This window comes from Pygocentrus nattereri, chromosome 5 (genome assembly GCF_015220715.1).
Source record: "Pygocentrus nattereri isolate fPygNat1 chromosome 5, fPygNat1.pri, whole genome shotgun sequence".
Lineage (NCBI taxonomy): Eukaryota > Metazoa > Chordata > Actinopteri > Characiformes > Serrasalmidae > Pygocentrus > Pygocentrus nattereri.
In genome coordinates, this window is record NC_051215.1 from 36,577,252 (window position 1) to 36,699,147 (window position 121,896).

General features: G+C 39.2%; 2 protein-coding genes across 3 annotated transcripts; both read right to left on the reverse strand.

Annotated features, from left to right (window-relative positions):
• Window positions 1-49,051: 49,051 nt before the first annotated feature.
• On the reverse strand, window positions 49,052-53,775 carry dkk1a (dickkopf WNT signaling pathway inhibitor 1a). Its single transcript, XM_017722368.2, has 4 exons — window positions 53,364-53,775; window positions 52,848-52,989; window positions 50,362-50,547; window positions 49,052-49,852 (listed from the first exon to the last, which is right to left on the reverse strand). The coding sequence occupies exons 1-4, from the start codon at window positions 53,571-53,573 to the stop codon at window positions 49,542-49,544; spliced, it is 849 nt and encodes a 282-aa protein (XP_017577857.1). The 5' UTR covers window positions 53,574-53,775; the 3' UTR covers window positions 49,052-49,541.
• A 1,068-nt stretch (window positions 53,776-54,843) lies between these two features.
• prkg1a (protein kinase cGMP-dependent 1a) lies at window positions 54,844-121,639 on the reverse strand. Of its 2 annotated transcripts, none has more exons than XM_017724411.2 (18): window positions 121,103-121,639; window positions 105,952-106,118; window positions 95,932-96,045; window positions 77,468-77,573; window positions 75,874-75,937; window positions 71,209-71,286; window positions 70,824-70,918; window positions 67,373-67,438; window positions 65,592-65,666; window positions 61,435-61,531; window positions 60,975-61,114; window positions 60,246-60,335; window positions 59,978-60,119; window positions 59,689-59,852; window positions 58,874-58,996; window positions 58,720-58,782; window positions 58,511-58,577; window positions 54,844-57,378 (listed from the first exon to the last, which is right to left on the reverse strand). In XM_017724411.2, the coding sequence occupies exons 1-18, from the start codon at window positions 121,357-121,359 to the stop codon at window positions 57,280-57,282; spliced, it is 2,007 nt and encodes a 668-aa protein (XP_017579900.1). In that variant the 5' UTR covers window positions 121,360-121,639; the 3' UTR covers window positions 54,844-57,279. The 2 variants fall into 2 exon arrangements, with proteins under 2 accessions (XP_017579900.1, XP_017579891.1); XM_017724402.2 differs by lacking the exon at window positions 121,103-121,639 and adding an exon at window positions 114,194-114,696.
• Window positions 121,640-121,896: the final 257 nt, after the last annotated feature.

The window sequence follows — 121,896 nt, forward strand, 5'->3', positions numbered from 1 at the left end:
TTCTTGAGAAGACATGAGTATGGATGGAGTAATTGACCAAAGAGTTAATCTTGAAGAGTATATCTTTTTTTGTCTAATATGTGAGGCTCTGTGTAAGGCCTTATATTGTGTAGCCTAGATGGTCAATCTGGCCATTGCCAAACTTTTAACAGGCAGTGTAAATGTAAAGAAAGAAGTGGCAAATTTGTGTGCTACTACAAAAATTAAGGTTCCAAGGACCATATTCATAAAGTTTCTCAGAGTAGAAGCGTTGATCTCCTGTCTTATTTACTATAATTTTATTGACAAGAACAGATCTTAAATCATCACTCATACTCTGAGAAGCTTTGTAAATATGGGCGCTGCATTGTCTTTGGATTGAATGTATGGTTTTAGGAAAAACAAAAGATGGAGAGGTTCATTATGCAAACAAAAGTGGTTGTTTTATGGCATTGTTACAAGAAAGCCTTTTTGACAGCTTTTATTTTCATTTAACGCTGCACTATGAAATTTAGAGAAGCAGCGTTAATGAGTGCAGCAAGAGATAAATTACATACTTATAGGACATGTCCTTTACCAGGTTATAACTGAGTTATGTTTGATTACTCTTTTAACATATTTGACTGGGAAACTACAGCTAAGGTGGTGAGAGAAACTGGCAAGAATGTGTTGGGTGTTTCGTCTGGTCAGAGGAAAGAAGACAAGGAAAGTTGGTGGTGGAATGAGGAAGTCCAGGATAGTATTCAGAAGAAGAAGGCAGCTAAGAAAAAGTGGGATAACCAGAGAGATGAAGGAAGTAGGCAGGAGTACTGTGAGGCTAGTCACATAGCGAAAAGAATGGTGGCAAAGGCTCAGGCCTATGATGAGCTGTATGAGAGGCTGGACAGTAAAGAAGGAGTAAAGGACTTGTATCGTTTGGCTAAACAGAGAGATAGAGCTGGAAAGGATGTACAGCAGGTTAGGCTGATAAAGGATAGAGAGGGAAATAGTATTATATAGTATATATAGTACTAGTGAGTGAACAGAGAGTGTTGAGTAGATGGAAGGAGTACTTTGAAGAACTAATGAATGAGGAAAACGAGAGAGAGAGGAGGACAACGGGGGGAGAGATAGTGGATCAGGAAGTGCAGAGAATTAGTAAGGTGGAAGTGAGGGCAGCTTTAAAAAGGATGAAGAATGAAAAGGCAGTTGGTCCAGATGATATACCTGTGGAGGTATGGAGATGTTTAGGAGAGAAGGCAGTGGACTTTTTAACCAGGTTGTTTAACAAAATCCTGGAGAGTGAGAGGATGCTTGATGAGTGGAGAAGCAGTGTACTGGTCCCCGTTTTTAAGACCGAGGGTGATGTGCAGAGCTGCAGCAACTACAGAGGTATAATGTTGATGAGCCACACCATGAAGGGATGGGAAAGAGTTGTTGAAGCAAGGCTAAGGCGAGAGGTCCAGTTCAGTGAGCAGCAGTTTCGTTTCATGCCCAGAAAGAGTACCACAGATGCAATTTTTGCATTGAGATTGTTGGTAGAGAAGTACAGAGAAGGTCAGAAGGAGCTACATTGTGTCCTTGTGGATCTAGAGAAGGCATATGATAGGGTGCCAAGAGAGGAACTGTGGTACTGTATGAGGAAGTCAGGTGTAGCTGAAAAGTATGTTAGGGTGGTGCAGGACATGTATGAGGATAGTGAGACAGTGGTGAGGTGTGCAGTTGGAGTGACAAATGGTTTCAAGGTGAAGGTTACATCAGGGATCAGCTTTGAGCCCCTTCTTGTTTGCAATGGTGATGGACAGGTTGACAGATGAGGTCAGGCAGGAGGCTCCATGGACCATGATGTTTGCAGATGACATCGTAATCTGTGGTGAGAGTAGAGAGCAGGTGGGAGAGAATCTGGAGAGGTGGAGGCTTGCACTGGAGAGGAGAGGAATGAAGGTCAGTAGAGATAAGACGGAATACATGTGTGAATGAGAGGGAGGCAGGTGGAAAGGTGAAGATGCAAGGAGTAGAGGTCGTAAAGGTGGATGACTTCAAATATCATGGGTCAACCATCCAGAGCAACGGACAGTGTAGAAAAGAGGTGAAGAAGAGGGTGCAGGCAGGATGGAGTGGGTGGAGACGGGTGTCAGGGCTGATGTGTGACAGAAGGATAGCAGCAAGAGTGAAAGGGAAGGTTTACAAGACAGTAGTGCATCTTGCTATGATGTATGGTTTGGAGACTGTGGCTCTGTCTAAAAGACAGGAGGCTGAGCTGGAGGTGGCGGAGATGAAGATGCTGAGATTTTCATTGGGAGTGACGAGGCTGGACAAGATTAGAAATGGTTGGTGTAAAAGTAGAGGAGGCAGTGGATAGGGCAAGATGGAGGCAGATGATCCGCTGTGGCGACCCTTAAAGGGAGCAGCCGAAAGAAGAATAAGAAGACAAATATCAGATTAATCTGCTTGGTAAAGGGGCCCAAAGCGTAGCCAGTGTTACAAAATGCACATTGCATATTTTCCACCAGAGAGGTCTCCAAATCCCCAAATTGGAGTTTTGAAGTGGGCAGTTGAAGCCTCATTTATAAAATGTGTACGACGAGGATATACATAATATGTTGCATTGCCCCACTGCAGTTATCTATAGTGCAGGTTAAACGCCAGTCTGTGCTTTAGCACATATGAATCAGCTCAGGCCTTCTTGAGCTAAATGTAGCAGTGCTCAGTCTCATCACTGTTGCTGCCCTATGTGAGCAGTTGTTGGCTGCAGTGTATATTTAATGCAGGAACTACTGCACTCTTCTGTAGGATATGAATACTGCACAGCTGGACTCCACATGACAGTTCTTTCCTTTTTAACTCTGAGCTCTTTTTCATCTTCATTTATCTAATCATCACACCCACCTCTCTCCCTTCCTCCCCTCGTGCTCTCACTTTCTAATGAAGGTTCATGACCTGGGGAAGCAGTTGTGCATAGTTGCATGTTTCTCTGTCTGTCTCTGGTTGTCAGTCTGTCTGTCTCTCACCCCCTACGTATGTGTCTGTGTTGTACTGTGTGGCTCTTCCTGAGCATTGGGGAGGACGCAGGGGGGGGTATGGGGTGACTGCTGGAGTAGATTGATAAATGTTAGTGTGTGTGCTCTGTGTCTGTGATGACAGGCTGACAATCGTTGGAGACTCCGTCTCTGTCTTTTGAACTGATGAAGTGGCTCCTTGGCAAAATCAATCACAGCTTTTTCTCAATCAGTATTCTTTGTGTGGAATCTCTGAGCCATATCAGCACCCAATTTTTAACCAGCATTAAATTTTTATGGGCCACTTATTCTTGATAATGTGCAGTGTCTCCACAGTCTCAGTCCCACTCTTAGGATAGTTTTTAATGTTTTAGCCATCTGGCTAAATCTAGACATTTTGATAGTGTTACTTCAGCATGAGACAACACAGTGGGAAAATAGCCCAATGATTTGTGAGTCATTAAGCTTATTATAACACCGATCTGTTTGACAATCTATTTCCAAAATGTGAAATATGAAAAAAATGGAAAACATACACATTTAACCTTAACCACTAATTAACTGCCTCATTATTAAATTATTGCTTGTTTATAACTTCATGACCAGGGATATTTTCCACCATCACAGTTTCCAGCTTTTCCTTGCTTTCACTCTGTCTATCTTCATCCCTCTACATAGAGAAGGTTGGGGAGAGCGAGGGAGGCAGAAAGAGAGGTCTGTTTCTGATTATTTTAACGGAGCCGCTAAATCATGACGCAGTGTGAGGCCAATTTGTGGTGGGTGAAAAGTGGAGCCTTTTTTATGGAGTCGTAGACTCGACAGGTTCTATTATCACATGATAGAAAAAAAAAAGATTAAGCTTTACTCTTACTAGAACTGTCTATTGTAATCATGAAGCTTTTTCATTCTGCTTTTTTGTTTCCATGCTCCTTTCAATTTATTCACTATTAGTAATGGCATGTGTGTACCTTATCGTAGGGCTGTGTTGTCATACATTTAATATACAATTATGGAAAATTTTTCAAAGTCTGTCCCAGCTATTATTCCTCTAAACTGGAGAGCCAGTATGTCAAAAAAAAAACAGAGACCGAGACTGTGGGAAGCTTACACACACTCTGCTCACTGTGAGTCAGCAAGAGCAAAGCCATCAGCTGCTCAACGCTTCAGTCTACAGTGTGAGAGAGAGAAAAATCGAGTTGAAAATGAGAGAGGCAAAGAAATAGAGTTGAAATATATTTTTACTACACTATATTAACTTTACACCGCAGTGAGCCATTTTAATCTGTTACTGATCCCAGTGCCCCTGGTGGCTTCTGACCTGTCTGACCTGTTTCCAGACTGTAGACAACCCTTGACCTGAGATTTTAATTAGTGGACAGTTTTTCTTTGAGCTGCACTTACAGCTCTCCAGGGAGCATGCCTAATTATGCAGACGTTATTAAATTAAGACAGAATATGAAAATTAAAGGCAATGCAACCAACAGTTTATACATTTTACTGATACATATCACATAGCATTTTATTGTATGTCTAAATTTGGGCACCCTTGGTTACATAACATGACATTTAACAATTGTTTTTAAATTCTTAAACAATTACCGTTTTTGCTGATTTTAACATGGGAAAATACATACATGTGGACTGTGCAAAAGTTATGGCACATTTTTTGTTTAATTTTATTTCCTCAGCAAATAAATAGAAATTTGTGCATTAAAGCCTGAGGACCCAGAGAAAAACTAAAAGAAATCCAGCAAATCCAGTCCTTTGCATACAACCATATATGTTTCAGTGATGATTATTGATTAGGATATTTGGAATATGTCTTTCTATAGCCTTTAGAATTGGCATATCATTGTTTAAACACAAATACCATGAGTTCTTCTAAGTAGTTTTCAGTTTTATTTTCAGTTTAGGCCCCTGCATTACTGATTGTAGATGTTTGTTCTGTAGCTGTGAATTGATGTGTTTTTCTGCTAGTAGGAGCTGTGTCTGAAGCTGTGGCCACACTGTGGCGTCACTTGCGATGAGGCTGTAATTTCAGAGGCTTTGATGTGCTGTGTGTGGCGTTACCTGTAGACTGGTGTCTCTCTCTTTCTGTGTTCATTTATCCTACCCTTCACTTCTTCCTCTTATTCTTTCCTCTGTCTCTCTCTCTCTTCCTCTCCCTCTCTCTCCTTCCCCCAACCAGAGGCTTCGAAGTGCGATGTGACATGACCTACTGACTGTGGTAATCTCTCAATCTATCAGTCTTTCTCTCTGTCTCTGTCTTGCTCTCTCTCTCAGTACCTGCTTTTAGAACAGCTTTGATGTTATGTATGGCATTACCTGCAGTTGTCTCTCATTCTCTCATTCATGTCCATTTCTCTGTCTATCTCCCCCGCTCTCTGCTTAAAGCAGTTGATTGTGTGTAATTACTCTTATTTTGCAGTGGGTTGTCGTGGTGCCTCTGAGGAGTGGTGGGAGAGAGAGCGGGGGGGGCAGAGAGAGGGGCTGACGCCACAGTGGAGAGACAAGGAGACGAAAGAAAGAGAAAAACAGACAGACCTGCTCATTAACCCCCCTCACACACACACGCACACACATACACACACTCACAGCTAAGAAACCTCAGGAGAGCCACTTACTTGCTCAATAATATACCACACTCCTCTGCTCCAAATTCCTCTTAACTGGTTTCACTACCAAACCTAGCTATAGTCCACTTCGTACCTGCTCTGTCCTCTTCTCTACTGTGGTCTTCAGTATAGAGTCATGCATGGCAGCAGGAGTGTGTTTGTAATCCTGGACCCCCACCACACCTAATACACTCCACCCAAGCAGACCCTCTTATTACATAGAACCTGTTTCTTTCTCACACACGTACACATCCAAAAAGAACACGGGAAAAACATGAAAGGAGACCATCTAACTGTGCCATGGTAACTATATAAAGACTGTTTATGGTTGCTGCTATGTGAAAACACTACACTTTATGTTATAGTACACTTTATGTCCGATGTCCACATGCATCACAGTTGAAGAGCTGTTGCCTGTTTGGAGAAACTGAGGAAAGACTGAATGTAACACCTAATAAACAACAGTGCAAAAGACCATCACTCAAATCAATATAAGAAGAAAAGCTACTGAACTGTCACTGGAGTGGTACGTTTTTGGTACCTTTACTTAGGGGACATAACTGTTCCATATTCTGTTGCAGTTTGTAGTAATGTTGTTTTTAAGATGCACTGACTATGTATGTTCCCAGCTTTTTATTACATTTTTCAGTTAAAAGAAATACTCACTCTAGTGGAATACTCTAGGGGGGATTTTTTTATAGCTTTTTCTTCTGACAGTGAAAGAAATGGTTGACTCCTGTTAGATGGCTTATTAGGATTATGTGGTTTAGTATTTGTGATTAAAAAAAAAAGCCTCAGACCTAAAGCAATAAGATTTGTGGGACCTACGCATTTGATTAAAAAAAAAAAAAAATTGTCATGAAATCACTCAGTCTTGGCATCGGGGGTTATTCATAGTGCACTACTAAATCTAATATTTTGTATATGCTTCAAAAGTGGCAAGATATAAGTAAAATAAACAATCAAACTGAAAGTAAACTTTGTGAGCACAGCTGTACTGCTTGCCTCGCACACAGGTATAAATATGCATTTGTATGCATCATTCTGTATTGGCTGTTTACACAAAAAACAGTGCATCTTTAATAAAGATACCTCAGCAGTCAGATTTGCTAAATGCGTATAACTTTGGTATTTTGCTGTAAATTTGGCCATCACTGTCAGCTCCAATGTACTGTTTGAGTTAGCACTGACAGATCATGCAGGCTAGCAAGCTAACAGTTCCACACATCACAAGACAAGTTCAGTTACAGCTAACTGATGACCCACTGGCAGAAGTGTAATGACTCAAATCTAAGGAAGCCAATCTGTTTTGTAGTGTGTGGAGTCATTAACTTGCTTAACAAGCTGGTGCTTACACTACCATTAGCTCCACTCTACTGTCCTAGTTAGAGTTACACTTCCACATACCACAAGACTCAAGCTCAATTCCAGCTAATTGATGCCCTGCTTAGAGGATACAGACTCCTTTCTGAGCAAGTAACTGTGGGGGAAGGAGTGGAGTTTGAATAGCACCACAGCACAGCATTTACAGTTTTCATAATTATGCTCATTCATAAATATTTGTCTACTTTTTGGAAATAATATTTAAGTAATTCAAAGTATTTCATAATTCAATGTATATTATTTTTAGTGGTTTCAGTTACTTCATGGGCACTTTAAAGACTAGAATATACCAAATTACTTATCTGGTCTTTTGGCCTTTAAACGTTGATGTTTATTTGATGTTGCAGTCAAGCTTATCCCAAATATGTAAGAAATGGGACAACAGCAAAAATAATGACATTTACTTTAATGCATGTTGATGTAGTAAGCTTTAGCAATTTAGTTGATCCATTAGTCATGAATATTCACACAATGTAACGTAGCTGCTCAAATGTGTCAGAAGTGAGAGAGAGATGCTATGTTCACATACCAGGTAAAAATGGCCCAGTCTGAATCATCATGACTTCCAGTGAACACCAAAGCTTTCAGTTTCACAATCGCCAGGATCACAGGAGCCATCATGAAGCTTCACTGACTGACAGCTGGGCTCATCACCCAGAATGTGTTCTTGCTGTGAACAGTGCACGTTTTTTTGGCTACGGTCACTTCTTTGTTTTGTGTCCACTGATTCTTTAAACTTTGGTTTTGGACTTTTGTCTATTATTGTAAGCCTTGGTCTCCTACGGCCGCGTTTGGCCATTTCTTTCTAAATCTCTTCAAACATGGAGGGTTTGGATATTTCTCTTCTATTATTGTACAGAAATATCACCTCAAATGTTTTTGAAGTCTCAGCAGTGCGAAATTATGACAAATGTTGAGTTGGATTGATGCAAATCTGCATGAATTCCAATCTGGCTGTTCAGACTGAGTCACACTGCTGCATATCAGATATGTATCAGATTTCGGTGCCACATATGAAAGCGTCTCAAATAGAATTGAAGATGTCAGATTCAGTGTGTTTTTTTGCAGTTCACACTGACAGATGTGTATAAGGAATATAAGGAAGAAGAGCGGATTTGGGCCACTTTTACCTGCTGTGTGTGTAACCAAGTGTGTGTTTGTGTGTGTGTGTGTGTGTGTGTGTGTGTGTGTGTGTGTGTGTGTGTGTGTGTGTGTGTGTCCACAATTATTAGCACCCCTCGTTAAGATGTGTTAAAAGCTTTAAAAGAAATTTTTATTTCAGAAGCAGAATCTCACACTGAAAATTGTAGAAAAATGTAACCTTTAACTCAAGTTTTGAATTAAAAAAAGAAAAAAAAAATCCCTGAGAATATATGTATATATATATATATGTGTGCGTGTGTGTATATATATCTATATATATATATTACACACACACACACACACACACACACACACACACACACACACACACAATGAGCATTGATGCATATGTAATGAAAGTCGCTGTTAAAGGGTTGAGGATGGCCAACAAAAACTGTGCATCAATAAATGGGCATTAACAAACACGACGTGGAGCTTAAAGGAAGGGAATTCTGATCAACTGACCAGTATGTATACACAGTGATCCCTTGGACAGAGTATTCTGAAAATGGCTGATATATGATGTGAAGCTATAGATGGGTGGAGATTCAATATGTACATAATTTGACATGGTGCAGAAAAAGTCGGATGAGGCCATAATTTCTTTTATTGAGAGCAAGGGAAAACAATGCCACTTGAAAAGCAACTGAAAATTGAAGTAGGTCACTCCTAGCCCTACTCTTTCTTCTGATGGTCACCAATCACAAACGCACTCTCACTAACTCTGAGCTGGACACAACACAGTAACACATACACACACTAACTGAAGAACAACAACAGAACTATGTTAAATAACAAATTAAACAGTCTGTTTAGCAGGTGGGGGAGGCCCCAAGGCTACAACTCATACAACCCAAAAGTCCCTCTGTGTCTGAACAAAACATTTTATGATTTATATTATTTATTTGTCAAAGCTCGCTCCATGTATATCAAGGTTCATTCTATACATATATATGAACATTCCATATATATCAATGTTAATTCCATATATATCAAAGTTCATTCCACACACACACACACACACACACACACACACACACACACACACACACACACACACACACACATATATATATATATATATATATATATATATATATATTAGGGCTGTCAAATGATTTTAAAATTGTATCGCAATTCATTTTAGAATTTCATGTAGTTAATCACGATTAATCACATTTTTAAAAAATGTCTGTGTTATAGAAAATAAGGATTCTTAAGTGAAATGTTACAGTTAAAATGGTGAACACATAAATGTACTTATGTTAAAAACTGTTGAGGCAAGAGAAAACTGTAAGGGAGTTTTATTCACTCACATACTAGGCATTAATACTAAAAATACAAAATTGGATTTGTAATAGATTAGGAAGCTGTAGTCTTAAGTATAAGACATGTAGTCACATAATACTGTGAGTTCAGATATGTGCAACAAAAGAAAATAAAAACTACATAAAACTTCAATTGTGCTGAAGTCGTATTCAGTCACAGCCTATAGGACTTCACAGTACTGCAAACAAAAATAAATTACATAAAGCTGGACTTCATTAAAGACATGTAGTGTCATACCACAGAGCTACAACATTGTAAACAGCCTAATAATCCATTAATAATCCAAATAACAGATCAATCAGAATAGAATACGTCCATGTAAACACCTCATTCGGAATAGTCTAGTCCGATTGAAGCCATTCGGAATACAATTTCTATCCAGTTGAACGAGGTGGGAATACCTCTAAAAAGTCCATTAAGTAGAAGAATAATAGCCATGCAAACGCCTGAATCCGTTAACATTCTAATTTGAACGTGTAAGTACGGCCTGTGCATTCGCATCGCGTCATAGCAAAAGGTTTATACCGTTCAACATGACTGGACCTCACGGGATGTTCGCTGTCATGGTAACATTTACTTTAAGCGCTACTTCTCGCATACGCGTCATTTTGCATCGGATTACTTAGCAAGCATGTAAACGAAGATTTTCCATCAGACTGTTGAATACAGTGGGCATATAAACACTTCAGTCTGAGTCTGTAATCCGATTGTTTTCAATCTGATTGGCAAAAATCTTTTCATGTAAACACAGACACTTACTCCTCTACTCTTAATGAGAGATGCCGCGCACGGTCAAGTTTCAGCATGAACTACGGATGACTCACAGGGCCAAATAGAATTTGCGTTAATGGCACTATTTTTTTTTTTCATTTTTATATATATGTGTATGTGTGTGTGTGTGTGTGTGTGTGTGTGTGTGTATGTATATATATATATATATATGGGTCATCCCATGGAAATGGCACATTTTGAGTCCTCATCTCCTCTTTAGGTGTATTTTATCTACTGGGTCACAAAAATCTATATTTTAACAGCTTTACACATACATTAAAATATCTCCTTTAATACATTGTATTTTTTTTTATTTGATCTTTTTATGAGAACTTTGTTTATTTATTTATTTTTGCTGACACCACCTATTTTGTCATGTCAAACGAAAGTATACTTAGAATATACCAAATACAACTATAAAAAAGTCCATATATTTTGATGTCAACCTAAACAACTGTCTGTGTTAATTGTTTGTGATATTATTTTTCAAAATTAATTGATAATTATTTATTAAAATCACATTATTTAGTTCTGTACCTAAGTAACCCCTCAACCCCGTAACACAAATGAATCTCCCCCACAAAAACAATGGTATGATCCATATGATCCATATACATCAAGAAGTGACATCACTCAAGTCTTTTGGACAACAGGACAGCAAAGACAGGCAAGTGGCTTCCTTCTTTTATTTAATTTTGGTCATTTATCTTGTGATATTGTGGTCGCCAAACTCAGTGACTCAACACCGTCACATGAAAAAAAGAAAACTATTACTTATAAAAAAAGTTTTTTTTATTTCAAAACTATATGCTAATTCTGAATCTCATGCATGCCATGTGCTCTCTCTCTGGTATACAGTATGTAGAGCAGCGGCCATTTTGTGCAAAAATCACAACCCCGTCACACTCAACCCCGTTACATGTTTGACCCATATATATATATATATATATATATATATATATATATATATATATATATATATATATATATATATATATATATATTAGTGTGTGTATATGTATGTATATGCGTATATGTGTATGTGTCCTCATTTTCAAGAAAGTAATATTAATTTCACACGATGAATTTCAATTCTAATTTTTCCTATATAGATTTGTCATGTCCTTGTAAGTAATTTGCGTGAGGGTGTGCTGCCTGTGACAGCTGACTGCGTGACTGTTTTTGCATATAATCAGCACAGCGCGAGTGTGGGAAGCACTATAAACTCGCCGAGCAGTCTGTCAAAACATCTGATCACACTGCTGATGGATTAAAAAAACCCAGCCTAAAGAAGACAAAGCCCCAACCTCACTGAATTTTCATCCAGGATCAACTCTGTAATCTTTACATTTTATTCCTAAATATTTTATTTCTAGTGATTAGCTTATTTTGTCAGTTCTTCAAGTACCATCAGCCATTCACCATTTTAATGAAGTATTACGGGCTGAGTGGCAAACCAGCCATTAGGAATGTACTTTGTGTACTTCTGATGCCGGTGCCAAGCCCGGATAAATGGTGAGGGTTGTGTCAGGAAGGGCATCCGGCGTAAAACTTGTGCTATCATGCGGATCACAAATATGTTTGCCATACCAGATCGATCGAGGCCCGGGTTAACAACGACCGCCTTTGGTGCTGTTGACCAGCAGGGTGCCGGTGGAAATGGGACTACTGTAGGTCGAAGACCATCAAAGAGGAGAGGAGGAAGGCGGGTTAGAAGGCAGCGAGAGAGAAGGAAAGGCAGGAGTGTGGAGGTTAGAGTAGGGACTCTGAACATAGGGACAATGACTGGTAAAGGCAGAGAGCTTGCAGACATGATGGAGAGAAGGAAGGTAAATATTCTGTGTGTACAGGAGACCAGGTGGAAAGGAAGCAAGGCCAGGAACATTGGAGGTGGATTCAAACTGTTCTATCATGGTGTAGAGAGGAAGAGAAATGGAGTAGGGATAATCCTAAAGGAACAGCTTGTGAAAAATGTTCTGGATGTAAAGAGAGTGTCAGACAGGATCATGAGCCTGAAGTTGGAGGTTGATGGTGTAATTTTGAATGTGGTCAGTTCATATGCACCACAGGTTGGTTGTCAGTTAGAGGAGAAAGAGGAATTTTGGAGTAAGATGGATGAAGTGGTGGATGGTGTCCCTAGAGAGGAGACATTAGTGATTGGTGCAGACTTCAATGGACATGTTGGTGAAGGGAACAGAGGGCATGAAGAGGTGCTGGGTATGTATGGTGTGAAAGACAGAAATGCGGAAGGTCAGATGGTTGTAGATTTTGCAAAGAGAATGGAAATGGCTGTGGTGAACACGTATTTTCAGAAGAGGGAAGCGTAGCAAGGCAGCATAGGGTGGTTGTCTGTAGAATGAGATTAGAAACAAAGAAGAGGAAGAGAGTGAAGACAGAGCCAAATATTAGATGGCGGAAGCTGAAGGAGGAGGATGGTTGTAGGCTGTTCAGGGAAAAATTGCAACAGACCCTTGGGGGCAGTGAGGAGCTACCTGGGGACTGGGAAACTACAGCTAAGGTGGTGAGAGAAACTGGAAAAATGTGTTGGGTGTTTCGTCTGGTCAGAGGAAAGAAGACAAGGAAAGTTGGTGGTGGAATGAGGAAGTCCAGGAGAGTATTCAGAAGAAGAAGGCATCTAAGAAAAAGGGATAACCAGAGAGATGAAGGAACTAGGCAGGAGTACTGTGAGGCTCAGGCCTATGATGAGCTGTATGAGAGGCTGGACAGTAAAGAAGGAGTAAAGGACTTGTATCGTTTGGCTAAACAGAGATAGAGCTGGAAAGGATGTACAGCAGGTTAGGTTGATAAAGAATAGAGAGGGAAATGTACTAGTGAGTGAACAGAGAGTGTTGAGTAGATGGAAGGAGTACTTTGAAGAACTAATGAATGAAGAAAACAAGAGAGAGAGAGGAGGACGGGGGGAGAGATAGTGGATCAGGAAGTGCAGAGAATTAGTAAGGTGGAAGTGAGGGCAGCTTTAAAAATGATGAAGAATGAAAAGGCAGTTGGTCCAGATGACATACATGTGGAGGTGTTTAGGAGAGAAGGCAGTGGACTTTTTAACCAGGTTGTTTAACAAAATCCTGGAAAGTGAGAGGATGCCATGATGAGTTGAAAGGAGTGTACTGGTCCCCATTTTCAAGAACAAGGGTGATGTGCAGAGCTGCAGTAACTACAGAGGTATAAGGTTGATGAGCCACACCATGAAGGTATGGGAAGGAGTTGTTGAAGCAAGGCTAAAGCGAGAGGTCCAGATCAGTGAGCAGCAGTTTCGTTTCATGCCCAGAAAGAGTACCACAGATGCAATTTTTGCATTGAGATTGTTGGTAGAGAAGTACAGAGAAGGTCAGAAGGAGCTGCATTGTGTCTTTGTGGATCTAGAGAAGGCATATGATAGGGTGCCAAGAGAGGAACTGTGGTACTGTATGAGGAAGTCAGGTGTAGCTGAAAAGTATGTTAGGGTGGTGCAGGACATGTATGAGGATAGTGAGACAGTGGTGCGGTGTGCAGTTGGAGTGACAAATGGTTTCAAGGTGAAGGTAGGGTTACATCAGGGATCAGCTTTGAGCCCCTTCTTGTTTGCAATGGTGATGGACAGGTTGACAGATGAGGTCAGGCAGGAGGCTCCATGGACCATGATGTTTGCAGATGACATTGTAATCTGTGGTGAGAGTAGAGAGCAGGTGGAAGAGAATCTGGAGAGGTCGAGCTTTGCACTGGAGAGGAGAGGAATGAAGGTCAGTAGAGACAAGACGGAATACATGTGTGTGAATGAGAGGGAGGCAGGTGGAAAGGTGAAGATGCAAGGAGTAGAGGTCGTAAAGGTGGATGACTTCAAATATCTTGGGTCAACCATCCAGAGCAATGGACAGTGTAGAAAAGAGGTGAAGAAGAGGGTGCAGGCAGGATGGAGTGGGTAGAGACGGGTGTCGGCTGATGTGTGACAGAAGGATAGCAGCAAGAGTGAAGGGGAAGGTTTACAAGACAGTAGTGCGTCCTGCTATGATGTATGGTTTGGAGACTGTGGCTCTGTCTAAAAGACAGGAGGCTGAGCTGGAGGTGGCGGAGATGAAGATGCTGAGATTTTCGTTGGGAGTGACGAGGCTGGACAAGATTAGAAATGGTTGGTGTAAAAGTAGAGGAGGTAGTGGATAGGGCAAGATGGAGGCAGATGATCCGCTGTGGCGACCCCTAAAGGGAGCAGCCGAAAGAAGAAGAAGACCGACTGAGTGGCTCAAAAGACAGTTATAATGACAAACCTTTTAAATGATGTTTATCATGACATTATGATGGCTAGTTTTTTTTTTTTAGTACATTACTTAACATGACTACTGAAAATGGTGTTTTACAGAGTAAAGTAGAAGTAAAGTAATGAAAGTGAGAGTAACTTTTCTGGGAAGTAATGATTAAATATAGTTTGGGAGAAGTAATTACTCATTTTTAGTGGAATACTTTTTTGGAGTAAGTGTGCCAACACTGCTCTCCCCAGTGGCCAATGAGTGCGTTTATCTTATCATGCTGTTCCCATTCCAAATGACATTTGAAGAGTGAATCCGTTTATGTAAGTGGTTGTTTGAAAAGTTGTAGCTGGAATTCCGACATAGTTGAGACTCTTACAGCCATGTTTATCTCTGATTCCAGCATGTGTTGGAATGAGGAAAGGTATTTCAGGAGAGAGTGGAGAGGCAGAGGAGGACAGGAAATTACAGAGCATCAATCTAATCATGACCTTCACCACAGGTCAATTCATGTGTGTGTATATGAGTGTGTATTATTGGTATCATATAACAAAACCTCTGATCTCAGAACTGCTGAATTTGTAGGAGAAGAGAAACTCAACTCAATCCATGTTAATTTAACAATATTTTATTCAAAGTAATTCTAGGCCATTTATTATGTAACATGAGATGTTGTTTTTTTTTTCTTCTTCTTCTCAACAGCAAAGACTTGTAAAGTGGCTAAATCTCTCATTCACTTCCCCTCACTCTGGCCCCCAGTAGATCTCTAATCTTTCTGAATGTCAATCTCCTCTGTAATGTTTCTCTTTGCCGAGACCCTGCTTCCTTCCCCTGGTGCTGATGGTGCCGGTGGGTCTGTGTGTGCTTCTGCTAACACCACACACACAGGGAGGTTCGAATTACAGCAGTGGCTGCTCTCTTTTGCTCCAGTCTCATCAGTCCCTCAGTGTTGAGTCAGTACTACCACTGCCACCAGCCCGACCATTTATGACCCTGCAGAGGATCCGCTAAATCATCCCTAAGTCTGTAAAAATAGCTTCATGAAGACGTCTGGAAAAGGGCTCTGCCTCTCTGCGTGTGTGTGTGCCAGAGAGTCAGCATATCTGTATATTTATATGTGTAGTACACGCCCCATCAAGTGTTTGCAGACACTTCACTAATACTTAGTTGTTCCTAATCTACATTTTCTTGTATTTTTTTGTATTATTTTATTATGTGACATCTGAAGAATTCCAAACCCTCTTGACCAGGGGAGTCTGTTGTCTGGACAAGTGAAGTTTATTCGTTGTGTGGGCAGGTCTCAGACATACAGCTAGCCCTTATACAGGACAAGTAACAGGTGTGACAAACACAACCATATAGGGGTAAACACAAAATAGGCAGCCTAAAATACAACTTCAGCATGTGCACACAGATACAGAATGTATAACACAGATAGAACACAATTTACAACAATAAATTCCTTCATTCCCCCCCTTAGAACATACTATAAAAAGTATGTTCTCGCAAGCTTAATCAATCTATTCTTTCCTCTTCCAATATGGCCAGTATTCCCTCTTTCTTCACGTCCTAAAGAAGGGTCTCTTTCGCTTATTCTCTTTTTGTTATACAAAGTCCTTTATTATGCAGCTTGTTGCAGTGGTAGCTGTCATCTCTTCCAGAATAGTGGGAGCAAGTGTTGATGGTCCAAACAGCTTGGAGGGCAGAGTCAGGGGACCTAGATAGGCTTTGATGTCAGTTCTTTTGACCACCAATCAGGAACCAGTCTCCTGTCCTGTTTCATCGTCACTGTCTCAGGTCTGCTCTGGCATGTTCTAAAATAAAACTCATAGACACAACAGCAGTATTGTGGTGTTCTTACACAAATCACATCATATGTCCTTGTGTAAAGGTTTGGTTTAGCACTTGTAATGGATACCTTCTCCCCCTACCAAACATGGGTCCTGGCCTCAGGTGGGAGTAAAGAGAGCACTAGTTGCATACGGGAAATATCTTCACTCTGAGGGTCACCCCCATGATCTACATATCATAATTCTTCCTCAGAGCATCTCCCAACCAGAGTCACCCATTCTATGCTTGTACTAGTCATCACCATCAGGTGGTGGTGGTACCCATGTATCCATTTTTGTCCTTGACATTTTAGAGCAGAGGGTGTAGTAAGGAGGACCTGATATGGACCTTCCCACTTTGGCACTAATGGCTGAGCATTATGCACCTTAACCATTACCCACATACCTGAAACGATAGGGTGACCCCCCCCCCTTAGTAGGTTATCTCCATGCATACAACACTTGGTTCTGAGCGGCAACAACAGCCTCAGATAATGTCTGGCAGTATTGCAGCAGACTATTGGACATGACATGCATTTAAATCAATAGTTCTTGGAAGTGACAGAACGACCAGTACTAATCTCATATGGTGACAGCTGGGTATTTCTGTTAGTTGAAGCTCTGATACTGTGAAGTACAGCAGCTAAAGCTACTACCCATGAAACCCCTTCATGATGTAGCTTGGTCAGTCTGGACTTTTAAGGTTCTATTCATCCTTTCAACCTGTCCTGATGCTTGAGGTCGATAGGGACAGTGGAGATGCCTCTTTATCTCCAACAACCTTGCTACGTCTTGACAAACCTTCCCAGTAAAGTGAGTTCCTTGATTACTCTCAATGACCCTTGGGAGACCCCACCTAGCGATGAAATCTTTCACCAGACATGTAGCGGTATGTAGGGCAGTGCCTTTGGTAGTGGCATGTCCCTCAATCCACCTTGAGAACTTGCAAATTATTATCAAACAGTCCTGTTTTCCCAGCACCTTGGCAATGGCATGTAAGCTACCTGCAATTCTTGAAACAGGCCACTTGGTGGTGTTACAGCTTGGTAGGGGAGGGAGACTGCAGGTCCTAGATTTGCCTTAAGACAGGTGGTTTAAGCCAAACAATGGCTGTGGAATTTTAGGATTTTGCCATACTTGGTTGAAGCGATGTACCATCTGGGTTACTCCAGGGTGACCTAGACTATGTATGGTAGCCACCAAATAGGGAAGCAGGGCATCAGGACCCACATAGTTACACCCCGTAACCCAGATACCATCGCGAAGAGACGCACCCCGCTCAACCCAAGTCCAAACCTCCAAAGAAAAAAAAAACCTCCAGAGCCTGCTGGTATAAAGCAAATAGATCAGGCAATTTTTTAACAGGTTGTTCACAGGGTGACATTGTCAGCTAAACAGTTGTCTAGATGTTCAAAAGATGTGGCAGAAGAATGGGCTTTTGTTTTAATAATAGCAACCTGTTTTGGAAGCGTGAGTGCTTCCATTAGGTCTGCCACCTGCTGGGCATGTTTCACTGGGGTTCCATTCTTTGCTTCTATAATGAGCCAAAATCGTGGCATGTGCTGTGAACATACTTTGAATCAACACATATATTTGCTTTTAAACCTTTATCAAGCACACAGGCACGAGTTAGTGCTACCAGTTATGCCTGTTGTGCGGAATAATGCTGGAAATCTGCTGGTAGCTATTTCTTCATACTGTGTTGTTGATTAGTATATTAGGGGCAATTTAAACTGCAAACTAGTTACCCCACCTAGGTGCTGTCACTGAATCTATCCTGCCAATTAGGAGCAAAGATGAAACTGAGTTTGGACATTTAACAGTGAGAATCTGATCCAAAACAATTGGAGCAACTGCTAAAACAGACAGATAAGTTGCCTGGATTGCCCTCTGGCATGGTGACACGCCAAGAGCTACTATGTCTATTTTAGCAGAGTAATAACACACAACTCTCTCTCTCTCTCTCTCTCTCTCTCTCTCTCTTGCCAGAATAACATATTTAGCTTCTCATCTAGGGACTCTATTTATCTGAATGAACAGGCACTTTCTTTTGATAGTATGTGTCCAAACTAGATGCATCTATATCTTTATATAACTGTTCATCCACTCTGAGAATGAAAACATTATCAGACCAATCTGGTGCTACCCTACCACCTGTCTGTGTGGTAGCTTTCTCTCCTGCCATGGGCTTACGGTAGCACTACCATGGTCTTCCCCTCTGTTCCATCAACAAGAGGTGGATAACCTACTGGTTTCAGGGTTTGCTTCGAAATGGGCACTCACCTACAGCATAGAGATGAGATGTCCAGTCTGGGTCATGGCACCACTTAAGAATTCCAAACCCTCTTGACCAGGGGACTCAATCTGTTGTCTGGACAAGTGAAGTTTGTGTTGTGCGGGCAGGTCTCAGACAACCAGCTAGCCTGTAAGACATTGGGCTAACACAGTTATATAGCTGGACTGATGCCAAGATTAGATCCAGTTTATACAGGACAAGTAACAGACGTGACAAACATGACCATATATGGGTAAACACAAAACAGGCAGCCTAAAATACAACTTCAGTATGTGCACATAGGTACAGAATGTATAAAACAGATGCAACACAATTCACAAAAATAAATTTCTTAACATCAAAACCATGCTGAATTCAAAACAGGCTGTTCTGAAGCATATTCCACATACACACTCGTCTAATTGAACTAAAATCATCAATATCGCACAAAACAGTAATATAAAATTAATATGTAAAGGGAACAGTTAACCCATCCATCCATCCAGTTAACATTTATTCATTTATATTTTTTATTTATCAAGTCGTTCAAGGGCTTTTAGTTCATCTAATGCTTACATCTGAAGTGGACTGCTCTAAGTAGTTGAGTCCCTCTCAGGCCTTGTTGTCTGAGACCCCCCCACCCCCCCCAAGCTCTTGGCAGTTAGAGGCCCCTGTCCCACTGGCCTAGTCAGTAATCAGTCACTGTCTGATGTAAAACATGCATCTCTAAGTTTTTCCCCCACTTTTCTACTAGATTGTAAGACACAGCAGCCCTGATGAATAAACCAAAAGAAATATACCAAAATCTTTTGGAGTACAATCTCATTCATTAACTTACATTAAAAGAAAAGTTACTACTTTGGAAGTACTTGTTTTCTGGATAATAATGTATCCATCCCTGGAGTTAGATGTCTCCAAACATTTGATACAATTGTATGCAATTTTATACAGTTGTAAGTATGTAAAATTGCTGCTTATTTGCCGAGTATGACCTATTAGAAAAAATTAAACATGAAACATAAAATGTATCAAAACCTTTGCCCAGGCCACATTTAATGTATTTTTCCTGTACATTACATGTAGAAAATTAATAGTAATTGTGCAGCACAGGAAAATGCCATGTTAAAGTTCTGTAGAGGATGTGTACTTATTTTCAATTAGAGAATCAACATATAATTTGACCAGGGATGTTTAGACCTTTACATGCAACTATATGTGAATATTCCTCTGTATCATGCAATATTTAATTATTAATTTATTTATTTATATATTTTTAGTACTTTATGGCATACCCATAGCAGTGAGTGTGTGCGAGGTTGTCTTTATGTGACTTGTGTGAGGCACAGTGAGACAGTCGTCTCTCAAGTCTCGCTGATTTAGGAGTCTTTAGAAATGAGTGAGAGACCAAAAATAGCCATGATGTACACATCAAAAGTGCTGCAGAGACAAATAGTGGTCAGATCACACACATCGACAGCTCTGATTCCCATAAGTCCCGTCTCATGTGGTAACTAGGAAAACAACCCCCACGTCCACACGGTTTCCATATAAAACCAATCAACCCCAAGAATGAGAGCGCTGAACTCCTAAATGAGCTCCACAAATCAATGGGCCAGAGAATGCCTATGTTTTTATTTACATTTTATTTTATTTATTTATTTTTTTATCAAAATATGGCAAATCATTAACATCAAAATGTAAGCACTCACAGTAGACTTTGAAACATTGCATGAAAAAATGTCCATGGGTGGTAGGTCTTTTATACCTACCTATTTGCATGATCTACATAACTGGCGTCTTTTTTTTTGGTCTTGCGATCAATTTCTGAGCTAAGTGTTGATATTGGTTGAACTTCAGCTGAAGCACAGTCTGTGTGTTGGGTAATATGACTGATGTGGAATTGTGTAATATTGTTGTGTAACTACTGTCCTAAATTGTTGTTGCGATAGCAACACGTTACATTGAAGTGCATGCTGGGGATTGTAGTGAAGTGTAATAGGATTGTGTTGTGGGGCTGATCTGGACTGTGGGCCTTGTTTGACATATGGAGTCAAATCCCTGCATTTAGTAAGAGTTTGAGGTCATTTTTTAAAACTAAATCAAAAAGGAAAATCATGACATGACATAATATTTAGCATTAATATCATTTTTGTGTCATAATGTCAGGGAGCTTTATAGGCTTTTGCCTAAAATCAAATGACAAGAATTCAACTGATCTTCCCATGCTCCTCCCACAAAAGCATTCTTTCATAACAGCTGTTGGTGGGTTTGACAGTTTTACAGAATACTGAAAAAAAATCTTATTCAACCCGATAAGAAATTGACCATTTGCAAAAATTATGATTGACTTGATGTTCAGCCAATCACAGTTGTCTTCAAACTCTGCAGAGCTCAAGTCAAACCTGCAGTGAGAATGATTAGTCAGAGTTATACAGAGAAATAGTGGAAAGTGTTGATAAGGAGCATATAATGTGTGACAGTCTAAATGTGGGCATTTAACAAAAACTGTTGAATAGAATTTTTGCCAGGATTCTGTAAGAAAGCCGTTGCTTTGAGGAATGTGTTTGTGAGTGCTGCCAGATAGGTCAGTTGAATTAAATTCTGCATTTTGGGTGGAATGGTCCTTTTAACAAGACCATGAGTGAGGTTTATAAGATTAAGAGAAATGGAGTGAGAGTGGAGGAATGCACCAGAGGCTGTTTAGGAAGGTCTGCACTGTGCTAACTGTGAACGATAGTGGCAGGCAGTTTGCCAATACTAGTGATAATTCTGGCTGATTAGAGAGATGTTCCCATGCTTCAGGCAGCTCTGCTCTGCTCTGATAAGAGAACTACAGTCGGGTCACAAACTCCATTACCCAGCATTCTCATAACTGCTAAGCATTTAGAACCAGTTTATGTCTGTAATCAAGTAGAGAGAGAGATGTGATTAACATTAAGTCTCTGGGGTTTGTCCTGTGAAGAGTTTGCTTGCACACTGCTGAAATGTATTTTAGCTTTACCAGCTTCTCTTAAACATTCTTTTTTTTTTTTTTTTTTTTTTTTATTTACTCTGGGAGTTTTTTTATTTACTCTGGGAGTTTTTTTATTTACTCTGCACATATACCTTTCTTCTTATTTTGTTGAATTGCACAGATCATACATTATTGCAGTGCCTAACAACAGTGTCTGATTAAGGTTATAGGTTTCTGTAGCAAACCTCATGAATAAGGCCACAAAGACAAACCAATGATCAGACAAACTAGAACATAGGTCCGCATCCTCAAAGGACTCTTGCCAGGCAAATCTTCAGGCAGTGTCTGCCTAATTTCTAATCATCTCCAAAACTCAGAGTGTCTTTCTGTAAAACAAGTAGCAGCACAACATGCTCTAACTCGGATCATATGGAACCCATATACTGTTGTCAGCACAATAAAAGAGAGATGGTCTAAGTGGCTGTAATGGATTTTATTTTAAAAGGTCCAAAGCAGAAAGTCATCAGAGTTCATGCCAATGTGAGTTAGTTGGACAAGGAGCAGCTTTTATGGTTAGCTGTGGAACAGACCACCAGCGAGAGACTGTAAATGGCGAAAGCACACACGCACACACAACAGTGGAAAACACATTAAATGTGTGAGAAAGTGAAGACAAACTCATTAGACTGTAAGAGAAAGACAGTTAAGTGAGTGGATTTTAAATGCTGAGTTGAAAAACCTTGCATTTGCCTTTGGGGACAGGTTTGATGCAATAAATTTCCCACTGAGACAGTAACATTGAGTCATCACGAAGCACTATCCATTCAAATTAAAGCACAATCTAGATTGTTTTTTCAGCATTACACATGTAAAGTACAGGGGTATAGGATTCCCCCTGTGTAGTGGTATAATAAAATTCTGTGCTTTGCAATAAAATGAGTTTATTGTTTGTGCCACCTCAGCATAATTTGACATAACTAGGACCTCTAACAAGTGCTAATGTTATTCTTAATTATGTGTTGATTGGATTAAAAAAAAACAAACTCACACCTCCTTTCAGACTCACACTGCTGAGTCTCCTCACAGTGGAAGGATGGACAGGAACTTTTTTTTTTTCCTGATTTTTGACTCAATTTTCTCTTCTGTCAAAGTGGAAAGCTGTAGGTTCTGTTTGTCTGATGGTGATAGTTTAGTGGTCTTGCACAGTTGTTCAGAGTCTCATTTTTCTCTAAATGAAAGGTTTCATGAGGGTCCTCTTTTTATGTCCTTTTTTCCAGGACATGTCCTCTTTTTAGGACCAAGAAACGTGTCTGATCAGGATTTCTACATTGCCGAAAATGTCTGTGATTCAGCTTCATGTTCATGTTTGTTTTCTACAATCTGCCCTGTGCTGCCCTCCTGCTGTCTGTGTCCTCTTTTTTGAAAACCATAATTTGGTCTCTGTAGTTTCATTCCAGATTGCATTACAGACCATTTTCAAGAATTCTTTTTTCATGATTTATGTTGTTGGGTGTGGGCTTTTCACCTACAAGAAATATCAATGCCATATTAGGATTGACTTTACCTTTATGAGAGAAATAAAAATGTGTTTTACACATTTACACATAATGCAGCTTTTGTTCTTTTTCGAAAACAATTGTTACAAATGGATAAACATTTTAGAATGAAACATTTCTTTTGATTTTTTTTTGTAAGTTTTAAAGTGCTTATTTTTCACTTTTAGCTTTATCTCCTTCCTTATGCAAGTGGATTTTCTTATATGTGATCAAACAATTATCTCCTGAAAATGATCAGTTTAATTAATGGCTGTGATGCCTGACATTTAAATCAATGAAGGGTGGTCTCTGAGCTTTGCACAGTACAAGACATACAAGACAAATGTTGAATATGTGCCCTTACAAACAGCATTGTTCACTGCACTGTTCATGTGTAAAACACTAGGATTTTGTAATTAAAAACTTATTTTTAAACAATTTTTAAAATGATCATATATTTGTAATAATGATTATGCTTATAGGTCTAATAGAAGAAGGTTTAGTGCTCTCAAGCTATAAAGCAGTAAAGCACTCACTAATGGAATCAGTCCTGTCAAATGACCAAGCAGGAAATGGGGGCAGGACAGGAAATGAGAGCCTGTGCCCTCACTCGGAGTGTCTGTCTCTGTATCACCATGCCAGCGCACTGCCCCAGAGGCTGTATGCCATGACTGGAGCATATGTCACCTTGCTGGGTCAAAAGGGCAGGATCTAAATGAAAACTTTAAATAACTGCCAACCTCTGTCATTACAGTGTATTATTGGCCCTGTGCTAGCGGAGCCTGAGCCACTGTAATAACTACATCTCAGTCATACAAGGATGTGCTAGTGCTGCAGAAGAGACAGCACAGGCCTTTAATACATGCACTTTAATTATACCACATCAAGAGCGGAATAGCATGCTAACGATCACATCCACCAAAGACTCCAACAGCGAATCACGTCATGTGTGTGCATGTGTGTGCGTGTTTGAAGGAGAGGGAGAGAGACTTTATAACTGAAGATTTACCTGTTGATCTCTGCTTGAATTGTGACATCTTTCAAGAAGTTCATACACTTAATATAATCTGATACAACTGTACTTTATAATGTCATGCACCTGTTCTTAAACTGATGTTCCTCTCTCATTCTCCTCTTCTCATTTAGAGCTTCTTCTCATTTACATCTTTTCTCCCCCAGTAACCTCCTTTTCTCTATCCATTTCTCCATCTCCTCTTCTATAAGAACTCTTCCCTCATCAATTTGTTGTAGATATTCTGCTTTGCTTTCCTCCATCTTCTTTGAAGTCGCTTCACTTCAACATGTTCTCTTCTAGTGTCTTATTTTATAGTTTTTCCCATTTGTTCTAAATTCATTCTCCTTGAGATCTTTTCTAGATCCCTCTTTTCCTTTGTCTTTTCTTCTCTGTCTATACATGGATTCTAATTCTGTTATAATACATAATATAATAGCTATAACCCTAACCCTAACCCTCCAACCATTTTTTAACACCAATAATCTTAGAAGTGACCATTTTTACTTGTACAACACATTGTATTCATACAACCATATTTCCAAAAAAGTTGGGATGCTGTGCAAAATGTAAATAATTGTTTTTTTGAAAAATGTATGTCCATTTTGAATTTGATGCTTACAGCATGTTCCAAAAAAGTTGGGATGGGAACAAAAGGCTGGTAAAGTTGTGTAATGTTAAAAAAAGAAAAACACCTGGTGGTTGATTGGCAACAGGTCAGTAGCATGATTGGGTATAAAGAAAGCATCCCAGAGAGGCTGAGTATTTCAGAAGAAAAGATGAGGAGGGGTTCACCACTCTGAAAAACTGTGCGGGCAAATAGTGCAATAATTCTAAAATAATGCTTCTCAATGTAAAATTGCAAAGAACTTTTGGTACATAGCATCATTAAAAGATTCAGAGAATCTAAATATCTGTATACAAGGGACAAGGCTGAAAACCCATGCTGACTGGCTGTCACCTTTGGGCCCTCAGGCAGTACTGCATAAAAAACAGATGTGATTCTGCAGTGGTAATCGCTGGATGGGCTCAGAAACACTTCTGAAAAACACTGTCTGTGAAAACAGTTTGTCACTGCTTCCACAAATGCAAAGAAACACAAAGAAGAAACGATATATAAACAGGATCCAGAAATGCTGCCACCTTCTCTGGGCCTGAGCTCATTTAAGATCAACTGAGGGGAAGTGGAAAAGTGTCCTATGGTCCAATGAATCAACATTCGAAGTTCTTTTTGGAAATTTGAATTTTGTCCTCTGGGCTAAAGAACACTCTGCTTATCAGTGCACAGTTCAGAAGCCAGTGTTCATGATGGTGTAGGGTGTAATTGTGCACATGGCAATACACATCTGTGAAGGCAACATTAATGCTGATTGATATATACATGTTTTGGCAACATATGTTGCCATCCAGATTACAACTTATTCAGGGAACGCCTTGCTTATTTCAACAAGACAATGCCAAACCACTTAATACATGTATTACATTAGCATTATCTGTAGTAGAAATGTAAGGGTGTTGAAGTGGCTTGCCTGCAGTCCAGAGCTGTCACCACTGTAAAATTTGGTGTGTAATGGAATGAAAAATGTGACAAAGGAGACCTGAAGTATTGAGTAGATGAAATCCTATATCAAACAAAAATGGAAAAACATTTCACTTTCAAAACTACAGCAGTTGGTCTCATCAGTTCCCAAATGCCTAGAGCACTGTTAAAAGAGGTGATGAAACATCATTACATTCTATTTTTGAAATGGTGTTGTATAATAGCAAATACACAAAGTAACAAGATTTGTTTAAGAATAATTTTTTAACCATATGTGTTAGTTTGAAGAGCAAAGTTTGGTTCCTGTTCAATATTTCTGCAGAATGCCTCCAGTCATCACATGAATTTAAATTCCATCACTAGCACAGTTAATTTGGCACAATGAAGCACTGATTGGTTGAAACAGGTACTGGGTAGACTACAAGTAATACTGGCCTTCCTTACAGAGACATTTGGAAAGGTTTAACTAAATATTTTGCACTGTACTATATATTAAAAATGTTGTTGTTTAATGAAGATTTATGCAACAATTATTTATTCCAAGTGTAAGAGCCAGTTAAGGGTTAGTTCATTTGTTGTAATGATTTAGTTGAAAGTATGGTAAAGATAATTTAATAAGAATTCATGGTAATTTTCTAAAATGTATAATTTATGTGGATATTTTAAAGATTTTTTTTTTTTTGCTGCTTGCGCGTTAAGGTCATATGGCAGCTAGAGACGTGGGTTTTTTGACCACGCCATATCGAGTCTGATGTACTGTTTATTTTGTGTCTATAAGTAAACCTTTAAAGGAAGATTCGGGCTCACTCGCGTTTTTTTAAATGCTGATTGTTAAACGGACAGTAAATGAGGGTACAAAAGAATTCACAAGGGAAATGGAGTGCCATATCACCAAGTAATTCTGGAACATTTTATTTCTCTGTCTTGGAGTTTTGACACAACATAAATGGCTTTATTTTAAAAAATGAAAATGATGTATAAATGTTTTTTATGGTAGCAACACTGTTGGAGGTTTTATTTTATGGTAAGCTAAGGCATTAGCAGTATCTGTTACACTGGCTGGTTTACATTTGCCAAATGTTTAAAAAGTGCTTTAGGACTGGTTGAGTTGAATTCCAGTGTTGTTGTGTGTTTGGCTGAACTACTACTGTCATGTGTTATGCTGAAAGGATGGTGTAGTGTTTCTCATAATGCGCATAACTAGATTAAACTTCAACAATGTTTAATTCTTCAATGAAAATGTCCAAAAGGCTAATGTACTTAAATTAGTTCAGAGAAACAGAAGCAAGAGGCACAGACACAGATAGTAAGTGATTAACAGCTGTGTAGAGCTGGCTAATAGAGTGGGTCTCCTAATCCAGAATCTCTGTCAGGCTTCAGTGGCTGTGCAGTATGTGAGCTGGTTGTAGTTTTCTCTAGAGAATACAGCAGAAGAGCCGGTAACATGAACATCTGTCTCATCCACAGTGATATACATCACTACTCACAGCAAACTGCTTGCCACCATCATTCACAATTAGTGCACAGCACTTTCTAAAACAGACTCTGTTGCATTCCTCCTCTTTCTCACTCACCAAACTGTGCTGAGCCATTTAAACACTCAGCAACCCTTACCTACACTTTCATTACAAATCAGTTGGTAAGATTCAGAACTTTCTGTCAGCATTCTGTCTGTCATTTCATGTTTCTCCCTCTCTCTCTGGCAGTGGACAGTGGCATGGTCTGTTGTCAGGGCAGCCATAGGTCAGGTTGAAGGAAACTATTTGGCTAAATGGCTGCCATTGAGCATTGCTTCATATCCTCTGTGATAAGGCAGAGCACAAAAGGCTTCTTTTTTCCTGACTGGAGGCTTCAAACAGCTACCATCCCGCTAACATCTTCCAGCATTCACTCCACGATAAAAGAGACTGTAATGCCAGGAAGTGAACACATTCCTCATCCCCAATTCACAGAGCAAGATGCCGAAATGTGCGGTTGTGTTTGTGTTTGTGTGGGTGTGTATATGGGTGGGTGTTTATTTGTATATTTATGTGGTTTCATACATGTCCTAACTTACAATGCCAGGACAAATTAAACAGACCTTTGGAGTTTTGTTTTTAGTCAACATCATGCCCAAGAAAGGGAGCTGGTTTTGCCTAGGGGAAAATAAATGGTATTTTTCGAAAATCACTGTTGCACTCTGTGGTAAACAAAAACATTCTACAGCCAAAATGTTTTGTCTTACGTACATTTCCCCCTGAGTGTCCCTGCATTTTCCTATTCTGACTGCTTTACAAACACTTTGTAGCTCATATGACCGTGATGTTTGGGTGAAAAAATATACAAATGGGAAAAAAAGTTGGGAGAGAAGATAAAATGAGGATAAAAAAACAGAAAGCAGCGATTTGTAAACAATCTTTTACAGGTATTTAATTGAAATCGAAAAACCGCGTGAACTAATAAACCAATGGGTCAAGAAGAACTTCAATGCACAATTGCAAGGATTTCACCATCCTGATTGTTACCAACGCAAACCACAAAAAGCCAGCATCTGTTATGGTATGAGAGTGCATTAATGGTTAATTTGTACATCTGGCAGCATTAATGCTGAGGGGTATTTTGGAGCAATGTGTGCTGCCTTCTAAACAAAATCTTTGTCAGCGACGCCCTTGCTTGTTTCAGCAAGCCTCATAGTGAGAAAGTACAGGTGCTGACTTGTTTCCTGTTGGAAGTGCCTGGCGCGGTATACAACGACAGAGGCCCTGGACTGTTAAGCAGCAAGTGGTTAATAGTTAATTGGTTAAAACAAATACTGCCCTCCAGGTGATGTTTTTCAGTAAATATGCTCCTTTTCCAGTTTTTGGAACATGGCAGGCATGAAATTTAGAGTAAGTGTATACATACAGCCCTGCAATGGAGTGGTGACCTGTCCAGGGTGTATCCTGCCTTCTGCCCAATGACTGCTGGGATAGGCTCCAGCAACCCCCGCGACCCTGAGGGAGAAGCGGCTCGGAAAATGTGTGTATACATACAGTGAAAAACGGGCACAGACGAATTGTGTACCATCCACAAAGTCCAGCATGGGGGGGTGCAGTGCCATATAGCCAGTGGAAGATGGCGCCCTGCGGCAGAAACTGGCTGTTGGTATGTGGAATGTAACCTCACTGGTGGGGGGGGAGGACCCGGAGCTTGTGTGGGAGGTTGAGAGGTACCAACTAGATATACTCCATCCACAGCGTCGGCTCTGGAACCAAACTCCTGGACAGGGGTTGGTCCCTCTCCTACTCAGGGGTTGCACAGGGTGAGAGGCGCTGGGCGGGTGTGGAGATACTCATGAGTCCCCAGCTGGCAGCCGTGCAGCTGGAGTTTGTCCTGGTGGACGAGAGGGTCACCCTAAAGGGAATTAAAATTGCAGAGAGGAAAACTCTGACTGTTGTGTGTACTTATGCACCAGACAACAAATCGGGATATTCTGCCTTTTTGGAATGAGTGCGCAGGGTTATGGAAAGGGCCCTGCCTACAGACTCCATAGTCTTACTTGGAAACTTCAATGCTCATGTTGGCAATGACTGGGAGACCTGGAGAGGAGTGATTGGGAAGAACGGCCTGCCCTATCTAAACCCGAATGGTGGAATTGTTATTGAACTTCTGTGATAGGCATGGGTTGTCCATAACAAACACCAAGTTTGAACACAAAGATGTTCATAAATGTACATGGTACCAGAACTCCTTGGGTCAGAGGTCAATGTTCGACTTTGTTGTCATTTCATCTGACTTGGGAGCATATGTTCTGGACGCTCGGCTGAGAAAGGTGCTGAGCTGTCAACTGATCACCATCTGGTGCCGAGTTGGATCAGATGGCAGGGAAGACTAAGGGTCAGACCCGGCAGGCCCAAGCGAATAGTGAGGGTGTCCTGGGAGAAACTTTTAGAGGCCCCTGTTCAGAATGTTTTTAACTGCCACCTCCAGGAGAGCTTTTCTCATGTTCTGGAGGAGGTAGGGGACATGGATTTTGAGTGGACCCTGTTCAAAACCTCCATTGTTGAAGCTGTCAGACGTAGCTGTGGCTAAAAGCTTGTAGGTGCCTGTCAGGGTGGTAACCCAAGAAGCCCATGGTGGACACCAGTGTTGAGGGAGGTCGTCAAACTGAAGAAAGAGGCCTTTAGGGACTGGGTGTCCCAAAGGCCTCCTGACTCAGCAGATAGGTACTGACAGGGAAAAAAGGTGGCAGCGACAACGGTGGCAGAAGCAAAATCCTAGGTGTGGGAGGAATTGGGTAAAGGCATGGAAAAAGCCTTTCAGTTGGCCTCAAGGAGGTTCTGGATAACTGTCTGATGACTCAGGAGTGGTAGGGGTGGCTTCACCCATGCTGTATTCGGCAGGGGTGAAGAAACTCTGTCTTCAAATAAGCATGTTGCCAGTCGGTGGAAGGAGCACTTTGAGAAACCCTTTAATCCGGCTGACATACCTCCCTTACAGGAGTCGGGGCCAGAGACTTCTGGCTTGTCAAGCTCCATTTCCCTGGTGGAGGTCACTGAGGTAGTTGGTAAGGTCTTCAGTGGCAAGGAACTTGGGTGGATGACATTCATCTGGAGATGCCAACTATTGGGGTATCACACTGCTCAGCCTCCCTGGGAAAGTTTGTGCCAAGGTGCTCGAAAGGAGACTTCGACCGATAGTTGAACCTCAGATTGAGGAGGAATAATGTGGATTCCGTTCCGGCCATGTAACAATGGACCAGCTTTTCACCCTCTCACGTATTGTTGAGGGGGCATAGGAGGCAACCCAGTCTACATGTGCTTTGTGGACTTGGAGAAGGCTTAATCCTCCGCATTGAAAGGAGACAGCTAAGGAGCCATCTGATCTGGATGCCCCCTGGACGCCTCCCAGTTGGGGTGTACCAGGCACAGCATACCGGGACAAGACCCCGGGGTCGTCCTAGGACCTGCTGGAGGGATTATATGTCCAAGTTGGCCTGGAAGTGGCTTGGGGTCCCCGGGAATGAGCTGGAGGAAGTTGGAGGGGACAGGGTTGTCTGTGATTCTTTGCTCTCCCAACTGCTACTGCAACCCTATCTGCACTAAGCGGTTAAAGATGATGATGATTATGATGATGGTGATGATGACGATGATGATGATGATATAGTATCTCGCAAAAGTGAGTACACCTCTCACATTTCTGCATATGTTTTCTATTTTTCCTTCTGCAAATATCTTTTCATAGGACAACACTATAGAAATGAAACTTGTACATAACTTAAAATACTCAGTGTACAGCTTGTATAGCAGTATAGATTTAGTGTCCTCTGCAAATAACTCAACACACAGCCATTAATCTCTAAATAGTTGGCAGCAAAAGTGAGTACACCTCAAAGTGAACATGTCAAAATTGTGCTCAAAATGTCAATATTTTGTATGACCACCATTATTATCTAGCACTACCATAACCCTCTTGGGCATGAAATTCACCAGAGCTGCACAGGTTGCTACTGGAATCCTCTTCCACTCCTCCATGATGACATCATGGAACTGGTGGATGTTAGACACCATGTGCTCCTTCCACTTGAGGATGCTCCACAGGTGCTCAATTTGGTTTAGATCTGGAGACATACTTGGCCAGTCCATCACCTTTACCTTCAGCAAGGCAATTGTCATCTTGGAGGTGTGTTTGGGGTTTTTTATTGAGTTGGAAAACTGCCATGCGGTGCAGTTTCCGAAGGGAGGGGATCATGCTCTGCTTCACAGTGTCACAGTACATATTGGAATTCATGTTTCCCTCAATGAACCGCAGCTACCCAGGGCCGGCAGCACTCATGCAGCTCCAGACGATGATGCTACCACCAACATGCTTGACTGTAGACAAAAGACAGTTGTCTTGGTACACCTCAGCAGGGTGCCAGCACACATGCTGGATGCCATCTGAGCCAAACAAGTTAATATTGTTCTCGTCAGACCACAGGAGATGGTTCCAGGATTCCATATTCTTGGACTGCTTGTCTTCAGCAAACTGTTTCTGGGCTTTTTTGTGAGTCAGCTTCGGAAGAGGCTTCCTTCTGGGACGACGGCTATGCAGACCGAGTTGATGCATTATGCAGTGTATTGTCTGAACGCTGACAGGCTGACCTCCCACTTCAACCTCTGCAGCAATGCTGGCAGCACTCGAGTGTCTACTTTTTGAAGCCAACCTCTGGATACGACACTGAACACGTGGACTCAAGTTCTTTGGTTGACCCTGGCGAAGCCTGTTCCGAGTGGAACCTGTCCTGGAAAACCACTGTATGGCCTTGGCTGCTGTGCTATAGCTCAGTTTCAGGGTGTTGGCAATCTTCTTATAGCCTAGGCCATCTTTGTGGAGAGCTACAATTCTATATCTCACATCCTCAGAGAGTTGTTGAGGTGCCACTAGGTGCCATGTTGAATATCCAGTGGCCAGTATGAGCGAATTGTACCCAAGACATCAAATTTAATAGGCCTGCTCACTATTCACACCTGGAACATAACTCTAACAATTCACATGTCACCAGGGAAGGACAGCACAACTGGGCACAATTTGGACATGTTCATTGTGAGGTGTACTCACTTGTGTTGCCAGCTGTTTAGACATTAATGGCTGTGTGTTTAGTTATTTTTAGAGGACAGTAAATCTATACTGCTATACAAGCTGTACACTGACTACTTTAAGTTATATCCAAGTTTCATTTCTATAGTGTTGTCCCATGAAAAGATATAATAAAATATTTGCAGAAATGTGAGGGGTGTGTTCACTTTTGTGAGATACTGTACATAGCATGTGAGATGGGCTGGTGCAAAGTGGAAATGTGTGCTGAAGATTTGTAGATAAAAAGTGGATATGCTAAGCATATATATATATATATATATATATATATATATATATATGCTTAGCATATCCACTTTTTATCTACAAATCTTCAGCACACATTTCCACACTATATATATATATACACAGAGAGAGAGAGAGAGAGGTTCACAGGTTAACCACAAAATGTCAGTCATTTTTCCCCATGGAGAAAAAATGATTGAAGGCTTATCCAGATGTTACAATGATCTACAAGATGAAGCATGTGATCTTTTAGTTCACTGTAGCATCTGGATGAACTATGAGATAACGTTGTTTCATTGTAGTTTTTTATAATTCTACTTTAATTTTATTTCTTCAACTTGATTATTTGTAACATACCTTTATTGTTTCACTGTTGTGAATATTTTCTCAGTTGTGTATTTGAGTTTTATTTAATTATATTCTTGATTGATACCCCTTTTTTCTATCTCTGTTCTATCAGGTTTGTGTTTCCTGCTTTGTAAGTCCTCCTTTCTTGCAACAAACAAATAATTGTTAAAATGAGGAGAAAAAAAAGTTGAGCTTTTCAGTGATATTACATTAATAATACTTTTAAAAAGACTCACTTCATGTATCTGAAAGGAAATACACAGCTAGCTTGGTAGCATCGTGTGATGAGGTAAAGTAACTAATGGGTGGGAACTGGTGACTAAATAGTGAGTAAAACTGAGTAAAAAGAAACTTTATAAATAAAAAAAAAAAATAATAAAAAACACAGTACACTATATTTAAGCCCACATACTGACACTGTACATAACAAGTGTTTGTTTATGTGTGTGTAAAAGAAAGGATGAAGGACAGTGAGACAGACTGAGATGTGATTAACGAAGGAGGGAGACAATAACACCAAATTGCTTTAGAGGCTTAGAGAAAATTCAATAACACATGAGCACCCTCTTTATCTTCCCATAGCAGTGGGCTAAGGATACAACTCTTAATTTGATTTTTGGCCAAACATCAATGAAATCCTTGGTACGCAAAAGATCTGAAACAACAACAGAAAACAATGCTGCTGTGGGAATTTGGATCAGAAGTAGATTTGATTTGTTGCTTTCCATTATGACTCTTATTCAGTAATATTTAGCAGTAAGCAGATGACCATGTACAAAGAAAAATAAAAGACAGTTTTGTGTACACAGTGTGCAGTGCACAGTCATGTTTAACTGAAGATGAGCACTACAAACACCCTTACACTTTGAAGTTCTAAATCTGTTTCCTTAGGGCATTTTGAATATATATTTATTAATGTGATGTTTATATATGGTAATATCTTAAATTAATGTTCATTGATGACCGTATCTTCATGAATGACATTTCTGAAAAGTAATACTGTATTTTCAGTAATTTGACATTTAGACCATTTAATATCCTCAATAAAATTATCAAGTTAACATCTTCATCCATATAACATTTTACAATTTGAAATTTTAAATATATCCATTAATAAACATAAACAAATGGCATTTCTTACTAATATATTCATTGACATTTGTCATTGAACCGTCCAGACAATCACAACATGAGCCGTGTTCCTGTGTAGTCGTAAGTGAGCGCCAGAACACGATTCTGAGAAAAGATGCAAGTCAGCTCTGTGTCAGCATGCTTTCAATGACCTACACACAGAGGAATAGGTGTATGAAGCGAGTGAGTGAGTGAAGGGAGGAGAGAAATTGTAGGTCATATTTAGATTTTTTTTTCTTCAAAAAATGCTGATTCTAAGCCCAGACCAAAACATTGACTTAGCAGTTCTTAAAATGCAAGTTTTCACAACACATATTGTGGGAGAGCAGAGCATTGAATTTTACGTGCAGCAACTAGATTGTAAATCACATGCAGAGCAAGACAAAGCTTGAGTGTTCGCCTTAGTGACTGTTTCAGAAACCACTTTGTGGCTTTTTTGGATAACTAACAACTAAGTGCTCAATAAAAAAAAATGCTGCCCTGCTATTCAGACAACCAAGCAGTGAAGTAAGGCAGCTGGAGCATGTTGGAGAGCACCCAGTCAGGAGAGTGGCAGGAATGCTCTTGCTTTTCTGTGTAAACATGTTTGTGTAGATGGCTAACACCTGTAGTCCAACCATTGGCCAGTGATACTATCATGACATACAGATGAGATGAACAGAGTGTCTCCCTCAGATTGCTGTGCGCTACTTGTGTTTATGTAGGGTTACAATAATCTTTTTAATAGCTATTTTTGGATTACACTAGTGGACTTCCTGGCCCTTGGTTATGACATGTTTCTGCATAGATTTGTCATTTACTTATTATGATATCCAATACCAACAATTATGCCTCTCTTTCCATAAATCCATTATTTCCAGTGATTACAAGGAAAGTGCTTGCCAGGAGAATTGAGATGACTGCCTGATAATGCAGAAAAGTCTTTTGTCCATAAACCAAAGAAAATGAAGCATAGCATGCTTTATACGTATGGTTCGTATTAAAATGGCAGGGATGCTTGTGGCCCATGAGTAAGTAGCAGAAAAACCACTTAGCTGTATCCAGTATGTATACCCAGACAGAGTTATTGGCAGCTGAAGCACTAGTAGTGGCATATTAGTAATTACCATCTAACTAAATGGCCATTGTCGGGTGACCACACGTCAGCATTTCGATGTTTTAGCTGCTGTAAGGTTAAGAATAATTGTCTCAATAGTTTAAATGTAAAATCTGGTTTTAGGCCTTGCTTATTGGTTTAAGTTTTTAAGGTTGGGGTGATTTTCAAATTCAGCCTTGTGTCTTCTCACATAGTGGTATTCTATTGGCACTCAAGGAGCTTTATCTCACTCTATTCTGACCTTACTCTCGTTCACTCATGACTGGAGTGATGAGTGTCGATGCTCAAGGGAAGAGCAAAGAACAGAACCAATCTTTCTGGCAAGTGTTTCCATATGGACTCTGGGAGAGGGCACATTCCAGTGGAAATGAAGGCAGTTCCTTTCATCACAGAGCCATAATCGATAAATGATAAGGATGCCAGGAGAAGTACAGAGTGAAAGCCTGGAGATGAATTACAGAGAGGATGGAAGGACTGGAACAAGTGGGCAGAAGGACAGCACAGGAAGGAGATGGGTTCCAGAGATTTTTGGGTGATGGACTGAGAAAAAGAAGGAAAAGAAAAGGAGTGATGGAAGAGAAGGAGAGAGAACGTTAGTGTAAAGAAGGGGACACATGTGAATTAAAACATTATGCCAGAATCTTCTCTTTGATCAGAGGATGTCATCAGGCCCCTGAGGTCACTTCCTTTGAGGCTAACTTCATGTTGTGTGCTGATCACTGCTTTATCAGGGAGGAATGCAAATTACAGCAAAGATCTCCACTTACTCTCACAATGCCTCTGCTGTGGCATGATAATCATGGACAGCAGAACACTGAATACACTTCCTCAGGGGCACCACTTCAATGAGGAACAGCTGAGTTAATGCTACTCTAGCAAAGATCAACAAAACACTGGGTCGTTAACTAAAACCAGTAAGGCTGTTTAGATCTTGGAACAACTTTTATGAAAGCTGACCAGAAAGTCTCAATAAGCGACCACAATATTACCTTAGGTTGAGAACATTTTCTTCTTTGCCAGTAATTTATGTATCAGTAGGTTCTTGGCTGTGGTCACTGGCTTATTATGAGAGCTTTTACCTGTCCCTGCAGAGCAGTAGTCATGCCAGTCCTGGAGTAATGTATAAAGTGAACGGCATATTAAAACAGTCTACCTCTTTTAAGGTAGCATATGGGACACTATGGGACAACCTTGAGAACCTACTATGAAAAGAGCTATGCTCCTGCTTTAGGTGAGGGGACAGCGCCAGATTGACTCGCATGCTGTTAGCATGCTCTAATTTGTGTAGCTGTCACTAACCCCCTATGATTTATGTTTTAAAGTGTGAAGACTGAGAGCCACACTTTTTCCCACCCACCCACACAGACAGACTGAACGCACGCAGGCCACACACACGCCCAAAATCTCTGCAGACCCCCAACCTCAGACTGACAAGACCTCCAAGTGGTTTAAAATTCTCAGTCAATATGTTTGAGCTATGTGGATGGTTTTCTGTGGTTTTCAGATTTAAATTTAGTCTTGATGAGTTTGTGGGTCATCTACACTCTTAGAAATAAAGGTTCCTAAATGGGTCTTGGCTTGAATGTACAATCCCAGGAAAATGTAATCCTTTAATTGGTGCACTGCAAAGATTATATCTTGGCAAGGTGAAAGAATCCTAAATCTAGTCAGTATATCTAATTTGTCCTTATTTCTGGACATATTTTTCTTGTTTTTTAAGTAATTTTATCTTGTAAAATTGTTCTATTCTATTGCAGATCATTTTGCTTGTTTTGCTTACTCATGCCTCATTAACAATAAAGGTCTTTAAAAAGCTATTCACTGAAAAGTTCGTTGGGGAAGGCAACGTTTTTCTTCTGTGGCATTGCTCCAAAGAACTCCTTTTGGCGTATTTATTTTTTAAGATGTTCGACATTCTTTGGTATTAGACATGAACATAAGTTCTTTCCCTGGAAAATGCATTGGCATTTAACCCACTAACCCACTAATCTCCCATGTCTTGTTCCCTTGCATATGGAAACAGCTATTATTTTTTTCTTAATAGAGAGTACTTCTTTTCCTGTGATTGATTGCCTGAGTCTCCCTCTCTTTATCTGTCCCAAACTTAATCACTTCAAGCTGAGGAATGATAGCTGTTGACAGCAGGGCAAGTCTACAGTTAACTGTTTCTTTGTTAAATGCCCTCTTTGGAACTAAATGTGAGTATTTTGTGTGGTTTTTGTCTTTGGACTTGAAGCTAAGCCCTTGGTGTTTGAGCCTAATTGTCCATGACAGTGGCCGTTAGCCCTGTAGCTCTGCCCTGTAGTAGCAGGTGAGAATGAGCAAACGTTGTAACAGTGTGATTGGCTCTGTGACAGCATCTCTGTAGATTAAAACTTTGATTTAACCCCACACCACAGCCCAGCAGGAGAGAGTGAAAGAGACAAATGCCATCAGCTCCTTGCTGAGATCAAAGCCTCTCTGTCTTTGATTTCTCCCTGCTGCTGCTTGAATCAGACAGCATCATTCATCGTCCTTTAGATGAATTGAGAGGGCTGGTCAACTAAGCTAGGCTGTTAAGGATGTCATAAAAGGTTGAGCTATCAAAGGGAAGAAGAGAGAGGATGGCAGGAAGTAAAGTTATTCCAGTTAATGCCTATTACCCAAAAATGCCACCTTAAGGCCATTTCAGTATGCCCATGAAGACTGGTTAATCGATCTATCAGTCTTTGGCATATACATATTGCAAAATATATTTTGGCATGTATCTGTGTGTGTGTGTGTGTGTGTATATGTATGTATGTATGTATGTATGTATATGCACACACTATGTACACCAATCAGGCATAACACTGTGACCATTTTATCAGCTCTTTGTAGGCTGTATTCCGTCTGTTTCTCTGCATACTTTGCTAGCCCCCTTTTACCCTGTTCTTCAGTGGTCAGAATCCCCATGAACCCTCACAGAGCATGTACTTTATAGGTGGAGGATCATTCTTGGCACTGCAGTAACACTGACGTGGTGGTGATGTGTTAGTGAGTGTTGTGTTGGTATGAGTGGATCAGACACAGCAGCGCTGCTAAATATATGAAATCAACAAACTATATTAAATATAGTGCCAAAATTTGAAACCCTTGTTAAATAAACTAGTTTCTTGAATTTCTAGCAGACACTCTACAGGAAACAAACCTTTCTGTAAATTTTAGTGCACACTTTCTATTTTCATATATTTAGCAGTTTCACATGTTTTTTTTTTTTTAAATGAGTCTCCCCACATCTAAATCAGCCATTTTCTTGTCTGCATTTTAAAGCATGAGTGTGTCCTATGCCTTTGGTCTGCTCTCAGGACTGTGGCTGTGTGAGAATGTACTGTGATTATATTAACAAACTGCATTGCTGACTTTATTACTAAACCATAGTTGGTTTGTTCAGAATTGGTTTGGTTCATTTAAAATGAGGTATCCTAAATGGCTTATTGCTTGGATGTTCTAGGAAAAGCCTTTAATTAGTATAGAACATTTATATTGTGTGGAGGTTGTTTAAACTGTTAAAAGGTTCTTTACACTTACACATCTTTTTTTTTATTGTCTATTGAAAAGTTCTTAAGGGATGCAAGATGGCTGTTCATTTTAGCACCTTCATTTTTATTTTTTGGGCTCAAAGCACATAATAGAGAAGAGCTCCAGATACCCTTCTTTGATATACAACAGTGCATGTAGAGCACTGTCAAACCAAGTAGGCCTTTGTCATTTTTGAGGTGCGTGTACTGAATCTGAAAGTATTTATTTATGAATTTCTCAGATGTTTCAATTAATCAAAAATTTTAGTGTACAAACCAAAAACACTAATTGCCCCATTCCAGTAAAAATGTGTATCTAAGCGACGCTGAGGAGGGGAAATTGGAATATTACAGTTAACACTAAGCATTAAGAAAACATTTTTGGTTTTAATCGGAGAAAACATTTATTGATCACACATTTATTGAACACACACACACACACACACACACACAAAGTAATATGTGTAAAATTGAGCTGCATTCTGTGGCTTCTTCAACTTCACTGAGCTATTTAACATTAACTGCTGTTGCGGCTGCTGTTTGGCCCAGCCAAAACAAATGAGAATGTGGCTAATGCAGAGCAGACCCTCTCACCGGCCTGCCAGGACCCCCCGCCCCCCAGGGCTGTTTATTTGTTCTGTTTAGTCTGGCAGCAGCTCCAGACGCAGCATATTGTGTTGTTATTTGAGTAAACAATGGGCAGATTGTTGAAGGGATTGAAAGTGCCCAGCTGTGCATTAGGTAGTGGAGCAAACACTGTAAGAAGCCAGGCACTCTGGAGTCACCTGAGGAGAGCAGGTGGGGAACACGGACACGGACGTGGGGTGTACACGGACAGATAGTGGTGTAGGCTGCTAGGCCATAAGGTCACATTCAGAGCAAAATTAAGAATAAAATTACTCTGATAGGACTGTGTTAGGATTCAAGATGGTCATCAGAGGTGTCGTTGTAACCTTTCTAATCCATGCTCCCTCCACAAAATTCTAGTTGGTAGCTACTGTTTTGAGGCTCGACAAAATATTAACAAACATCCCATTCAAACGAATGTTTGTTCAACTGTTCAATTTTTGTCATTGCTTAGTTTTTTTTGGTAGAAATATCTGTATTTAGAGTGTTATATTAAAAAGTAACAACACCCTAAGGCCTTTTTTCATTAACAGCTGAAATGCATTGCTCTGTAATAATAAAATATACCAGCCTTACTTAAAATGTGAAAACATCTTTCCAAACTGAAAAAATATCATTTTTATTGTGGTCAGTTCCGCCTTTTCAGTGCCTCTCTGGTTCAACTCTGCTATAGGTGCGAATGACGTGTCTTCATACTAAAGTACCATATGTCACAGAATGCAAATCAGTCAAACAATGTTACCGCCGCCTGATGACGCCCTACTCATGCTGCGCTCAGAAAGCATAGGACCCTGGAGCGAGGAGATAACCACACTCATGTACTGACCTAAATACCCTCAACACCAGCTCACAAGGCAGCAATACACCAGCTGTAATTGAATTTGAGTGGGAACTGAATCGCATGTAACATAGGTGAGTGCCATGAACAGCTTGCAGTACATAAAATTTAGGGCCACTGCAGCAAACCCTGGATGACTGGTAACGCAGTCTGCAAACCTTGATGTCAAACTCAATAAACTTAGACTGTGTTTAAAGAAATGCCCTTTATTTATTTGGAATTCATTGCATCTAAGAAATCAGGATCAGATTAAATATAGACCTGCTGAATAGATAATTTGAAGATAACTGTCATGGTTTTAGCGAACGTTCTTTAGATCTTTAGATGGCCACATGGTGAGCAGTTATCTCACTTTTTTAACATTAATTTGTCCCAAAGTCTGACAATCAATGTGTAAAATTAAGAATAGTCACTATTGCAACTAGGAGTGGGAATCTAGGCGTCACGATTCGATTACAATTCAGAGGACAGCAATGCGATTATACAATGGTCATCGATGCATCTTTTTTTCCATAGATGGATCCATTTATAAAATGAATGTCATCTGAAATCAGTAACGCACTCTAACAACTTATTAGGTTGAAAGTGAATGTTGCCACCGTTTTATAAAGCTTGTACAAATTTGTGTCAGCTATAAAAGAATACATTTGTAGGCCAGCTGGTCAACTTTTATGCACATATCATTAAATTATAAAAAGGCAGTAAAAGGCGACCCTGAATGGTTTGTTTTTTTTCTCAGGGTCACATTTCTTGTGTGATGCTGTATGAGACTGAGAATGCCTCTGTATGCATACACAAGCGTCAGACAGTGGGAAACCCAAATGAATACGTCAGCATGTCGGGACACCAGCAGGGATCAAAAGTCCCTGTGGAAAGACTCAAGCAACAGCTCATGGTGCTCGGGCAGAAGGAGCCAGAGAGCATCCTGCTCGTCTGATGGATGGCTGCCTGCCTCCTGGCTGCCACATGAGACGCCCAACATCACAGAGGCCCACAGACACACATACCGCCATGATGGCAGCCCAGCATTGTGGGGCGGTTGGGATGGGAAGGGGTGGGTCGGTGGTTAATAACCACTTACGATAACCAAGCACTTCAAAGCCATCTCTTCCAGTTCACTCATAAAAATGTGGCTTTCTATTGGCCTGAAGGTCCTGGATTCACGAGATGTTTACAGTGTGGCGCTGAGCACTGCCTTTGAGACAGTTGTTTTGAAAGGTATAAGGAGTAGTGCGGCGTGGCGTTAAAGGTTGAATTATTTAATTATGGATTCCAACAGGTGAGAAGAATTTCTCACCTGTTTGCGCAACTGCCTTGTCTGCCTACCGCTGATTGTCATGGAGATAGTGATACAAAGATGAATGGAGCACATTGTGTTAGAGGAGCGAAGGAAGCCATGCCAGGACTGCCTGAGTGACACCCTTCCTGGGTGCTGTATTTGGATAAGCAGCGTAGGGCTGATAGGACGCTGGGTGCCAGATGGAGAGGCCCTTTGAAGTGAAGAATACTTAACTCCCACTGAGAACAAGATCTTGTTTCTTCTCTGAAAATAGGGAGTGTGCTTTGGGTTTGTTTGTGTGGTAAGACCAATCAGAAAAGCAGGTTAGGCAGCAAGGCATGTCAAACAACTAATGCATTGTGCAAGGGTCTAATAACCTATTGAATTGTTTTTTTGGTTTTTTTTTTTTCCTTCAGCATTGATAGTTGAGATGTTTATGTATTGTACAATTCTAATGTCATTATACCATGAACAAAGCAAAGCTTCATTTAAAATAAAGCGTTCTTTGGAGGGATGCCATTGAAGAACCAGCTTTGGAGCCCTAAATTGATAGTTCTTTTAAAGAAACACCAGGGTTGGGCAAGATGTTTAGAGAAAGTAATGATGGCTAAATACTGAATACACTGTCCTAAATTTATTTACTAATGTATTTCATTTCAGTACATAAAGTAACCTATTCAGGATACATTTAGAATATATATTGAATATATATTGATATATTGATTGAAGAAAAAAAAAATTCATTTACTTCACACTGTTCATGGTTACTGGTTGGCAATTTTGTTTATTAAACTAAATATGTTTCTTGAAAGTTTTGATTATTCAGCTAAATTATCTCCTATCACCTCTTTCACTGCACTGCACTACCCTCATAATTCCACTGCCATTTCATTCCCTAAGCCAATTTGACTATAATTGAGTAACTGTGTGATTTTCAGTTAACGGCATGTATGTAACTTGCCATTTAACACAAGTCCAGAACAACACAAATGCTAAGCTTATCACTTATGAACATGTCCACTCCTGAGGAATCATCTAAGATTTACTCAGGTTAGTAACTGGCTCATCACAGTGTTATATTGGCCTGCTCAGGCTTTAGAAGGCATTTTGATGCCATTGCTGAGTTCTTCTTTAAAGTTGTTACATACTGTGTGTTGATTGAAAAATAGTTATTAATCAAGCATTAATAATGTTTCTTTTAAAAATGGAACCTGTGTATATTTAATGTAGAGGGTAAGTTTTTTTAAAAGTATTTTCCTGAAAATGTAAAAAGTAACAAACTTGGAATAAAAAAGTAGTTTGAGTGAAAATTGATACATATTTCTGTACTTGGTAAGCAAAGCAGAGAATTTGTCGACTGAAGATGTCCTCTTGCTTCTTAAAAATGTGTGCATAGAGAGACAGCATGTTTTCTTCTAATAACAAGAACTGTCTAAATGTTTTGCTTAGTAATCGGTTGTACACTACAATCATGGCAGATGTAAAATGTTTCATTGTGGACACACTTACTTACGTGTGTCTTGTAAGTTTTTTATATAACCAAGCACTTAACTATATATATATATATATATATATATATATATATATATATATATATATATATATATATATATAGTGGCACATAAAGAATAAAAAAGTTTTGTTTGGGTGCTGTGCTCTCTCCCATGAATAGATATTAAAAAAACATTTTAGGCCAAAATCTTGTCATCATAAAACAATGTCCAGGCATATTTGGAACTGTTTTATGTAATAGTTTTCTGAGAGGGCTTTGAAATGCTGAAAATGCTGGTTCCCTTCACCCCCACTCTGAGCAATTCTGACTTGCTAAGTTTCTCTACGATGGAGCATTTCACATCAAACCACTTTCACTTACTTTGTTTACATCTTAAATATTAATTTATGTATAAATTTTGAAAATGTGGTGCTAATTCCTCTTTTAGTAGACTGGGCCTGGCTTTTCTTTTCACATCAACCCTTCAGCGCAGTTTGAATCTAGCTGCTGTATTCAAGAACAAATCCCAAAACCAACCCCCCCTCCTTGCTGTTACCACAAACACACTTACACACATACACACATGCCTGTGGCCAGCAGAGGTCTGTGGTCAGGCCAGTAACGAGCAGTTCAACGTAAACACAGTTTCCAGACTGTCCCAAACCCCAAAGCCCTCTGCCGCTAGGCCTCGCACTGCTGCCGCTGTTACATCAGTCACAATACTCTGTTTGTCACTGCGTGTGTGTGCCGGCAGCACCTCGTCGTATTATGGTATTCAGCTTTTTACCCAAATGGAAAACTTAATATGATAATAATATACGCAATTTTGACAAAAACAGATTTCTTGAAAGCGCAAGTTCTGCTAACAAACAACATTAAAATTCATTATGTTAATATATGTTGATCATAAAACAGAATGAAAAGCTTTTCTGTTCTGTGTGACAGCCTGACGAGGCTCACTGGTGATCTGGTGTGTGTCTCCACTCATTTGGCTCATCACTTCTGCCATGTGTGCTTACTTAGCTGCCTCTTTGAGTACCCACTCTTCTGCCCACACGTTCAACGCAAACGCATCACGCACAGCTGTTTCCTATGTGTTAGCCTCTCAGTTTCAGGCAGCTTAGTGTCCACATCTGTCCAAGCTAATTAGCGTCTGCCATTTACACCTGTGCTGTAGCCAAGCAAGAGCTGTTCTGCAGTTTAGTTAAAAAGGGCACACGCTGCACCCTATGCTGCATTTCTGAGCAATATTCTGCCTTTCTGTGCCAAACTGAGTGTATCCTGAATTTAGATTTGAAGCTTCTCTATGTGCATGCACATGTTTATTCAGTGTCAGGACCTGAGCTCATGCATTTTTCCCCATATGTATTGTAGAGAGCACTGTGTAAAAGCTAAAGACCACGTGTCATTTATTTACAAATTATTCATTTTTCAGCAACAGAAAAAGAAGCATAAATTACTCAGAAGCCTCAACAACTAAATATTAGGGCTGTGTTGGCAAGATCCTGGCGATACGATACACATCCTGAAACAGGGATTATGATTCAATATGTGGTGTATTGCAATATTGTAATCATAATGATGTATTGCTTTTTAGCCCTTGTGTGGTGTTCGGGTGTGTGGAATCTGTTTTCAGTGTTTACCAAAAGAAAAAATTATGCAATTTATTATGATTTCAACATCAGTGTCACGCATTCAGCGGTCTCCGACAGAGAGGCGGACTTCATCCCCCAGAATGCTCTGGGAGATCACATGATCATGTGTGGTCGGACTCCATCTTAAGAGAGAACTCAAATACCCAAGAGTCTATGGTTTCCCCAACGGTCCTATCAGCGATCTCAGTCACCAGATTACTGACTCACTACACCTGTACACATTAGTCAGTTTAGAGTATTTAAGCCCGGGCTTCAGCTAGACACATTGCCAGGTATTGCTATGCAATTACTGAACGTTTCCATTCTGTCTTGTTTGCGTGTCCTGTGTTTTGATCCTTTGCTAGGTTTATCTCGTTTTCGATTCTTGTCTAGCCCTCTTGTACTGTTACCTGTTTGGATTGGTCTGTGCATGACCTTTTTGGATTGAACTTTGATTTGTATTTTGCCCCTTTTTGGATCCTCTCATTATCGGGTGATTAAACTCTCTTCCTTTCATCCACAAGCATCTGGTACTCTGTCTCACCATTAAAATCAGATTCCTTGGCCTTTTCTTATTTTCTGTGAACAATACATAAAATAAAATTTTCAATGACTTCACACTGTATAACCCCTACACATTTATACTACATATGTGGAGGTGCTGTGTCCTTTCGCTCTCTTCTCCACCTACATGGCCTGCTGTTAGTGTATATGTGTCTGTGTGTATTTGTTTGCATGTGTGTGAGGATGGACAACATGCACAGGTTGCTTACTGGCTACAGCTGCTAAAGAAGAACCCTATGCTGGTGACATCTAGTATTTGCTGTATTGATTAAAAAAAAAAAACAGCAAAGCAGTGGGTCTGGTAGACCATGAACACCACACAAGGGTTAAATCTAATTTTTGTAAAACTCATAGTATTAAAAAAAATACACCACCATATGCATAACATCTGACTCAAAGAAAAACAGAATAGTGGGATCTGCATTCGCATTCATCCCAGTCCCCCTGTAAGATCCAACATCATATCAATGCTTTTGTGCAATATGAGCAAAAGAATATTTACCTATATCAGGAAAAGCATATCAGGAGAGTGAGGTGTAACGAGGCCCTGCTGTATTCACCATATTACGGAAGCCTTGTACTGACAATATCTGCCTTATCTGCCCTTTGATACTGCCTTAACAAAATGTTCTAGTGAAGGGTATAAATATAGGTAGTTCCCTACATTTACACAATGCATTATATCATGATATTTAAGTGTAATGATTTTTTTTTTTACAACCCTACTAAATATAATGTCAAATTTATTTTACCTTCTGTTCTTCTCAGGAGACTTGCTTTCAGTTTTTCAAAGAAGTTTCAAAAGTTCAGTTCAGGCTGGATTTTCTGTTTCTCACGATCCAAGTAATCCCAAATGTACTTAGATATGTTGAGACCTGAACTCTGCTTTCTTACATTTTGTTTATTTCCTTTTTCAGTAGTAAAGGCTTTGTGGATTACATGTAATTTCAGACCCATAACTTGGAGTTGTCTTCTTACAATGAAAGCACTGTCCAAGTGAATGTCCAATAGGAAGTTAACAGAACAAGAATCTGTGTTTTATGCCATATCAGCATGTATTATTTGAAGTTCAAATAACTCAATTTTAGTTTTTTAGGATTAAAACTTTAAAAGATTTTTGTTGTTGTGACGATGAACAGAAACACCTGTGGATATTTTTTCACATCTGAAGCAAGAGTGGAGCTTGATGTTCTCCTAAATCTCAAAGATGAATCTTTCTGGGTTGTGGACTAACCCAGACTAACCCTGGACTAACACTGTGAAAAATATTTCTTGAAAAAATGTATTTAACTTGTACTTTTGACTGTTTTGACTTGAAACTGAATAAATAAAGGGTGTTCTCTGACTTTTGACCAGTACTGTATGTGTAGATACCCAGAAATAATAAGTATGTAATAATGTAACTTTAAAACTAAGCCTAACCTTAACCTCAGTAACTAAAAGGAAAATGTTCTACACTTTAAGTTTAAAAAGCCTTAAAAAAAAAAAAAAAGGGTTGAACAAAGTCAGGACCATTTTAGTTTTTTTCTACCATCTATTGAAAGTGCATGAAAAAACACACACACACACACACACACACACACACACACACACACACACACACACACACACACAGGGTTGGCCAGCTCTGATGAAATGAAAGAGAATGCTTTTCATTGGTTTTGTTTGGACACGTCTCTAAGTACTTTGCTGGTTTGGCTGTGATTTGAGGTGTGTAGTTGTGCTTCATGAGAAAGTCTACAGGGAAATGCGCTCAGAAGCACAGGCCCCATACAAACACTGAAAGTGGACGTCTGATCATAATTTGTGTGTGTCGCTTAGACGCTTGTCTCCTCCCCCCTAGTCTCTGCGCACACAGTTAAAATAGTCCATTTTAGTGAGCCCTCGAATCTGTGACGCCCGACATCATTAAACACAGATCTGCATGTCTGTAATTTTCAGCCACAGTCTGTCACCAGACATGGAGAGTAAGAGAGAGAGATTCAGAGAGAGAGAGTCTTACAGGGTGAGTATGAGGGTATGGAAAACTTCAGTGACTTTTTTTTTTTTTTCAATCTCTTTTGTCCCTTGCCCAACAAAACATCTTGGCTTGGCATTTGACTGAGATGCAGTGGTGCAGTACAGTAATGATGAGCTTTTCAAAGTCCTATTTTGTGATATGCGAGTCGCAGACTGATTCTTGCAGCACTGTTTAGAAGCTTTTGGCAGCTGACCATGAACATTAGCTGATAAGATTGATAGACTGCACAGAACTGTGGTTACTCATCATGCCGAATATTTACTACAAGCTCGGTTCCAGTTCCAAAACTAGAAAGGCAGCCTCAAATATCACGCCAAGAAGGAAATGCAGATATTTTGGTTCCTATGTTAGGCCCACGTTAAATTATATGTAGTAAGGCAATAATTAGGTAATTATTCTCTTGATCCCAGCTCCGTTGCATACAGTCAGTGCTGGCACTGTTATTTGCCTTTCCGGCTCAAAACTGAAACGTAAACTCCTTAAGCACCACTCCCATGCACGCTCCCTGCTGAACATGCTACCTGCGTGTCAGCAATGGGGTATGATAAAGTAATTAGAGGATAAGATATCTCTATGATTAACCTGCAATCCAGGCCTGGCTGCAGGACTAATTAGAAGTTAGCCAGATACACCAAAGGCTGGGGAAGAAGGGCCTTTGCAGCTGAAACCCTGCTACTTCCTGTGGATTCTTTTTTTATTTGCTATCCTCCTGTTAGCTTTGTAGTTTCCTGTCGTTTTTCCTTGTTTGGGCTTTCATGTGGTTGATTTTTTTTTCTTCTTTTCTTTAGATGGGGACACGGCTGCCCGGAGAATTACATATCACCATCAGAACGCTCAACCTGTTTATCTGCCTTGATAACTTCCTCCATGGGTCAAAAGGCATGAGGCTGTCAGGGTAATAGCTATGTGGGAACATGTGATTAGCAATTTTGAGGTTTTTTTGTGCTGAAATCTGAGAATTTTGAGCCATATACACATTCACCCACGCAACCCCATTGGAATATTTTGCAGCCTCGTATATTATTTACACTGACTGCAATGTTAGCAGGATTTAAGAGCTGTATACCTGTATAAAGAATGACAGTTAAAGCTAAAGGCTGGCAAGTCAAAGTGTACTTGTGGCTTTACAGACCAAATTACAAATCACATGCATACCAAATATGAAGTGCTGAAAGCTGCATAGTTCTGAACGTGCAATGTGTCCATTAGGGACTTTTTTTTTAAATTAGCTTATTGACCAAGCCAAAGCCTCACCCAGGCATGTCAAACTGGGGAGCTTCCAGGACAAAGTGCTGCAGAGATTAGTGTTTATCCTCATCTGCTGCTCTGAATTTGGTTCATGAAGGCCTTGCTAATTAGCTGATGAGCTGAAGCAGTATGCTGAAGTATGCAGTGTTGTGGCCCACAAGGACTGGAGCCTAACACATGTGGCCTAACCTTACCAACTCTTTCAGGTTCAGTACAGACTTTGTTCAGAATGTCTGTGTGGTTCTCGAGCTCAGTCCTTGCATACTCCCACTCTATATGTTTTCCCTGCACTAACATGTTCAGGTCACTCATGAAGGGCTTGTTAATTAGTTACATCAAGTGTATTGGGAGTGAGAACCACAATACTGCACTCTCACAAAGTTCTTTGGCCCAATGCTATAGAAGAATCAATCACCTTTCAGGGTGAGAATAACCTTTTTAAATGGTAAATGAAAGTTTTAAGAAAGGGTGTGATGTGAATGAAGAGACATGTTTTCCTAATTCAAGCCTCCTTGTTCAAGTGAGCTCAAGACCCACAGTTCATTTTGGACTCCAAACAATTTCTAAAATTCCTATGGCATCCTTGATGGGGACATTCATTTTCCACCATTATAAACTTATTTTCCCTTTCAACATCAGTGACAGCAAAATGAGCACATGTAGTAAACAGACGTGGGAGTTCAGCCCAGTGTGGCTTCTCCCTGTGGTGTTTTACATTGCACAGAGCAGTGAATGAACTCCTGATGAAGATGACTCTGTTAGAATGGATGGACAATCTCATCACAGGTCAAACTATAATATTTTAATAAAAGAAATATTTTAACAATTTAGTTTGAAATAAAAATAGAGTATTTGTGTCATGTTGTAAATAACAATATAAATCATATCATTTGCACATTTACAGTATTAGCATTGAGTCATGCAGCACCTGATCTTACAATACTACTTTTACAGAATCAATAAGCTCAGTTAAGTGCCACTTCCAAATAAGTATTTACAATACAGTAATTTACTGCAAGAAGAGTTTACAGTTCCCTTATAAAGGGAAACAACACTCTGCCTTTTTGATGACCCTGAAGAAGAAAAAAAAATCTGTCTTCAGTGGCAAAGTCTCCGATTCGAACTTCCACAAGGTGTGCCTTTTCTGCATCCGTCCGGGAAATATGATCAATCCTTTTAATGGAGCATCCTTCCGGGGAGTCGGATTTCCAATATCCCTTCAGTGTGTGAGTCCATGCATGCACATGCGTAATGCACTGTATGTGTGTGTAAGCGTTAGTGTGTGTGTCAGTGTAAAGTGAGTTGTCCTCAGCAGGTTGTGCTGGCTCAGCGTGGCTGGCATGTGTGAAGGTTTCTGGCTGCTCTGTTAGTGTTGCTGTGCTGCTGCTGCTGCTGCTGGATAGGCTGCTGCTGGCCTTCTGCTGCTCCTGCTCTGTCTCTTTGGGCTCGACACACCAGGCCCTGACCACAGTCACAGCGTTGGAAGATCTCCAGGCTGTGGGTACCTTTACGGCGGTGCCGTGTGCACACCTGACCCTCGGTCAGTACCGGCTTACAGATCCGAGACCAGAAGTGCCGTGCGCAGCACAAACCCTCGGCACAGTCTGATGACCTCAAACATGCCTCCCCCTCACCACCTGAAATAGAGAGAGAGAGAAAGAAAGAGTGAGATTTGTAGGATAATCATGCCTGGAATGTTGGAACTGTATCAGTGCTACAAATGACTGAAGTATTTCATTTTGTTGTCACAATAGGTGCTCACTGTGGATATTCTGGAGACTGGAGATAAGATTAAGAAGGAAAGATTAAAAAACAGAGATGGTACTAGGAGATCTACATAAGAAAATATCTTGAGAAGAGAGATTGAGAACACAGAACGGAGAAGGGTTCTAGAAAAAAGCCACAGAAATGTGTTGTGGGACAGAAGGGAGTGAAAGAGCGTGTCTAAGAGAAAATATGTTTATTTAGAATGGAAGAGTTCTAGAAGAGAAGAAGGGGTGCTGCAGGTGAAGGCATCCAGATGAGAAGAAACAAGATGAGAACCCTTAAGAAAGGAGGAGGAGATCTAGAACAGATGGGTTTAGAAGAGAAAAGAACAGATTCAGGGGGGAAGACAAAGAAGGGATATACATGTGTATATATGTACCTTTTATTATTTGCTGTGTTTTTGAGGGCATGTTGGTTCTTCTGGGCGGCTCTGGCAATAGAGTGATATTCTGAACTCGAGCTGCGGTCACAGTGACTGTCTGGAACTCACTATTACTGACCTGCTGCGGCACATCAGCAGTGCTGACTGACACAGTGGAGTTCACTTCAGCTGCCTGACACACACCTGTGAAAAGAGCGCACACACTGTGTCACAGAGCCAGTCCTGCATGAAACACACTGAACAAAGAGAAGATAGGGATTTGGAAGAGATGCAGAAAACAGAAGACAAAGATATCTGAAGAGAACAGAAGGAGGATGATCTGGAAGACATGTAGATGAGACAGATGGAAAAGAAGAAAAATAGATTCAGAAAAGAACAGAAAAAGAGAACAGCTGTATGAGAATTAGAAGAGAAGAGCTGCATGAGATGTGGAAGAGAAATGAAGAGCTGTATGAGATGTAGAAGTGAAGAGAAATGAAGAGCTGTATGAGATGTAGAAGAGAAATGAGATGTAGAAGTGAAATGAAGAGTGGTACGGGATGTAGAAATAAAGATCTGTATGAGATGTAGAAATGGGGAGAAATGAAGAGCTGTATAAGATGAAGAGAAGAGAAATGAAGAGCTGTATGAGATGTAGAAGACAAGAGAAATAACAAGCTATATGAGCTGTAGAAGTAAGGAGAAATGAAGAGCTGTATGAGATGTAGAAGTGGGGAGAAATGATGAGCTGTATAAGATGTAGAAGTGGGGAGAAATGATGAGCTGTATAAGATGTAGAAGTGGGGAGAAATGAAGAGCTGTATAAGATGAAGAGAAGAGAAATGAAGAGCTGTATGAGATGTAGAAGACAAGAGAAATAACAAGCTATATGAGCTGTAGAAGTAAGGAGAAATGAAGAGCTGTATGAGATGTAGAAGTGGGGAGAAATGAAGAGCTGTATAAGATGTAGAAGTGGGGAGAAACGAAGAGCTGTATAAGATGAAGTGGGGAGAAATGAAGAGCTGTATATGATGTAGAAGTGGGGAGAAATGATGAGCTGTATAAGATGTAGAAGTGGGGAGAAATGAAGAGCTGTATAAGATGAAGAGAAGAGAAATGAAGAGCTGTATGAGATGTAGAAGACAAGAGAAATAACAAGCTATATGAGCTGTAGAAGTAAGGAGAAATGAAGAGCTGTATGAGATGTAGAAGTGGGGAGAAATGAAGAGCTGTATAAGATGTAGAAGTGGGGAGAAACGAAGAGCTGTATAAGATGAAGTGGGGAGAAATGAAGAGCTGTATATGATGTAGAAGTGGGGAGAAACGAAGAGCTGTATAAGATGAAGTGGGGAGAAATGAAGAGCTGTATAAGATGTAGAAGTGAGGAGAAACGAAGAGCTGTATAAGATGAAGTGGGGAGAAACGAAGAGCTGTATAACATGTAGAAGTGGGGAGAAATGAAGAGCTGTATGAGATGCAGAAGTGAGCAGAAATTAAGAGCTGTATGAGATGGAGAAGAGAAGAGCTGTATGAGATGGAGAAGAGAAGAGCTGAATGAGATGGAGAAATAAAGAGCTGTATGAGATGGAGAAGAGCTGTATGAGATGGAGAAATGAAGAGATGTATGAGATGGAGAAGAGAAGAGCTGTATGAGATGGAGAAGAGCTGTATGAGATGGAGAAATGAAGAGCTGAATGAGATGGAAAAATGAAGAGCTGTATGAGATGGAGAAATAAAGAGCTGTATGAGATGGAGAAGAGCTGTATGAGATGGAGAAGAGAAGAGCTGTATGAGATGGAAAAATGAAGAGCTGTATGAGATGGAGAAATAAAGAGCTGTATGAGATGGAGAAGAGAAGAGCTGTATGAGATGGAGAAGAAAAGAGCTGTATGAGATGGAGAAGAAAAGAGCTGTATGAGATGGAGAAGAAAAGAGCTGTATGAGATGGAGAAGAGAAGAGCTGTATGAGATGGAGAAGAGAAGAGCTGTATGAGATGGAGAAAGAGAAGAGCTGTATGAGAAGAAAAGAGCTGTATGAGATGGAGAAAGAGAAGAGCTGTATGAGATGGAGAAGAAAAGAGCTGTATGAGATGGAGAAAGAGAAGAGCTGTATGAGATGGAGAAGAGAAGAGCTGTATGAGATGGAGAAGAAAAAAGCTGTATGAGATGGAGAAGAAAAGAGCTGTATGAGATGGAGAAGAAAAGAGCTGTATGAGATGGAGAAAGAGAAGAGCTGTATAAGAAGAAAAGAGCTGTATGAGATGGAGAAGAAAAGAGCTGTATGAGATGGAGAAGAGAAGAGCTGTATGAGATGGAGAAGAGAAGAGAAGAGCTGTATGAGATGGAGAAGAGAAGAGCTGCATGAGATGGAGAAGAGAAGAGCTGCATGAGATGGAGGAAGAGAAGAGAAGAGCTGTATGAGATGGAGGAAGAGAAGAGAAGAGCTGTATGAGATGGAGAAGAGACGTGACTGGAAGGAGAGAGTTGTGAATGTTTTCTCTCACCGTTCACACACAAGCTCCCGCTGCAGCACATGGCGTTCCGCGCGCAGCGCTTCCTCCGTTTGCGGCACGGCATGCACACACTGCGCGCAGCGTTACAGAACTCAGACGTGCGGCACTCAGAGTCCACAGCGCAGCCTAGCGGCTGGAGGAGACAGACAACACAGACATCAGCTTTACTCTTCTTACATCCTACACGGGGGTTCAGGTCTCATAGACCATCACTTCCAGATACCAGTGTGTCACTGACCCTCAATAAAAAAGTTTAAGTTTTCCACTAAAATGACTTTTGTCATTGAATAATCTACAGTAGTTTCTTAAGTACTTCCTTGGTGTACTTCCTTTTGTTCATTTAGGAGTAAACCTCGGCTGAAATGTTAGTGAAAAATGTATATTAAAAAAAATAAAATGAATTTCTAAAATAACCTCATCAGACAACAACTGAAATCAGTCCAGGTGAAATGTACAGTAAAAAAATGATCAAACCACAGAATTGTCTTGATTTGAATTGTGCATTACCTGTGTGACGTCAGTGTCCTCCTCGCGCCCGCCATCGCTGGGTCTCGCGCTGACGGTGTGTGTGTGAGTGTGTGTGGGAGCGGAGGCTCCACTGCCCGGGTGTTTGATGGAGTTCCGCACAGCTGCTGCAGCGGGACCCGGTCTGCTGGCGGCGCCGCACAGAGCCACACACAGAGCGGCCACCAGAGCCAGAGAGAGCCGCCTCATCATCACACCGCAGAGTGAACAGAGAGAGAGAGGAAGAAAGAGAACAGATGTTCTTCTGAGTCAAAGTTCAGGGCTGATGTTCTCTCAGGGACGCTGCTGGAGTCCTGAAGTGCGTGTGTGTGGAGAGAAGCTGAGAGGCATGAGCTTTATACATGTGGACCTGTACTCACCCGCCCCTCACCGCGGAGGGGGTGGATAAGCGTTCAGGCCCTGACGACGGGACACTGGCACACACACACACACACACACACACACACACACACACACACACACACTCTCTCTCCCCCCCTCTGCGTATCCCTCATTCTTTCTCTGTCTTCTCCATTCTCGCTGTATCTCTCTTCTATCTCTCTCTCTCTCACGCTCTCCCCTTCTCTCTCTTTTATTCTCTCTCACTATTTCACTGTTTCTCTTATATTCTGTTTCTTTTTTCTCGCTGTCTGGCTGTTTCTTGCCTTGATTCTGTCTTTTACTGTTCCTTTGCTTCTCTTATATTGTTTCTTTTTCTGTCTGTCCCTCTGTTTCTCTTTTCTCCTCTCCAGCCGTTTCTTGCTCACCCTCATTGTCTTTCTCTTTGATTCTCGCTCACGCTTTCATTGTTTATCTTTTTTCTCCATTTTTTCATCCATTTCTCTTATTTTCGCTTTCTACCTGTGTTTCTCGTCTGCGCGCTCTCTCTCTCTCTCTCTCTCTCTCTCCCTCCCTTACACACCTAGCTTGTTGTCTTTCGCAATCCCGCGCGCCTCCCGGGCTCCTTCTCTAAAGCAGGACTTTAAGGATATCATTAGGACCGGCGGTACCTGTGGGTTGACGCGCTGCTTTCTGTGTAACCTGTAACAGTTGGTCGAGCTGCACTTATATACAGGCGTCTGTTCATTGGTGTCACTGAAGAAGGACAGAGTCTTTGAGCTCTGGATTGTCCATCTGAAATGCAAATTTGCCCTTTGGCTTCTATAGTCTGCCTAAACTCTCCATTATGTCTTAACTGCGCTAGAAGTGGCCTGCTGTTAAACGACAAGAGCGTTAAGAGATACATGTAGATGAGAATCGGATATCCACCATTGCAAGGTGTGAACTGTTCGCAGAGGCAGAGAAATGTTCACGGTCTGTTGCTCAGTGCTCGCCAGAGAATGTAGCCTGCAGCAAGATACCTTAGACTTTTACCTCACTGGTAGTATGTAAAATTTTGGCGCCCTCTGCCGTCACTAAAGAGCACACAGCAGCGCACAGCACAGCTCTACCGATTATAGGGATAGACAGGGCAACCCGCGAATAAAAGAAATTTGTCTTTATTTCAGGTCTATAAAGTTCATACCAGGCACACTGCACATGGCATTGCAGTACAAGGACATCAGAGTACAGTAAGAGAAAATAAATATCTTGGCAAAAAACACATCACTCAATGACGGCGAAAAGCAATGCAGATACAGTGCAGCCTCGGGTAATAAAGTCAGACTGAGTAAGTAAGATTACACCCGAAACTACAAGAAGAAAAGTAAAACATTTGATTATAAAAAAGGAATAGAATACATTTTAACCCATTCATGTCCAACAAATACATTTATTATGACATGGAAAATTACCACATAACTTCTTCCAATGTCACCAAAAGTCTAGATTTAATACCATAAATTAGCTTATAGAAAATTGTAGCCATATATTTTTTTTCCTTTTTTTTTAAAGCCAAATAGTGTGCTCAGGCAACCTTAGCGAACACATGGACCAAAGGACATTCAACATTTTTGACATGGACAGTAATGGGTTAATGGTTTCAGTGACCTTACTGAAGTTTGTTGGGCCTGTGTAAGCTAGGCACAGTCTTGATTCTCCTTATGGGCCTGGATAATTTTCAAGTAGTTCTCTGATTTTTTTTTTCCCCCCCATGCCAGACACTGGCAGTCAAGGCAACCAAAGTAAGTGAAAAAACCCTCCAAACAGTTATATAGGGTATCAGTTGTGGGCTATATAGTTTGCAATTGATTGCAACTGTAATCACAATCTCCCCTTTGTTCAGGGGGGCTAAGAGTGGTATTTCCTCCATCATGGAGGCTGTGTATAGATATGTAGTAAGTCTTCAGGTCCTATCAGTAAAGTGTGAATGGAAGCAACTGGAAGAGGTTAAAGAGGAAGGAGGCCACCTCAGTGCAGTTACATAAGACAAATGCTACATAGACTGTGGTGTTTAGTACTGCATACTGCGGCACAGTAATTATTCAAGAAAAGTGCTAAACATAATCTTACAATGAAACGCAATTACTGCTTTAAACTGCCCTGCTGATCCAGCTGCATAAGCATGCATGCCGTAAAGACATACCTCTATGTCCTTCCTCTGTTTCACAGTGTCTAGCTGTGCACAGGTTTACATTTACATTTGAAAACCAAGAAATGGACCTTATTGTAAAACAGTGGAGAAATGGATGGAGGATGCCAGTTTGAGGCTTTTACATGGAACAAATTAATGGTCAATAGTGTTTTAGGATGCCATTGATTTAAGGCACTAATTCCTTCCATGGTCAGATCCAGTCCATATGTCAGTGGAGTTGGAGATGTTTTGATGTATTCATAAGCAAATAAGTTATACCTGAATTCAGCTGTAGTTATCTAACCACACCATTAGATAGACTTAAATACGAGGCCATTAAAAGCTCAAATTATCTCCCCTACTTTCTCTAAAACCAGTGTCACAGGCCTATTAAAAAACTATTATTAAATCCCTGCCTGATCACAGTGGTTAAACTTTACTCAGAAACAGTTTAGGCCGGGTTTAATGACAGCAATATATGGATATGGTGTTAGCTTAAAAGAGGTGAGCATTCTGAATTCAGCAGGGGCCTTTGCATTTTTATATAAACCGTGTTGTGAATCTGAGGCACATTAGGAGTTTCTGATAAACATTTGCACAAGCCCTGGGTCAGCCACATCATCAGCCAAAATGGCTATCTGCCATTTTATTACACACAGAAATGTAAGGAGCAACGAAGAGAGATACTTATGCAATGTCTGCACAGGGCACTTCTGAAGTCTATTACCTAGCCATTATTATAAATGCAACAAAATGTTGTGCTTTTTAAGGATAAACAGCTAATGCTGCACATGTTTTGTTTGGGTAATATATTACTATGTACATGTTTGATAATGCCTCATTAGCTATAAGAATAACATTCAGGTCTGTGTACTCCCCCTTAATCCTGGCTTTGAGATACAGCGTTTTAATCCAAATCTCTATTACATACTTGTCTGAGTAGTCTCCACAAGGTTTGGAAGATAAAAAGTTTGCAGCCAATCTGGGGCAAAAAGCAAGTGAGTGAGGTCAGAGTCTGCTGCAATATGTCTCCATTATAACATGATAAGAAGGGCTTGAGGCAACTACACACACACATACACCGGGGTGACGGCGCACACACACATACACGCACACACACAATATGAATTATACTCCCCTCTCCTCCCCCGTTGTTGGGACTCGTGCAGTAGAGCGCTGAAAGCTCCGATTCCCTTGTAGCTTAAGTCCATAGGAACTTTAGTTTCTCTATTGCAACAGTCAAGGCTAATCAAAACAAAAGTTTTTCTTCTTCCACTCTCTTAGTCTGTTCTTTTTCTCCTCTAGTCCTCAATGCAGCCTTTCCAAAAGAAGCAGCTCTGTTTCAGGCAACAGTGGAGCAGGTCTTTTGTTTGGTGTATGATAAACAAGAGAGTGTGTGTAGAAGCTTTAGAAGTCTATGTCCCAGCCAGAGGTGTCATCAGGAGGAGGGTCTTCATTGTCTTCAGGAAAGCTGTCAAAATTACTTGTGTCTATGGCTGATGAGACCTGGGGAGAAAACAGAGAGCAGAATACAGTTTAGGCCGTTAAATTCAGTAATCATTTTAAGAACATAATTCATAATACAAAAAACTTGTAATGTACAGATAATATAAAGATATCAGTCAAAATGTGAAAACCATTTAGTTACTCATCATTATTAAATCAATTTAAATCATAATAAACCACTGACCAGCTTTAAACACATGTATGCTTTTTATAAGAGTGGTTGTTACTTGGAATGACATTTTATCTTAATGTTCCTACTTGTATTTGGGTTTTGTTAATGTTTGATCACAGGTTAGTAAGCTTGCTTTGCCTGAATAACTGACTAATCAACAAACGAATAATATTAAATAAATGTATTAATTATTTTCTCTGCAGAATTCCTGACACCCTTGCTAAAGCATAACAAAGTCACGAAAACAGTCGTCATTTCATCTTAAATGTCTACTACAACTATGACAAATGTTAACCTTTAGTCATTTATGTACATGTTTCCAAAGAAATCTCATCTGTCTGGTTCTAGATTTCAGTGCAAAACCTGTCTGCTGCTGCCAAGTGGCTAACACAGAGACAGTCATCCAAACTAATCATTAAATTCCACAGAAAATGCTGACAGTCCACAGTATTAAGCTTTTTGAAATGGGACTGATGAGCTGAAGAATGTTCCACAGGGGAGGGAAAGGATGGATATGGACACCTTATGCATTAAATGCTCCCAGATCTCTTATGCATCCTGCCATCACCACTGCCTTTGCATAGGAAGAGTTTATGAGTTACAAAATTTAATAGATTTTAGAGGCATTGTTTTTAGGAGAGAACTAAAATAACATCAAAGATGAAAGATTCCTCTGACAATGGTAACATAACAAGACAATATCCTTTCCATCTGGTGCTCATCATTGAAAAAATTTAATAAGTAAATTTTATCTGGTGTTATTTCCTTGTAATAACGGAATGTCAGTGATTCTGGAGGGCACTATAAACAAACAAACAAACAAATAAATAAAGGAAAACCTTGAAGGCTGGTATTGATCAGTTTTTATCTCTGCTTAATGCATCTTTAAATATTAGTACACACAGACAGTTTTTGGATTAACAAGCAGCATAAATCTTAGGTTTATTCACACACACTTACATTGGGGATGATGGGAGGTGCTAGTGTTCCCTTCCGTAAGCCATCCCAGTTAAAGCCTTCAAACCATCTGCACAGAGTACATTATATGAGCCCTGAATGAGCTGTGCCACTTTGAGAGTTATTTATTAAAGATGATGCTCCAGTAGCTAATGAATATTCAAACAAAATGTTAACTAATTTACACTATGTAAAACCACATTCTCTCTCACTTGTGCTTTTGAATATCCTTGACACCATTTTTCAAGTTTCCTAGTCTTTCAGATGGAGTGTCCCTTGAAAAGCAAAGAGGAAATCACTGTCATTAATACGGTAAAAGCTATTATAACAGCAAGACATGTTCTTTGCATGTTTTCTTTTATGTACCTGCATAGCTTTTTAATTAGATTGGCAGCATTTTTGGTAATCTTCTTCGGAAATTCAATCATGTCAATGCCTCTTAGGATGATGTTGTAAGTCTTCATGGGGTCAGGGCCTGAAAAAGGAGGACTAAAACATATTTGAGGATTAGAGATATGCACAGATTCATTTTAGACAATAAGCTTGAGCCAAATGACAATTGTATCCAGAACAGACCGCATCTATTATGATGGCTATCAAGTTGGACGATCTCCAGCTTTAAGATACACAAAAGGAAAGCATATGTGTCTCATGATCTGTGTTTCCTATTAATGTGGCGTCCATGTCCTTTGTCAGCCCTGATACATTGTCTGGCTTCAGAATGCTTTATAGCTGTGAGGCAGCACTTTTTTCCTTACTGTGGTTGTGCTGAATAAATAGATAAATCTGTGCTGCAGCCTTCCGCATATGGAATGTCTTTCCTTGTCAAATATAAACTTTGGTTTAACTGACAATAGTAAGCTACAGTAGACTGATTTAACACAGTAAGCTTTAGCCATCATTTTCAATTTATTGTTGGTAAAATTGTGATTTAACCAAATAATGACCAACAAAGTTAGCTTAGCAAGTTAACTAGCATCTGACAAGAAACACATGCATGTTTATTGTCTCTACTTTAACAGACATGCTTGCCACCATGTGCCACAATACTGCTGTCCATTGGCAACCACTAAGAGGGCACTATCAGATATTGCATACTGCAAACAATCCCATTAATCTAAAAGACATTCTAAAAGTCACATGTATATATCTGTAGTGTCCATCCACATAGTTGCACATACCTCCCAGTCAGCAGTTCATACATGAGGATGCCCAGGGACCAGTAGTCTGCAGAGATATCATGACCTTTGTTAAGAATGATCTCTGGGGCCACATACTCTGGCGTCCCACAGAATGTCCATGTCTTCTTCCCAAATCCAATCTTCTTAGCAAAGCCAAAGTCCACCTAAATGCATCAATCAGGCTTTGATACACTGAACTCAAAAGATCTTCCAGCACCAACTGTTGTCCTATTTCATTTATGTGCATATCTTTAAGTTGAATGAACAGAATATAGATATAATCATTTACCAGCTTAGCGTAGCCCCTGTGATCCAGTATCAGGTTCTCTGGTTTGAGGTCTCTGTAAATGATGCCTTTGGAATGCAGATAGGCAAAAGCCTCCACTACACATGCTGTGTAGAATCGTGTAGTGGAATCATCGAATGAACCTCTGTAATAGGCCAGAAACAAAAGCTTTACTAGAGTAGTTGTGATATTAAATACATGATGGAACTCATGTATTTGTAAACAGTACGTAAGGATGTAAAGTGTGTCTCTGTATGTGTGTAGCGCTGACCTGTCTCTCAGGATAGTCCACAGCTCTCCTCCTAGACATGCCTCCATCAGCATGTACAGGTATTTACTGTCCTTAAATGTCCTATAGAGTCTGAGGAAATATTAAAGAAACTCTTAATATCAACAGGCACAAAAATAGCCTAAAACAACACAAAAGAAGCACAACTAAAACTGTATTAAAAAAGTCAAAACAGCACATAATAATACATAATAATAATAAAAATAAAAATACGTACAAAAAATAGATCAAGATGTATGGTATACTTTATAGTTAAATCTGTGAGAGGTCATACTATTTGGTTTATGTTCATGATCTAACACAAAAGCCAAAAAAAACCCAAAACAAGTATGTTCATTTTTTGCTATTTTTAAAATTTCTACATAATTTTAGCACAGCAGCTGTCCTTTACATTGTGTGACATCATCATCAAGACTGGACCAATACAAGCGCTCTAATATAGCTTCAGATAAAATGAACTTACATTGAAAGTAAAGAATGTTTTCCCCTCCTGTAAAGCCACTATTTTGAAGATACTTGTTTTTCTTTGAACAGCAACAATTTTCAAGGCAACTGAGTGCTTTATTTTAGACTGCTGAACTGCTCAAACATTTAAAATGTGATTTGTAAATTCTGGAAGGGTCAGTTAAACTTATTGTAATGATGTGTAAGAGTGCTGAAAGTTTAGAACTGGTGTGGTTCATCAGTGTCTTAGTACAACTGTCCGACTACCTCACAATGAAGTCAGAGTGAGCTTCCTGCATGATGAGTTTCTCTGAGCGAATGTGCTCCTGTTGTCTGGTGTCCACAATATGGCGCTTCTTCAGGATCTTCATGGCAAATGTCTTATACTCATCACTCTTCAGTTGCACCTATTTTTATGACACAGAGGAAAAAACATTACCACAGACTTGACATCCGCAACATTTCTTTAAAAAAGTGTTTTTATTTTTCAAAGGATGACCAAGGATGAGTCAAACATCGATATTCAGATCCAAATCATTCCTCTAAATTGTCAGTTTAAATAGTTTAGGTTTTTCTTGAACACCAGCAAGTTTTGTGACCAAACTCAACATCACACCACTTCACTCTGCATCATCCATAGAAAATCAAGACATTAAAACACACACACTTCTGTTCAATATTGTTTTGCACTGATTAATCAATTAGGAAAAATCATGTCATGATATACCAACTCAACACGTCCAAATCCTCCAACTCCAAGAGTGTCTATGATGTTGAAGTCCGACAGGTGCAAGTTGAAGAAGAAAGCGTTTTCTGCCTCGTACCTATATGGCAGCAGGTGGAGAAATGGAAAGCGTTTAGAGGAATGCAGACTGAAGGTAAGGACTGCTGGAGAAAAAAGGGGAAAAAATTCCCTGTCTTTATCCTGGAAGGTCATAAACCAAACTCTCATTTCTTCTCTTCTTTATAAATTGTATACACTATGGTGAGATTTGGTAAATCCTGATAAATGGTACTCTCTGCTTTCTCTTAATTCCATTGAGCTCACAGTAGTGTTGTCTTCACTAATGTTCCATCTACTCTGTACCCGAGGTATATTTTTAGGAAGAGTACCCCCTTGCAGCTCTTCCAGTTAATACTGCTTTTACACTTTGGTCTGAGAGCTATAAAAACACTTTCACGCTACATATGCATGGCGTTGTATTTCAGATTTAACCTTCAGCAGAGAAACTTCATATTAACATGATGCTGCTGGTTTGTATCACACTCAAAGCGCTGAACTAGGATCATTTTTTGCCTTTTCATATGTGAATAATTAGGATTAAATGGAGTGAGCGATGCTAAATTCGAGGTCTAACTCTGAGGCAGGGTCAAGTAACGCAATCATTGTTTTGAGAAATCTGCTTTTGCTTTGTGTAAACTTAAATGCACTCACACAGACACAGAATATTACTTTCAAACTGTTTCAAAATTAATCCAATACTCATTAAGGCATTTTTAAAAAACCTGTGCTTGATTATAAGCCATCTTCATTCAGAGGTCCTTCATGAGAAGAGAGAGTGCCAATTCTCTAACTGGGTCTCTTTACAACACAAGTCACGTGAATGGTGAGTAACAACATGTTTGTGTCTGTGTTTGGCTTGGCACATTGCTGCCCAGTGTCAAACAGAGGTTATGATTTTCCACACACACTGCCAAGGACCCTAACACACACACACAAATACATAGTGTCCTCTGGATATTGTTTGATCCTTTTGCTCATAATCAGATCAATTATTAGCCTGACCGGATTAGGAGGAAGATTTTTCTGGGTCAGAGACATCAGTATGAGTTCTGGCCTGCTGGAGCAACTAATCTCCAAAAATAGACTACAGCACAAACAACTCTGGCAACATGTACAGGAAAGACACTTTGAGACTATAACACCATTATTGCAATAAATATCAAACACACTCCTCTTGGTCTGCAGATGGCAGAAAGCTCTGTCTGCAATGTAGTTATAAAAAAGAGGATGGAAGAAATGATGGTGTACTGAGGGCATCCAGTATTTTGAGAAGGCTGGCACACATATGTAGCAAAACAGAAGGAAAAGCTCTTGGAATGAGTGCAGTCAGTAAATCAAGGCACTATTCAGACTCATCTACATATAATTCACCTCAACACTCAACCACAGTGACTGGTGATGTGAGGTTTACGAAGCTAAATGAATTCTGCATAAATCACTGAAAGCATACAGAACAAGCCTACTCACAGTTTTATGCAATAATTGCACATAATACAGATAAACAGTAGATCTCATCCTGAGTTATGTTTGTTGATATGAGATGATGGTTGCGTAAAATGCATAAAATGTTTTGAAGGTGCAAAATGTCACCTAACAGGACTACATTTGTTTAGAGAGTGCAGTGCAACACAAACTGTTATGCTCCATAGGAGACAGGCAGCATTACAACAAGGGAGGAGTATGGTTTTCATGCACAGATACTGGGGACAGTAGATAAAGTGCACACAGGATGCAGCTTCAAACCTCCCACAAGCACACAGCAAAATTATCTCCCTACTCATGCCAGTTTTGTGTGCCAGCCACTGTAGTCCAATTAAGCCTTTGATAGGGAACAAGGGATGAACCTTTCTTTGTCTTGTTCATTATTAAAGCATTACTAATATTGTTAGAGTGAGAGAAGTGCAAAGCCTTTATGGTCTGGTAACATTTTTTTTGAAAGGTGTCTGATCAGAAGTTGGCCTTTGACCAGAATTAAATCCAGAACAAAGGAAAGACAGGATATATATGACCACAAGGTGGTGACTCTGAGCTTTTAAGCTCACAGTGCAATTCCTTCTGAGAGACAGCATCACACAGACCAAGCTTAACTATCATTCTCTTTGCAGCCATTTTAAGAAGAATATACATACAAGAGAAAGAGACACATGCTTATTAAAGCTTAGGAAAATACCAATAGCTTTACCAGGACATGATGAAGTGCCAGACCAGAGGAGTGTCACTATACAAAGAGCTATGGGCTAGAAGAGCTTTTATCATAGTCCTCTTTCCAAATGCCTTTCTACTCTCTATAAGCAAGGCACAATGAGTTATGCTCCTATAGATTTAGACTGCTTTTCTCCTGAAATGTCAACGGATGTCATCACCACAATCTATCTAATAAAATCTATTAGTTACACACACATTATTTATATATATATATATATATATATATATATATATATGAGATCAAAGTTAACCCAGTAAATATACAATTAACAGATATTTCATTCATATGTGAAATAATGCAAATGGCAGAGCTTAGTTAAATATCTGATGTGTGTACGTTAAGCTATATGTCTGAAAGGATCCATGACATCATGGAGTATGACATAATCCCTTCGGGTACTTGTAGAGCTGATGCACTGTTAAGGACTTGTGATCTCTCTCTCAGGACCCTGCACTGGTATTAATGGCTGCTATATCTGACTCCAGGGTTGAAAGAGCTCTCTCGTGTCCCAAGCCATGGGCTTTTGCTGGACCACAGCTGTCTGACTGGAGCCATGTGCCCACCGGAAATTAGAGCAGTGGCCTCATGGGACCTCAGCTTTCTACTACATCTGTCTCTCAAATGAAAAACTGACACAGCTAATTGATTCAGAATGCTCCCATATTGCTGATAAGAGAAACGTCACTTTGGCTTGGAAAAGGATTTTCACCAAAATAACGTTTTCTCACTGTCCTTGTTACAAGCAGGAAGGAAGAGGACATATAGGAGAGAACCAGTTCTGGTACATGAGAAGCACAGTCTGTAAAAGGATCATATTAATACAAAATACAAAGCTCTGCTTTTTCAGTGGAATTCCTTATATATGTTACTCAATATGTTAATGACATTATATTCATATTGACAAAGTTTGGTGTATGTGTATGCAAGTTAAGAGGGATGTGGTATTGTGCTTATCCCTCCGAGGCCAATTATATTGGCTGTGCTTTGTCAGTGTCTTGGTTTGAAACTAATTTCTTAGTGACATGTTGATCAAAACCATGCCAGAACACAGGGGATTGGAAGCTGTGTGACGGCTGAAACAGTGCATTAATAACACTGAAGAAGGAACAATCTGTGGGATGTAACAGCACTCAGACCTCAGAGATGTTTTCATTATTTTATCAGCAAGGGGATTTACAGTGCAGATGAGAGAGTGAGAGAAAAGAGTGGGAAAGTTTCTAGTTTTGCTTTGATCTGAGAGAAGGAACTTATTCAGGGCGTCATTTCAAAGCCTAAGATCAGTATTTATTGTGGCAACAGTAATCTCTCTTTGTGTGTGTGTGTGTGTGTGTGCGTGTGTGTGTGTGTATGTGTGTATGTGTGTGTGAATGTGTGCATGCCTGTGTGTGTTGCTGTACAAATGTGCTGGGTGATAAGGTTTCTGAGGGTTCACATTACCCTCGCCTTTGCAGTCCTTCAGTTGAGCAAGGTTCACTTTCAGATCACCTCAAACTGCTGGACAGGTCACTCTCTCTCTCTCTCTCTCTCTCTCTCTCCTCATGTTTCTCCTCATTAAAAACAATGTGTTGCTGGCTCTGAGGATGCTGACCTTTTATTTCTCTCTCTCTCTCTCTTCCTAGCTCTTTCTGCTTTCTGAGCAACAGCAGAATGATTGCTCTTATATAATGGTTTCTATAAATGAAAATGACTGAGTTAATATATAATCACCACAGCAAGACTCATAACCATAACCAGATTTTTTCACATTAACCAGAAACATGTAACCGAGGACTGAACATGCAATTATGGCCATTAATCTTGTAAATGCCATTAAAAATAATGTGTACCACTCCACATCAAATAGCCATAGAGCCCTGTGATAATTCTAATAAGAGGCGATTGAAGACAGACTTACTTTGCTTTGGCCTCTGCATCTTCAGATCCTTTGCTGGACACATCCTCCAAACCTCCAATAAGGTGCTTATAAGAACTAAAATAAAATAAAATTAATTTAAATAAATTAAAATGAGAGGATTGCTTTAGATTTTAATGCTAAAGATCTGAGTGATGTGATTTGAACACTTTTATTATTCCATAACACTAGATGTGAGGAGCAAAAGAGTTTAATTCTCAGCCAGAAGTGTAAGGCAGACTCCAAGCAGAAAGACAAATTTAAAAGTACAAAGAAAGTACAAAGAAAGCAACAAAAGCATTTGACAGGGTCAGGGCAGATTGTCTAAATGCAACAAACATTGATTGAATTTGTGAGAATATATCATTTGACATGAGAGAGTTTTTGATGGGTCAGTGCATATGAATTCATTCTTGAACAGAATTAAACATTCAGTTATGTGTTGCCTCTGCTGGTGTAAGTGTTGGTGTAAATGATGAAATATTCTGTGCAATTTTAACAACCCAATCAGAGAAAGAGAGTGTGTGTGTGGGTTTGTGGGATGGGGGGTGGGGGCGGGTGCTGGTTGATGAGTAGTGCTGGATGACTGGGAGCAATGGTAATAATGCTGGAGATGTATTTTGGATGATGTGTTTATAACTAGAATGGCAGCTCTGGTACCACAGTTTAATCTACTCTTGTAAATATTTAAATGATCTCTCTCTCTCTCTCTCTCTCTCAGTCCTTTCTAGGGGAATGATAATATGCTTAAACAGATTTGATCCTGAAATGCACAAAAAACCCCAGAACAATAATATTCTGAATTCAGTCTTTTTCTTTAATTGTAAATGAAGTGTAAATTATTGCTTATGCCTGATCAATTAGCCATTTGGTTATCCATAAGGTTCACCTGACTAAAGACATAACATTCAGCCAATAAAAGCCCAAGTGCCCAAGTACACAAGCACATACAGAGTGTAAATCCCCACAGTAGAGTGCTGATGGCTGAATGCCTATAAAACTGTAAGCAGCACATAAAGAGTGGAATGATAATATTCCTCAGGAGGTAACCTGTCTGCAGAGCTCACTGACACAGACGGCACTTTAGCTATTTAGGTTGCGCTAGATTCTTTGACCTCTGGAAGGGATCAGACAAAACACACCTTCAAATAGATAAACTCGCACATGCACAACAGGCATGCACACACACTCAGGCATACACACAAATAAATACACACAGTTTAAACAGCAGAAATAGAGTAATCACAGCTTGACATGCAACAGTTATGAGAAGTCCATGTGTTATTAAAAGTTATATAGGAATATTTATATAATATTATTAAATAAATATGAATGAATATTATATATAATATATAATTTATAAGTTTGAAACCATAAATTCATAGCTTTAAATAATTTGTAGGAAGCTAAGCTTTAAAAGATGCTTCCAGAATGATTAACTGAGCTATACTGAATTCCAAAATGCCTGACAAGTTGTATAGCATCAAGAATAAAGTTATAATAAATTTAATCCACAAAAGACAAATCCTGGAAATATTGAATAAAACATCTAAAAATGCGATTTTGTTTGTAAGTCACAAAATCTAATTATAGACTGTATTTTATTATTGTATATTTCCAAATGTATTGTCATATTATATTATATTATATTATATTATATTATATTATATTATATTATATTATATTATATTATATTATATTATTGCTGTTGCATATATTATATATGCAATCATAATTTAGAAATATGTGGTATAATAATGCTTTATATAATAAGTGATACTTACTCTCTGTCAATTACAAGGCAGGTAACGGTTTCTGCAGCGATGACATTGGCTGTCCTGATATCCTCTCTGTGAAAAACAAACAATAAAATATGAGTTGAAAAATAGAAAGTGAGCATTAATCAAATCCGATTCGATACAGAACACATTTTCAGTAACTGAACTGCTGAATGGTGCAAAGCAATGTTAGATAAGAATGATGAAGAAAGAATTATCTATCTATAAAATACATAATATTTACAGCTTAAACTGGTGAAAAGTCACTGGTTCTTTGGAGGTTCTTTGTGAGTAATGTAACATAGAAGTTACTCTGAACTCCATACAAGATTTGCCATATTTCAGTCATTACTCAGAGTCTCTCTGTATGCCATCATTCACTTCCTCTGGCTCGCTGAATTCCGAGGAGTCGTCCTCCCAGTCGCACGAGTCAGAGTCCGAATCCCAAATAACTGAGTCCATCACGTTATTGTGGTACAGGCTATCTTTACTGTAGAACATGCTAAACTATATGTTCTACCATATGTACTTAGCCTTACTTCCCACTCAGCAAGATCCAGCCAACCCTATACAATGCACACACGCCATCTGACCAGAAAGAAGACCAGACAGTAACACACATGCACATACTGTCCATGACCAATCAAAGTCTCTTATGCTTGGACAGAGGTGAGAATTCTTCACTACACAGCACTAAATCCCCCACAACACAAATACGAAAACACCCCCCTGAGAGAAGGTCACAGCTGCTCTACATGATAAGCGAGAGTAAGGGAGAGGAGAGAAGACATGTGTAAAGGAGAAGAGAAATGAGGAGAGAGGAAGAGAAAAAAGATTTTGGCACTACTTTAAAGTGTTATTACATAGCCAGTGAGTGTGGGCTTGTTGTGACGAGGGTCATTAAGGACTGAGTGCTCTGTAAGTGGCTTTATAAGAGGCATTAAGTGGACAGCATGCTCTCCTGGGTGAGACCTGCACTATGTCATCATGGTCCAACTGAAACAGTGACACCTGCTCTCTGAAAAGTGGTCCTCAATGCCAAATATGTGTCCCTGTTCTAATCTCTTTCATGGGCACACACATACACACACTGTCACATAAACATGCCAATTAATCCAGGTATCAATAGGTTCTTTCTTCTGACTGCAGACCTAGTCCAAGAGAATTGCTTGACCTACATGCACTGTAATCTCTACCACATCAATGTCCTCTCAAATCAGACTAAAACCTGGATGTTTATGGCCACCAGCCTCAGATTTCAGATTTATACAAGAAAATATGGTAAATCCATCAGTGTCAGTGTATTTCTGCATAGGAACATAATATAATACACATTACAAAAAGGCAGAGGTTCACATTAATTGGTTTGACTGTAAGGGGGCACAATAGGGCTTAATGACACAATGAAGATATGACTAAAAAAATCAGTTTCCCATCAATGCATAATAATAATAATAATTATAATAATAATAATTCAAAATAAAAGAGCAGTCATGTTCAGGTGTTCATTCCTCTCAGTCTCATGAGGGATGTATGGGTTTGTCTACCAAAGGTTTAATATGATGTCAACCCTTTGCAGCTATAACAGCTACAACTCTTCTGGTAAGGCTTTCCACAAGGGTTAGGAGTGTGTTTATTGGAATTTTTGACCATTCTTCCAGAAGCAAATTTGTGAGGTCAGACACTGATGTTGGCTGAGAAGGCCTTGCCTGCAGTCTCCGCTCTAATTCATCCTGATGGTGTTCTATCGGGTTGAGGTCAGCACTCTGTGCAGGCCAGTCAAGTTCTTCCACACCAAACTCGCTCATCCATGTCTTTATGGACCTTGCTTTGTGTACTGGTGTGCAGTCATGTTGGAACAGGAAGGGGCCATCCCTAAACTGTTCCCACAAAGTTGGTAGCATAAAATTGTCCAAAATCTCTTGGTCTGCTGAAGCATTAAGAGCTCCTTTTACTGGAAGTAAGGGTCTGAGCCAAACTTCTGATAAACAACACCACACCATACTTTACACTTGGCACAGTGCAGTCAGACAAGTACCGTTCTCCTGGCAACTGCCAAACCCAAAGTCATCCATCGGATTGTCAGATGGAGAAGCATGATTCATCACTCCAGAGAACAAATCTCCACTGCTCTAGACTCCAGTTGCCAAGCTTTATATCACTGCATTTGATGCTTTGCATTGCACTTGGTAATGTAAGGCTTGAATGCAGCTGCTTGGTCATGGAAACTCATTCCATGAAGCTCTCTACGCTGTTCTTGAGCTAATCTGAAGGCCACATGAAGTTTGGATGTCTGTAGCGATTGACTCTGCAGAAAGTTGGCAACCTCTACGAATCCGCTGACCCCACTCTGTCATTTTATGTGGCCTACCACTTCGTGGATGAGTTGCTGTCATTCGCAATTGCTTCCACTTATGATACACTTATATACCACTGCCAGTTGATTATGGAATATTTAGTAGCAAGGAAATTTCCTGACTGGACTTGTTGCACACGTGGCATCCTATCACGCTGGAATTCACTGAGCTCCTGAGAGCGACCCATTCTTTCATAAATGTTTGTAGAAGCAGTCTGTATACTTAGGTCCTTGGGTTTAAACACCTGTGGCCATGGAAGTGATTGGAACACCTGTATTCAATGATTTGTATGGGCAAGTGAATACTTTTGGAAATATAGTGTATTATAATTGAGTAAGGTATAGAATAACATGTAATAATGTTGCAGTTTTGCACAGGTTTGACTGGCAAGACCAGTCCAGTTTTGGGGACATTTGGCAACTGAGGAAAACCGTAAAAATTGAGAGTACCAACTCCAGACCTAGAAAAAGAGACCCCAATATCTCATGTAGCTATTTATTTAAAAACATAAACCTAAGTTCCTAAAAATTATGTGGAGATCAGGTTAAAATGTTTTGTATAAACATTGGTTTAGTACAGAGACTCCCATTACAGCCCTGGTCCTGGAGGACCTCTAGCCCTTCAAATGTAAGTGTTTGCTCTGCACTCAACACACCTGATCAAACTAATCTGCTGATTTATAAGCCCTGAGTTGAAGAGGGTGTGTTTTGGCAGGAAAACACAAAAATGTGTACAGCTGGACGTCCTCCAGAACCAGGGTTGGGAACAACTGGTTTAGGAGACATTGCCGGGCTCTTTTGTATGAATACCAAGCAAGTGGAACCACATCTTACTAGACCTCATATGGTGATCATATGCGTTCTCACTCACTGCACTTTAGGTTCCAAATACAGATTCAGCACCTCACTGATATTACTTGCATAGCCCACTGCAAAATAAGTGAATGTTTAGCCACCACTAGATGGCACCAGAGGATTTACAGCCATGTGGATTTGATTCTACAGGCCAGCTTTTAATGAAGGAGGTAAATGTGAACATAGCTGTATGAGATGATACATGAAAGCATTTATTTATCTGACAAAAATAGAGGGTAATCTTACCCCTGCAAGGCTTTTTCACCAAACCAGTCGCCCTTTCCCAGAGAGCGCAAATACACAGCCTCCTGACTGGGAGAGTCCTCTTGGGTCACTGTCACCTGAGAGACAGGGGCAGATCAGAAAATAACTCAGATCAAATCAGATCTAAATTACATTCACATCTAGATACCATGCCACTGCTGAAAAAGTGATACATTGATTTTACTTGATTCAAATGTAAATGTCATTTACAAATAAATGAAGCATATTACATCAACACAGTTTTGTCTTTCAGTTTAAATACCTTTGGCAACTATATCATATGTTTTACTGATGTAGAAAAAATGTCCAGATTTGAATCAAATGAATTTAATGCATCACGTTTATCAGTGAAGTAAACTGGACTTACCTTTCCTTTACTAATGATGAAGAAAGTGTCTCCCCTTGCTCCCTGCCTGATGATATAATCCCCATCCTCATAATGTGTCTGCATAACAAACAGGGCCAACACAACAGGAGAGGAAGGGAGAGTGCCAAAAACATGAAAGAGAAAAATGAGCAGTCAGTCAAATAAAATAAAATAATAATAAAAAGCTTGGATGATATTACTGAAAAATTCTGGAACGTTTGGTTCTGTTGTTACTTACTATTTGAAGTGCAATAGTAAATTACATTTTCAGGAATAATTGCACATTACAACTGTGATCAGTGTGGTTAGTTCTGGTGATTCTGTGCTAAATGGCCATGACCATCACTGGGGCAAAGAATGGATGAAAATGAAACTACAGACAGAGAGGAAGGAGTGCAGACACAAAGCCTCTTGAAACACTAAACCACAGCTGCCCCAGGACCTGTCACTGAAGTTTTAAGCACCAATGTCTTGCCACAGGGACAGAGTCTTTTTTTAGGGGGGCACACAGTGCCCTCTTGGCCAGCCGCATGCCATCAATGTCCTCTAGACAGATGAAATGAGAGACACACCTGCATGCCTGACAGCACGGCCGAAACAGTACCCTCAGTCTGACCCTAATCAACCCTTTCCCAGCATTACCGACTCTCTGTCCTCTACAGTAGGACACATTTACAATAGCGTAAAAATTTGAAAAGGAACAGAGCTTTTTTCCCCACATATATCATGATCCACTGATGATTGTGTTTCTACCTATCAAGCTGCAGGTTTGCAGTTAAATGACCATTTTGACCAGCTAAAATAAAAGGACATGTGTATTTACTTGTTCATGTTGCAGCTGAAAGCTGCAATGTGAAGAGTATTTTTCCTGGCAAATGTTATGAACTGCCACTGTACTTCTATGCCTGTATTATACTACTAGTATTACTGTAATGTTGATGTGGCCTTCATGCTGTAATATCTAGCAATAAGTAAATACTATATGAACTTGCATCCTTAAAATTCTATATTAGCAATAATCTGTACTGAAGATGTTCCACTTTTGGCAACACCTAATGAACAGTTCTGAAGAACTATTCATATAGAGAAGAGAGTTTATTTTATTCATTTCCTTTAATTCTTAAATGGACTAAATTGGGTTGAGGCTGGCATTCCAGCTCAGTATGTTACATGGCTGCTTTTAGTCTGAGTTCTTTCAAATTTCTACAACATTTTGTGTTGATTGTCAGAGAATGAGAATCCTTCTGATAAAGCTACAAGATTCAGATATGCTAATTAGCAGACGAGCACATTCATTCTGAACACTCAATGGCAGCCATGTTACACATGGAAAACCAAAATAAAAATAAGCAGCAGGAATGAGTGTGAGAGGCCATGTCCACCAGGCATCACCACCATCTCCTGTAAATATACTCAGGAACACAGAAAATGAATGGCAGAACCCAAAATAACTCCAGTGTCTGAAATTTTCATTTGATGATGTCAATACCACCGGACAACTTTGGAATGAACTACAATGGAGTCGAGTAGAGATTGCAAGCCAGACCCTCTCATCCAACATGTCTGACCTCACAAATGCTCTTCTGGATGAATGGGCCAAAATTCCCACAGACACACTGTACACACACACACGCACACACAAACACACACACACACACACACACACACACACACACACACACACACACATATATATATATATATATATATATATATATATATATATATATATATATATATATATATATATATATATTATGCCAAGCCAAACATGAAAGGCTACAACACACTGTACCCCAGAAGTCCATACATATAGAGGTTCATTCAATATATATCAATGTTCATTCCCTATATATCCCTATATATCAATGTTCATTCAATATATCTCAGTAGAACAAAGACCGATATATATGGAATGGAATATGTATGGATATATATGTGCGTAAAATAGCAGGTCTTTATTGCACATATTCATTCAACATTCAAAGTGGTAGTGGAAAAAGTAAGTGAACCCTTGAAATTGATAGCTGATTGACCCCCCCTTTCAAAAGTCTAACCCTTTCCAGCTTTATGTAAATCAACAATTTTTGATTGTAGATCCTCTCAAAGCTCTTTTTGGTGAGACATGGCTCATATATGCCGTATCCTTCTTGTGCAGAGCAAACTTAAAAAGTTTGAGTGGTTTTTAATCAGTCAAAGTAGCTCTAGTCCACACCTCGAAACTCATTTTCTTAACAAGACTCCAGGTATGCTAACCACCACCAATTAACTTTTTTGAGATCATTTACTCAAGGGTTTGCATACTTTATCCACTACCACTTTGAATGTTGAATGAATTTTTTCAGGTTTTTTTTCAGGTTTTTAGGGTTGTTCTCAATGAAGACATGAATTATCAGAATTTTTTTGTGTTATTATTTTAGGCACATTATATTTGTCAATTCGGTTGACTTGGATAAGGATCAGATCTCATTTTATGACAAATTAATGCAGAAAAAAAAAATCCAAAAGGTTCATATACTTTTTCTTGCCACTGTATATATATAATGAATGGAATGAACATTGATATATACACTAACCGGCCACTTTATTAGGTACACCTAATTGCTAGGTGCTTGGACCCCCTTTTGCCTTCAGAACTTCCTTAATTCTTCGTGGCATACTTTCAACAAGGTGTTGGAAACATTCCTCAGAGATTTTGGTTGGTTATTTCAGTTACTGTTGCCTTTCTATCATCTCGACCCAGTCTGCCCATTCTGGTTATTTTCTCTTTTTTGGACCATTCTCTGTAAACCCTATAGATGGTTGTGGGTGAAAATCCCAGTAGATCAGCAGTTTCTGAGATACTCAGACCAGCCTGTCTGGCACCAACAACCATGCCATGTTCAAAGTCACTTAAATCACCTCTCTTCCCCATTCTGATGCTCGGTTTGCACTTCAGCAAGTTGTCTTGACCACCTCTACATGCCTAAATGCATTGAGTTGCAGCCCTGTGATTGGCTGATTAACTATTTGGGTTAACAAGCAATTGTACCTAATAAAGTGGCAGATGAGTGTATATATGGAATGAACATTGATATATATATATATATATATACATATATATATATATATATATATATATATATATATACAATGAACATTGACATATATTGAATGATCACTGATATTTAATGTTGCAATATTGTTCTTCAGGTACAGTGTGTGTATATGTTTACTGTATTATTTTGTGTCCAGCTCAGTTAGTGAGTGTGTTTGTGATTGGTGACCATCAGATGAAAAGGGGGGCTAGGAGTGACCTACTTCAGTTTTCAGTTGCTTTTCAAGTGCCATTGTTTTCCCTTGCTCTCAATAAAAGAGCATTTTTCCAAAAAGAAATTATGGCCTCATCCGACTCTTTTTCTGCACCATGTACATATTATGTACATATTGAAGCTCCACCCCTCTGTAGCTTCACATTATATATTAGCCATTCTCAGAATACTCTATCCAAGGGATTACTGTGTATACATACTGGTAACTTTATCAGAATTCCCTTCCTTTAAGCTCCACCTGGTGTTTGTTAATGCCCATTTATTGATGCACAGTTTTTTTGGCCATCCTCAACTCTCAGTGACTGAACAATGACTTTCATTCCATATATATCAATGTTCATTGTATATATATCAATGTTCATTCCATATATATCAATGTTCATTGTATATATCAATCATGAAATATTTCATGAAAGTTCAATCAAATAAGTTCATGAAATATTTCCAGTCTGGCTTGCCATTATATATATATATATATATATATATATATATATATATATATATATATATATATATATATATATATAAATACATTAAATATATATATATATATATATATATATATATATATATATATATATATATATAGTATTTATTTATTATGTTGGGAAAAAAGGAAAACAAAATCTAATATCTGATATTTTACCAAAGTGAAAACCACCAAATAATGAAGGACTAAAGAGCATTTCAACTTAGGAACTTACAAAATGAGCTGTATCTTTTATGTTTGAGCAAATGTAGACAGCATCCAGAATCTGATATAATATTTAAATGAGCAGTTTTAATTAGGATTGAAATAGCTGATAGAATAGCCTTGAGGTGACAGATGGAGTTTGTCAGATGGTTGGTTGTACTTTTTTTTTTTTGCCTGATGCACTGTATCAAAAAGATGGACAGTTCGGATGATAAAATGCCTTAAGTCACAATGGCATAAATCATCATAGTTTAGCATAATTAGCAACTTGTCTTCGTAAGACCATTTTTTATGCACAAATTACTTTAATTTCAGTCAACATATGTGAATGTGAGCTTTCTATAAAAATAAATATAAAATTAATTCCTTGTCTGCTAATAGCAGCCCAACAGTCTTTTGGCTGCTTATAAATGACTGCTTCAAAGACTAATGAAATAGTGATTGAAGAAAAATAATTTTTAACCTGAGAACCGATATAGATAAAAGATCATACTTGAGCATGTAAGGTGGAATAGGATATTAAGAATCCTATTTTGCAATGCATTGTGTGGGTACAAAAGATTGCTGTGAATAGCAACAGAGGCCGCTAGCGCAACTCTTAATTTAATACCAGTTGTGTTTGTTGAAGGATTAGCAACATTGCCAATTATGAACATTTACCTCCTCAAGGACATCTGCCAGCTTGCTTAGTATTTCTTCTGGAAGGCCATGGAATGTTGGAACGCTGCAGGAGAGAGGATTTACAAAATTAAATCTCAACACACCAAAGCAAAGCTTATTAGGATATTAGTTGTAGCTAAACTGCACAGTAACATTCAAGGGTATCTCAGTCTTGATACATTTTTGTGGCATATAAAAATACACAGTTAAAGTCTTGTAATCACCCACTATACCTATGGGTATACCTTTCCATACCTGCATCCTTCAGTGCTTTCACATTTATTACATTCATGCATTGTAGCTTGACTACATAAAGTTTGACTACTACTAACGGTGGTGTGAAAGCATGGTACTTAGCCAAAGCCTGCATAGATGGTATTTAGTCCGTGTCTGTACTTATTCAAAACATGCTGGTTATTTTATTGATATTTAATGAAATCTGTATGGATCCGTGATCACTGATCTTGTGTTTGTGGAATTATCTGCTTTATTTTTATAGGTGTAACAGAACCGCAGTGTGCAAACATAGTCTTCATCATTTCATACTGCATAACTTTTAACCCTTTCTTGCTCCCTTGTCTACAGATATTGAATCTTTTTATGCAAGTTTTTCTCTTCTTCCCTTATTATCTGTGCCATTTTATTCCAAATGGTCATCTGATTATTTAGCAGTGGAACATGCCAGTCTGTCTTGCTCACATATGAGGTAAAAAAAGAAGCTGTTTTTTCTATACTAAATCAAATTGGTACCAAATGTCTAAACAGAACTTTCCATATTTTAAATACAAGAGGGAAATAAACATCTGTGCATGACTCACAGACTCCACCAACTGCCTGTGTTTTCATAGCCAAATAGCAACAGAAGCAGGACACCAGGTGGGTTGCCCAATTAAAACTTTAATTCAATATACTGCTAATAACTCATTTAAAGAATCCCACAGCAGGAGCAGCCATTTGACTTTCAAGTCTGTAGGGAACCAATCTATTCCATAGCAGCTTCATACATGCCTAAATAACACCCTACCTAACAAACAGTACATTAATGTTTCAGCCAAACATTATATTATATGATTAACATATTACATGAAAGAATATTCAATAGAATATTCATATTGAACTATTGGTAATATTGTGTGGCTGTTGTGTGGCACCATTACCTTAAGCAGCAGAAGAAAAGATTAAGAGCTAGTGAGAGACAGAGACAGATGTAGAAAGAGGATCGAAGCACAAAGGCTTTGTGCCAGTGGAGCAGCAAAGCTTCCAAGGAACTGTTCTATTATGCAGCCATATTTTGATGAAGATTTCTTTCATGTAATGTTTCGCCCATGAGCCCAACCCTGCAGAATTCTGTCTTTAATATGTAAAATATGCCCCCTGCTCTCTTTTCTGTGTGCTATTATGCAAATGGAGACGTCAGATGATGAAAAGAGAGAAAGAAAAAGAGAAAGATGGAAGGAGGTGCTTTCCAGTGGATGAAGGGAAGACTCCCACATAGACGTACAGGACTGGCAAGACAGCTGCAGCACTGAAACACACAACATACACTCTACCAGTAACTTGTGGTACACATAAGATAAGGGGAGAAGTTCCTAACCTTTTTAGAAACTCCATGTACTCTGCATGTTTGATCAGTCCAGTCCTCATCATGATGGTCTGAAAGCACTGCCTGTCGATGGCCCATAACTTCACATTGGTTAAAGCTGTAGAAGAATAGAGAGAGGCAGAGGCTCTTACCACTGTCATGGATTTACTCAGCATCCTTTGCTGTAAAGCAACTATCAATTAATGCCAGGATAATTCAGTATTGAGGTCACAGAACAAATCCTTCATACAGTAGCTTACAGTGCATTCATTACTGCAAGAGTACTAAACAGAGGATGCATCTGTTGAAGAAAGTAAAAAAATAATGAAACTATTGGTTGATGAAAAATTAAAAATAGCACACAGTTCAAACCAAAGCCTGAGTGGTGACAGTGAGGATTATAAGAGCCAGAGACAGTGTGCTAATAAACAAAACCCTCCAGAGATGAGCAGATAGGGAGAAATGTCATTTGAATGCAAGATCATTTCATTTGTAAACTATTCATGGCTGAGAAAAATGTCAATTTTACTTGTGAATGATTCAATTTACGTGATGATGTTCAAGTCTCAGAAGAGCCCAGAGATTAGTTTATAAATGATGACTTGCCCAATTTAAATCAAAGTATCTTCTATTTCACATCCTTAAGAATAACTATAAAACATGCACAGATAAGCTGACTGCAAAGTTACAAGGCAGTCCACATGTGACTGGACAACACTTTTTTTGCTGTTTTGGTTCTGTACTTCTGCATTTCATTTGAAATAAAGCAATGACACTGCTGTAAAAGGTGCAGAACATCAGCTTTATTCCAAGGGCATTGTCATCTGCATTTGGTGAATCAGGGCCCTCTTTATACATTTCAGGGGACGATGAGTAATAGGACAAATTAATATAACTTGTGGTTACAGACTGCGATATGTGTTCACAGAGAATACAGAGCTAGACTGTAGAACACAGACAGTTAGTATTAGTCTACAAAAACACATTTAAGGACATTTTTATGGATCGGTGATGACCAGTTTTGTATGTATGTATGTAATTATCTTTTTTATTTCTATGTATGTGTAAGAGAACAGTACACAAACATATTCACAGAGAGCTAGACTGCAGAACACAGACAGTTAGTAGTAGTCTATAAAAACACACACAGGTAGGATCCGTCTGTAAAATACACACAGAAAGGCACCTCATGTTTTGTAAATGCTGGTATTCTGACATATACCTTTAAGGCATTTTTGTTGTCATCAACAAGCCACATATCTTAGTGGCCTGGGGCTCTTTTGCTGTTGAATATTCCCATTTCTTCAGCAATTCATTCTTCTTGTGCATATTTAACATATGTTGACAACTTTTATGAGAGCTTCAAACAGTCGTGCTGAATGATACATTCTTTATACCAGAATTAGTGTCACACAAAAATATATCATATCTGCTGTGTGCTTCAGAGTGTTTTCAGAGAACAATATAAAATACATAAATAGTAAGTTTCCTTTCTGGGTAACATTTACAATACTTAATTTAAAATGATCAGACCAATCAAAATGTCAGGCTTGTAAATTATTACTTTGGCACTGAATAGCAGTACTCAGGGAGCATGGGTTCATTATCTAATGCATGCTTAAAAAGTCTTCTGATGCTGTAAAATGTTGTGTTTGGAAAATATAAAATGTAATCAATACTGTCCAGCTCTACTAAATGGCTAAACATACCCAACTAGCCAAGGATAGCTGACAAATCCCCATAAAAATTCTGCAGAGTGAAAACAGCAAAGATGTAATTTTTGGCAACAAGGGATCCAATGAGATGGGATTTAAATGGAGCACTAGAGGAATCAGAGATAAAAGAGAAGAATAAACAGGCTATCAAAACCAACTGCACTCCTCTCAGGCCCAGAGCACATTAGTTATTCATCAGGCTATTCTGGCTGTGATTATTTTGTATCATTTACCTCACACACACACACACACACACACACACACACACACACACACACACACACACACACACACACATTTCAGCAAACACAATCCTGCACAGGCACATGAATCAAGGTGATAAATAAAAAACACTTTAAACTACCCTGCACCACTATATTAGTGTAAGAATAAGTTGTGCAGCAGCAGCAACGTGTGAGAGAGTGAAAAGGGCAAAGTGTCAGACACAGAGTCCTGTTCTGTCCAGAACAACATAAAAACCAGTGAGGTTTTCTCTAATCGTATATCCAGTGTTATGTGTAAAGTTTGAGGGTTAAATGAATGCAGCATGGCCTGTACTGTAGGCTCTTGTAAACATGTACAGTATTATGTAATAGACCACACAGTTGTGTGATTTTTCCTGATTGCTTATACATGGTTATTGGATAAATAAACATGAATCCCAGAGACTGAAGCTCATGTGCTATCTCCTTAAAGCCTGTAAATAAAATGGAAAGTGTGTTTTTGGGGGTGTAACAATACATTTGGCCCACAATTCCATTTATTATTCCATTTCATTCTCAATACTGAGCACATGATTCACTATTCTCTTTGAACAAATTTTAAGAAAAAAAAGAATGAGTGTTTATGTTGTTCCACAACTTACTAATTTACATGCTGGTGTGGGTCGCTGACTGGAGAAAACTTTTGCGCTCAGGTGCACAATTAATGGAATGTCCTTTCTTCAGATTTTTCACGATTTCATGATGTCACATGAGGTTTCAACACTGTTACAACCTTAGAAGTTTCAATTTAATCTCCCGTTAACACTGTGACGAGTAAAACATTTATAGAAGGGTTTCTTCTCCAAAATACTGTTTGTCAGCCTCAAAATTATACAGTGTAAACAAAATCAATTACTAGTTTAAAAAAAAAAAAGTAACTAACCAGAGGTGTGTTTCCTGAAAGTTGAACGTTCAGGTCATTGAACTACTACCATAGTTAAATGATAGACTGTCTATCACTTTGAGTAGGACAGAACAGGTAACAATTACACACAAAAAACAAATATGGGTAGATTCTACAAAGAAATCTTTATGTCAAGCAACTTCTTATTGCTGTTTAATAAATTTTTTGACTGTATTTTGTGTTATTAGAATGCAAAGATAAACAATGCACTGACAAATACAATGGCTCAGAAAATTACCATTAATCTGCAACCTTACATCTGTTTACTCATTCTGACATGTTTCATAGCTATGGCTGGGAAAAAATGGAAACATGATGAGTCATATGCCAATTTTATTTGTTTCATTATTTATTAATAATTTACCATATCCTCACATTTTTCTTATTTGACAATTCAAAATACACAAAAATATCTGGATGGATACCTGGCTACTGTTGCATTTCACAACCCTGTTAATACATAGTAGAGTTTTGCTGAATTGTTGGCTGGATAATTTCTCCCTTACTTTCCATAATGTAGTACACTGGATAAACAAATAGCAATGTAGTATTTGAATACTGGCACATGGACTGGTTAATCAATTATTCCTATTCTATACACTATTACTTCACCATCACTCTACCTAGCATTTCCAAATTTATTTGACTTTCTTGCAATGTATGGTATCTCAGTCTTAAACCATTGTATATACTGAATTCAGGAAGTGTACTTCCTGAACTTGCAGCTCCAAAAAACTAGTGTTTTATTATTTTTTTTACTTTCTTGTGCCCAGCTAATTACAATTTGGGGCCAAACACAGCAGCCAAAATATATTCTAATCTCATCTCCTCTAGCATTTTTATTTAATTTCATATAACAATCGTAATGTTTAAAAAGAAAAACATAGTATGGGGGGAGGCCCAGTACATTTTTGAAATAGGATTTTAGTTTCTACCATACATTACAAACCAATTTTTTGTAAGCTCATGTAAAAACAAGTAGTATCTGAAGTAATGTAACCTTGTTGTCACCTGAATACTCAGTAAGATGTCATATAGCATGATCCAAAACTTCCCAGAAAACATTAAAAAGAACATCTACACCCACCCTCTCCCCACTGTGTGCCTCATTACTGGTGCTATGAAGCAGCCTGTGGTGAAGAAAATGAGCTAGCTTCATTACCGAGTAAATACTGAGGGAAGTGACCTAGACTAGTGAAATGATCCTGAACATGACAGTCTTAGTGTGCAACATAACAGAAGAAATATAGCCGCAAGAGGCGATGAGCGAGTTCAAGCACACTTAAGTGCAAGTAGCCCTAACTGGCAACCATGTGTAAAAGTTGTTCATAGAAAGGAATTGAGCAAGGCAAGTCATAATTTATGAAAAGTCCATAATTTGTCAAGATTGTTCATGAAAATGAGAGAATGAGGCTTATCATTGGTGAGTTTTAGTTGTTTTTGTTCATCTGCAGTGCAGAAGTATTTGTTAGCTTGTGGCAGCCATATTGTTTAAGGATATTCAAAAGTTTTTGATAATTATTACAGAATCCTCTCTTCTGAATAATATGACACTAGTGTTATGAGGATCAGTGAAGAATTCAGAGACTAGTTTGCAAAAGAAGGTTTTGCACATTATGCAAATTAGCTAAACAAATGAAGAAGAAATGGAATGTTTTTGTGATCTGACATTTGACTGTTGACTTATAGCAAATCAAGCTAGCAATGCCATAGTGATGAATTGATAGAGCAACACAGGTTGGGTGGAAAAAGTCCAAATTTTATTGATATTTATTTACCTCGACACACTCCAGAATATTTATAGACCAATTTCAAAACGTTTGCATCAAATGCCAGAGAATAGTTCGCAAAGCATGGTTTTCAAACAGTTTATAATTACTAAAAAAAACTATGCATTTTTGAAATAAAAATAAAAATTCACACACTGTTCTACATTTGGGTCATATAGACGTTTGGACAAATTTGTAATTATGTCTTAATAACGTAATAATTAAGTGATTTTCATTACTAGCACCCCCCCCCCCCCCCCCCCCCCCAGTGGCCAAATCTGTTGAAACTTAACTGGTTGTTAGAAAGTGGTTATATAGAGAAAGCATTCCAATTTCATGACGATTGGTCAATGTTAAGCCTGTCAAAGGCCTGCTGAATTCTATTTGGCTGATGGTGGCCATAAATTTCAATGTATCAAACTAGAAGATTCACTTATAGCATGTGTAGTAGATGATGCCTGCCAAGTTTCAGCTTGATGCTGAGAAACAGTTAATTGGCTATTGCCCTGCCCCCTAATGACATATGCCCACCAAAATTGAAAGGCATCCACAGAATCTTGTCTTGAATAATCTTATGAAGTTATAATGTTTTTGGCTGAAGCATTCCCGTTTGTGCTGAAGTTATAAGTCATGTTGTAGGCCAGGCTAATTTTTGAATGATGAACAATACAGAACAGCTAATCAGATAGAGGTGGTGCACATATATGAGTCTTAAAATCACAGCAATAAAAATAGGCTGATTTATTCAAAGGGTTAAACAGAGGTGGGATTCATTCTGGGATTCATTCTGAATATGAGATTGTGAAGTTGCTGGACAGATGCTACCACACTGTGCGTTTTGAAATGTGGCTTTCCTGTAGGAAATAATAATTTATAATCCAATATCATCAACTGCAGGGTCAGTGGCTTTGGACTAAGATTACAGTAAAATACCTCAAATGACCTCTCATTCTCTATTCTTTCTTTGTCTCAAGTGTTTTTGGAAGCCTAACAGAGAGCTAATCATGTATTTGTGATACACCTGCACTCTATCCCTGTCTTCCTTTCTCTCTCTCTCTCTCTCTCTCTCTCTCTCTCTCTCATCCTCTACCTCCCTCTCTCAATAACTGTTCTTTTGTGATAGCTGTAATGGGACCGAGGTACAAAGCAGACTAATTACTCTGTAGTCTGTAGAGTTAGACAAGCCTGGGCAAAGTTTAATTCTTTATCCCTACCCCATTAAAAGCTGCAGTCTTAAATAACGTCTGAAAGAGCACAGGAGCTGGTGCTGGCTTTGGTCCTAGTGGGTAAGTCCATGAGAATATAATAGACTTCATACAGTGTAATAATGTAAGCATATACTAAGCATATACAATTTTTAGATAAAGGGTTGTTTTCTTTGTTTGGACTTTTTCAAAGCTAGACTTCAAGAGGGGTTCAAAATTTGTCTGCTATAAGATCACTTTAACAACATTATTCCATTGGTTGAGGCTGAGTGACTATCATATCCCATCTAAACATATCGATCTGTTAGCTGTCTAGTCTGTTGTCTGTGAGATAGCTAGAGAGAGAGATAGACAAAGCGAGAGAGAAATCAGGCAAATTTGTGACAGTGAAACAGCTGGTGTAGAAACACATAAGCATTCACTCTCTATCACGCACCGGCACTCTGCTGTGCGCTAAAGAACACAATGAACTACAGTACACAGATCCATGTTAACAGCCAGCCTCTCAGCAGAGCATCCAAACACCCACACATTCTGTCTACATTTGATACAAGCTTGAAGATAAGCTACTAACCACTGTCCACAGTAATGGGCTTAGCACTTTGCCACCTTTTTCACAAGACATCCTCCTCCTACACTGCCCACACGCAGCATATTGAAAAGAACTGAAATGAACAACAGCTCTGAGCATGGACTTTTTCTTTTTTAATTTTCCCTCTAAGTAGTAGCTCTCCTTAGTGCAGGAGTGTGGCACCAAAGCTAGCAAACTCGCATTTCTGGAAACACTGGTGTCCAATATACGTATTGAGGAGAATGCCTTTCTCAACTCTCTTACAGCACATACAAAAAAATTTTGATAGAAATTCGACACTTTGTTACTGACTAAATTACTTCAATACTTTAAAATATTGAACAAATAGCAAATGACAATGCCTAAGCAGACTCTTATTATCAGCAGTGAACTGACCATTTCCAAAATCTAGACTGGTGATTGGCTGTTTAAGTCATACGCTGTAAGCAATCTGTTAAACAAATACAAGAACAAAAATAAATGCATTTAGCAGTGTCTCTTCAATAACCAAGACTGCTGGGAGTGAAGCTGTGAATGTGATTTTTTTTAATGCTTGTTTTTGTAACCTAAGTGAGTTATTAACTCTACAGGATGCAAAATAGTTAGTTCATGCATTTATTGCTTCAAGGCTAGATTACTGTAATGCCCTGCTCTCTGGATGTTCCAGTAAAAGCCTTAACAAACTTCAGCTAGTCCAGAATGCTGCAGTCCTTACTAGAATGAAGAAATTTGACTATATCAGCCCAGTTTTATCAACCCTAAACTGGTTGCCAATTAAATTTCACATTGATTATAAAATTCTCTTTCTGACTTATAAAGCTCTAAATGGACTCACCCCTCAGAACCTAAGTGAAATTCTCTCCTACTATGAACCGTTACGCCTTCTTAGATCATAAGGTGCTGGCTTACTATTAGTACCTAAAATTAAGAAAGTTACATCAGGGGGGAGAGCCTTCTTATACAAAGCCCCCAGCTTTGGAATAATCTTCCAGTTAGTGTTCGGGACTTAGCCACAGCCCCAGTTTTTAAGTCTAGTCTTAAAACTTACTTGATTAGTCAAGCCTCCTTGTCAGATAAAAGGTGCAGATCTAGGGATTCATGGTCATAGAGTATTATGGTAAACTGAGAGTGTTGGCGCTGTTGTCCTGCGCCTCTCACGCATTCACTCAAGTTTGCTGACAGTGGAGCAGAGGGGCACCAACATCTCAGGGAGCACCTCATGTCTCATGTTACCTTCTGGTTTCTCTCTTTTAGTAAAGGGCTGTAATAACTAGACCTGATGGAGTCTCTGCTGCTCTGTTAATACTGGAATCTGTGATCAGTCACTCATTACAGAACTGTTTTGCGTGTTTTCCTTTCTTTGCAGAGTTGAACAGCTGCCCATCTTATGTGTCTGATGCTATTTTTTCTTCTGCCTCGATCAGGTGCCCACTGCTCACCAGCCTTCTGGACTGGCTGGACCACCATTGACCTTCATGCTGTACAATGCTGTGCAAACTTCACCTTCATGAACTGACCCACCCGATGATGCTGCTGCTGCTACTGCTGCTGCTGCATAAGCTAATCTAATGAACCATTGCTCTACCTGTTTTCCCTGTTTTGAACTATAATACTTTATACTAACATTGTTTGCTATCTGATGTCAACCATGGAGGATGGGTTCCCTTTCTGAGTCTTGGTTCCTTCTTGGTTTCTTCTTCCTGCTCTTAGGGAGTTTCTCCTTGCCACTGTCACCACTGGCTTGCTCATGGGATGGGGCCTAGACCTGAAATTTTCTGTAAAGCTGCTTTGTGACAACACCTGTTGTAAAAAGCGCTTACAAAAGTGTTGTAAATAAACTTTGCGTGCTTGCTTAAGCTTGTAAAAATTAAGTACATCATGCAGTTTTCTTTGCCCTGCGATGGACTGGCCTGTCCAGGGTGTATCCTGCCTTCTGCCCGAAGGCTGCTGGGATAGGCTCCAGCATCCCCCCGCGACCCTGATGGAGAAGCGGCTTAGAAAATGGATGGATGGATGGATGCAGTTTTCTTTTTGTAATGAGATAGCAACAAAGTATTGTTCAGGCACAGGAACTTGTAATGAATCAAGGTATATTTCTCACAAACAATAGCACTGCATACAAACACCTGGTATTATGCTTAGTAATGGGAAAAGAAAGCCCCTGTTGTTCTTTAACTGCCTGTTCAATTGCATGCTTGTCAGCCCCTGGTGAACTGCTGCTCATGATATAGCTGGGGACCAAACCTGAATCCCAGTGCATAAGCAGTACATTCATTTGTCAAAGAAATGTATTATACTTGCAAAAGCTCTGTATACAGCTGACCATGGTAACTACAACACAGATCCAGAGTTTCAGGCAAATGAGTTTTGTCACTGCATCAGAAATGTGAGAAGGATCACTCATTGTGATTCCTTCCAAAGTATTTAGCCTAGCAAACAGATATTCATTCCAACAGTGATATTCTAAGGATACTTACAATTACTATAGAGATGGTAGTTGTGCACTGAATGAGGACTCAGGTCCAAGCATGCTCTCTGATTGAGCAGCGGTTATTATTATTCATGAAGGAGAGAAAACATATCAATTTTTGTTTAAATATTTAAAACTTGCCCTGGCATGACTTACACTGTTCAATCTCATTAGACTAGTGAACAGATAGGCATGTATATAACACAATGGATAACGACTACCCCATCAATGCATGTATTTATGCTCCAACTCAAGTTTAATAATTCATAAAAAATTATAGAAAATAATGGAGTGGGAATGACATTCTGTGCTGTGATAATGTGAGCTGGCAGAAAGAAGATGGTCACAGATGAGTAAGAGATAAAGACTATGACAAGCAGGCACATTTGTGCAGTGACAGCTGGATAATCTATGCAGTTGCAAAGCATGTCAAAATCTACTTACTTAAATGGCAATGTTGCTCCCAGCAAGAGAGCTCCCCGATGTAGCTATTAACTTGTTCATATTGTAACTGCCTCGTTTCACAAACATTCCAGATGATAGACTGAAAATGAAGGGCAGTGGCCTTGTCTCAACAGTGCCACTCTGAACAGTCAAGGCATGTGTCGGGATTAAGAAAAAATATCAGGATAATGACCTTAACCTACCTTATTAGGATAATTACCTAACTATCTTTTATCATGGCTTGCAGTATTACACATTACAATAGTACTATTACAATATAGAAAAAAATATCCACATAATGATGCTGACCATGCACCATTATCATGCTGGACTATTTGCAGTTAGAACTGGAGTGGAGAAACCTGACACAGAACACTGAGACCTTTACCAAGAGCTGTGAATCTGCTCCAACATAAGAACAGGATGGAATTTCCCACAGTACCTGTACTGTACCAATACATATATGGCATATACTGCACTGTATTGTATAGTCATCATGTACACACCCTGTCAGTCATCATATTACAGTACTTAATTTGGAAATGTGTACTTTGTTAGCTGCCTCTGTTTATCAAAAACACTCATTCTGTAAATGCTTTAACCAAAGCCTAACTGAATATTACTGGATTCACCTATAAGCTCATAGCAGTCTGTCAAAGTGTTTGAGCAAACCAGGTTCTTAAATAAGATTAAGTTGGGTGTAAATTCCTGTCTTTTACTTTACATACACAAGGAGAAAAGGGTCTCTGTTTGCTCCTCCTTTTGCCATGCTATTACAAGCTTCACTCAGAGGAGGAATTGTTTAATGTGATCAACACATCAGAGTGCAGTAGGAGTTTGTAAAAGCAGAATTGGTTTCTAAAAATCTCTGGAGAAACTGCAGCTTGTTTGACTAAATTGCATGTATCACAAATTGTGGTATAATGAATTACTGATCACTGGCACATGTCTAGAACAGTCCTGTGTCATCTACTTCTATGGAACATCTTTTGCAATAGAATTTCCAAATAGCATTATGCTAACAGATGCATTTTTATCTATTTCCTTGGTAGAATTATTGTGAGATATCTTTTATTAGACCTCATATCACTCTATCTTAAGTAAACCAGGTCTCCCCCCTAGAGACTTATCAGCTGTGATATTCCACACAGTCAATGTAGACTACAGGCTGTGGGTAACTGGGCTGAGATTTCAGCTGAGACCTGTTGCTCTGGATGACACATGGGGAGGTGATAAGCTTTTAGGAAACCCCATGCACCACATTTAAGATAGAGGAGTGTTCGGTCTAGGTGGGCATTCAGAAAATACTGCTGAGATGAAGGAAAACAGAGACTTCCTACAGTGAAAGCAAAATCGAGAGAGAGAGAGAGAGAGAGCACAAGAGAGAGAGGGGGAGAGAGAGAGCGCAAGAGGGAGAGGGGGAGAGAGAGAGCGCAAGAGGGAGAAGGGGGAGAGAGAGAGAGAGAGAGAGAGAGAGGGAGAGTGACAGAGAGAGAGGGTGAGAGAGAGAGACAGGGAGAGAGAAGGGGGAGAGAGAGAGTGAGAGAGAGGGGGAGAGAGAGAGGGCGAGAGAGAGAGAGAGGGGGGGAGGGAGAGAGAGGGGGAGAGAGAGAGAATGAGAGAGAGAGGGAGAGAGCGTGAGGGAGAGGGGGAGAGAGTGAGAGAGAGAGAGACAGAGAGAGAAGCCAAAAAAAAACCCTCCCAGCACTGGGACAAGTGGTGACCCAGATAAACAAAGGGAGTCAGGACAGAGAGAAATTATTTACATTTCTGTTCTTTCTCCTGGAAAAAAAGTCCCTGTCACAGTCACTCACCTTTGTGATGTAATGTCTACTCATTTAAGTGAGAGCAAAATAAGAAAAAAATCAATACAGGTCTTACTCTACAGAGGTGAGACAACAGGATGTGGCACACTGAAAGGGCAAGTGTCAAACACAGGAGATGAGAGGTGTTCTAACAGCACACCACATGAGCCCCAGCCTGATAGAAGAAGACATGAATAAAGAGAGAGCAGAGAAAGAAGAATAGCTTAGAGTAATGAGTGTTTTGTGATAGGCAGATGGGATTGTTCTCTCTCCAGGCTATTATCGGTAAAATGATCTTCCAATGAGCTAAATCTTTTGTGCCTTGACTCGCTCATTTCACCCTGTTATTTCTGTTTGTGACAACACTATTGACAAAGAAACAATGATTGAGTTCCCTCACAAATATTTGCAGAAAGCAGAGAGCACACAAAAACACCAATTACACATGCAACCTAAAGCGAAAATAATACAAAGTTGCTCATTGTTTGTATGCTGTGTATTTTGTGGGTGGAGAGATGAGGGCAGCCAACATGTTCTATGAAAATGGCTCTTATCATGGATAGCCTCATTATGTTCTCATAGTCGGGTCAGTGTTTATCCTTATGGAGATCTGCATGAATGAGCCCACACAACTCACGGCTGGTTTTCAGGCATTTAAAAACTGTCTAAAAGAGGATATATATTTATCCATCTGGGTTAATGTTCTTTGGAATCATTTTTTTATTGATTTTTTAATCAAACTGATCACAGTTTAAGCTGTTTACAGTTGAACTGAACTTACCTCTACTAAATACACTATGCCAACAACACAGTCCACATATGCGTCTTCTCCTTTAATGTTTAATGATAAATGCCAGACTGTACTAGTGGAGTGCTGAAATAAGCACTTTATTGATTGATAATACACAATCAAGCAGTGTTCCCAATTCACATGACTCACAAATTAAAACAGTTTTGGAGAAGAGTGGCACTTTTTGTCCTAAGTTTTGGCACTGCAGGACACTGCAGGTCATGTCTTCAGCATGTGGAAACCTCTTAATGTGTACCTAGTTCAATCAAAGCCAGAAAATAAGAGCAGCAGAGAGAGAGGCTGTTACACAGAATAGACATGATGATGATGAAAGGGAGCATGGTGAGTCTGAAAAGATCTAAAAAGCATCATTGCTTTAGAGATTATCTTCAAAACCCCTCATGCATTCCTTATCTCTGACTGGGAAAGGAACTAAATATGTTCTGATTTTCACTGACTAAATAATCAGAGATCATGAGACATCAGTGGAAAAAATAAAGCCATTACTCTGACTGAGGATGAGCTGGTCACCACAGGAAACCCATATTCATTTCCATGTCTCAAAAAATAGCCCTAAACACAACATTACCCAACCCTAGCAAACACCATGAGAGGACAAAAAAACTTTCCATATACACATGCACAAAAAAAGTAAATAAATAGAAAATCTGAGCTTTCAGGCTCCTTTTCTCCAGACACCAACATGAAAACACACTCAAACTGGCCTAGCACACGTTTTTGACAGCGCCTACAGCTGTGTGGTCCATTTATGAATATGCATGAGCTCATCCAGACACATTTCTTCCCTTCTCTATCACTACAGGCTAGGACATATAAAATATTATTTTTTGTGCTACTGTCAAGGAGCTTAACCTGGCCATAGATTCCAATTGGATATTTGTAAAAAAAATATATATATATATTTGAAGGCTGCTTACACACAGACCTAATGACATAATTCAACTGAAAATCACGTTTAAAAAGCAACATTTGGGTATTCATGAATAGATTATATCAGTATTCACAAGGTGACATAAAATGTAGTAAAGGGTAACAATTTACTTTAGGGCAGTGTTTTTAAGGCTAACAGACAGCCCTTCATAACAACTGACACAGACCTACATGAATATTTACAAACACTTATTTTAATACATGTTGTCAGGTTGACATAACATCTATGCCAGGTGTTTTTTTAAGTTGTGTTATGACCTATCCTGGATGAAATGACAAATGCCATGTGTAGCTCAGTGTATCAGTGACATAATGCTGATAATATGACATAAATTCAGTTAGGCTAACTGAATGAAAGTAAGCATTTTCTGTGGCACTTACGTAAAGTGAGTTTCATTTTAGCATTTATAAGATTTAAGCTTTTTGCCAGTGAGATGACTTTTTGCCAGTGAGATGCTTTCTGATATATATGCACATTTCTACAAGTCACTTATGATTAGCTACTTCCACAGGTAACAAGAACGGAGGAGAATAACAAGAAGAGAAGCAGATAGGACAAATAAGCCATTAAAATCAAAAGAAAGCAATAATGGTAGGCCAGCCCATAATCTGAAAGATGCAAATATGTTGGAAAAAATCCCATCTATGTCCTTGCTGTTGACCTGTTAAGCAAATAAAAATTCTTAGCCTTTTCTCTGCAAGAAAAAAAGTAATTTGTGAGATTTTGCAGATGATACATGCAGGTATGGCATAACCATTATTTAAGTTTAATGCCACCATTGTCACAAATAAAAAAAAATATTTTAAATAAATAAATCAATGAGCATGAACATTTACACTTGAGTTAACCATACTTCAACTTTCTATAAACAGAATACAAGTAATTTTAAAATGTACTTAGAAAAAACTTGTATACTATCTGCCACCTCTGATTTTAACCAATGCAAACACAAGTATACAACCACCAAATATAAATAGGCAGAAACACACACAGACATTTGTACACATGAACACAATACAAAAGTCCTAAAGGTCTGAGTGACTTTGACATCTGTGGGATAGCAAGTAGGTGACTCAGCTCCTTGCACCAAGGGAACAAAAATATCCCTTCAAAATGACTCCCTAAGAGAGACACACACAGTCACACATAGGTTACCATGGAAGCAGATACAAGGATGATCATTTTTGTTTTCACTGTCTCACTAATAAACACCACCATCAGACCACCAAGCTCCTCTTCAGCCCCTCTTCTCTTCTTTTTCATTCTCTGCCATCTTCCCTCAATCCACTCCTGCCCATTCTCCTCAGCCCACTGCTCAAGTTTCTTTGAAAGTGCATCACAATCAAACCCAAATTACTACCCTTACAAATTCTGCTCCACACAAAACAAACCCATCAATATGTATTTCTTTCCATAGTACAGCAGAGTGTTTGTTTGAGCACTTTTAATGGTAGTTTTATATGACCACCTTTAAGTGAAGTTCATTTAAAAATTGCTCATTTTAAAGCTCAGTAATTTTTAAAGAAGAAAAATATCAGATCAATATCAGCCATAGCTGAAAGCTTTAGTACTGGTATTGTGTTGGAAAGATAAAGTGATTGTGCCATCTAGTTGTCATGCATGGCTTTTGTTACTGGGGGATGATTTTAATTCTACAAATTTGCCCTACAGAATCAGTGGAATTAGTGACCCAAAATGAGGAGTAGAAGTGCACATAATAGTCAGTCACACTCTGTATTATAAGAAGATAACTTAAACAGCTATGTCTGGTGGCACCTGGTTTAGGTGTTGTTTGCACAACAACGCTTCTAAATCCAGAGTACCTAACCCAAACCCAGACAGGCAGAAAGGGATACAACAAGAGAAGTGATCCCCTTAGTTAATTTAGAACTTTGAAAAATACTCTTTAGCCCTTCCCTTCCCGTCTTTTATGTATCTTCCCAAAGAGGTGTGCTTAATGCCTTTAATTACAAGTTTAATCACACATGATTAATCTAAGCACCCAACTGCATCCACTGGTATAACGGAAGGATGCTAAGTGAATGGAATAGTGATAAAGGCCTCTTCAGGATGTTAGTAGCTTTCTGATTCATATCCCTCCAAGCATCAAATGAAAAATCTCATTTGTGACCTGTTGCGGGCATAAGGACATACCAGCAATGGAGTGATGTCTGAACAATTCGGAATCAAAAAGCTTTGAAACAACACCAGAACACTTCAAATACATTTACAGAATGTAAATTATTACAGGTTCCAAAGGCTGGTAGACTCTTTTTACATACAAAGCCAGTTCTCTTCGAAAGATGTTAGTTCCAAATACCTTTAATACATCATACTGCCTAGAAACTGACAAAACAGATAAGAACCTGAGCAGAAACATGTGAATTGTTTTTTTTTTTTTTTACAGCTCTAATACCTTTATAACTTTATAACCTCATAACTTTAGGAAAACTACTTCATTGTTTTGGTGGTAATAACCCCAGTACTATAAAACCCTACAAGGATTTCAAAGAATAGGATTGATATGTTAATTAAGCAGATATTGTGCTGTAAGAGCTGGATACTATAAATTTAAAATGCACAACACCTAAAAAGGGGACTTAAAATGACTAATTATTAGTATTTATCATTTTTTATATTAATTGGAAGTTAACATTTTATTTACAAGTAATTAAAGTTAACATTATTTTACTTTATATTACTGACTTGCTACCACTTCAATTACTAATATATTATTTAGTAATAACTGGAAAATGCTCATGTAATTTTTTAATTACCACAATATTATTACATCAATACCTCCTTATTGCCACTCTGTAAAAGTAAAATGCTACTGTCCCAGTCTAAAATTGTAAATCCCTAGTCTATAAAGAACAGGAATCACCATACAATATCCCAACCACTTGCTCAGATTCATAATTCTATTAAAGAGCACTTTGCTGTTCTTCTGGAGTCATAAAACCACAGCTTAGCCTCAATAATAAACCAAAAATCCCAGGTTTGCTGGCCAAAGATACCACCCAGCCAGTTTTTTTTTATGAAGCCACCTGAGATTAGAAAATGGGAGAGTTTGTGTGAATCTAAGCACATACAGACCTCACTCTCATTTCATTACCAAACAATGGAAGTTCCCCAAAAGCTGCGACAGCGGCCCTGTGTCTGGCTGTGCTAGCAGGCTGTTGTGTATTAGGCAAGATGAGCAGGGCCGATAGGACGCACCGTTTAAATGCGCTGACTGGTATGTGCTGGCAGTGTACAGAGGTCATGTTTCACATTTGCCTGTGTGAGAAGAGAGATTAGATGCTCAGAGACAAAGCCATGTGCATGCTGCTCAGGCCCAGCCCAGCCCAGCCTCACTTCCTGCCTCAGACACTAAGCAGAGAGCCAGAGCCAGTGAGCAGAGGAGTGCAGGAACCAGTGAACGATAAACAGAGCCCCTAGAAGAGAGCAAGCGGGGGCCACAGCTGGGGCTCACACACAGGAGGGAGCGATTGAGGGAGGAAGAGACAAGAGAGGAGGGATAAACATAGCTGACAGAGCAAAGAGGTGGCTGGAAGAGAGAATGTCTGATGGGGGGAAAAGGGAATGAGAAAAGAATGAAAATAAATGGAAGGAGGGAGGTGATGTCTAAGTAAAAGGATAAGGTCCAGCCAAACAACAAGGAAAGAGCCAAGAGAGAGAATAGCATGGATGAAACAGACAGGGTGATGAACAAAGCACAGATATAGACCAGAAGGCCATGACAGTGAGAGTGAATCAGTGGGAAATAGTTCAGTCGCATAAGCATAAACATTGAGGGAAAAACAGGCTACATCAATTGGAGTTCAGTTTAAGGGGATTGGCTGGTAATGCTTAAGCTCAATTACAGTAAGGATAAAAAAAAAGATTTTAACCTCATTTAATGGATGAAGGTAGCAGGGCACATTTACAGTAATAATGATTCTCTCTGTCTCTCTTTCTCTCTCTCTCTGAAGCAGACTGCAGGTCATGTTCTCTCAATAAATAGCAGGATGGATTGGTGGTTAAGCTGGCTGTGATAGCCCATTAGTTAGAGCTGAGCACTGGGGCACAGACAGTGCTCCTTTACTTAAAAGGCCACATCTCTGTAGTTAGCCCATGTTGGGAAAAAATATAACCATCATTGTGATGTCACGTCAAAGGTGCATGCTTAACCATATTTAACCAGTTTTAAAAATTACACAATGGAAAAGATTGCACTTAATTATACATTATACAAAGAGAACATCACCAAAAAATGCTAGGTACATGCAAATCAAACACTTGTTCATGAGATCTGCTGTCTGAAAATAGATAAGCTAGTCCAGAAAAAAGGTCTCAGTGTGCAACATATGCACATCAGAAATAATTAAGTAACATTAGAAGCTAGCTAACCTCTTAATTATATGGTAGCTACATTACCATCAACAAAAATGTAAGGTATAAGGTAAGGCTCTGTAATGCTCACATGTTTGAATCATGAGAATCATGTTTATTAAGGTGAAGATCATAAATTTTGTGTATTCAAGTATATTCGAATATGTGCATGAACTAGACACGGCCGTGGACTAAAGCTGCTGTTGTCCCAAGGAGGTATATTTTAACATCATTCACACACACACACACACACACACACACACACACACACACACACACACACGCACACACACACACACACACACACACACACACACACATACACACACACACACACACGCACACACACACACACACACACACACACACACACACACACACACACACCTACACACACACACACATGCAAACAGGCTTCTACAGAGTGCTTTTTTAGATTCCACAAAGATTCGCATCCATCCAGAGAGATTTATCTCCAAGGCAACATGACGCTGCAGGGAACAATCTGCAGCAAGTGACTGACAGAAAGGCTGAAGTTTCCCAGTGGCTCCCCTGTCCTTCACACCATCATATTAGCCAGCTCTCAGGGAAACCCTTGATCATTAAGCAATCAACAAATCAGTTCATTAACAATTAGCACAACATGCTGTTTACGCAGACCCATCATGCTCTATTAACCTCTACTCCAGTCTCAGATTATGCTTTCACAATGTGTCCTAATATGTTCTAAGAGTTTCAAGAAGCAGGGCTAATGTAAAACACAGGGATGCACTCATATGAAATTTCTAGCTCACTAACAATAACCAACAATATGGGCAATGCCAATGACATTTACTATGTATTTCAAAAGAAAACTCACATTGTAATGAACATGAAGTACAGTGAATGCAAGAGAGGCTAAAATTCTTAAAATGGATCATTAATCAATTTCACATAACCGAATCATGGCTGACAAATATTGTTATATATTTTTATAAACATTTATATATTTAGGAGATTCTCTTCTCAAGAAATTTACAATAGTATGAGGATGTAATGTTTGAAGTCTTGCCCATGGACCCTTGTTGGTATAACAAGTTATTGGGTATATAAGCACCCTCTGAATCCCTGTAACAGGATAATTTCAGTCTTGTCACAAGAAATGGCAAATGACCACATCAACATAAAACTGCTCCTGGCTCACTGCATGTGTATCTGTGGGTGTGTATTCTCACTTTTCACTGTAGCAGTCCTGGTGCAGTTATAAAGAATAGCAAGCTCTCCAAACACCTTCCCAGGTCCCATGGTGCACAGCTTCAAGCCTTCTTTTGTCACCTCCACCTTTCCATCTGCAAGAAAATCAAAATGCAGCTCATATAACTTTCATATGATTTATTCATGCTTACACAGTATTTTATCAAGTTCACAAAAATACCTTATATACATCCAACACAAACATATATTAGTAAAATGGTTATAGTGTGCACATCAGTTATTGACCTTTTCTTTTATTACTTAAAAGCAGCAGTGGACAGTAACTAAGTAAATGTAATTCGTTACTGTACTTGTGTATCTGTACTTTACTGAAGTATTTCCACTTTTGGTGATTTTTTACTTTTACTCAACTACATTTCAAAGTCAAATATCTTATTTTTTATTCCAGTATAGAATGCGAAATCTCGCTCCTTTTGTCCTATGTGTGTATATATGCATAACATGCCAAAACGAAAGAAGCGTGAAGCAAAAACATCAATCAGGGTATAGCACACACTTTGTTTTCAGCTTGTTTTGACCTAGTGCAAGCATACGGTTGAATGTCAGTGCAGCAACATAAAATTTGGGAGTGCCTGTCATAAATGATGGAACTATGCTAACTTGGTGTAAATAGACCACAATATAGAAATATGTTTACATATGCAGAAGTGACTGGCATGTTTCCTTTTTCTGAATTTATACAAACACTTTCACTCAGTAAATTTGTTTTTGCTAGTTTATGTTTATGAACAGAGACCTACAGATGCAGTATAGTAAAGGAATACTCATGTGTCATTCTGTGTTTAAAGCAAATTTGTAATCAATTTAAATGTGTAACTAAGTTGCAAATTAATCTTAAACTGAAACTTTGCTTGTTCACAAAAAGTTATTTCAGAGCAAGTCGGTTCTATGTGATGTAAATTGTTTGCCTTCAGTGTTTTGGGCTTATTATAATTTTAATAGACATCAGTGTCAGGCTAATTGACATTCCATTAAAATATTAGTTAATCAAGAGTGACACTAGAGTATTCTACTCACCTAAAATGAGTTAATGAAGCAAGGTAATAGGACATTAGAGTCATAATTAATCTTTTAGTACTTATACTTTTGATAAGTACATTTGAAGGCAAATGCTTTTGTACTTTTACTCAAGTGGAGGTGAAAAAAGAGGACTTATACTTTTACTGTAGTAATATTTTACCTTGCGTATCTCTACTTTAACTCAAATGAATGATTTGAGTAGTTCATCCACCACTGCTTAAAAGTTAACTTCAAATCATCAAACATAAAATGACCCTTAAACACTGAAGAAGTAATATATCTCTTTGCTATGATTAATGTTTCTTACTGTAACATATTTTACAGTTCTTGCCTTATTTTTCTCTATGATGTACTGTGCTCTGGATATCGGTTACCAGTTTTGATTTGAGATATCTGAGGCAACACAGCGCAATGACAAAAGAATATGAGAACCCTACATCATGGAAAAAGCCATATGTTGGGTAGGCCTGAAGAAGCTCACAATGGGTGTGAATAGGCTCACAATGAGGTGATAGTGTGATGGTGGCATGTGATAATGGTTTCATAGATACGAATTTGCTCCTGTGCATGAACAGTGGCAGATGTGTTAGCACATTGCTTCTTCTTAGAGCCAAAACATGTGTGACAACTTTCACACCAAATGCCTTTTTAAATCTTTTGTTGTCAGTCAAAGATTACATCCTGAGCCAGATAAATAAAATCAGCTCTTCATTGCTGTTATTGTCTCAAACACAACAGCTGTTTGATGTCTATGTGAATTTATGTTTTACAGGAAGTAACATAATACAAAGTACGCAATTCAAAATAACCCAAAGCATACCTTGATACAATGACAACATTATGAGATGGATGAGTGAATGTGAAAAGGAAAAAAGGAGTGAGGAATTTTGCTCACTTTCAAATTATGAACAGACTAATTATGACCAAATGACAATCTTGAGCCAGACAATGTCATTGACAAGAAGAACACTCTGAAAATAAAAAGGTGTGAAGGACACCTCTGACTGACTACTAAATGAGGAGACACAGAAATCAAGAGGAAAAAAGTGAACAAGTAAGAGAAAGTCAGAGAGGGAACAGAGAACTGATGACTCTGTTCTTTTGACTAACTATTTAGAAACTATTTAACTATCTAACTATTTAAAAGAATCATTACAACTCTGAGAGAATGATGTCATAAACCTTGGTTAAAAAAGCGGAGGTTAAATGAGGATAAAATAGTTATTTTAGCCAAAACCTAACACGGTCTACATCTGTTCAATAAGACTATTCAGAAAAACTCATTAATAAACATGTACAAGAAGTCTTAACAGTCACTAGGGGTATAACGATACACGTTTTCAGGTTCCAGGCAATTTTCAATTCTGAGACTGAATTGTTGGAACTGTTAGACCAACTGGTTTCTATAAAATTCAAAGACATAAATAAATCATTTACACAATTATCCCAAAATAAAGCAAATCCTGGAAATTAAAAGCAACTTCATAAGCCCTGTCATTTGAGCATGGGGGTGCATAAGCATCTTCCCACTCATCACCCTTTATTTTAATAGGATGCACCTAGATGCCTAGATTTCACTTGTTTCAACAAAAGACCATAAATGAGAGACAATGGACTCCAGATTTACAATGACAGTAACAGCAAATAACATGACGGTGGCATGTTTGCTTGTTCATAAATGAAGATTAACAGTGTATTTTATTGCTTGTGCGATGAGAGACTTGCCACACTTTTGTCTCATTTAACTGTGCTGGTAGCAAAAAACAATGAGGATTCATTCATATTTCTGACAAGTTTATTTTATATTTTCTACTTGCCAAACAAGTTTGGTCACACAGGCAAGTAATCAACAAACTGTGCACATACACTATATTGCCAAAAGTATTTACACACCCAAATCATTGAATTCAGGCATTCGAATCACTTACATGGCCACAGGTGTATAACAATAAGCACCTAGGCATGCAGACTGCTTCTACAAACATTTATAAAAGAATGGGTCGCTCTCAGGAGCTCAGTGAATTCCGGCGTGGTACCGTGATAGGATGCCACCTGTGCAACAAGTCCAGTCGTGAAGTTTCCTCTCTACTAAACAACAATGGTATTATGAAAAAGTGGAAGCAATTGGGAATGACAGAGAGGGGGTCAAATGCTGAGGTGCATAGCACACAGAGGTCACCAACTTTCTGCAGAGTCAATCACTACAGACCTCCAAACTTCATATGAATGAGTTTCCATGACCAAGCAGCTGCATCCAAGCCTTACATCACCAAGCACAATGCAAAGAGTTGAATGCAGTGTTGTAAAGCTCCGTTGCCACTGGACTCTAGAGCAGTGGAGACATGTTCTCTGGAGTGACGAATCATGCTTCTCCGTCTGGCAATACAGTGTACATCCATTCATATGATTACCCAATATATTTAAAATGCATGTTTTGATGTGTTTGGAGCATCATGGCAAGCCTTCTGACTGCTAATGTAGGAGGAGAATATCTGATTGCCATGAACATTTTTTTAAATCAATCAACCAAGCAATCAATCAATCAATCAATCAATCAATCAATCAATCAATCAATCAATCAATCAATCAATCAATCAATCAATCAAGTTTTCTTTACATAGTTATTTTTACATTGGGCACTGTCACAACACAGCTTTACAGAAAATTTGGGTCCAAGTCCCAAACAAACAATCCAGTGTCAACACTGGTGAGGAAAAAATTCCCTAAGAGCAAGATGAAGAAATCTTGAGAGCAATCAAGTCTCAAAATAGGAATCTAGTGTGCTTTAGCAAAACAACAATACAACAACAGCAATATGAACAGAAAATTAAATTTTATATAAAAAATACACAATACAGGATATTGATTGTGGACATAAGTATTTAGATTAACCAGTAATAACTGATGAATACTATGGATACTAGTATCCGAGTAACAAATGAGAAACAGATCTATGAAAACCGTCCACTGTTACCAGTGAAAACCAGTGACTACTGTATGTGGGACTGAAATGCCTGGTACAGAGAGTATCACACACACTTTTGCCTTAAGAAATGCCAATGTAGGTGTTATTATTATAACAGATTTCTCTCACACTTTCAACTGGCACTGTATTTAAAACAGCACCTTTAATGTTTCACAAATCCCCTGTGCATGGAAAGTAGGTTTAGCTTGTGATCCAAATAAATAAAGAGTAATTTGACTAGTTAAGAGTTTAACTGCATGTTTAAACTGATTTCAATGCAAGCAGTTTAAGGTTAATTTTAAGTTTACTAGTTAAAATGTCCAAATGTTTTTTTTTTCTAGCCAAAATGTTATATCTACTAATTACTCATTTTTTACATTACATTAAAATTAAATTCCTCCAGGAAAAAAGGAAGTAAAGGCTAAAATGGTAATTCATTTTTTAGCATGTCAATTTAATGTACAATAGCGTGGAAAAAAAACGATCACATGTGAATATTGACATTATAATGCAATTGAAAATGGCTTTAATTCTTACTAGTGAGAAATGAAATCTTGTAAAATACAATTCCTATAATTAAAAGCTGAAGATGTTTTAAGATGTTCTGATAAAAAAAAAAAAATACTTTGTATCTTGATCAAAAAGAAAATGGTTTGCCCGTGTGCTGGGACTCCTGGAAGTATCTAGATGCCTTTTCTTTGACATTTTCTTTTTCTTTGTTTCATTGTTTTTGTTTCTTTCATTGTGTCAATTTTGGCATCCAAATGTAGCTTCACATGACATTTTGATAGGTATTTTTATTGGCACACACTGGAACGTTAATCACCACAACAGTAACTTTTTACAAATAGGTGTTATTTATTGTGCTGTACATTTCATGTGGCATAGCGCTGTTTTATGAATTTAGCCTGGTGTGGCCTATCAGTGAAAGTTTTCCATTTTGATACACTGTTTCAAAAATATTTTTTTCAGTGCTGTAATGAAAGTGGTACACCTTTAACAGACACACTAAAGTGATGTATTTCAGACACAAACACATGTATACTTGCACACCTACACACATGCACATGAACAAATTGCTCATCTTGTGTTATCTCAGCTGCAATTCTACTAGCAAATATGTCTGATAGTGTCATAGAAAAGGTCAACTGGTCAACTGCAAGATAAGCATATACTGTGACTTCATTTCACTTCACTTCATTTCAGATACAACTGACCATAAAATTCTCATGGTGAGACTTGGTTGGGCTTATTGGAATTTTCCTAAAATAGTTCAGTTCACACCTGCAATGAAGGGACTACTTTGTGGAAATTGAAAAGAAAAATTCTGAGAGAGTGCCAGTGACCAGTGGTGTTCCCCATGGTGCAATTCTTGGGCCACAATTCAATTTATACATGCTGCCTCTTGACCAAATACTACAAGACTACAGGATATCTTACCATAGCTATGTAGATGATACTCAGATCTACTTGGCCCAAAAAATATGGTCCCCTTGACTCACTTTGTATGTGCCTTGGGCACATCACTAACTGGATGGGATAAAACATTTTGTACGACTGAATAAAGATAAAACAGATTATTTTATTTGGGAATAAATTTTAAGAACCCTAAAATCTAAAGAACTAGTATGTAACCCTGGTGTACTAATGACTTGTGTCAAAGCAGGTACTACATCAGCTTTTGTCACCTTAAGAACATGAACAAAGATCAGAGATTTTCTGACTAAAGCAGACCTGGAGAAACTCACCCATGCCTTTATTCATAGCAGGATTGATTACTGTAATGGTCTCTGGATGGGACTCCCAAAAAAAGACATTCAAACAGCTTCCGATGATTGAAAATGCAGCTGCCAGAGTCTTACTGGGAGTAAAAGAAGGGAACACATCACCCCAATCTCAAATCCTGACACTGGCTACCAGTCTTTTACAGAATGGACTTAGATACTGTTACCGGTCTAAATATTACTCAGTGGTGCAGGACCAGGATATTTATTTCACATATGAGATGACTAGAACTCAAATAATTAGGAACTACTCAGTCCTGTCGAGGGGTGAAGGCGAGACATGGAGACGCAGTGTTTAGCTACTATACTGCTCTTAAATGGACACTTTTAAATCCTGGCTTAAAACATGCTTATCTTAACAGGCTTTCAGTGCAGTTGAAAACACTGTTAGCATTTTAGGCCCTTTTCCTATGTAATGGTATTCTTTTTATCCTAATCTAGCTTTTCATTTTTAGTTTGATCTTTTGTCCTACTTAAATTTCTAATTTGATTTTAATGTAATGATTTTCTCTTTTAAATCTATCATTTTAATCATGTTTTAAACATGTTTTTAACTTCTATTCTCATTTACTTTTTTAAACAGCTCTGTATTTTCTTATTTGTAAAGTACTTTGAATGACAACAGTGCATGAACGGTGCTACATAAATAAACTTGCCTTGCCTTGTCTAAAGGAAAAATAAGAACACTACAAATCACCATTATTCCAAATGTTAGTACATTAGTATTTTATATTACACAGAAGAACTTTTTCTATCATTTGTGGATGGTAGTTAATAGCTGAGACCAAGGTTCAAACCTGTTGAACATCTAACCACTATACATGCAAAACGGCAAAAAATATCAAAGGGAGGTCATCAAAGTGAGTATTGTTCTATTAGAGTGGTACTTTCAAGCATGGCAAAAAAATGTGCAGCACAACGTTCACTGTATACCTGAATGTTTGAACAGCTATCAGATATTCAATTTGAATATACATGAGAACAGGACAATCGTGTTATATCCACATTTATGTCAATATATCCAGAATTATTCAACAAAAAAGTTACATGTTTTTTGGAGTTAACTAAAGGAATCTCACCCTTCAAAGCTATTCCTTATAACAAATAACAGCTGTTTCTCAACCTATATTCAAAAAGTTCAAGCTTGTTTGACCATAAGCATCATTCATGAACTCATGTATATATGTACCTGCTAAGAGAAATGCAGACCAGCTGTTAGAAATCATTCTGTGAGGTAAGTACTGTTTTTCAGTACTGTTTGTTTTTTCTCCAAATAAGGTCTGCATACTAGATAGCAGAAAGTCAAATTCAGTCTTCAGATCTAACACTCAGTTGTTTTCAATCTCAACTCATGTTGTCCCACAGCTCTTGTCCTCCACCAGAGCAGGAAGTCATAATGTATAAGCAGCATGACCTCTGCCCCCTCTTTCAGTCATACACAGGAAGTTATGACCCTTGGAGTCAGGGAACAAAATATCTTGCTCTGGAGTCTTTCGTATATTCCCTATCATACAGTTAAGTGCTGCTTGAGAATTAAACTTTTGTTTTTAAGAGGCCTATTCATGACTTCTAGATGGATCTGAATGATCAACAAGAACTGTTTTATCCTTTTTCCAAGGATAAAACAGGAGCAGGAATACAATAGTGTTCAATAAAACCGTGTTTTAGCTTCTTAGGAGTGCAGTGTCTTTCCAGGAAACTTGCAATCAATAGTTAATTTTAAAAAACCCTGTTTTAAAAAAATTACATGTGAAAAAAAAAAAACACAATTCAATATTAACCATCCAAATGGAGTTTTCTCAAGCTCAGTCTTGCAAACATATTGTTCTCATTTCATCTGAGCTGATTACTTTGGTTGAGTGACTAGCCAAAAAAAGCAAAGAAACTGAATATTAATTCCAAGACAGCACTGTCAATAATTGTCCCTGTTTGTCTCACTGTGGTCATTACACAAGACTGCTGAAAAGCAATTTGAGCATTACTTAAATTTCTATGAAGGTCAAACCACTAAAAGCAAAACTACTTATTAATGACTGAAAGCAAGGAAAGGAGAGTGTGATAATGAACACAGGCTCTAAATACCCTCAAAAATAACTACAGTACTTTAAATATGATGTCATTTCGGTCTTAGTGAATCACACAAAAAAATATGCTATTCACAAAAAAACAAAACTGACAGTAGAAAGATCATCTTTGATGTTTATTTTCCAGACTACACAGAGTTGAACTCCCCAAAGACAACACAAGCAAGCTTCCAGAGTGTGCAGCTAACGTCTGCAGAAAAGAACAATTTGGAGCCTCTGTGGAAAAGCTCAGCATGTGTTTGCATTTCACAACTGCATTCAGAGCTAACACTGTCTCATCTCTCGGCCTGTAGTCTGCCTCTGTCTCCCTCTCTGCCATAGTAACTGGGCAGATTTGGATGGCAGTAGTTTTAATGGCTAAAGGGATCCACTGAAACTCTGCATTTGATTCACAGGCCATCATCTCATACTGTAGCTGACATTATCTGAAGTCATTAGCAGAGCCTTTATTTATTCAGATTGGACCTAATTAGAATGGCAGCATTAGCACAGATTAATATGACATTTCAAGCACATTAATAGGACAGCATTTCCTGTCTGGGCTCTCTTATAGTAAGGCCATGCCAATTATCAGAGCTGAAATATTTCCTACCGTGCAATCCTTGTCATGCCCTTCCTTCTGTAGTGTACAACTCTGTATGCACTGCATTGGATTAACCTGAGACTTATTTAGAGAACAAAATACCCACCAGAACTAGCAATCAAAAGTCTGAAGCTGAATCTGGTGTGTAAATATCAGGCTAGTGGGTACTGGGCTTTTCAAATAACTAACTAACTAACTGACTGAGTAACTAACTATGTACTTAAATACATTGTTTACATAGTGTTATATGGTGTTTTTCAGCAGACTGCTTGCTGAAGCAGAACTTTTTGAGCATAACGACCTGTTAACAAGTGAACTAGCACAGAAACAGTGAGGGCTTTTAATCAACATATTTTAGTGCACAATTATTGTTATTCTGTCTAGATGATTGGACAGGTAAACATGCACACAGTACATAAACAGAAGCTTTCAAAAACGTCTGTATGCCTTGGCCACAGAATGAATCTACGGTGTATTTTCCTATCCGCTGCTAATGCTTAATAATTCAGACCAGTAGAGAAAAACATTTTTCTTTCTTAGTGACAATCCCCAGATTCTTTTTTCCCTCTCTTTCCAGTCTCTCTTCATTTTTCTCCATCTCCTTTTCAATCTCTTGTAGGCCTACTTGTCCACTTTTTCTCTAAACCCTGGTTGGGTATACAATTTGCAGTGTTTCCCATGTGATGTGTCTTGTGCTGCAGCCTAATTCCACTAAATAAAACTGACTTAAATTGTGTGTCCTTCTAGACTTCAACCAAATTTATCTGTCTTTCAAATATATTAATGCCATTCTCTCGGCACCTGTCTTTTTCTCTCTGAGCAACAAAATGTCATTTCACTCTCTCTCTCTCTTTCTAATTGGCTTGTTTTAAACTTCTGACAAATTAGGGAAGTGTCCAATTCATATCAGACAGGCGGCAAAAAACCCTGAGGCACAAACCAAGCAAATCCTTTAAATCCAACTAAGCATGCTTACTTTTCTACTAGACCACAAAGAGAAGGAACAAGGAATGCTCTCACCCTTAGAATCATCAACTTGTGCTTCTTCCATCTACTCTCCCAGATAAAATTCACCTGCCTTCTTATAGACGAGTACAAACACAATCCACTGAGGCAGAGTGGAGAGAAATCATTCGCCAGTATAGCGATTCCATACTTGATTTTAGAATACATCAAAGTCATTCAAAGATTTCATAATTTGAGTTTGGAAAGTAGATGGTGAAGCAGTATTGATCTATGGGAAAACAGTTTGTGTCTTTTTTTCCAATTTCTCAGGTCAGCAGAGAACTCACACACTCTGATTGGATCCATTAAAAAGTCATGTTGCTGTCGCAATCATACAGATGAGAATCGATTGCCTGGGGCTGCACAGAAAGCTTCAAGCATGAGTATGGTGTATCTGAGTGTAACTTATAAATAAAGTGTCTATCTATCTACTTCCCACAATAATAAATCTAAAGAAATACACAAAACTATATCGCAAATCATCATCTGTGTATTTGTTTTGTATATAAATAAACAGTCAATTTATCCCTGTCACTCACCTTCCATGACATAGACAAGGGAGCCAACATCACCCTCTTTAATGATGCAGCTGTCCTTGCCATACTCCACAGGGTACATGCAGTCCACGATCTCCTGGATCTGAGATAGCTCCAGGTTCTTCATGAAGTCATTGTCCAAGATTGCCTCTTTGATCAACTCCTTGGACCTGTGTGGAAAGAAATTAAAATGAGGCAACGTAGACCAAGTCTTTCAGTCAAGCTTTACAAATCAAGTTTGTCACTCAACTCATCTTTGGTCATACTGTGCCTTTGGCACAAGCCAATAAAAATGAAGCCAAGGCAAAGAGACAGACACACAGAAAACAAATGAAATGTGAATAAAATTTAAAGGGGAGAAGAACTTCAAACACATATCAGAAATCCTCAGGACATAGAGAACATGTGGACTGGTACAAATTTCCATCACCTTTAAAATGAAAAAAATCCACACACATAGAGACACCTTTTTTTTCACAGTACAGTCATCAACACAAGCCTACAAGACATGTAAAAAAACAGATCTCAGATAATGAATATGCAATGTAACCTTTCAATTCAGGAAACCGCAACAGACATATTCTTCCTTTAATATGTGATCATCAGAGATGTGATTTTCTTTATTTTGGATTGCATATCACCTCACAGCAAAATAGCTACCCTTTAAAACCCTCTTCTGCACGACTTTCACATCACATTAAGCTGTGAAGACTGGTGTGGATGGAAGATTAGACATGAAAATGATGATTAGATAAGAAAAATAATACAAGAAAACAGACTAAAATAAAAAATAAAAAGCATTGTTTGCAAAGTACATACAAAAACTGGATAAACCCAACACAGAACTATGTTTGCTAAAATGAAGGCTGTAGATACTCCAAATTCCTTCCCACAAAATTACACTATTCACATGCAGACATAAAAAATATATAATTTATATGCTTTAGTTCATTTACCAAACCTCTAGTAATCACTGGTAGAAGTGATATTAGCAGCAATAAGATGCTAGTCACAATATTGCAGCATAACATGAAGGAAAAACACATGAAGGAAAAAAGCATTTAATAGATCATGTGCCCTGTGTTTACATAGTATTGAATACAGCTAACACATATACACTCCTCTCTGCAAGAAGTCAGAATTATGCAGCACTGACTGAATTCCATTTCTGCTGTCAGATGATTTCTGTAAGTTCTTGTCAATGTGACATCATTTTTCACAAAGTCTCATTTATGACTCAATAAAACAAGGTCGGACAGTCCTGGACATCAGCCAGACGTCAGATTTAGCTGCTGAAACACACACAAACTCTCCCATTCACCGCATACTGTTTACATTCCATGGGCGTGCTTCGCCATGAAGACAAACAGTGCCTTTTCAAGGACTTACATTCTTCCTTTTGGTGGTTCTTCCACTCAGAACCACCATGTAGACAGTTGTACAGTTAGTTCAACTGTGGTCATACAGGGTGCATCAACTCTACACTGTGCTTCAAATTGAAATACGTAAAGAACAATATGATACGATATGGAATACATATAATTTCTGATAACAAATAAGTAATAATATATTGAACTAATATTATTGTACTAACTATTGAACTGATTAAGTAGTTTAATACAGCAGTGTTTCAAAATTCAGTTTTCAATGATGCACACAATACAATGACACATAAAAAACTGTATTTACATGCTTGCATTATTTTTGTGTTCTCCTTTGTAAATTCTGTTTCTGTTATTGATCACTATTGAGAACTACTTCTTTTATTCTATTCCTATTCATTTCTTTTGTCCTGGTGCGCAGTAAAATGTGTACTTATGTGTATGAATATAATATGACATCATATTGTTAATGTCATATTGTTAGCATATAACATCATATTGTTTTGCATGGTATGTCCATTCTTGCAAGTCCTGATTTGCATGTATGAAGAACTTCCAGCTTTGATAGCCAAGTGAAGAGGCTTAGGGCCTATATCAGTAGACAGTTTTATTTCACAGGACCAATTGTAGCTTTGCGTACTTGCAGCACAAATTTAAACTCTTAGTTTAAAGGCTTTGAAGCTGTAGTGTTAGTGGTATAGCTTTGGGAGCAGGCTGCTCAGAAGGCATAGTCAAGGAGGCTAGCAGATTTATACCCAAAGGAGGAGCACAGTACTGGCCTCATTTATAACAAATGAGCCCTGGAGCTTCCAGTGGTCTGCCCTCCTTAATATGTTCTACACTTCTCTCTGTGTTTGACTTGTGGTTTTTACTTCTTTCCTTTAGTAAGAAAAGATTCATGTCCTACAGGTCTACAGGACCAAGAATACTTCCCTTAAAAGGACAAAAAATGAGCGTCAAAGAGAGAAGAAACGGAGACAGTGACAAGTGAAAGAAAATGACTGAGAAAAGAAAAAGCTACAAAGTCTTTAAACAGAGCACAAGAGAAGACATTAGAGATGTTCAGGATGGTTATTTTAGACAAGGCCATCTTACTACACCCTGAACACAGGAGATGAGCAAGACAGTTTTAAGAAAAATGGCCTTTATTGATCAAAGCCATGGAAAAAGGAATATAGATAAGACCGGTTTAATGACGTGTGAACAACTTAATCTAATTCATTAACTTTGTACAATGTGAATTCAAAAAACCTTAAGTGCATGAAATTAAGCGACATCCTACCAGTACATAATTTACATGTCATTTACATGAAGCATGCCCCAATTAATTCAGATATTGCTGGAGGAAGAAAGCATCCAGCAACTTGTATGCCAAAGGCTGTGCTCACAGGCAAAGCATGAGGTTGAGCAGTGAAAGCACCAAACCAAACTTTATAAGGTATAAATTACAACGACCATAAAGAATAAAACATGAAATGAACAAAATGTCTTCATTTTTTAAGGTAGAATGGTTGTGGAGTGTGTAATATGATCATTTTCCTACAACAAAATATTTAAACACTGTATCACTGTACAACAACCCCAATTCCAATGAAGTTGGGCCTTTGTGTAAAACATAAATAAAACACAATACGATGATTTTCAAATCCTTTTCAACCTATATTCAATTGAATACACTACAAAGACATTTAATGTTCAAACGGATAAACTTCATTGTTTTTTGCAAATATTCACTCATTTTGAATTTGATGCCTGCAACACGTTCCAAAGAAGTTGGGAAAGGGGCAACAAAAGAATGGGAAAGTTGAGGAATGCTCAAAAAACACTTGTTTGGAACATTCAACAGGTGAACAGGTTAATTGGACATAGGTGAGTGTCATGATTAGGTATAAAGGGAGCATCCCTGAAAGGCTCAGTTTTTCACAAGCAAGGATGGGGCGAGGTTCACCACTTTGTGAACAACTGCATGAGCAAATAGTCCAACAGTTTAAGAACAACGTTTCTCAACGTGCAATTGCAAGGAATTTAGGGATTCCAATTTAGGAACCAACATTGAATGCCCATGACCTTCGATCCCTGAGGCGGCACTGCATTAAAATCCGACATCATTCTGTAACGGATATTACCACATGGGCTCAGGAACACTTCAGAAAACCACTGTCAGTGAACACAGTTTGTCGCTCCATCTACAAGTGCAAGTTAAAACTCTGCCATGCAAAGCGAAAGTCATATATCAACAACACCCGGAAACGCCAGAGAACCCCGAGCTCATCTGAGATACTGACGTAAAGTGGAAAAGTGTCCTGTGGTCTGACGAGTCCACATTTCAAATTGTTTTTGGAAATCATGGACGTCGTGTCCTCCAGGCCAAAGAGGAAAAGGACTGTCCGGATTGTTCAAAAGCCAGCATCTCTGATGGTGTGGGGGTGTGTTAGTGCCCATGGCATAGGTAACTTGCACATCTGTGAAGACACCATTAATGCTGAAAGGTACATGCAGGTTTTGGAGCAACATATCCTGCCATCCAAGCAACGTCTTTTTCAGGGACGTCCCTGCTTATTTCAGCAAGACAATGCCAAGCCACATTCTGCACGTGTTACAACAGCGTGGCTTCATAATAAAAGAGTGCGGGTACTAGACTGGTCTCCCATTGAAAATGTGTGGCACATTATGAAGCGCAAAATACGACAGCGGAGACCCCGGACTGTTGAGCAGCTGAAGTTACCCATTTGAACATTAAATATCTTGTCTTTGTAGTGTATTCAATTGAATATAGGTTGAAAAGGATTTGCAAATCATCGTATTCTGTTTTTATTTATGTTTTACACAACGTCCCAACTTAATTGGAATTGGGGTTGTAGATGTGTTTTGGATTTTTACATTTTTTGGTGGTGTGTGTAATATAAAACAAAAACAGTGTAATATGTCTTTAAATATAACAGTTAAAGAATACTTGCAGCAATTGTTTATACCAGTATTCTAATAAAATGTGTACATACACTTTTGCACTTAATTGCCATGTTTACAAATGATTAAAATGATTATTAATGTATGTTTTTATTCTTATTATTGGCATTATTCATGATATTGATAAGTTTTGGTTAGTTAACAGCAAATCAAGCACTGTTTCAGATATTACTATTATATTATTCACTATTATAGTTAAATTTACCCACACTCCTACCAGACGTGAATTTAATCATAAAAATATTAAAGATGCAAGTGATGAATATCATAACCCTTGGTGAAATTTGTGTGTACTCATTTTACCTCCTGAATTGACCACACACAACTTTGTTAAATAAGGGCCATTGTGCTAGTACGATATATATCATAACACTGCAATCTTAATTATTCCGCATTCAGTTTCTTCGTATAATGAAAAAGCATTGTTAGGAGCTATGTGATCACAACTGGTAACAAAGTCTAAATACTAAAGCAAAAATACTTACCTGTCAAAAGGAGCACTAAGCAAGGTACTCAAATTATATTTCATAAGCAGATATCATGGAGCGAATGTATCTCATTATTTTTCCACCTGTGGCAGGGATAAATTGGCATACCCAGCCAGACAAAAACATCTGTCTTAAGAAAGCCCCATTTTAAAACATAACTGCTCTACTCTGTGAAAATAAATGAGACTGCAGAAACAATTCTCAATTAGTATGGCTGGAAAAAACAGGAACATAATTGAAAACATTTTAGAACTGGGCTATATGGAGGATTTTTATTGATCCATCTGTATTACAGATGCATGCCCACAGTAGTCACGCTGGTCTCGTTCCAAATCCATCAGCAAGCAAGTGCTAGCTTTTTTTTAGGTGCTGATCAGTGTAAGAGAAATATATTTTATTCCAGGTTCTGTGTGATATGAATTCTGCAGACATGATATGAGCAAAGCCTCAGATAGGGGCAGAATCATACTGATAACCTTTTTGCATGAGTGCATCTGCTGCATTTTGTCTACTCCAGCTTGTTCACAAACCTCAGAGACACTATATATTGTATTTCATAAAAATGCCTTAGAGTGTCTTAATGTTATATATCGTCTACCGTACGTTGCTATGTACAATTTATGCTAATACCTTTAGCTTTTCGTCAATGGTCAGTTTCTGACTATAGCAGTAAGCCTATCAGTAACAGTGACTTGTGTAAAGATCCCAGAAACAACACTGTGACTGATACACTTTTACCAGTATTACACACAATACTACACCACTAACAGGTTGCTATCACTGCATTGTTGAGAACAGTCTGCCAATCAAATCACATCTGGTCAACAGCATCCCATGGTCAGAAACTGACCAAAGTTGAAGGGGGTAAAGTGTGGCTGACAAATTTTGCATGAACAGATGGACAAGACCTATGTGTACACCTAGCCTATATGGTAGGTGGATCTCACATAGTGTTCAGTGAATGTAAGTAGACCTTTGTAATAACACTGATGGTGAGTATTTGACTGAAGATTTTATCCAAACTCAAAATTACAAAGAGCTGCAAAAACATTAAAACTCAATTAATCAAATTTCTATTCAACTGCCATCATTAGGATAATGCTTACTATAGCATAAAATGTGCTTAATGTAACATGTTAAAATCTGTTTACTGTAAGCAAAGAGATCACATAAAGGACAAAAACAGTACAGAATTTGTTGATTAACATAAGAATTACTCAGATAGAGAAGTCCTTCTTGATCTCTTCTATATCAATCATCTGATGGCCAAGCAGAGAGAGCATACCTCCCCAAAACCAAACAGGGGGAAAGCACACTAGATTAATGCTTCCCCCTGTAAAGCACAGACAGGTACAACAAAGACAAATGTCTGTTTCTGCAACAAATAACAAAGACCACACACATTCTTCCTAAGATAAACTAACTGGGCTTTCATTGAAGGATTAGAAACATCCTTATCCTTTCTATCATAGACCCAATCTAGTCCACTGTCACCTGCTACTAAAGCTAACCTTTATTTCACTCTCTTTTGCAATGACTCTCAATTGCAATATTCTGAATATGTCTGTGTAAATTACAAGAAAAAAGACAGGAAAATTATTCGGGTATTTCACTGAATTGTGCATGCTTAACTCATGTCAAGTATCAGGATTAACCCATTAGGCTAGCTAGTTAAATGTGGCAGGGCAGGACTACACAGAACAGATCACTGATCAGCACCATGCAAATATCAAAAAGACAAAACTTCTACTGTCAGCTATACTTGGATGCAAATTAAATTAGAGAGGTCAATTTTGCACAGAAATGCCTTTGTCAACAGTTTTCAAACCCCATCACAACCCCAATGATTTTGATGATAACAGGTTTGTAACACATAAGTATGGCTGTGAATGAAATCCAAATTAAGCCAACTTCAAATGTGATGATAACCAATTTGTGTGCCATGTAGGAGAACCTGGTAACCTGCATACGTCACTGAAATGATACACAGCATCAATTTCCATGCCACTGCTTTGATAAGCAAATGATCTGTCCGTTAAACAAAGCAGGCTTGGTTTATTCAAACCTTCTGGCAACCAGGAACAGACAAGCTGCATTTCTTAACAGAACTGCACTTACATGTGCACTTATATGTGTGTGTGTGTGTGTATTTAGCATAATAATATAATAATAAAAAATAACTAAATTAATTATATACTGGCAGTGCTTTTCTATATCATATAAAATGTGTTTTCTATGCCAGTTTAGATGCCAACTCTGACACTCTGGAGCAGTTGCACATGAGAATATGGTCACTATACCAAATGCCAAGTCTTGGCTAGACAGGATGCCCCCCCCCCCCCCCCCGGATTGTGTAGTGGAATAGTGGAACCGTGCTTTCTGGAGTGATCAGGTGGAATGAGTTGCGGTGTGATTTGTGATTCAGAACTACTCATCCAACTTTTGTATCAGACATCACTAATGCTCTCGTGGCTTGATGCATCGATACCTCACTGCATTGTTGTTTTGAGTTTGTGTTCAGGCTGCCTTAGAATTCTTTACTGACATTTGAGCACTAAGTTAGCAGAATAAGAACACAGGAGTGGCCAAAACAGTAGAAGTATAATATCATGGTACTGACACTTTCACAATATGCAATATACAATTCATACAATATACAATCAAATTGAACTCAAGCTTCATTATATATTGTGATAAGCTGGAACTGGCATAAAAAACCCAGGGGCGCATTTAAAAACTGCTATCCCAAACTGAGCAAAATGATTCCAACGTTTCATACTGACGACATCCATGATATGCTGAATAAAGGATGTTGTGACATAATTTATCATAATGATTAAATACCGTTATATATAATATTAAGGGAACCCTGACACTAACTTTTTAAGTTAAAACCTCTATTTTTTATTATCTTTTTTTTGCAGTGCAGCAGTTTCCCAGAATCTAGTGTATAGCCACCCAAGAAGAGTAGAGGCTAGAGCAGAGAGGGTGTGGCAAAGTCTCAATTAATACAACCGTTTTTAGAAGAAAGGTTGGATAAGTAGACGTGTATAAACTTTCAGAGAAATATTTTGGACATCTCCCATAAATAACTCCACACTGTAACTGCAGTACCCACCTGTGTGAACGAACTGCCTAAAGACTCGCCTCTAGCCCTCTGCATGAGAATGGAGGCTTCACTGTCGATGCACTGCTGCTGTTAAATACGCTGTTTAGGGTTAGTTACTCTTACTGAGTTCTCAGTTCACTGGCTGAGTTCACTCATGATTCAATAAAGTGGTGCCCTCAATGATTTACTGAAGAGAGGATGAACTGAATTCACTACACTTCAGCCATGGTGTGTACCCTTTGGTAGCTGGTCGTAAACCCCTACAAACACAGAACGTGAGCTTCTTGACCAAAACCTACTTCGCGCTCTTGGGGCAGAAGGGCAGAGTAACGTGGCTGAGCTCCTGGATGTCGAAGGCGGTTGGCTCAGCGGAGATAGCCTGCCTCTTGGTGCGCTGCTGCTCCTGCAGTTCAGTGTGTTTCTGGACCTGCTGTGTGGCCGGGCGGATCACCGAGCGGTACTTGTCCAGCTCATTTTGGAGTTTCTGAATGAGCTCGTCCTTTTGGTCCAGTTCAAGCTCCAGTTCGTCGATGAGCGCGTCTCTTTGCCTCAGCTCCTCGATCTTCTCCTGTAAGGCGTACTGCAGGTCCCGCAGAGTCCCCATAGCTCACCCGCTCTCGCCACGACTCGCCTAACTTTCCCACAGCTAACGCCACTCCAGTATTCCTTGCTTACTCTGACAGGAAAACCACACTTATTCCTCAGAAAAACTGGCAAACGACGGAATAATCGGAAGGTTTCATCATCCGAGGGCGTCCTGTAGCCGCCCTGTGCCGTTGCTGGTGACGTATCGGGCGCTCCGCTCGGACTCCGCGTGCAGGAGAATGTAGAGATTCCCGCTCTTTCTCGCGTGCGTCAGAGCGCGCAGGATTCCCACCGAGCGAGACGCGCCGAAGGCTGAACAGTTTCAGGCGTTCTCTCTGCGCGTACTGACGCTGGCATACTGAGCGCCTTGCAACCGCAACGATTACACTAAATTAAAAGCGTTACTCATAATGAGAAAAACAACCAATAACGGAATGTGTTAGTTTATTTTTTCTCAGCTGATTGTCAAAAATGAAATATTCAACATGTTCGACCGTACAGACAAACCACGAGACATGAGGATAATCACGGGTTGACAAGTCGAGTCATGTGTGGCATTTTCCACATATTTTCACGTGTAGCTTAGTAGTGTAAAATCTGTCGTGATCACTTGTAATTCACATTAGTGAGTTCACTTGCCAACATGTGTTTTCTAGGCACCGTAACTGAGCTTTGTGTGGTTATCAGTCTGACTACATTGACCTGAGCCACAAGTTTCAACGGGTTTCCAAAAGGCATTCGAAGTAAAGAGCATCTCCGGATTTTAAAGGGATGAAACTGAAATTATGGAATGGGATCGGTATTTTTAAGATGGTACAAAATGTATTCATTTAAATTAAATCAGTTTCCAGGTGGGCTGGGGGAGATCCTGTTTAGGGATCTGGGGATATTGGAATAGTGAAATATTGATGTGTAGTGTCTCAAGAAGTAAAGCCAAATGGCGCCCTCTGGTGTTTGAACTCATTGGGCTTAAGTACGACTACAGGAGCAGTGTTTTTTTTTGGTTTTAAAGCACATCGTCGATGTCCTAACAGAAATTCTCTAAAACAGCAACTTTACCGGATATTTAATGTAAGTTAATGTAAAGAAATTTAATTCTAAGTATTTTGGAGCATTTCTACTGGTCCACTCATCAAGTTTCTGTTAAAACAGAAAAAAATTGAGAAATTTTTTTATGTCTTTACAAATACCAACATAGATTGCTCCAGTGATTCTCAGTCCTGGTCCTGGTCATCTCATGTGTTTTCATTGCTGTAACATATCTGACTCGTGGCAGGTCTAAATTAAATCCTGCAGTGCTGAAGTAGGGAAACCTGTCCTCCTCTGGGGACCTAAAAATGCAACCATGATTAAATTCCCTAAAATGGCCAGAATTTGGCTTTGCTTTCATGTTAACAATTGCTTTCTACAATCTGCCCTGTGCAGCCTTTCCGCTACTAGTGTCCTCTTTTTAAGAACAAAAAAAAATTCAACGTTTTCTGAAAACACAAAAACATACAGAGCATAATTCCCCAGGAGTAAGACTGAGAATTGCTATATTATTTATTCAAACCAACAAACCAAGTAAGAACTGTCTCTAATCTGTACAGTAAGTGATATGATGTAATATTTTCCCTTTCATCATGCCTCATGCCCTGCTAGAGGTAAAGAGTAGCCTATTGAAATGCTTTCAGGGATTCTGTTTGATTTTCTCCTTTTTCTCCCCAAGCATCTATTTCAATAGGAATAAAAAAAATTACTTTTTCCCACATGAATGTACATCTACAGTTCTATTCAGCATATATGGGTTTCCAAGTCCCATAATAAACCTGAGCCTTAGCAATGTGTTTAATGATGATACTACTGCCTTTGCAGTTTAATCTAAAATAAAGTTTAATGCACGTCCGAGAAACCAGGCCTAAGAGTTATGTGGCTGTTACTGTAGGTCTGGGTTTATGACTGTTCGCTAGGTGGTGGTCCATGGTAGTTGTTATGTAACTGCTGTTTAGTTTAGTTTTTATACAGGTATACGCAGAGCTTCAGGGAGTATTAGCAGTAAAGTTGCTATGTGTTTGAAAACTATGACTCTTATCTGAGGCTTCACGTTGAAAGCTATAAAAAAAACTTTTCATGGCAGAGAACATCCAGACTCAAGCACTCTTTTTAGACCCTGTTTTCATACCTGTCCCTAATACCCTTATTTGGGGGAAGAGATCAGACTTTAAAAAAAGAAAACAACTTCTAAAACTAGCCAAATGTGACTGGTTTCGTATGGACTCTTTTAGCCAAATCCTCAAATGTGTATTTAGAAGATTACTTTGCTTCTCTTGTCTTCTCCTTCTCTCTCTCTCTCTCTCTCTCTCTCTCTCTCTGCCCTTGAAAGGACCTCTCTCTGAGACAGGCTTTAAATTTCACCTCTATAAACTCTTCCTGCATGGCTCTTCCTCTATGGATCGATGGTAAGGGGATCTGCTGTAACACGATGAGCACTGCTGTTCTCTGGTGCCACAGGCTAACAGCCGGCATTCTGTCTCTGACCCCTGAATCACTGACAAGTGGACAAGCATCAACATCTCCATTAGCGAGGCCTTTGTCGGATAGCACCTTGGGTTGTCTGAGTTCTCGCTGGGAATGAATGATGGTTGGATGGAGTTTCTCTTTTCCTTGTTGCTAAGCAACTATCAGCCAGTTGCTTCATCTATGTGGTTATGTGAAACAGTTAAGCCCTTAATGTTCTCCTCTGAGCGTGTTGAAGTGCTCAGCAATTCTGTATGGCCTATAGCTCAAAAGGACGAGGTGAAATGCATCAAATGAGCCAAAAATATCGTTTGCAGCTGTGACTCAGGTGACAGGGCATTTTTTCTCAATCCCATTCCCATAAACTATACTGTGTATTTTTTGTGCTTCCCCTGCTTTATCACATATGGCTCAGCTCCTGAAAGGGTGACAGATTGTTAGTGTGTTAAACCAGGGAAATCACCAGAGTGCAGAATATAGCGTTCCTAGCACTGGAATTAAGAACAACCAACGGCTTTTAAAATATAAAAACTGCACACAGCAAAAATGGACATCCACAGCAACCATCTCTAGGCTAGATAGGAATGTGACATAAAATGCTTCTTGTTTATGGGTCACAATAGTACTTATGTAATTTATACAGAATACTTCTAATTTTGAAATGATGGCCCAGATCATATATTTAGGTTAGGTTTAGGCTTTAGGTCTGAGTTTCCATTAGGCTACTAGCAGCATTTATCCATCAAACTTTTTGGTATTACTTAATTAATTGACTAATTTCTTAATTAAATGTAAAGTAGACTGATAGGGCTACAGCCAATATCTCTCCACACATCATTAGCACCTGTACTGTGTTTTAATACAACTCAGGTTGTAATGTGCTTTTTTCCTCACCCCATATTTGTAACGAGCATGTTGTTGTTGCTGCTTTTATATAGAGGTTGAGTTACATTTCACTTATTTGAAATGTAAACAAATTGGACAATAAAGTATTCTATTCTATTCTATTGAAAACAATGGGTTATTTTAAGGACATGTTCACTACACTTACTATATTTATCATCACCCTTTCCTCCACTTTTTTAGCACGTTCACAGCTGTATTTCAAACATCCATTGGTGTTTGAACAATAGTTGGTTGGTCTTGTCAAGTTTAGAACTGTTTTTAAAAAAAAGCAGCTATTTTGGGCCATACATTGAAGCAAACAAAGGGCATGACTGGATCTTTCATATGGGTGACAATGTGCAGGGGCACTAAAATGTTGCCAGAAGCCAAAAACAATAAAATAAAAATATTTAAATTGTTGGTTTCCATAAAATCTGTTGCTTCAAATCTATTTACACACCTTGCAGATCAGTATCTGTATAATACATCGCTCAGACTGTTAGACACTGGCGACTAGACACTTTGTGTAAAACACTGATTTTAATTATTGTTTCTGGCAATGTATTTGATGTGCCCTGTATACCTTAGTGGCATCACAGAGAGCCAGTGCCCTCTAGTTACCATACTTGGCTGACTCTGACAAATTGTTAGCCAAGGAGCTAATGTTAGTTCTGTTGCTTTGAGCAGCATGAACAGGACAACTCTCCAGCACGCTTCTACAATGTCTTACAGTCTATGAATAAGTGGGGTGTGTGTGTGTGTGTGTGTGTGTGTTTGTGTGTGTGTGTGTGTGTGTGTGTGTGTGTGTGTGTGTGTGTGTGTGTGTGTGTGTGTGTGTGTGTGTGTGTGATATTGAGATGCACATTTCATGAAGATGACACCAGGGACAGTGTCTCTTAATCCAAACCTCATGAAAGGGTTTGTTTCAAAACACATTATAGATCACTTTCAAGAATGTTCTATTCTCATGATACATGTTGTTAGGTGTGGTGGTATTTTGGAATAACGTTCTGCAAGTATTCCTGGACAGTACCATATTAAGGATGATTCAGCATTTCATCCTCACCCAATATTACAGGTGTATGTGAACTTTGATTGGCCTTTGGGTGACCATAAGGTATTTATGTTCCATGCTCTGGAGCCTGAATTAGACATTCAGGCTGAGTGTGAACAGCTGAAAGACTTATTTTCCTATCTGTTTTCTCTGATTTTGTTGTGGGGGAGTCCCATGGGATTCCCCAGCTCTCCCTATGTATCAACTGGGTTACAAATGAGGCCAAAGAAAGTAAAGTAGACAGGAAACGAAGTCTGCTAGTGAGTGTAACATCTGAGGTACCAACAACCCGAGTGACAAACTGCTGGTTGGAGTGATCAGAGCCAGTAATATGTGGGGCTGCTGCCATCTTGTGGTGGACTCTGTATCATTGGCCAGAATTGGGGCTCGCACTCAGGGCCCTGCAGGAGGTCTCTGGAGCATTAAATAACCATTATGTCACCGTTTCTCAGGGAGAAAGGCCTTTGCCTGTGTAGCTCTGCAATGTAAGTACTACAAATTCAAGACTTTCTTCACTTTCACAAATATGCTACCTACTCTGCTAGGCCTCTTAAGTGGGGGCAGACCTAGTATAGTGAAGAAGAAGTGTGTAGTTTCCGAAGTGGCCTGTAGTCAAAAACTAGACTCTCAGAAATAAAACCTAATTTGGATGAAGTTGCAGCTGTGAGGAGCATTAGCATTGTGACAATAACTGAAGAGTAGCAGAGAGAGCAGTTTACCACTTATGAAACCACACATCACAGGCACTTTCCTTCACAACAGCAGCGTCAGCTGAACACTCAGAAACACTGTAAAACCTTACTTTTTTCATTAAAAGGGTGAGCATAAAAAGTTCAATCGCACAAGCTCAGACCATCCCGCGTGCTAAGGAGAGTCAGGGGCGTATAGGGGCGGAGGCGTGGCGACATATGGTCCACCGCAGCACTTTCTAATGGCGTATTAAATATCCTCAGACAGGCTCTAAACCCTAAAAGCCGATAATGTACGAAACTTCCTGTGCTGGCCGCCCGCTGGGAGCGCGCTGATGGAGTGGATCAATCCCGAACTCTCTCTCTCCCTCTCTCTCTCTCTCTCCTTCTTCCTCTGACCATAACCATGAGCTCCTCCTCCCGCCCGCATCCCCATCCATCTCTTCAACACGGAGCACGAGCTGTCAGCGATCGAGCTTCAGATCTTATAGTGCTGTTTGGAGTTTCCAGACACTAAACTTACTTCAGCTGTTATGTCATCATATCCTACAGGACAGTGTGTGTAGGTCATATGGGTCAGTATCACACAAGCTAACATGGGGCCTTAATGATAAAAACACTCCTTAATTAAATTTCAGACTAATCATTATGAGTATAATTTGATTGGACCACCTACGGGCCTTGCCTCAGTTAGAAGGACCTTACGACCACATTTCACTGCCTAAGCTTCAAAAATTGTAATGAACAGTACCTCACATGAACTATCCGATGACCCATAATATCTCACTCTAGTCTACGGAACGATTTTTAAAAGTGCCAAACATGCAGGATTTCAGTCACAGTCATTTAACAGTCATAAATTAGTGCTCCATACAAGAGTTACAATAAAGATAAACTAACCTAACCTAATCTACCTTAAACTGATCCTAAATTCTGATAGACTGACTTCCAATGACAATACACCGACCTCCCACAGTGAAAAACCTATTGGTAGAAAACCTAATGGTTTTGGTTTCTAAAAGGCATTAGCCTAATTGTTTTCAATAGAGATCACTAGATTCCTGTAGAACACCTTTAGGTCCCATTAGGAAACCATCAAATGGGTTTAGAATCAGCAACTGGTCACATGTTAAACCATTAGGATCCTTGATATTGTGATGTCAACCCATTAAAAAAGCCAAAACACATTACACAACTATCAGAAACGCTTAATGGTTTCAATGGGGATTTTCAGCAGGGAACTGACCGCAATGATAATAAACTGATCACCAATCATAACAAAACTGGCTTCCAACGCTAATAAACTGACCCGAATGATTATAAACTGGCCTCCAATGATGATAAACTGACCTCCAACGATGATAAAACTGACCCCAATGATGACAAAACTGACCTCCCGTGAAGATAAACTGACCTCCAACGTTGATAAACTGACCTCTCAGGATAAACCTCCACTCTAAGACAGGAGTCCTCCGTGGTAAAGATGAACAGCTCCTCACCTGTCTGACTTGTGATGTTTGCGAAACGTTTGTTTGGCCACGTCCCGGGGCGTTGAGGGCTCAGCGGAAATGCCCTGCGCGCGCCGTGTCCGCGGGCCCAGTACGGGCGCGCTCGGCAGCACCGACTGGCACTTGTGCAGCTTGCGCTTGAGCTCGTGCAGCTCGTCCTCGCGCTCCGCCAGGCGCCGCTCCAAGTCCCGTATCCTCTCCTCCTTCAGCAGCAGCAGCTTGGCGAAGTCTTCATCCAGCTCGCTCATGCTCGAGCCGCGCCGAACAAACTTTACCGCCCGGGATAAAATCCGCGCGTCACCACCCACCGTCACGCTGGAGAGGGTCGACAAAGGAGGGTTTTTTGTTTGGAATGCAGGTTCGGATCGCAGCTGTGGTGTGTTAATTGCACGTGTTTAGGCTCGACTCGTCAGGAGAGAGAGAGAGAGAGAGAGGGCGGAGGAGCCTCCCAAGAGCTGGAGATGAGCTCTCTCTCATCCAGAGAGCACTTCCAGCTCCTCTTTCCGCCCCGTCACTGCCAGCCTGCTGCACGGACACGGACAGAGAAGTGTGTGTGTGTGCGTGTGTGTGTGTGTGTGTGTATGTCTGTGTGTGTATATGTGTATGTGCGTGTGTGTGTGTGTGTGTGTGGGGGGGGGGGGGGGGGGGTGGGTCACTGCTGCTCCTCTGACCACCCACTCATCCCTGAAAAACATCCGCGTCCGCTGAAGATCCCACTCCAGATCCTCACGACTAACAAAATTCAGCACTCGCGTGTCACGTGATCAGGTGGATGACGTAGTTGA

Coding starts and splice junctions, on each gene's coding strand:
- dkk1a (XM_017722368.2), bottom strand. CDS start 53,573: ATGATGAGGCGGCTCTCTCTGGCTCTGGTGGCCGCTCTGTGTGTGGCT. Junction 52,990..53,363: donor AGGACACTGACGTCACACAG/GTAATGCACAAT, acceptor TGTCTCCTCCAG/CCGCTAGGCTGCGCTGTGGA. Junction 49,853..50,361: donor AACACAGCAAATAATAAAAG/GTACATATATAC, acceptor TCTCTATTTCAG/GTGGTGAGGGGGAGGCATGT.
- prkg1a (XM_017724402.2), bottom strand. CDS start 114,498: ATGGGGACTCTGCGGGACCTGCAGTACGCCTTACAGGAGAAGATCGAG. Junction 70,919..71,208: donor TCATCATTAGTAAAGGAAAG/GTAAGTCCAGTT, acceptor CCTGTCTCTCAG/GTGACAGTGACCCAAGAGGA. Junction 58,578..58,719: donor AAGGATATTCAAAAGCACAA/GTGAGAGAGAAT, acceptor TACTCTGTGCAG/ATGGTTTGAAGGCTTTAACT.